At 43.0% G+C, this 144,179-nt stretch overlaps 1 protein-coding gene across 2 annotated transcripts; it reads left to right on the top strand.

Moving 5' to 3' along the window:
- The first annotated feature begins 33,540 nt into the window (after positions 1–33,540).
- LOC101931797 (opsin-5-like) lies at positions 33,541–137,525 on the top strand. 2 transcript variants are annotated; one of them, XM_065585422.1, is made up of 9 exons: positions 33,670–33,918; positions 93,616–93,703; positions 98,000–98,138; positions 98,280–98,397; positions 100,382–100,544; positions 102,796–102,923; positions 104,714–105,048; positions 129,847–130,657; positions 137,070–137,525. In XM_065585422.1, exons 5-8 carry the CDS (start codon positions 100,465–100,467, stop codon positions 130,462–130,464), a joined length of 1,161 nt encoding a protein of 386 aa, XP_065441494.1. In that variant the 5' UTR covers positions 33,670–33,918; positions 93,616–93,703; positions 98,000–98,138; positions 98,280–98,397; positions 100,382–100,464; the 3' UTR covers positions 130,465–130,657; positions 137,070–137,525. The 2 variants fall into 2 exon arrangements, with proteins under 2 accessions (XP_065441493.1, XP_065441494.1); XM_065585421.1 differs by lacking the exons at positions 98,000–98,138; positions 98,280–98,397 and having other exon boundaries at positions 33,541–33,918.
- The last annotated feature ends 6,654 nt before the right edge of the window (positions 137,526–144,179 follow it).

The following is a 144,179-nucleotide window of genomic DNA, read 5'->3' as shown; positions in this document are numbered from 1 at the left end:
TCATGGTTGGGGAAGAGGGTTACTGGTGAAATATAATTTTAACAGTAACATTGAAATATTTTTCTGAAAGAAAAACTGAAGATTTAGCACTTGCATCTAGATGTCTGAAATGGCTGTAGGGTTAAGCATCCCTGCTACAAAACCCCAATCATAATGTCTGATGAATCAGCATGTATTTTCTAAGGAATTCACATGGCTTGAATAATGTCTCACAGGAGAGGAGGTTGAATAATGTTAGCCAACACAATCATGTAACTTAATGTATATCAAGATCTTCCAGACAACTCAAAGTAAGGGGTGGGGATGAGAAGACACTGTAGCCAGCAATCACAATTTTATCACAAGTGCCACTATATTTGGTGGGTGTTTTTTATTTTTTTAATAAGTCTCATGATTTTCTAAGCTCTGCCTTCTATTTGATGAAGTTTTGCCTTTATCTAAAATGGCCACCGAGGCCTGCTCCTAGCAATGGGATTGAAGCCATAGGCCGCCCTGTCCCCCCCTTTTTTTTCCCCCCACTTCTTGTAGGTGACAATGAAGCTGTCTTCAGTAAAGACTGCCACTAACTCCCATGGTTTCATTACAAGTAACATGATTGGCTCCAGCAGGTACCAAATCTCACTATGATGTAAGAAGCCCCAGCACTCAGATAAATTTCAGTTCAGACTGAGGGAAAGCCTGCCCCACTTCCCTTCCTCCTGGGGTAGAGCAACCAATCAGGGTTAGTGCAAGAAGGAGGCAGAACTGTCCCCCAGCCCTCTTAGGAACTGAGGAGTTTTTGGGTACAGGAGAGGGAGCATTTAACACCATTCTTACAGGAGAGGAAGGAGCAGAAAGTCTGTTTTGTATACAGTGGCTGTGTCAATGTGTGTTTTATGGGCTGTTGTGTCTTATGTATTGTTATCCTTTTTTGCTGGCATACATAGTTGAAGAGCAAGAGCCTCCTATTTTATATAAGTCAAGGGTGCACATTTTTTTCTTCTGGGAGTCTGCTTGTCTGCTCTTAAAGTGCCCCCATGCTTACCTGAAAAGAGTTTTTCTTTGTTAGACTCTTGCTTTCCTGTTCATTTGTATAGCAAGATGCTCTTGTACTTGTATGAAACAGTTTGTGGAGGACACAATCAAGTAGTCAGATGTGATTTTTCACTAAGCTTCATAAAACTGTCTCAAGAGCATCAACATTGTTGCTGTCTTTGTTATTGTCAATAGAGGAAGTAAAGTCTTAAGATTTCCCCAAAACAAATTTTTATGGCTACGGCGTCTTTGGGCCATTGAGAGAGAAAGCAATTATGAGAATGACTCTGTAGCCTGGTAGTTAGTGCACTGCCCTGGGAGGTGGAAGACCCAGGAACCAGTCCCCCTGCACCAGTAACTTTTTTGATTATTTCTCCACAGTGGAACAGCTTCAAAAGGAGAGATTGAGGGATTCCTTACATCAGATTATCCCATAGCCCAGTGGTTAGGGCCCTCGCCTCAGAATTGGCTGATCCCAGTTCAAAGATCTAGATAATACTTAGTCCTGCCATGAGTACAGGGGATGGGACTAGATGACCTCTCGAGGTCCCTTCCAGTCCTATGATTCTATGAAAGCCTTTCTTCCCCTCAGGGGAAGGGAGGGACGGGGGAGAATCTGGTGTTGGCCACATCCCAGCTAAGTACCCTAACCACTAGGCTAGAAGTTATGAAGGAAGAAGTCCTCCCCCACCTCAGCATTTAATGTAAGTTTATCTATAGGGGCTGCAGTGTGCATAGACAGAAACAGAAACATAGCTCAGCAACTTTTACTGCTAAAATACAGGTGCCAGGTGAGGTTAGATGCCTTAAGGGCTCAACGGCAGCGGAGTGGGGGCCTTGTGAATCCCAGTTGGGCCTGAATCTGGGATTTAGTTGTTAAAGTGCCAATTAAGTGCCTAGGTCCTTTTGTGAATCCAACCCTTAGTTTTAGAAAATTTGTATTTGTGCACTGATGAACAGACATATGGTTGCTTTCTTGCTTGTTCCAGTTAAGCCAATTCATTATTCTTGAATATTGCTACCATCCTGTGAGGGTTGCCAACTTTCTAATTGCAGAAAACTGAACACCTTTGCCCTGCCCCTTCCATGAGGCCCCACCCACACCTTCTCGAAGGCCCTGCCTCCCACTTGCTCCATCTCGCCTCCCTCCATCTCTTGCTTTCTCCCACCCTTGCTCATTCGATCATTTTCATAGGGCTGGGGCAGGAGGTTGAGGTGTGTGGCGGGGGGGGGGGGGGTGAGGGCTCTGGGTGAGGGTGTGGACTCTGGGGTGGGGCTGGGGATAAAGGGTTTGGGCTGCAGGAGGAGGTTGTGGGTTGGGACCAAGGGGTTTGGAGTGCAGGAGGGGGCCCAGGGTTGGGGCAGGGGTTTGAGGCGTGGGCTCTGGAAGGGAATTTGGGTGCAGGAGGGGGCTTAGGGCTGGGGCAGGGAGTTGGGGCACAGGAGAGGGTGTGGGATCTGGGAGGGAATTGAGGTGTGGGAGGGGGCTTAGTGCTAGGGCAAGAGGTTGGGGTGCAGGAGGGAGTTCGGGGTTCAGCCTCAGCGGTGCTCATGCCGGCTGCTTCCTGGGAGCCGCCTTACATATCCCTCTGGCTCTTAGGGGAAGGGGCGTCCATGGCGGCTTAGCGCGCTTCCCCCACCCACAGGTGCCACCCCTGCAGCTGACACTGGCTGTGGTTCCCGGCCAATGAGAGCTGCAGAGCCAGCGCTCAGTGTGAGGGCAGCACGCGGAGCCCCCTGCCGCCCCTACGCCTAGGAGCCAGAGGGACATGTCTTCACTTCCTGGGAGCTGAGCGGAGCCGGGTAGAAAACCTGCCAGCCCCGCTGCGCCACCAACAATTTCTTACTCTAAATACCTCTGTGGTTCTGGAGGTCTGTGTAGTCCAATGATGAATGTGTGTTACATCTGCTGTCAGAAAGCTGGTCACTCAGCTGTCATCCCCAAGGGCAAAACATGGAAACATCTGTTTGCACCAACCAAACTCTGTCCTGGTAAACAAAAGAGAGTGAAAACAGCCCTTTCTCTCTGGAATGTGCTCTCTGGCAAGGTGTCAATGTGGGTGGACCATTATCTGCTACTATTTATTCATGCCACTGTTGGACTCGTATGCTTTCTTGATTTAGCTTATTTCTGTTTAAAAATATATATGCATTGTAAAATCTCAGTAACAAATAAAAGTATGAGCTTTCACTCTCTGATATTAATTAAACCATGAAATTAAAGGTTTCATTGTCTTTCTGGTGAAAATTTGGACATGATTTTGCTTCACTGAAATTATTTGAAAAGACCGAAAAGAATGAAAATGCAATCTCTGTCTATGAGAATATTCAAGGGAGTACGACTCACCAAACACAAAGACTTCAGTGGGGCCCGGATTCCACCCAAAATGTATTCTTTCCAAAGAAGGTATTGAAATGTAGGCCCAGGGATTGCTACTAAAAAGCTATAGTAACAAAGCTTTTCCTCTAATACAGCCTCCACTATGATAAAGCTCTTCCTGAGACAAAGATTAATCTAGCCCATATAGCGAAGATAAAACTTCTCGGATTTACTATAGCTATCTCAGATACTGACTGCTAGACATTTCTCTTCTCCACTTGCCACTGTGCCAATCAATCTGGAGTTTACCCAGTAGGATTTAGATGAAAGATTATTTTTGAATATTTTAAAAACAGAAGTGTCTGCTATAAATGTCTCTGAGGAAATTCATTGAGAGAAATTCAATTATTTCTCATATGTACATTGCCAAGTTCTTTGGAATGCTAGCTAGAGTTAACCCTATAATGTACATTGCTTCCACTAGAAATCTCAATGTGCTAATATATTTTCCAACTGCTCGCTACTTGTGACATCAAATTATTTTCAGGGACAGCAGTATTTCTGGGAGCTATAAATTAGGGAACGAGAGGAAAAATCACAGCATTGTTTTCTACATCTTTTTCTCTTTTTTTCACCATGAAGTAGGGATCAGACCCATACCAGAATTTATACCAAAATTTCTTTCTTGAAGAAACATTTAAATAAAGATTTAATTATGTGTTTATACAATTTTACAAGAATAAACTCACTAATTTCTAATACATAACTTGGATGTTGAGCTCCCCTTATTAGATTGGTATTAGTTGATACCCCAGTTGAACAACTATAATACGACAAAGAGGCTGATTATAAACAACTGCAATGTTCTATCTAAATTCAATTGATGTTAATGATTGTGTGACGGTATCCAATGGGTTTTACTTTTTCAGACTAGAACAGAGGAGTTATCCTCCCACTGCAATCCATTGCCTAGACCCTTTTAGCATATTTCATGCCTGACAAAGTGGGAAAGTTCATCTTTCATCTTTATTATACTGACTAATAAATCTGAGCTGTAGATTTTCATTTATTGAATGAGCTAATCTAGATACATAATTTAAATGTTGTGTTGAGAGAACCTTTCAAACACGTGAATAGCACGGTAGAGCTGAATACATCTGAGTGATTGTAAATACTCAGAAGCATTGTTATGCTTACAGTACTCTGTTTACTGAAACACATGGCATATGTAATGATTATAATTCATTTGCAGCAAGTCTTTTTAGTTGTTTTTAACATAGTTAAAGCAAGAACTCATTTCTTTAAGAAACAGTATGAAGTTGTAGAAAGGGAGCAATACACCTAAACAACGGCGTTAACATATATAACAGATTGAAAACTAGAATGGGCCAGGTTCTCAGCTGCTGTAAATTTGCACTGCTGAGAGTTGTATCCGAAGTTTCTAACTGATTTCTGCAATTACATTGCTACATAGATAGTTGTATCTTTCAGACACAAATGCCTTCTGAGCTATAGGGGTATTGAAAATAGTAGCATAGGAAACATTTATATTTGCTGTTGCCTTCCCCTCACTCTCTAATAATAGCAACCATTTAAAACCATGAGAAGTTTCCAGTTTCATGTCAAGTTCACAATCATACAAAAACAGTATTTAAAATAAGTGTTTCCAAATCCAGAACAGCATCTGAATCCACTCTCAGCATCTCACAGGATTAGACCTTCTTTTGCATTTGTTTAATTTGTAGTTGATGAACACTGGTAAGCAAAGCTTTAGCTTTTCTGAGCAACTGGCCTGAATTTGTTTTTGCACTGTTCTTTCTGAGGGTGTTAAAATTCAAATGAGAAATGACTATCAAAAAGACTATTATAAGAGTGGCTTAGTACTCAGAATCTTCTATTTAAAACAGGATGTCTGCACTCCTTGCTCTGGATGACTTTACACAGTGATGTATTCTTTCCTTTGCTGCCCAGTGCGCAGGAGAATATATGCAACAGGATAAGGGCAGAAAGGCAGCTACGTGATAGAAAAATCCTTCACCGCAATGCCACTTCCCTCCTTTATGTGGCTGGTTGGCGCTAATGGCAGGAGCAGAGGAGCAGCACATTTTCCTCTCTTAAACCTCTCTCAGAACATTTACAATGCAAAACTAATAATGAATTACTGCTGTCCTGAAACAGCTGTTGCTCCGCCTCTCTGTCTTGAATAGCCACCCAAAGGGTGTGGGCAGCTGGATGGCATTTGCCAAGCTTCTGGAAAGACAGAGCCTGGGCAGTGTGAGACTCCTGGGACAAGGCTTTTGCTCCTGTGGATCTTGGTCCCCCACAACTATAAGCAGCCCCGCTGCCAGCTGTTCTCCAACCAAGCTCAGTCTCCAGAGACAGAGATGGACCAGTGGTCCAGAAAAGAACACACTTCTTTGGAGGGCTGCACTCCCCTTCCACATGATGGTAAATGGAAAGATCAGAATCTGGACCATAATCTTCATTCAGACCTAGCACTTGTATAGTAAATCCCCATAGCCAGCAAATATATGGCTTTCCTCATGGAGAATACTCTGAATTAACGGTTTAAAGAAACCACTGGACAGCACTAGGCAATTCCTTTTGTTAAACAGGTCATTACGCCTGGCCGGTGTGTTTAGCTAGCTACCGATACTTAATAAGGATAGTGTTAATTCATCATGATGTTCCCTACTCAGCAGCTTCACAACATGCCTTAACCAATGTACCATTTCCAAAGATCCTGGAAATTCACTTCACACTTATTGTCCCAAAAGTCCATTCTTGTCTGGCACAATTTCAATATAATCCTTTGAACTCCTGAGCCTCACATCACATTTTCCTCCAAGAGAGATTACATACAATCCTGGCAGGGCCGGCTCTAGGCACCAGCAAAACAAGCTGATGCTTGGGGCGGCACATTTTTGGGGGCGGCATGGCCAGCACCAGAATGCCGCCCCTAAAAATGTGCCCTGGCCGCCCTAGCTCACCTCCGCTGCTGCTGCCACGGCGCGCGAAACAGCTGATTCATGTGCCGCTACTCGCCGTCCCTCCCAGGCTCTCAAGCCTGGAAGGGAGGGGGAGCAGCGGCGCGCGAATCAGCTGTTTCGCGCGCCGCGGCGGCTTGGGGTCTTCCCCTCCCTCCCAGGCTCTCAAACCTGGGAGGGAGGGGGAGATCCCGAGCTGCCGTTTCGCGCACCGCTGCTCCCCCTCCATCCCAGGCTTGAGAGCCTGGGAGGGAGGAGGAGAAGCGGCGCTCGCACCGCGGCCACTCGGAGTCTCCCCCCTCCCTCCCAGGCTCTCAAACCTGGGAGGGGGGGAGACTCCGAGTGGCCACGGCGCGGGCGCCGCTTCTCCCCCCCCCTCCCTCCCTCCCTCCTAGGCTTGAGATTTGGGGAAGGGGCGGAGTTGAGGCGGGGCCGGGGGTGGGGTAATTAAAGAACGGGGGGGGGGAGCCAAAATTGTTTTTGCTTTGCGCGGCAAAAATCCTAGAGCCGGCCCTAAATCCTGGCCCACGATAATACATCAACTTTGCATTTAATATAATAAATTTGCCTAAGTAAAAAGTGAGTAAGGTCTACAGGATTTGGCACAGTAAAACGAGACATGGACTTCCTTCCTCCATCCATCCCTAGCATTTTTCCACTCATCTCTACATTTCTCTTTACATCATTTTTCATTTATGGCAGTTATGAGAGGCAGTGCCTCAAAATAATACAGTAATATTAATGACAGCTAACTCGTCTATGGTTTTGATTTGCCATTAGCCTATAGTTTCAACTTTAATCACAAAAGAAGGGTGCCAAAAGAATATTCATTTTTTTATCCAAAATACAAAATATATGTTGAGGAGGAAGGTAGTTGAGATGAAATTCAGTGTAATAAAATCCTGAAAATGCCTCTGTGTGATGAGACTATGTTTCTTTGCTCCATTATCTGCATGGAGTTGCATAGTTATAAGAGAGAACTTTAAAAAAGAAAGAAAGAAAGATAAAAGAAAATCATAATATTCATACGGTTTTGAGGAAATATGGTCATTAGTTCTGCAGGTCTATGCTAAGATGTCGCGCTATTAAACTGAACATAACATGCTTGGAAGGATTTTATTTTTATTGGTAAACATCGATTTCACCATACACACACACAACCCGAAGAAAAAATGTTTCCATCGATAATTGAAATTTCAGACAGGCAAAGTAAGAAAAAAGATGCTTGAGAATCTATTAGAGTTAGATTTAAGATTATTTACTTTGTATATTTTGACATGTGATATGGATTTGTGTTTTAATTATTATAAAACTAACTTTTTAATCTCAGTGTCTACTGTCATAAATTAATATTGTCTGATACCACCATAATTTCCTGCAACTGTGAAAATTAAAATCAAAGTTGAAAAAATGCTTAAACCTCATAATTTTGAACAACTGCAAAAATGTTAATGGTTAAAAACTGAAAAAATGTTTATGAAGAAACATTGATATCTGTTGAAGTTATACAAAAAAAATCAAATTCTGCCAAGCCTACATAAACAATATAAAATAACTTCAGAGGGGTAGACGTGTTAGTCTGTATCAGCAAAAACAATGAAGAGTCCTGGTGGCACCTTAGAGACTAACACAATTTGTTAGTCTCTAAGGTGCCACAAGGACTTCTCATTGTTTCTATAAAATAACTTGAATCTGTCTGTACATGCAGCTCTATACCAATGATTCTCAAACGTTTTTTGCCGGGACCCCCTTTGAAAATATTTCAGGCTATGACGACCCCCCTCCATACCATGCCACCCTTACTTCTGTGCTGCTGGTGGTGGCAGCACTGCTTTCAGAACTGAGTGTCTGGTCAGCAGTCACCGCACTTGCAACCCCCCACCCCATACAATAGTCTTGCGACCCCACCCTTTTGGGTCAGGACCCCCAGTTTGAGAAACGCTGCTCTGTACGTTAGTTTATGCATTCATCCCTGCTTGTCTTTACTCTGATTTTTAAAAATACAATCGAAAAAAGAAGATCGAGTTTATGATAGTCAAGTAATAACTGTATGATAATACCAGAATACTGTCAGGAACAATCAAGGAGTGAACCAGCTTTTGACAGTACTTGTAATACACTTAATTATAATTTTTTTCATGCTGCTTTTGTGCACATACATCATACATCAATGACTCTGTGGTAGGTTAACCAATGGAAGAACCATGTTAAACCCAACCATTGATCTATACATGGGCTCTGACTTTACAAGGCATGTAACCCAGTGAAGGCTCTTCAGTCTATTGTTTACAGTGTGTATTAGAACAAAACAAGGCCTCCTTGACGACCATGAAAAATTTGTCTACTCCCTCCAAGGTCTGTGGAATTCTTCCATCTGGCTTAATGTTATGAGCAGGACTGCTGCTTTACTATATTTGAACTATAAGCATAGACACCAACTCCATGGGTGTGCCAGGGCTGAAGTACCCACAGGAAAAAAAAAGTGGGTGCTCAGCACCCACCAGCCACAGCTCTTTGGCTGCTCCACCGATCAGCTGTTTGGTGACTGGCGGGAGGCGCTTGTGGGAGGGAGCAGAGTGGGGGCAGGAAGAGATGGAGTGAGGGGAGGGCCTTGGGGGAAGGGGTTGGGTGAGGGCGGGGCCTCAGGGCAGAGCAGGGGTGGAGCACCCACCGGGGAAAAATAAAAGTCAGTGCCTGTGACTATGAGGTCACTTTCCGTGTGACAAACTAACCCAGGAATTAAAATGACTACTCTAAGACATGTCCCTGAGCTCATCTATTTGTTGCATCTTTTTTCCTCCCTAAATCCAAAATAATTTATCATTTTACTTTAAATCTGTAAATTATTTGTTCTGATGGGGTGTCTATCCCACACAAGGCCTTACTAGGTAAAAAGGGCCAATTAACCCTGTGACAGGCTGCACCTGCAGGAGAGTCAGGATTGAGAAGGCCTAATGGCTGATGAAGCCCAGTGAGGGGAGATAGTTTGCTTGGCATAAAGAGAGGAAGTTGGTAGGAGAAGGCTGTAGCAAAGACCGTTGTAATCATGAGGGAGAGGGAAAGAAAAAAAGTTAGCAACAGACCAGTGGGAGCTGTGGTGTAAGCCTGGGATCCTGCCTTGGAATATAGCCTTTGGCAAGAACCCAAGAGGAGCTGAAATAGCCACAGGACCAGAGGAAGCTCCAAAGGTAGCCCAGAGAGAGGCCAGAAGATAGAAAGACAAGGTAGGAAATAGCCCAGGGAAACAGCAACTAGGTCAGAGCTTGAAAAGACCATGGTTGCTAGGCATAGGGCCCCTGGGCTAGAAGCTGAAGTAGTGGTTTGGCCCAGGTTCCCCTGCTAGCTACTGGGGAAGTGACACAGATGGGGCACTGGAGCAGAAGACTGCCTGAGACAGTTTTTGTCCAGTAGGAGTTTGATATTCCAGGAGGGGAGGACTACAGTGATCTGGCCAGAGGCACAAGCTATGAAAAGAGAGTAACCTGACTCGAGAGAGATACACCAAGGGGTAAAAAACTGAAGGTGTCAGAATGTCATGAACTAATTCCCCCCACCCCAACCCCTGTGGGCCCCAAGGAAGTGCCACAGTGGTGAGTAATGAACCCTATGACACTTGTGTAACCTTTAATTACTATGTATTTATATAAAGTGTTCTGCAGTATCCCATTTAGACACTGTCCAATGCCAGACAAATTCAGATTTCTCATGCTAAAGGCTCTATTTGGTATATTTAGCATTGGTTAGACTAGGAAGAAAAAGTGACTCTAAAGATGTGTGAACACATTTTTCTGTGGATGTAACACTATTGACTTCAGTGGACTTATGCCAACAGAGAACGTAACCTGTGATTACTAGAAAAACCTGCTGTTCATCCCGCCCCCGCCACACACGCTTCCAAATCACTCCTGTATCCAGCAAAGGGTGACATCTTTAGTGGAAGTGTTGCCTTACAAACATGATATCCCAGAACCAGGACAATGATCCTCTTACTTCAGAGTGGTGATTCAAAAGTGGTATTTATAAAAGTGACAGTGGTAATTATAAAAAAACTGTAGGTAGAGTGTAAGCAGCAATTTATTCTAGCCATGGGCTAAAACTTGTCTGGAACAGCTGGTACCTCTCATTATAAAATTTTCTGTGCATCACTGATGTCTGGATAATAGGGTGACCAGACAGCAAGTGTGAAAAATCAGGATGGGGGGTAGGGGGTAATAGACACCTATATAAGACAAAACCCCAAATATCGGGACTGTCCCTATAAAATCAGGACATCTGGTCACCCTACTGGATAAGCAAGGGAAAGATTTAAAAATCTAGAAATGAGAGAGAGATATGACAGATGTTCTTGCTCTCTGATAACCCCTTTAGCTTAACCAATGCTTTTAAAACTGTCCACAGCTGTTTATCTTTACTGATTGTTAATTACTAATTGTGTATTCATAATCTTCTATCCTTGTTTATGTTTGAGGGTGGATTTCCCACTGCATCCCTCTCTAGGATTTTCTTTCTGTATCTGAGGGATTTTTTTTCTTCTTTTAAATCCTTAGAATGATAACCTGTTGCCTTTCTGCTCTGTGAGGAGGCCAATCAATCTAAATGTAACTAATTAGAATTCAACTTGGATCTAGTTTCATCAGAGAACTTGATCTGGCACAAAGGAACTTCACTGATGGAAAAATAAGAGAGATTGAGGAGAGAAGATGAATGAAAGGCCAGTCGCAAATAGAATGTACTCATCTCTAGCGAGGGTTTTATTGAAGATAACATTGCTGTTCATCAAAAAGTTGACGTTATGGAAAATGTCTTAATTCATTCATATAAAATAACTAGGTATCCTGGAATCTATGGAAGGGGAATAAATTTTTGTTTACAGAACTCCCTTACTCAGTTTGACTCCCAATTATCTACTCTGCAAATATTCTGAATACCTTTTTTAAATCTTCTCCAATTTAAATATTCTTTATCAATTATGTTTATTAGAACAGTTCTAGTAACTCTAGCATTACCTCAATACCAGGAATTTATTATGACTAGAGTGTGGCAAAGAAAGGGTAAGAAACTTATTTTTCCTGATATCAGCAGAACTACTCAGAAGAAAATTATTGGCACCACACTTTGAATTCTTGGCATTATGCTGCCAAGTTTATGGGTTTTTGGCAAAACTGAAACTTACAGAATTATTTTAAAACCATCATATTTTTACTACAAGGAAGCCAAAATCACTGTTGGGTTTTTGTTGTTGTTGTTTTCTTGCATGGCATACATAACTCATTGGTCTTGACTGTCTAATTTGAGCTGCAATCTCTTCCTATGCTAAGACAAGCTTTTACTGGGGAATAAGGAAAGGGTCTTGAAGTCTAGCTTGCTATTAAGCATTGACTTCATAGCAAGCTAGACTTATTCTCCTGTATATGATTTATTAGAGCCCTGAGACTAGCATTCCGAGAGAAGAGTGGGTCAGGACTCCTATTTTCCTTAGTGGTAGCAGACTGTTTGTTTTTCAGGGGGAGGAAAAGACTAGGAAGCGGGTTCTGGGAATTAACAATGTGTGAATGATGGAGCCACTGTGTTAAGAGTGGGGGAAGCGAAGGCCTGTCCATCCCTCTCCCCATAGCAAACCAAGCTGGGAAAGGAGAGGAGGCTGTGGCCTTTGTAATACAGGTTTCCCCCTCTCAGGTAGCTGTAGGGTGGACAGCATCAATGAAGGAGTTGGTATCTGCTGGACTGATGATGGCCCGGTGAGGCAAAGTCTGGAATATATTGGCAAGGATGTTGAGAGGTTTTTCTACTTGGGTATATTTTAATCAATTTTTATATTGCAGAAATTCTTGAGACTTGTCGTTTTGGGAAATGTTTGTTAATCTTTGTCTTAATGTGTAATATACACCTTGGTTTTAGGAACAACCTCGTCTCTCTTATTCTGTGGCATTGCAGGAACATCCTGCCATTTTGTTGTGGGCTGTTGTTGTTCCATACCTCATATTGTAGTAATGGAGGGTTTTTTTTTGTTTGTTTGTTTTTTTTCTTGTGACTATAATTATGCATTTCCTTGCTACTATTTATAGTCTGAGTAAATATCAAACACTGATTGGTAGACTTCTGGAAGTGTCCTCTAAAATAAGAAGAAGAACAGGAGTACTTGTGGCACCTTAGAGACTAACAAATTTATTAGAGCATAAGCTTTCGTGGGCTACAGCCCACTTCTTCGGATGCATCCGAAGAAGTGGGCTGTAGCCCACGAAAGCTTATGCTCTAATAAATTTGTTAGTCTCTAAGGTGCCACAAGTACTCCTGTTCTTCTTTTTGCGGATACAGACTAACACGGCTGCTACTCTGAAACCTAAAATAAGAAGGTGATTCCTCAAGAAAAATACATGTTGAAAGTTTTCTGGAAGGTTCTAAGTACCCAAAGTGTTTGGTTTTATGGACAGTTACAGAATTTGTGCGTCCGTAGATGTGGCGAATTAGGGAGGTGTCTAACTTTCTGAGTTGTACTGAAAATTCCACTAGGTACCCATTTGCATCTTTAGGCACCTAAATACCTTTGAAAATCTGTCCCTAAACCACTATTCAGACGATGAAAGAATCCCATGGCTTCTCAACTACATGTTTTATCAGCTTCTCCCACTGCCATTCTAACAAAGAAACCAAACAAACACTAAGTGACTTATCTGAATGCAGAATTTGTCCAAAATGTTAACCCAACTTACATTTTTTTTTTCTAAAGATGCTGCTATGATGAAAGGGTTATTTAATACCCAGGTAGATAAATAACTTAATCTATTTGGTCTATCTTTCCATTACAAAACAAAATTGCATTCAGTAACTCAAAGCAATGATGTCTGTGTATGGAAATCCATATCAGAGTGTACCAACAAAATGTGAATTGACCATGATAAAATGTAAATATTTCTACTGAGTTTGTGCAGAAACTTACATGGTGTTTGTCTGTGGATCGTGTAGATCTAAATTCACGTAATTTTGTTTGCAAAGCCGGCAAAATGCTTAGGTGAGGGGAAAAACACAAACTAAAAACCTTTTGTTAAATCAGCTTTTCATTTTAAGATGGATGGAAAATACAATCTAAGTTGATTCAAGAAACAAAACTCAAAGCCTCAGTACTCTAACTGGCAGCATCATATAGCTATAATTACATCTGGTATCCTAGCAACTCTATTCTGAAGATCATGGACAGTCAGGCTGAATTTTGTGACACAAATCTCTGAAAAGCAAGGAGGATCAAGGAGAACACTGATTTCTAAAGGTCGATATAGATGCTCCTTTTGGGTCCAATTGGTTGGCCAGTATTTGGGGCCTTGCAGGATTTCTTTTTGCTAGGAGGAGAAACGAATGATGAGTCAGATGTATTTTTACAAAGAATATACACAGTCCTGCTGTGACAGTGTACCCCATAAGGCTTTATTGGGGGGGAGGGGATGCTTATAAATATATGTATGACATAACTGGAATATGTTTTGTGCTGCCTGTGCCATGTAATGTATCTCCATAAAAGTTATGGTCTAGTATATCTATTCATCCTATTTGTAAACATATCATTTTCTACTTGAGGTTAAGAATATGGGCTGAATACTTGCTTGGTTTCTAACTAAGCTTTGTGAGGTATTTGGTCAGTTTCTTTAGGAAGGAATTCGCAAGGTTAAGTACCTGATCAGGAAGCACTTGGGGAACAATGCATCTTGGAATGCTCCAATCCACATAAGAAGTCTTCCTGGAGACATACAAGATACCATGTGGACAATGGCTTCGGCTGTAAAGACTGAGTCATGCAGGGACATGTGACTTGCCCAGGTGACTCCAGAACTCCATCTTGGAGCTGGACTTTGCATAGGAATAAGGAGGGGGGTCTCCCCCCCACAAGAGCGTCTATTTAAACCCGTGGGAGACCCCTCCATTTGGTCTTCAGCTGGCTAAGGAAGGAGCCTCTCCACACCCCACACACCCCCGGATACTTGAAGGAAACTGGAACAAAGGACAGTAACTACAGGGGGTGTGAGTGATTGCTGGATCCAGGCTAAAAGGAGATTAGCCTGTAAAAGGGAGCATTCTGGAACTGGTGAGGAACTTATCTGTATTTAGTTTGATTAGACATAGATTTGCGCATTTTATTTTGCTTGGTGACTTACTTTGTTCTGCCTGTTACCACTTGGAACCACTTAAATCCTATTTTCTGTATTTAACAATCACTTTTTATTAATACCTGGGGGTGCAAACAACTGTGCATATCTCTCTATTAGTGTTATAGAGGGCGAACAATTGATGAGTTTGCCCTGCATAAGCTTTATGCAGAGTAAAACGGATGTATTTGGGTTTAGACCCCATTGGGAGTTGGGCATCTGAGTGCTAAAGACGAGCACACTTTTGTGAGCTCTTTTCAGGTAAACTTGCAGCTTTGGGACAAGTGATTCAGACCCTGGGTCTGTATTGGAGCAGACGGGAGTGTCTGGCTCAGCAAGACAGGGTGCTGGAGTCCTGAGCTGGCAGGGAAAACGGGAATACAAGTAGTCTTGGTACATTAGGTGGCAGCTCCCAAGGGGGTTTTTGTGATCCAACCCATCACACCTGCTTCCCTGAATACAGTAGAAACAGTTTCCTTGCTCAAATTACCAAACCTGCCTTTTTAGTCAGTTCTGTACCCAAGAAGCTCTGTCTCTTGGCTTCCTCTCAGGGTTGTGTTCAGCACTGCCTCTCACTTTTTTTTTTTTTTTTTTTTTGTTGGCTAGCTTTTTCTTTCTCTCACACAGCTTACCAAATAACCCCCTAGCCCAGGGATTTCCCTACACCCCCCACCCCCACCCTGAATTTCCCCAACACCAGTTTTGTGAACTAGTTACATGCAGTGTTGCCAGTTTAGTGATTGTTTGGAAATTTGAATTGAAATTGAAACATTAATACACACTTTAAAAGCATATACAGTGTATGATAAAATACATGTATCTGAAAAAGTATAATAGATTTGAAAAGTATAAACATAGACTAGCTCCTTTATAGAGCTATTGTTTTTTATGACAATGTCAGTGCAGTCATTTCAGGGACATTGGCCAACTTAATAATTTCACATTATGATTTTAAGCAAAGTCTAAATGAGCTCTCCCTGACGGCTAGGGGAAAAGGCTTCAGGACCAGATTGTATTTACAGTCACTCCTAATCTACCTAGGTATCCAGCAAACAGAGCTGCATTGCCCAAGTGATAGATTTTTGGCTGGGGTTGGGTTACACATCACTTGAATGCGGGGTGGGGGGTAATGTAATGTTGTTCTGATTGTATGAGTAAAGGGCAGTAGAACTGTACTTAGCCTGTGCTGATTGAGGGCATCAAGAGAGAGGGTGGGGACAGGTGTTTTTGCTTGATGGTCTGCCAGAGTCACAAGTACTATTTGACCTGTCCCTCTCCACTGTTTAAAGACAGCTGATTAGGCTCAAAATAAAAGACTATTTATGGTTAAGTGACCACTACACCTGAAATCAGGTCTAAGTGCTTAGACCTGCTGTGGGACAGTGTTTCTGTGGAAGACGTGACCCAGTCTGCACTAGCAGTGAAGTTCCCCCCACTGAGAGCTCAGCTGAAATCACTGCGAGCTGGGTGGAACCTCAAAAGACCAATTTGCAGAGGTCACAGTGGCAGGTGGCAGCAGAAGGTGACGCCGCATTGGCAACAGAACGATGGAGTGAACGGTGGCACAACGAACAGTGGCCAGAGCAAACAGTGAGCAGCTGGAGGAATGAGCAAGGTGCCTTCTTGCCCCCAACCTGGGAGGTGAACTCATGTGAAAGCACCTCTGAACTCTGAGTCTCCACTGACCAAGGACAACACCAGTGAGTGTTAATGAGGATGTAAGAATGCTCGAGACACAACACAATTCATGTGAACAAACATGGCTGTGGCATCATACTTTCTATTTATGCAAGAGATAACACACACTACAAACTGGAGGCCAATGTTAAGTGCATTCTCACTTGTTCATCCTGAAGTTGAACACTGGTTCCGAACAAGACCAGCAAATGCTCACTATCTTTCTGCAAGAAACTCAACTGACTGGCTAGAAGCATGTGGTGCAACAGTGAAAGACTCAACAATTGAAAAAGTGAAGAATTCTCTCTCCACAAAAAAAATTTGCATAAATGGCTGATAAATGCACCGATGCAAATGGGCATCAAGTCTTAAGTCATTGTGTACGTTATCTTGATGTCAGCGGTAGGCCAGTAGATGCATTTCTAGATCTTCAAGTTATAGAAGACACATCGGCTGTATCTGTGACAACCCACATCTTAGAGTTAAATGCTTGTCAGTTGGACCCCAAATAAATGGCTACTTGTGCATTTGATGAAGCTGCAAACTTCTCTAGAAGACATGGAGTACAAGCTTTGCTCAGAGAAAAGTGTAACCCTAATTTCTCCTATACACACTGCAAGAGGCCATCTACTCCAACTAGCGCTAGTACAAGCTGCAGACTCTTCAAAAGACATTTTAAAAGCTATAAATTTAACGTCTTCATTATATTCTTTTTTTCAGCAAGAGTCCAAAAAGACTGAATATCTTGAGAAATATAAAAGATACACTGGGACTGAAGTTCAAATTAGTCAAACTTTGGAAAACCCTCTGGCTTTCTCATGAGCGATCTTTGGCTGTTGTCTTAAAATTACTCCAGTGGTTATTACTGGCTTTGGAAAGTATCTACCAAGATGGGATGGATCTCAGTAGTGAGGTTGGCGGATGACTTTTTCTACTAAGTTCAGAGAAGACTATTGCCTTTCTCTCTCGTAAGTCTACTGTTGAAACCACTTGGGTCATTAAAAAATGCCATCCAGGCATCTGCTACAACAGTAGTAGATCTTTGTTCAGCAATAGAAACTACATTTGGATCAATCAGAGAGCTATCCATTGAAAAAGTACTGAAAGAAGCAAAGACTTCAGTCCAGAAGTTGACTAATGAAGGCATTTATATTGAATCCTTAAGTGTTTTAAGACAACTGAAAGTACACAGACTTGATTCTTAAAAATCTACAACAGCGACTTATAAATTCTACTCAACCTCTACGTAGCTTTTACAGGTCCCTGTCCTATAAAACACCGACAGTTGAGTGGAGTGAGGCACTACCAGCAATGGGGCTGCCATGTGCTCAGGACAGAATAGAGAATTTGATATTCCACTCTGTGTTCATACGACAAATTTGACTTCAACTTCTTTTTTTATCATCACTAGTGGCTTGACCCGATCTTTATGCTGTGTTTCCTGGGATGAAAGAAGTAGGAATTCATCTCTTGCTACTCCCAGTCACAACAGCTACAGGTGAGCATTCATTTGCCTCATTGAATAGAATTTTGTGTTCTGAAAGAACGCGCCTTCTGCCTGATCATCTGAATGATCTAATGAGCATATCAATTGAAGGAATGGAAGTACCGGACACATGAGAAGCCACCAAAGATGAACTCACTGCATTCAAGAAGTTTAACAGAGTTGTGCAAAATTATAACAAGAAACCAAGAAGGATGTAGATGTAGTGCTTCATAGAAGGCTTAAGTAGCCAACTTTAATTTGTGCGATGATTTTAAAACAAGAGTTAAATCTAATAAAATGGTCACAAAACATTTTTCAGTTTTTACTATGGTGCCATAGAGCCCACCTTCACCCTCACGGTCTCACCCCTCATCGGCCCTGACATCTCCCTCATTCCCCTCTCCCCCGTAAATTCAAATACCCACCCTAATTTCAATTCCTGGGGAAAACACTGCCCTAGCCCCTATGTTTGCCACTAGTCCCAGCTAATCCCCTCAGTCCACATAGCTTAGCTTCTGACCAGACCTTGCCATGTATCCCACTGCTTTGGCCTGTGGCTGGAAACAACAGAAGCCATTACTACATAGTGGCATTTAAACTGCTCTCTCCTTTTAGTCTGATCGGAGTTCTTAGCGCACACACCTGATTTAACAAGGCCTTTGCTAGATCCAACACCTACTTGATGGCAGCCTTTAAGTTCAAGACTAACTATGATGTGTATATTCAGGTTCACATTTTAATAATTTTACATATTGGTAAAGAAAGGACTTGAAAAAGGAGCAGTGTAATGGTGGTATTGGCATTAGCCATAAAGTATGGCATAAAACATGTGTATATTAAATGTAAACTCTTTTTATTGGTGGAATTCCAAGCAGTATCTTGTTTTGTTTTTTAATTTTTACTTCCCAGGATTTAATAGAAGAATACGTTTGGGAATTTAGTTTGGTTCTAGTCCTCACTGTGAACATGGAGGTGGATCTTTATCTATGATTAAGTCAGGCTTTTGCTTCTTGCACGTAAGCTGTCTATTGCTGACCAGCTGGGTGGTTCAGACTACTTGCCTAAACTGCCCAAGAGAAATCTGCTGCTGCTTGCCTGGTATTTACACTCCTGCTGGGGCAGGGAAAGGGAGGAATTAAAAAGAAAAAAGTGAGATGCTATTGCATTGCCCTGTGACTTCAGAATTGGCAAAATGCTTCAAAGGGAAGAATATACATTAACGATGTTGCTTGATATTGAGTAATGGAATTGCTTGGCACCTTCCAGCTCACATAGATATAACTGAAATAATGACTGTACAAATATTAGAAGCCTTATCGCTCCAGGCTAGATCCACTACACGAGACAAGGAGGCAGAGCTCTCAGCTGATGTAAATTGTCACAGCTCCATTAGAGTGAATGAAGGATGTGCCCCAGAATATCTTCATGGGACATCAGGAAATGTGAGTGAGAGTAACACCACAAGGGTTAACAATAGAAACAACCATGAGGCACCTGCAACATTTCTCTTTAAAGGCTTTCTAGCATTTCACGTAGGAAACACAATAAATAGGTGCCAAGGCACATGAGCCAAGAATTCATTTGTAGCCTATAATATCACATTACTGAATGCTGAACAGCATCTGAATAGGGTAGTTTGACTATTTTCCCCATATACACTCCAAGTGGAGCTGAGATGTGTAAGAAAATGAAACCCTATGTTACGTCGATAGGAAAAAGTTACATAATGTCCACAGACATCAAGAAAAATGTCTACAAGAAAATAAAATCACGTGTGGCAGACTCTGGCAAAAATTGGTGTTTTCCTACCATAGGCCACATCTGGTGGGGAACGTAGAATTTTTGGTTGTATTTGTAAAACAATTCTTTTTGCTGCCTTCAACCAAATTGTATCCACTCCTGTCCACCATGATCATGCATAAGGATGGCCTGATGATTCTGATGTGGATTAGTGAGCTGATTCTTGTGATCTTCCCCAAACTTACCTAACACTCTCACACACTTTTTTGTGTAGTATATGTAACCTTTAGGGCCCCATATAGGCCTGCTAGCTATGTAGTGCTTCAGGGTTGAAGCTAATCTCCATATCTGAGAAATAAGGATGAGATTTAATGTGGGACGGCAGATTATCCTGCATCTGCCTACCATGAGATTCTTACTCCTTCCTCTGAAGCATCTGCCAGAAACAGGACACTGACCTGGGGGACTCTAGGTCTGATTCAGTATGGTAGCCTGGGCTCCACATAGGAACTGTTTACTCTTGACTCCATGCATAGTTACCCACATTTAGAAAAAAATGGAAAAGGACAGTTATCCAATTAAACTGAGGATTTATGGGCCACCAGCATTTTCTTGGTGGTTAGATCGGGAGTGACTGTACATCCTAGTGAATTTTTAGAATAATGCTGTAAAGTGTGTAAATACTTCTATCCCCCATTTTACAGCTGAGGAAAGGAGGACAGGAAGGTTAAATAACTTGATTAATCCCACAAAAAGTACCTGTATCAAAGCCAGGGTTAGAGTGCAGGATGTAGTGTTCTCAACCTTGTATCTAGTCCACTGGAGCTCTCTGCCCTTCAGCTATTTAGACATGAGACTGTAACCTCTAGTCAAGCTGATCCTCTGGCTGCTCAGCTGAGGAAGCTGGCTCAGCTGCAGGTAGCTGGTGTGGAGAGAGTAGAGAGGAAGGATGGTGTGATGGTCTCAGGGTACCCAGGGCTAAGAGTCACCTTGTTACCAGGGCAGTGTCTTGCTTGTGCTTAGATGGGTGTTTGCTCCCTGACACCAGCAGCCCATTAGCCACTCAAGCACTCGTCTCTGCCAGCCATTATTTTGTCTTGCAGACTGACCCGGGGTCCCAGTGGGGAGCCAGCTGTGGTCACTCGATTAGGGTGAACCGCAAAGAATGGGGCAGCCAACTCCCCAAAAGCTGGTGGATATTCCAATACTTAAATTCACCAACCCAGCATATAACAGCTTCTTTATTATCTTTACTGGTTACTCAGAAGTCCAAACAACACAGTTCCCTTAAAGTGATCCAGCCTCTGGCCTCCATCCGGGTACCCATGTCAAATATGATAATTGCTGTAAATCTTATTTCATCATATAAAAGAGAAGGTTCTACCAATCCCAAAGGATCGGACGCTTTAATGAATGAGGTTAATGAATGTTTCAGATATTACCCAAATACATGCTACAGCCAATTCTTATTAACTAAACTGAAACTTTTTAAAAAACACAAAAGAGTATGGTTAAAAGATCAATATACATACAGACATGCGCTCAATTAATTGAGGTGCAGATTCATAGCAGAGATGGTGAGCTTTGTAGTTGCAAAGAGTTCCTTTAGAATTCAGTTCATAGGTCATAGTCCAATGTTCAAACCTCATATTCAGGGTGTACCAGAATAACTGGGACCTCAGGCCTGGTCTACACTACGAGTTTAGGTCGAATTTAGCAGCATTAAATTGAATTAAGCCTGGACACGTTCACACGGCTAAGTCCCTTTTTTCAACTTAAAGGGCCCTTTAAACCGGTTTCTTTACTCCACCTCCGACGAGGGGATTAGCGGGTCGGAATTGGGGTAGTGTGAACGGAATTCGACGTTATTGGCCTCCGGGAACTATCCCACAGTACTTCATTGTGACTGCTCTGGACAGCACTCTCAACTCAGATGCACTGACCAGGTAGACAGAAAAAGCCCCACGAACGTTTGAATTTCATTTCCTGTTTGCTCAGCGTAGAGAGCACAGGTGACCATGCAGAGCTCATCAGCACAGGTAACCGTGATGGAGTCCCAGGATCGCAAAAGAGCTCCATCATGGACCGAACAGGAGGTATGAGATCTGCTCGCCATATGGGGAGATGAATCAGTGCTAGCTGAACTCTGTAGCAATAAACGAAATGGCAAAATATTAGAAAAGGTCTCCAAGGCCATGAAGGACAGAGGCCATAACAGGGACGCACAGCAGTGCCGCGTGAAAATTAAGGAGCTAAGGCATGCCTACCACAAAGCCAGAGAGGCAAACGAAAGGTCCGGGGCAGAACCGCAAACATGCCGCTTCTACGCGGAGCTGCATGCCATGCTAGGGGGTGCAGCCACCACTACCCCAACCGTGTGCTTTGACTCCTTCAATGGAGAAACACACAGGGAAGCGGGTTCGGGGTATGAGGAAGATGAGGATGAAGATAATGCTCACAGCAGCAAGGAAGCGGAGAAACCGGTTTCCCCAACAGCCAGGATATGTTTATCACCCTGGACCTGGAACCAGTAACCCCCAAACTCACCCAAGGCGTACTCCCAGACCCCGAGGGCACACAGGGGACCTCTGGTGAGTGTACCTTTGTAAATTTTACACATGGTTTAAAAGCAAGCGTGCTTAATGATTAATTTGCCCTGGCAATCGCGGCCAGTACAGCTACTGGAAAAGTCTGTTAACGTGTATGGGGATGGAGCGGAAATCCTCCAGGGACATCTCCACAAAGCTCTCCTTCATGTACTCCCAAAGTCTTTGCAAAAGGTTTCTGGGGAGGGCTGCCTTATCCCGTCTGCCATGGTAGGACACTTTACCACGCCAGGCCAGTAGCACGTAGTCTGGAATCATTGCATAATAAAGCATGGCAGCGTATGGTCCCGGTGTTTGCTGGCATGCAGACAACATCCATTCCTTATCTCTCTTTGTTATCCTCAGGAGAGTGATATCATTCACGGTCACCTGGTTGAAATGGGGCGATTTTATTAAGGGGACATTCAGAGGTGCCCATTCCTGCTCTGCTGAACAGAAATGTTCCCCGCTGTTAGCCACGCGGTGGGGGGGGGGAGGGGTGAAGTGATCATCCCTGAGAATTGGGTGTGGGGGAGGAAGGGGGGTTAGTTGGGTTTGTTCTGCATGTTAACCTGGAAACTGCAGCCCCTCCTTTTACATTGCAAACCCACTTTAAATGGCCAACCCAACGGGTGCTTGGTATAGGAAATGGGAGCGCTACTGTTTGAAACCATTCCCACATGTTAAGAAGGTGAAAAAAGCCAAAAGACTCTGGCTTACCATGGTTGCCTGCAAGCCGAAATCTGTTGCCTGGCACTGCGTGAGTGATCTCTCACACCAAACCGGCAGGACCTCAATATAAGAGGAAAAATGCGACCTTGTAATGAAAGCATATGTGCTGTGTAATGTGAACAGCAAAATTTAACGTGAAAGAGTGTACCCATTGTTCTCTAAAATGTGTCTTTTTTTAACCACCTCTCCCATCTCCTCCACCAGCTGCAAATGTTTCTCCTTCACAGAGGTTAGTGAAGATTAGAAGGAGAAAACGGCAGACTCGGGATGATATGTTCTCGGAGCTCCAGATGTCCTCCCACGCTGAAAGAGCACAGCAGAATGTGTGGAGGCAGTCAATGTCAGACTACAGAAAAGCACAATATGAACGAGAGGAGAGGTGGCAGGCTGAATCGCGGGATGAACAGAGCAAGTGGCGGGCTGAAGATGATAGGTGGCGTCAGCTTGCAGACAGAAGGCAAGAGTCGATGCTCCGGCTGCTGGAGCATCAAACTGTTATGCTCTAGCGTATGGTTGAGCTGCAGGAAAGGCAGCAGGAGCAGAGACCGCTGCTACAGCCCCTGTGTAACCAACAGCCCTCCTCCCCAAGTTCCATAGCCTCCTCACCCAGACACCCAAGAACACGGTCGGGGGGTCTCCGGCCACCCAGTCACTCCACCCCAGATGATTGCCTGAGCATCAGAAGGCTAGCCTTCAATAAGAGTTAAAATTTTAAACTGCAGTGTGTCCTTTTCCTTCCCTCCTCCCCCACCCATCCCGGGCTACCTTGGCAATTATCCCCCTAGTTGTGTGATGAATTAATAAAGAATGCATGAATGTGAAGTAACAATGACTTTATTGCCTCTGCATGTGGTGCTCGAGGGGAGGTGGGGGGTGGTTGGTTTACAGGGAAGTAGAGTGAACTGGGTGGGGTGGGGGGGGCGGAGGGCTCATAAAGGAGAAACAAACAGAAGTTTCACACCATAGCCTGGCCAGTCACAAAACTCATTTTCAAAGCTTCTCTGATGCGCACCGCGCCCTGCTGTGCTCTTCTAACCGCCCTGGTATCTGGCTGCGCGTAATCAGCGGCCAGGCGATTTGCCTCAACCTCCCACCCTGCCATAAATGTCTCCCCCTTACTCTCACAGATATTGTGGAGCGCACAGCAAGCAGCAATAACAATGGGGATATTCTTTTCGCTGAGGTCTGAGTGAGTCAATAAGCTGCACCAGCGCACTTTTAAACGTCCAAATACACATTCCACCACCATTCGGCACTTGCTCAGCCTGTAGTTGAACAGGTCCTGACTACTGTCCAGGCTCCCTGTGTACGGCCTCATGAGCCATGGCATTAAGGGGTAGGCTAGGTCCCCAAGGATCATGATAGGCATTTCAACATCCCCAACGGTTATTTTCTGTCCGGGAAGAAAGTCCCTTCCTCCAGCTTTCGAAACAGACCAGAGTGCCTGAAGACGCGAGCATCATGTACCTTTCCCAGCCATCCCACGCTGATGTTGGTGAAACGTCCCTTGTGATCCACCAGGGCTTGCAGCAGCATTGAAAAGTACCCCTTGCGGTTTATGTACTCAGAGGCTTGGTGCTCCGGTGACAAGTTAGGGATATGGGTTCTGTCTATCGCCCCCCGCCCCCCCCAGTTTGGGAATCCCATTGCAGCAAAGCCATCCACTATGGCCTGCACGTTTCCCAGAGTCACTACCCTTGATATCAGCAGGTCTTTGATTGCCCTGGCAACTTGGATCACAGCAGCCCCCCCCAGTAGATTTGCCCACTCCAATTTGATTCCCGACTGACCAGTAGCTGTCTGGCATTGTAAGCTTCCACAGGGCTATTGCCGCTCGCTTCTCAACTGTGAGGGCTGCTCTCATCCTGGTATTCTGGCGCTTCAGGGTAGGGGAAAGCAAGTCACAAAGTTCCATGAAAGTGCCCTTACGCATGCGAAAGTTTCGCAGCCACTGGGAATCGTTCCACACCTGCAACACGATGTGGTCCCACCAGTCTGTGCTTGTTTCCCGGGCCCAGAATCGGCGTTCCACAGCATGAACCTGCCCCAGTAACACCATGATTTGCACATTGCTGGGGCCTGTGCCTTGTGAGAGGTCTACGTCCATGTCAATTTCCTCATCACTCTCGTCGCCGCGCTGCAATCGCCTCCTTGGCTGGTCCTGGTTTTGCTTTGGCATGTCCTGGCTCTGCATATACTCCAGGACAATGCGCGTGGTGTTCATAGTGCTCATAATTGCCGCGGTGATCTGAGCGGGCTCCATGATCCCAGTGCTATGGCATCTGGTCTGAAAAAGGGCGCGAAACTAGTATCTGATGGAGGGAGGGAGGGGCGAGTGATGACATGGCGTACAGGGAATTAAAATCAACAAAGGTGGCTGTGCATCAGGGAGAAACATAAACAACTGTCACACAGAATGCCCCCCCCCCCAAAGATTGAACTCAAAACCCTGGATTTAGCAGGCCGTTGATTTCACAGAGGGAGGGGGAAGCAAATGAATACAGAACAAATCTATTTTTTACTTCTTAAGCTGGCAGACGACGGTGCAGCATGACTGATAGCCCTCGGCATCTTCTGGGTGCTTGGCAGAAAATACTGGGCACTTGGCAGAAAATAGCATACTACAACTGATAGCCATCATCGTCATTGGGAAGGCAGCGACTGGGGGACATACGGAGTTTCAGTCACTGCAGTACAACGATGACGGATACCAGTCGTAATACACCATCTTCTATCAAAAGGCAAGGGGCTGCTGCTGTGTGCAATGCAGCTCCATGTCTGCCAGCACCCAGATCGCCGATGAAGGCTACCAGTCATGCTGCACCATCTACTGCCAAAAGGCAATTAGCTGCTGCTGCTGCTGTGTAGCAATGCAGTACCATGTCTGCCGGCACCCAGATGACATATGGTGACGGTTAGCTGAGCTGAGCGGGCTCCATGCTTGGCGTGGTATGTTGTCTGCACAGGTAACCCAGGTAAAAAGGCGCGAATCGATTGTCTGCCGTTGCTCTGACGGAGGGGGAGGTTCCTGACGACATGTACCCAGAACCCCCCGCGACACTGTTTTGCATCATTCAGGCATTGGGATCTCAACCCAGAATTCCAATGGGCGGCGGAGACTGCGGGAACTGTGGGATAGCTACCCATAGTGCAACGCTCCAGAAGTCGAAGCTAGCCTCGGTACTGTGGACGCGGTCTACCAACTTAATGCACTTAGAGCATTTTATGTGGGGACACATACAATTGGCTGTATACAACCGATTTCTATAAAACCGTCTTCTATAAATTTGACCTAATTTCGTAGTGTAGACATACCCTCAGTCTTGTGACTCAAACTTCCCCTGATGACGTATAAGCAGATCTAAGATGACAGAATCAGGACCCAAGGATCTTCTATACAATTTCATGTCCTCTTTGTCAAGTTGGGATTTCCTCAGGGAACAAAGGGTAATTAGGATGACTGAAGGAGATTCATCACTGGTATTTAGCTACATGAATTAACATAAGGCCATTTGCTTTTTCCTCCACCATTCACAGTACATTTCGAAGAGAGACGAATACCGAGATCCTGAGAGATCCCATGTTACAATTCAGTTAAATGATATCCAAATACAGCATACAGGGACTGTTGATTACATTGTGGACCCTACTCATACATATGTAAATAAACAAACATTATCTCCCTACTTGTCTTTTTGAGGGTTATTTATTTTGCAGGATGTTTAACCCTTTCTAGCCATGTGTCACACAGGCTAACAAAAGATACACCTGAATCCCTTTGTAGTGTCCAGCCCCTTCTCCACTGAACACCCACAGAAATAACAGCTCTGCTCTCCCCAAAGGAACAGTACACATCAGCTTGTAAGAGTCAGCTCAGGACCAGCACTTTGCATAAAATCACTGTGTTGAGATCTATTTATAGTGAAAACATGGATAAGTCTAGTATACAAGATTCAAATGATAATGAGTAAGGGTACTGGAAACAAAAGGTTGTATATAAAACACATTAAAAACATGCTTTCCAGAGACTGGACTTAACTAACAGGTTATTGTCTTGTTTAAAGTCCTTTGCAGCGTTTTCAACCAAGGTTGGCTGGGATCTTCTCTTCATGAATGTAAATACATTGTCTCTTTACTTCCTATGTGCAGGATGAGGGGGTGTCTTCTTCTCCTCCTACCAGTCCTTAATTTGTGCCAGGACTTGCCGGGGCTTAAACCTGCCACCTCTAGTTTTGGCAGTTCATAGCCCTGGTACCTCTGGGCTTGCTGCATCAGTTATGAATGTAAAAAGATTGCTTGAGCCCTGGCACCTCTTTCAGTACAAATTAAGCACTGACTCCTATATATACCTCCCAAAGTTCATTGTCTGCCTTCAGACAGGATAACCACACATGGCTTGGGGTTTTTTTTTGGAGTGCCGCTTCCTTGTTGACTTTACATTTCTTTGTAAACATCTGCCTGTGTGTAAATGGACATCCATTGTTACTTTACAATGCTTAATTTATATGCTGATAAAAATCTAGACTTCTGATTGCTTGTCTGGAGGAAAATATTTTTTCACCTCTGCTGGTGACTAATGCCTTGATATAGCCTTAAACATATTTTTGGTGTGTGTGTGTGTTGTATAATTACAGCTCCTTACATAATACCTGTACATACATTTCATTAATATTGTTATGAAATGTCCAGTGTGACCCCCAGCTTTCATTTAAGACCTTATATGACATTCATTGCTGAACCAGAATGCATACACCCAGAATCAAGATATTCTTGTAACCTCCTTACCAGTTGGCATTATGGGGTTCTTGGGCACAGATGGTCCAGTAGTTAATGTCCTAGTCTGGGACCCGGCTTCAGTCCCCTGCTCTCCCCCAGGCTTCCTGTGTGACTTTGGGCAATTCACTTGGTCTCTCGGTCAGTTTCCCACATCTGTAAAATGGGAATGATAGCACTTCCCTACATCTCAAGGATGTTGAGAATAAATACATTAAAGATTTGTGAGGTGCTGAGACCCTACTGCAAAGGGAGCCACAAGTACCCTAGATGGACAGTTTGTCTCAACTGTAATGTAGTTGGTGGCAAACTGACCAATACTGGGCCCCACAACGCGTAACAATAGAGGGAACTATGCCTATGGTTCTCAGACTCCAAAAGTCAGGGCTCTGTAAATCTTTGGGATACTGACTATTCAACCAGTAGATTTTTAGGGCACCAAGTACCAATTATCTGGTATTTGGTACTTTCATTTAAATACACTTAGGTGTACTGATAGTCCATTTGTTTGTGACTCAAACTTTTGTTTTCAGATCTCCTTGCTAAGGTAGGCACGGTCCATAGTTTTGGAGTAATTTGCTATCCATGCAATATTCTAGCTTTAATATTTCCTGAATGATTGGCAGTTTCTGAATTCTAAGTGTTGCCTACTTAAAGATGGCTTGGTAGAAGGAATAAAAAAATAAGCTTTTTGTATCTGTTCACATCCTATTCAGCCAGTCATCTGAGGGCAGATAGAATGGGAAGAGGCATTGGTGTTTAAGCCTAGCTGAGCAGAGGAAGGAACATGGTGTGAGAGTCAAGCTCAAGAATTAGGCTAGGGAGGAGAGCTCTTGTAGAGTGAAGAACTCTGGCTGGCATAAGGAAAGGGCCTAACAATTTATATGGAGGTGCAGAAATCATTGGCTGCTCCACATGATGGCTTCCTGACAATATCTGTTAAGCAATGTCTTAATACCTGTGTAATTTTACTTAAAATATGGAAGACTGTTTCCTGGTTCATACAATATAGATATTTCTCTCCCTCCTCCCCCCTTTAGTTTGGCTAGTAGAATGCTTTTGAAGATGGGTGTAGACTACCTAATATTGACCTCCTGCTATTAGGTCATGTATTTGTTTTATTTAGAGACCTGTATGATGGTCTATGTATATGTTTATAAAGAGAACATCTCATATGACTAGTAAGCCACCAGGGCCAGAATAAACTAAGTCTATGAATACATACACCAGTTATGAAAAGGTTGAAATAACATCAATAATCTCCACAGTAGGAAGAGGGACCCACTTTCTTACCACCTAATTTGTTATAGGTTGGTGATAATTACTGAATTAACATTTGATATTAACTTCATTGAAGTAAAAGTTTGATGGTTTTTTGTCATCACTGAATTAAATGAGAACAGGAACAAGCTTGACAACTGATATATTGTTCTCTTTGAAAACAAACATTTGGCTAGATTGTTTAGCTAGTGTATATAATTGTCTAAAGAACACCTAATTAGAAAATGATTTCATCAAATTGTTTTTTTTTAAATGGGGGAATAAACATCAAGCTTAGAACAGAAATAGATTCAGAAGCCAAAATTGTCATCCTCAACATCTCTATCAATATAATTAGACATCTTTAAAAGCAAAAACTAACCAGAATAATCACACAGCCACTTGTCATTCATACTCTTAGTGGCTCTTTAAGAACTGAGCAGCCATGTTGAAGGCATACGGCTACTTGTTTAATAAGGGGTGGTAGTTCATGTTCAGTGTTTGACTTGCCAATTATGTCTCTGATCCTGCAACCCTTTACTCATTGTCACTCCTTGGAGGGAGAGGGGGCTCAGTTTCTACTGACCAACCCTCCTTAGTTTGCTCTCAGTTCTTGCACCGCTTTGAAGTTTCTAGTGTAGACGCACACTTAACTTGATGCACATGAGCAGTCCCATTGTCTCACAAATGTAAAGTTAAGCATGTGCTTAACTGTTTGCAAGATCGTGACCTTTATTTTCTTGTGTGTGAATCTTGTGTTTGAATGAATGGTGGTATCTGTTGGCAATACTGCAATATATACAATGTATTTGAATTTCATTAAGAATATATAGGCTGTCTACCCTTAATTCATTTTTACTGTGTGTGTGTGTGTGTGTGTGTGTGTGTGTGTGTGTGTGTGTGTGTGTGTGTGTGTGTGTGTAAAAGACAGTGTTTAATTAGTTTTAGTGCCTAAACCCACTTAAAATGGTGAGAGGATATAAACATGAATTTTCATTCCATCATATATGAACATTAGAAAGTGTGTTCATAGGACTTGTTTTTCTTTTTTGTGTTGCTTCTATTTCTTCCCATTTGTCCTTTTGAAAATGACCGACTTCATGCTGAAACACAGCTTGTTTACACAATTTTTCTGTTCACTTTTCTCCCTTTCACTATAACAAATGATAAAGAGCAACCAATGATTTGTTGAGCTCCCTTTAATAATGTGTGGTTCTTCTTTTTACATTTGTTTTTCCTAGGGATTTAGAACAAATGAATAAAGGCAACTGTACTGTAACTGACTTCATTTTAGGATGTTGTATGTAGGTGTTTTTCTTTCCCCCACACTACCTTTGGCATCCTTTCAAAATCAGTTATCTTTTGCAAATACTTAGGAGGCCAACACATTTCTCTTGATGCTTTATGATAAGTGAATAATTTAGTGAAAGTGAAATGAAAATACACCTCATGGCTTTGCTATGAAATGTGAACAGTTAAGCAGTTTTCATGTTTACATAATCCCCTGGCTGACTCTGCATTGGAACAACACACTGGCCCCTGAAGCTCTTCTGTAGGTGTGGACACTGCCAGAATTGCTGCTCTGTGTTGGGAAAGGAACACTAAGGGCGGAAGGAAACACGAAGTTACCCATCACTTGCACCAAAGCTCTGAGTGAAAGCCTCACTTGCAGTGCACAGCACCTGTCAGGACTGGAACCAGCAACCAAGTATTAATATCTGGATCTATTGTTGTTGCAACAACGTGTAACCCACTGCCACAGCCTCCCATGCTTCTCCTTCGTTTCTGCTCTATGTCTGGAGGGATGTTAACTGGCCACTTCACCTTGAATGGTCCCTTGAAATATGTTTAGTCACAGTTAAGTAGTCACAATTTGTTCCAACCTTGTATTTAGCAGTGACCCGGAGTTTCCCAGCCCTGCAGAAGAGCTCTATAGCTGGAAAGCTATTCATTCTCTCTCTCCATAAGTTGGTCCAAGAAAAGCTCTCTCTCGTCTCCTACCTTGGCTCTCTATATCTGGAAAGACAACTGAGGTGGGGAGGTGCAGGCTGAGCCTCCAGGCTCTGAGGCATAGCCTCGCCGAGGCCAGGCACCCTGCTCCGGGCAGGCAGCGAGCCGCAGGTGGTTCTGCCCAGAGCCAGCAGGTTGCATCCTTGTGCCGCTCTCAAACCCACCCCTGTTCTCCGAACCTGTCTGTGAGGCTCGCGTAGCGCTAACGCGAGGCGGCTCGTGAGCAGTGAGGTGTCTCTGCCGTCATCCCTCCCGGGGGCGGGCGAGGCACGTGGAGACAACCGGGGTCTGCGGGGTGTTTCCGGTGGGGGGGGGAGCAGTGCGGCTCCTCACGTGGCGGAGTCTGGGCCCGGGCATGTTAACGCCCCCCCCCCCCCCCAGTGTCTGCTTCTCACACAACCCATCCCCCGCTGGAGCGGCCCCTTATTGGCAAAGCTCGGGGGAATGTGGTGGACGTTACATTCCTGAATGCGACCTTCCCTTGTGCCTGGCTCTGCTTTCTATCCCTTCCCTTCCTCCCCTCAGCCGATCGCTGGCTCCCCCTCTCAGGTCTACCTGCCGCGGATCCTGGGCTTGTGGCCAAAAGCCACTTGCAAGGAAAAGGGCCTCCAGGCATCAGCCTGTCTGTAACTCCGATTGCAGCCCGCCCCCGCCTCTCCTCTCGCTCTTGCAATAAAGTCCGGGGGGGATCCCCTGGAAAAACCCGTTTGTTTGTTGTAATGGTCTTAAACATTAGGCGCAGCCAGTGCCTTTGGCAGCCCCACGGAGAAGGGAAACTGCGGGGGATGAGACCGCTCAGTAGCCTGGGCAGCACTGCCTGCAAAAACAGTGGAAAAGGGATAAAGTTGGGGCTACCTGGCCTGGATCCTGTCTGGGTTTGGTCCCCATTTCCCAAACCGTTTAATCAAACAGAGCACAAGCCTAGCAGCTGCTCCTGCACTAAACAATGCCAACCCATGGAGCTCCCCCGAGCATGAGCGCTTGCAAAAACTTGGATCTGGCACCTGGATCTGGCACCTAGATCTAGCCAAATCTTGCCGGCAGAAACTAGTGCATAAACTGAGAACAAGTCTTAAAAGCCGCCCCTGACGTCTGCTGGCCCATCATGCTGCAACACCCCCGCTCTGGTTGGCGCGTGGATCCTACTGAATTCATCCAACAATGTGGTCCTCGTCCTCCAACTTCCATGGCATGAATAGAGAACAGGTGCAGCTGCTCCCATCGCACCTCCAAAATTCCAGCCCGTGGTACATCACACACCTGATACAGCATAAGCGCTACAAAACCCAGTGCCAGCATCTGGATCCAGCTTGATTTTTGGCCGCAAGTCCCAAATTGTGCAACGTAAATATGCTTGTTTTCTAACTGTTCCTCCTGCAGTGGAAAAGCTGGATCTTGGTGCATCCTGTCCCAGTAGTACTTGCAAAACACATCCTTGGTGCACCTTGTAGTCATCCCTTTACATCAAATACATCTGTACCCGATGGACTGAGTTTCTATGAAGCCACAGTAATCCAGGTACGGCATCTTGATCTTTCTAGATATTTTCATATTTCAGACCATAAACTTGAGATTTGGCAGTGAAAGGAAGGTAGCCGATCAAGACGATCATTCTATATGGTTTTAGCTAATGAATTCCTCATTGGAGATTTTTTTCCCCACAGCAGTCTAGAGTAGTTAGGAACACATCTTCCATTGGGATTCTCAAACTGGGGGTCGCGAGGTTATTACATGGGGGTTGTGAGCTGTCAACCTCCACCCCAAACCCCACTTTGCCTCCAGCATTTATAATGGTGTTAAATATATTAAAATGTGTTTTTAATTTATAAGAGGGGGTCGCACTCAGAGGCTTACTATGTGAAAGGGGTCACCAGTAAAAAAATGGAACCACTGCATATCTCTAGTATGGGGATCGGATGTTTATAAGTAAATGCAGCTACATTTGACTTCTGTTACTACCATAAACCTCTACATCATACTGTATTAACTAAATAGCTGGATCCAGCAAGAACTAGGTGCCAGAAATGTGTTCGTTCTTGCACCAATATTGGAGCCTGAATTTTTGTGCTCAAATAAGAGCAGCAGCAAGTGTTATCTATTTTGATACAATATGAAGCCTTCGGACCAAAAAAGACAGGCTCCAGGTGTCTTTGCAGTGCTATTGAGCAGGAATTCATTGAGATCTGGAATGGGAGCAACCGCCCTTCTTCTCTGTTTAGTTGGTAGGGTCTTTGGGTTTACATCAAAACAAAACACAAACAAACCACGCGAGCTGGATCCAGTAGGAGCCAGAGACTGGGTCGATGGATGTGGAATTGTGAAACTCTTGTGCCAGTTTCCAAATAGAGTTTGGTGGTGTGTGTGTTGGTAGTAGGAGCAGCTGTATCCGTCCCCCGTCCCCCACCCTAAATACAATACACTTCGTGGGATTAGGGTTAATATTTGGCAGGATCTGGGTTTTGTATGTGTTTCTAGTACTATTGTGGCAGCAGGAGGCAGAAAGGTCCAGATATTTTTCAGCGCAAGGAGAGCGGCCACCCTCGTTTCATACTTAAATGGTACGATTTGGGTTTGGGAGTCTCCAATTGCCAGGCTGCAGGTATCAGATCTGGGTACTAGCGCTCGCCTTGATCTGGATCTTTTCGGGCTCAGTAGAAGCCGCTCTCGCCCCTGTATTTTGTCGGTCGCACTTCGGAGGCTGGAGCCCGACAAGCCGCAGGATCTGTCGGCATCCAGGTGAACGCAGCGTTCGCCTCCCGCAAAGCGAAGCCTGAAAAGCCAGGCAGGGCACAGGCACGTCCGCTGCCGCCTTGCAAGCCGCGGGGGCTTCTGAGTGTCACCCAGGGCGGCGGCGGCGGGGGGGGGGGGGAGAACGGAAAACTCCCCCCAGATCCCCCCAGCCCGCGCACGTCGCTCTGCTATAAGAGGAGTCCCCTAGACCAAGCGGGACGTACTGGGGTTGCCATTGCCATGGCAATCCCCCCCGCGCCAGCAGGAGCCGGGGAAGCCGAGGAAGGTGAGGAAGAAGCGGAAAGTCCTTCAGTGGCTCTGTGCGCTGCTGCCGGTGTCCCTGCACGGCGGCCGCTGCCTTAGCCCAGTCGCTGGGGCAGGGGCTGGGACAGGCCCCTTCGCATGCCGCGTGCGCGCCCGCGGAGAGGATGTGGCGCCTCTAGCCAACTTCGCCCGGGCTCCGGCCAAGGTAGGTCCTCGGCGGCCGGAGTGCGCCTGGCAGGCGGCTGGGAGCTGGCTGGGGCCGGGCAGCGGGACCCCCGCCCCGATAACAGGCACTGGCCGCCGAGCAAGCGCAGCAACACGGGTGGAAACAGGAGCGGGAGTTCCGCATTGGCCGGGCTAGGAGGTGGGGACCGACGGGCGGGGGCAGCTAATAGCGGCTGTGCTGGGAGATTTACCGCGGGTCCGGGGATCCTGGTGGCAGGGCGAAGGGGGTCTAGTTCCTCCCAGCCGGGCAGGGGAGGGTGCAGACAAAGGGGTGCAAGCACCAGTCCTGCTTATCCAGACACGCTTCTCCTCGGGGAGACCTGAGCGGCGGATTGCGGTGATTGTGACTGTACTTGCGGGACAGGGGGGAGGCTCTGGGGAGTGGATGGGTTAAGGGGATCCACAGATTAAAGGGCACCCCGCAGGCTGCAGGGCCCTCAAATGCTACTGGCTAGATCAAGAGCGTTGTGCCTGGTCTCTCTTGCACTTCTCCAAGAACCACGGAACTGGGTCCCGGAGCGCTCTTTCTTGCTTGAGCACATACTGTATTTCCAACCTCAAGCTTGGCGGTTGCTCTTAGTTTGCAGCATGTGAGGTTTTGAGAGCGCTTCCCTCTAATGACAGGTTTCAGGAGCCGTGTTACTCTGTATCCGCAAAAAGAACAGGAGTACTTGTGGCACCTTAGAGACTAACAAATTTGAGCATAAGCTTTCGTGGGCTACATCCCACTTCTTCGGATGCATAGATTGGAACATATATTGAGGAGATTTTTTTCCCCCTTTTACTTAATTGGCCTCTCAGAGTTAGTAAGACAACTCCCACCTGTTCATGCTCTTTTTGTATATGTGTGTGTGTATGTATATATATCTCCTCAATATATGTTCCATTCTATGCATCCAAAGAAGTGGGATGAAGCCCACGAAAGCTTATGCTCGAATAAATTTGTTAGTCTCTAAGGTGCCACAAGTACTCCTGTTCTTCCCTCTAATGTTTGTTTACACTACAGAAGCAAAGGACAGCACCTCCTCGCCTGAATCACATCTAGTCTGGCTTGTCCTAATGGTTTTAGATTCTTCCCCTCTCCCCCCATTGCCCAGGCCCACTTGAGGACAGAGACCTAGCATGAGAGACCAGGGAGATCTCAAGAGATATAGAATTAATTTCTTTAACACGTTATCTGTATTACTTCCTTCAGCATTTCTGATCTACATTTGTTAGGGGAGATGTGTGTGTTTATTTGGGTCTTTTGTTATTACCACATGAATTCTTCAGTCTTTTTTTGTCATCCTCAGCTTGGGGCTCAATTTTGTAAACTTGCATGGGTTAACTACTTGCAGCAGTAAAGTTAAGTGTTTGTAGGGTCAGGCAGTTAGTCTGTAAACTCCTGGTTTGCAAAATGAATACCTATAGCACTCTATGAATAATACATATGTATTATTGCAAAAGATCTATGTACAGTAACAGATGCCAACACTGAACCTCCTGTGCTGTAATTTCCATGGTTTTCCCATTCAGACATTGCCACCAGTTTTTACTGACCAAACATTGAGTAAAGTGTCATCCCTATACCCTTACTGACATATTTTACAATAGTAATATCGGAGCACTTTTCATCTTCCATGCACTTTAATTCTTAGGACAACCCTGAGACTAAATATTATCTCTATTTTACAAATGGGAAAACTAAAGCAGATGATAGAGCCAGATTAAAAACATTGCAACAGACAGTTTATTAATAACATTGGACTGGTGGTTTTTTTTTCTATTTGTGGATTGCTTGTGAACATGTTCAGCATTCCCTGCTCTCCTGAGTCTCACAATATTTGGTATTTTACTTCATGCTCTAGCTCTTGGATTCAAATTATTACGAGACTCTCAGTTCTCATTTAAAAAAACAAACAATAAATTCTAGCTCTTGTGGTTTTGGTGAAAGGCTTGAAAACATGACCCCAACTGTATCAAAAAAAAAAAAAAAAAAAAAAAAAAGCAAAGAGAGAGCCCAGAATTGATTATTTTAGAATCTCATGACTTTTAAGTCAATCTTACATTTGTTTTGTTTGTTTATTTTAAGGAGGGATGGACATCATGATTTTTGAATGTTTGGGGTTTGTACTGATTTGTTCTCTCTTTGCAATTATTTGTACCTCTTCATAAACACACTTCAGCCTCTGACAAACTAAGAAATTGTTTGCTCGGATTCTTCCTTGGATTTTTTTATAACAAATTTTGAGATTTGATTTGTGGATTGATTGGGAAAGTTTTTTGTTTTGTTTTGTTTGTTCCCTCACTGAATGACCAAACCTTTATAAGCTGCTTCTGTTGTGACTAAATGTAGCTTAGCTAAGAAACAAGTTTAATTTAGTGATTACATAAATCTCAGCTGCAAGCCCAAAACTTGCTCTTTTGTGAACAGTCGTACAAACAAAACTTTGCTCTGATAGTTGTTCTTGAGGAAAAGCGTCGAAAGGGCACAAATACTGTGGAAGTGAAATTGTTAATATTTGTCTATCTCTACAGCCCAATTTGATACCCTGTCACCCTGACAATGTGCCCAAGTATCCTGTAAATAAGGGTATTATGCAGCACTTCCAGTGTTGGAAGATCTGGTCTTCATGGAGTAAGAGCTATTCTATGTGTACTAATAGGCTTGCAGAGACATCACTGTTGCCCCTGCACTGAAGTGATCTCTGCAATGTCATCTACCAAAAGGAGACAGACATGGGCAGAGAATAGGTGCATTCTGTCTCCAACCCCTTTCTTCTCCATCCCATGGCACTGTACATTTCTACACAGTGCTTGCCCCCCATCCTGGAAAAGTTCCTTTAAGTTGTAAATGAGCATATTAGGCCCCCAGCTGCAGATAGTTGGTATAATTCATCCACAACCCACCAAGCAGAATTACCTGTGACATCATGGGCACATGCATGGGTGGCCGGTGACTCGGCTGTTGGAGGAAGGCTAGCTCCCAGCCCCTCCCCTTGTGCCTGAGGTTCTGCCCCTCCATCTCCACTTCTCCACCTTTTCCCACAGAGCTCCCCCAGTCCTGGAGCGCCAGGTGGCTGAGTCTGGGTGGCAGGCTGTGCTGAAACAATTTTAATAGTGGGGGTGCTGAGAGCCATTGAACCAAACTGTAAACCCTGTCTATAATGGAAACCACTTCAAGCTGGGGGTGTGGCAGCACACTCCGCACCTCTAGTTCTAGCACCTATGCTGGGCAGGCAGCACTGCCCCAGTGCAGGCCACCCCCAGTCCCCATGGCAGGCCAGCCAGAGCCAGCCAGCCTGGGTCAGGACAGAATGCTGGGAACTGCAGGAGGGAAGCCTGGGGGGCAGGGGCACAGCAGGCTGTTTGGGGAGGCATAACCTATGCCAGCCTATGATACCCACCACCCATGGGCACACTTACTTTCCTATGGGAGGATGTAATCTCCATGAGAAATGGCTCAGAAAGAGAGTGTCTAAGCAGTGGATGGGTAAAGCTATGCCCATATGTCCACAGTACAGTGTGCTCAGAGACTGCACAACCATGACAATACTGTTGTGCCACTTCCAGCTAGTTTGATTGCAATGCGGCTTGTACTCCAATGCACTCTAAAAGTTATGATACCCAGGGAGATGCTGGTAGTAAATTCAACCTGTTTTTACATATAGTAGAGCAACAGGTGGACCTCCTGAGTCACCTATGTTTTCTGCAATTACTGTTATAAGTTGCTATTTGCAGTGAATCAAGGCATACAATTTCCAGCACTGGAACAAAGGGTTCAGAGTAGTTGCCTGTCAAAGCATATTGACCTATTGGCAATTATATGCTGTAATAAGGCACAAACTGGCTCTTTATTGTATACATTATACAGGGCAAGCGTGGCCTGGTTTGGATTCCGGATAGAACAAGGGAATTCTGTAAGTAGTATTTCCCTGTAGGCTTGGGAATTACAGGCAATGCATGATGGGAGAGGAGCTAGGTTATATGGGGCAGCCTCTTCTCAGTATGGAATGAGATCTGGGAGACCTGCAGCTGCACTGAAGAGAGCAGATCTGGTGTGGGGCTCTCCACAATTAGAGCCAGAGAAGCACTATCCAAAGAAGGATGTGAAAAAGTTTGTGAGGAGGTGGGCTATAGAAGGGCCATATAAGAGGTGAAACAAGGAGAAAAATGCCTGAGGCAATATGGCTCTGTGGTGGACTGGAGGCCCAGTGTTGGTGCAGCTCCTTATTTAGGGGCCCCAGGTTGCAACTTTTGGGGAGGGCAGGAAAAAGTTCATCTCCCCCACCCCAGCCTGCAATGACAAGAGAGGAGGACTAAGTCTGGCCCTAGGGAAGGACTGGATTTGTTGAGTCCTGGGCGGTTAAGATACTGTGTCAGCAGGGTAAGGCTATTTTGCCTAGAAAGGGGGAAGGGTTATTGAGCCCTAGGAGGGCAAAGGACTACAGGTCTGTCGCATCTTACGCACATTTAACATGCGTGAATTCAGCTTTACGCAGTCAGCAAAAACAAAAACAAAAAGAGAAAAATAACAATTTAAATACTGTTCCTGTAGTGCGGACGATTCTGCCCGCCATTACACTCAATGTAATTTTGACTCTACACAGTTTTTGCTTTACGTGCTGACCGCGGAATGTAACCCCAGCATAAGATGAGACAGACCTGTATTTCACTATGGACACTTGTTTGCCTTGGAGTTGGAAGGGGAGGACTTTATAGTTTAAACTGCCAGCCCAGAGACTGAGGGCTATATCTTGCAGAGTAACTATCATTACAAATAGAAAAACTCATGCAAGCTCTCAGATCACTTCCCACGGAGCTGGGAATAGCCCCGCTGTCTAATAGAACAGTGCCAAGTCTCAACCACTTTGTCTCACAGCCATTTGGAAGGAGCAGGCCAAATCACAGGCCGCTTTAACCTGTTTACTAATGCCAGGTAGCTAGAGCATAGAGAGAGATTTATGATTCTGCTACTTCTGTGCTAGGAAATCTGGTTTGTTAGCTCCAGCAGAGAGGTTTATGCTTTTGTATCAAGAGGTCCCACGTACAATCTGTGCCGATGACCCAACGAGGGGCACTGTTACATTTGACTCTGCTGTTTGTAATCACTAGAAAAGCCACAATCTTCTTCCAGCGTCAAGAACAGAAACCAAGAATCCTAATGCTCCTCATTCTACTGCTGTCTCTCTCAACCTCTTTTTTATAATCCACTGACGTGTATGTTATCTATCTCCATGGTCTGTTCCACATAGAGCATAATAGTTTGCTTTTTCTCCCCCACTTAGACCTACCACGAGAGTAGTAGAAATGATCTTTGCTGTTTGTTTGAAGGTTGTGGTTTCAAACCCTGCTGATGAGCCTTGGGAGGGGGCGGGCAGGGAAATAGGTATATGTATAAAATTTCGTTCAAGATCTCAGAAGTAATAGCTGGAATGACTTTACATTGCAACATTGTATTTAGAAATGAATGTGGATGCTGTGCTAATAATTGTTTTGCTGTTGTATTTTCAGTGTTTGTAATCATCAAGAACAGCAGTGGTGCCAACTCTTGTGACACTTCCAAAAAATAAAAAAAGTCACAATATTTGGTCTTTAAGAAAGACTCAGCTGCTGGAGTCAGGTGAATACATGAGACTCAAATTTCACTTTTTAAAAAACAGTAAGTTGCTAGCCCTCGTGACATGGAGAAAAGCCTGAAAACATGACCTGAGTGTACCCCCAAAGGCTCTAAGTCTAGAAGACAAATAACAAGAACCATATATATATATATATATATATATATATATATATATATATATATATATATATATATATATACATTCTTTTTTCCAAGGCCTGGGTTCTCATTTATGAATGTCTGGGATTGGCAATGTTAGACAGGATGTGGCACTTTCTGTGGATTATGTCTGAGACTGAGAGAACAGCAGGAGATTTTGCTGAGCCCAGAGGCTGCAAGACCCTGCCTATGTCAACTCCAGAAAGGTCAGAGCTTGTTTTAATAAACCTGTATTTTAAGAAAGCAATCTCATTCTCTAAGGAGTAACTCTGGCACATAGGGAAACTTGATGCCTCCAAGCCCTGCTAATGAGCAATTGAGGCTGTCACCTGTAGGTGACCAATTTGAATCCTGCCCAGCTCAGCAAGAATTAAAAGTTGTTCCTGTCTAATGGATGTTTGGTGGTTGCCATATAAGAGAAGTTTGGGTCCTGGTTCCACCACACACATCACAAGCTCACACCATACTTTGCACTAGAATGTGCAAGCTCTTTACGACCGGGAACATTTTATACAGTGCTGAACACAATGGAGCCTTAGTCTCAAATGTATCCTCAAGCAAGAGCTCCTGCAGCAGGGACCAAAATCACATGCATTAAAATCAAATTAATTAAGCTTGAGAGAGTTGGCAACACTGTTGTTGGGCTAACCACATGACTTGGGTGGGGGTTGACTCATGATTTTTGAAGTTTGGGACCGGCAATATTGGGAAATTGTAGGTCTTTAGTACTCCTGGAAAATAAGGCCCCATGCAAGCTTGGTCAACCCATGAGCAGCTCAGTTTTCCTGTGGATGACCTTAACTTTTCTGCTACTGAGTTACAAGAGCTGTGTGTGTGATTGGGGCTTCATTTTTTTTTAATTGAATATGAAGTATTGCTTATTTTTCCTCCACAGATTTAGAGCATTACACAGTGGCTTTCCTCCAGACTCCCTACTACAGTATCTAATTGGGTCTTGAGTGGTTTGCCAAAGGATGAACCAGAAGTCAGTACTAGGATTAGAATTTGGGAGGTTTTTGTCTTCCAGTCCTGTGTTAACAATGTTCAACCACACCCTTTACATGTATGTGTAGGCTCTAACCCTTCACTGCTGTGCCCTCAAATTCAGTCCTGTGCAGAGCTAGCACTATGCTCCTCTTAAGTTCTTAACAGGCCTCAAGTGGGGGTATAGTGTGGAGCCTCTTGAGGGGTGAATTTTGGTCTTAAGGCCTTTTAATTGAGCCTAGATTGCATGGGTCATGGCAGCCAAGGTCTCAACCAATTATATTGGCTCATATTTATACTGGAGAGAGGAAGCCCTTTTCAAAGTCAATAAAATACTTTCAATATAGAAATGTATGAATACACTTTTTCAACAGGATGTATCTAAAAGAGATTCTGTTAAAACAGAACTCAAGACAACAGAATCTGGATATGGTTAGTTTCCACTGAAGTCATCTTCCTGCTGACCTCAACAGGAGTTGGATTGGGCCTTATGCCTGAGAGAACATTAGGAAAGGCTTGAGGAAAAGTAAACTGATTTGTTCTGATCTTTTCATTTCTGTTTTTAGTTCTGTAATCAATCAAGACATAAGGAAGAAATGGGTGGGGGGGGGGGAGGAGAGCAGGAAATGTCTAGAGAAACGGAGGCCATGGGGAACTTTGAGGGGAAAAAACCCACAAAGGATGAAATCCTGGCTCCATTGAAGTCAATGTCAAAATGCCCATTGACTTCAACGGGGGCCCAGGATTTCACTGAACCAGTTGTCGATAATATTACTGGATGATTTTTTTTCAAAACCAGTCACCTAAATTGCATCCACAAAGAGCTGGATTATGCTCTTGTGTATATGTAATTGAGGAAGCATAGTATTTAATGGGCTGCTTGGTGTGCATACATAGATGCAATTTCATCCACTTTATGGTTTGATGGTGAAATATTTGGTTTATTACAATGAAGATTTTGGCAACATAAGGTAAATTTTCAGGCCAATGTGCAGAAAACTAGGTTAGTAATTCTTATTCATGTATTGCTGAAAATGTATTTGTATAATATTTGAGTTATTGTAGGTTTGCAAACAAGCTTCCTGCCATGTACTTTAGGGTCAACTGATAGTCCCCTGTTTAGGATCAATAAATGATGTATTTAGAGTACTGACAGTTGCCACTGATGACAAACAGGCTTAAAGCCACTTTGCCAGTGTCTTGTGGAGATTAGGAACCGTCAAAAAGATATCACTTGAGATACAGAAATTGCTCTCTGAAGTCCTTAGAGATAATAACTTATTGATATAGTATTCTAAGATTTGATTTTTAGAGTAGCCATAAGGTGCAACTGCATACAAATAAACCACAAAGAGCTCAGTTTTTATAGTTTGCATTAATTCTTCTACTTGCCTAATTTTTTTTATACCCGTTTCACCTTTATTATAAATTCACTGGCTTTGCTCACTAGACTTTCCTTTTTTGGTGAACTACCCACTGGGCTATATAAGCCATAAGGTGTTCGCAGAGCTGTGTGCTTAAATGACAAAGTCAACAGTTTATGCCCTTTGAGTTTTCATCTGTTTGCAGCCTTGACTGTGCATTCATCATTCAGTTTCCATGAGATTTTGTTCCATCTGCTTCCCTGTATGCTGCATAACTCATGTTGGTGGGGCTTTCTGATCTGCATTCCTACCAAACAGGACTGGTGTTCAAGCAATATTGGCATCTGTTGATTGATTCACATTTTTTCCCCACCCAAAAAGTATGACTTGTGCTGAGCTTCCCATCAAAACAGCTTTTCTACCCAGCAATTTGTTTATCCTATCTCTAGGATGTCCACCACCACATTCCCAGTTGGCAAGACACCTCCATGTTAATACAATTTGCTACAATACCCATTTCAGAGATCTTGTAGCTCAAGTGGTAGAGGCTTGTCTTTTGGAGCTGAAGGATCAAGATTCTAATCCTAGCTCCTAAACTGTGTGTGAGACTTGTATATAGTTGTGGCTGTTACATATAGATTTATTACAACCAAAGATTATCATAGTTGGGCCCTATGCTCCCTTCCATTATGCAACATGGGGGAGAACAGAGTCTCTAAAATCTCAAGCAATGGAGCAAAGAGTGGTACGTACGGAGTACACAGGGTTAGGTGGTATAACATGCTGCCACTACTATGTAGTTACCAACATGGAGGGAATGGTGGCATTATGCAGCTGGAGCTCTGCGTTTAATGGAGAGTATGGCTGGCTGGTCAGAGGAATTGAGGAAAAGCTGTTCTGTATAGCATTTTTTCACTTCTGGTGTGGCAAAAACACACACAATTCTTTACACAGTGATCAGAGTGCACCTGTCTTTGGAGAGCAAACAGCAGCACAGCAATTGAGCCAGACAGTCATGATGCCAGGGCTGGGGCAGAGAGAGTGCTAAACTTTGTTCTTTTGGGATGACAAAGTATTCTCTGGAGATCTCAGGTCACTGTGGATTCCAGACCACACTCCAACCTGTCTCATGATCTCCAGGGCATGATGTGATGGTTATTTGGGAGGAAGAAAGCACCAAAATTCAAGTATGCTTTTCCCTTCTGCAGTTTTTTTTTACCTGGAAGAGGTCTATGCAAGGGCTAGAGAGAATTATCATCCTAGAAGAGATGCTAAAGAAATGTCAGAGCCCATGTGTCCTTGTGTTTGTTTTTGCAAAACTTCTCTGTACATCAGTGTGAGGTGTCCTTGCAGCCAATGAAGAAAGAAGAGAACATTGTGTGAGTTATGACCCCGTCTTGTTGAACTGTGTCTGTCTGTAAGTGCCTAAGGCCATCAGATATTTGTCAAATGTCACATTTCACAGAAAGTGAAGGCGTCTTTTTCTTTTTTTGCCCTAACAAAAATTAAAAAAAGAAAATTAATTTCAATGGATGGGCAAAGGTTTGGGGTGGTTTTTATTTATGTATTTTCCCTGTGTTAAAAGGTTTGGTGCTAAAATATTTAAAGAAACAGACTAATGCTTCAAACAATCGGCTATTAATGAATGTCATGCCATCTAGTGAACATAAGGAAAATGGAATATCTAAAGTTCTAGAGGTAATGACAAGTCTGTCTGTTCACACTTACATGGCCTGAAGTAGCAGGATTTGAACACTAATGTTTTTATGGTGGTGGTTGGGCCTAACTTAACAACATGACTTAATGCTAGAAGATCCACCTGAATACCCCTCTCCATGAATTTCCTTATGTTCTGTTTCTCTTTGCTTTTTGTATAGTGGAATCAGAACCTTTTAATTTTTTTGTTATTGGGACATCATGTGCAACTCCGTTGCCATGGCTGTTGATACTTTGTAATATAGAACTGCCCCATATTCGCCATGAGAGAGCCTCTCTCTTGCTGCTGGCTAAGGTCTGTGAGAATAGTGATCCGTCTTTGTACGCAGACCTCTTCAACCACCTGCCAGCTCACCTGTCTTCTAGATACCCTTTCTGGTCATTTAGGCCACCACTGGATATGATAGTGGAACCTGCTTGGCACAACAAGTGGTTAGTGACGACAGCTGTTAATCACTCTCTTGTTATGGACCCAACCATCTGTTCACCGGGTTTTGATCTGTGGTCACCTCTGAACTGGTTTTGAACAGGACCAGGCAACTGTATGGCCAGTCTCTTTAAACGGGGTTGTTCTAATGACCTGTGAAACAGCTATAGTCAACTTCACTCTGTCGCTTATCCTTGACGAGTGCCCACTGACTTATTTGGATGGCAGGCGCTGATGATCATGTTCATCTATGTGACTGGTTATTCTGTTCTTTACTATAATTTCAGTCAATTTGCCTGCTACTGAAATCAGGCTTACTAGACTGTAATTGCCAGGATCGCCTCTGGACCCTTTTAAAACAAAAATTGATGTTCTCCAGTCATTTGGTAGAGATGCTGATTTTAAGTGATGGGTTACATACCATGGTTAATAGTTCTGCAATGTCATATTTGAGTTCCTTTAGAACTCTTGGGTGAATACCATCTGGTCCTGGAGAGTTATGACTGTTTTTAATTTATCAATTTGTTCCAGAATCTCCTTTATTGACACCTCAATCTGGTACAGTTCCTCAGATTTGTCATATGAAAAGAATGAGTCAGGTGTCGAGATCTCCGTCACATCCTCTGCCGTGAAATCAATGCAAAGAATTCATCTAGCTTCTCTGTAATGACTCTGTCTTCCTTGAGTGCTCCTTTAGCACCTTGATCAGCCAATGGCCACAGCGATTGTTTGGCAGGCTTCCTACTTCTGAAGTACTTAATTTTTTTTTGCTCTTAGTTTGTGTCTTTTGCTAGTTGCTTTTTAAATTCTTTTTTGGCCTGCCTAATTGTACTAAATTATTCACCAAACTCTTTGTGGTGATGGGCTTAAGGGAAATGCACTTTTCTGTCAAGACCATCTCCTTTTGCATTGATAACTCAATATCTCTACTACTGTTGTTTGTTTACAAATAAATAAGCTCCTAGGCAGTATGTTGTTCCCTCCCACCCAGGAGTCTTACTGCTACTTCCTGGTGCACCTGGACTCTCCAGTGCTGCCCTGGAAGTCATAGTCACCTGGCTGCTCATTCTGGTCCCAGCATCTGTCTTCTTTCCCTGACCCTTCATAAACATCCATAATCCTTGCCCTTCACCTCACATTTGGTGTATGTAGCTATGTAATTGTGATGCCTTTTTGTTTTCTGTGTAATTCTAGTTTCTTAGTACTCTTCCTCTGCAAAATTCAGTAGCCATTTTGGTCTCCGAGCTCTGTACAGCGTGTCAGAGACGTGTGTTCTTTCATGGAGACTTCTCTCTTACTATTTTTATTCTTGTTTTGATTTCTTAAACCAAAATAAAAATAATTCTGATAGATGGTATCTTTTTGCTCTTTGTTGTCTAGATTAACAAAAGAAGCCAAAGTGAGGTCAGACATTAACTGACCCACCACACACATAGGCTAATTCTGACTTGGGGGAGTGTAGCATTTATTTCTACACCTCACCCATGCTGAGATACAACTTGCCCTGTTTAGACTAGAGTTTTTTAATGTGTTAGCTAATATATTTTATAAATAAACCTTTTATCCTAGTTTAGACAATCATGCTGTGAGGAGTGGGGAATACCGAACATTCCCAGCCCCCACATTAGAGTTGCATGAAATTAGACAGCTGTTTCCTTGTCTACATGCAATAGACCTGATATTCTGTTGGATTGGGCTGCATGAATAGGAGCACTTATGTCTAGTTACTTGCATATTGTGACGTTTTGCAGTCTATATGGTTTTATAAAAACATGATAATAAGCGAATATAATGTAACTGGAATATGCTTCATGCAAAAGGTCTCTTGTAAGGTATCATTACAAAGCTTATAATCTACTGAGTGTGATCATCCTATTTGTATAAATGTACCACTCTTGTATCTAAAACTAGAAATATAAAATATAACTCTGAGGGCCTATTGTAATTATGCAAAGTGTGGGCCATTAATGGTGGAATCTTGATGACTCCCATTAACCAGGACCATTGTCTGCACATGGCTGTGTTTTTACCTGTGAGTCTTCCTGTATATATGTGTGCTGGCAAGTGGGTAATGAAGTCTTGCAGTGACATGTAATCATGTCACCTGAACTGGAATCCATCTTTAACCTGGTGCTTTTCCTGTGTGTGTGTGTGTGTGTGTGTGTGTGTGTGTGTAAACCCAGAGGACAAAGGATTCCCGCCTTATGCAAAAGATTTTATATATATATAAAGGGGTGGAAGAGAACAAGGGGGGAGAGGAGCCATCATGAAGAATCCCCTAGCTATCACCTGAGCTGGAACAAGTGCTGTACCAGGGGAAAGAATTGTGCCTGGGCCTGGAAGGTGTCCAGTCTGAGGAAAAAATTTATTGAAGCATCTCTAAGGGTGAGATTATCTGTATTTAGTTTGATTAGACATAGATTTGCGCATTTTATTTTATTTTGCTTGGTGACTTACTTTGTTCTGTCTGTTACTACTTGGAACCACTTAAATCCTACGTTCTGTATTTAATAAAATAACTTTTTACTTATTAATTAACTCAGAGAATGTATTAATACCTGGGGGAGCAAACAACTGTGCATATCTCTCTATCAGTGTTATAGAGGGTGAACAATTTATGAGTAAAACGGATTTATTTGGGTTTAGACCCCATTGGGAGTTGGGCATCTGAGTGCTAAAGACAAGCACACTGCTGTGAACTGTTTTCAGGTAAACGTGCAGCTGTGGGGCAAGTAATTCAGATCCTGGGTCTGTGTTGGAGCAGACGGGAGTGTCTGGCTCAGTAAGACAGGGTGCTGGAGTCCTGAGCTGGCAGGGAAAACAGGAATAGAAGTAGTCTTGGTACATTAGGTGGCAGCTCCCAAGGAGGTTTCTGTGATCCAACCCGTCACACGTATATTTTTATATTCTGCATATGGTATTTCTCTAAGTAGCATATCTAAATGTTTGAAAATACATCAGTTCACTTATAGTTATGTGCTGTATGACACTTAATTCATCTTTGTCTGTTTCATATGTATAAAACTGACAGATTCCCCAATGCACTTTACTTTTATTCACCTTTGAGGAAAACAAAGAATACCTTAAATAAAACTGATTCATTCTGAGTTAGCTCAATTCCCACATTTCACTGTCTTATATAGATTATACCTTCTCTGCTATGGGGAAAAAAAATCTGAAAACCAGCGTGAGGAATTGTGGGAGGTTTTCAAGCCATGATGTCACAGATCTCAACTTTAGTTTTAGACCAAAATTGATGATGGTGGGACTGGAAGAGCCCCTCCTGGTGCTCATGCCGTTACACTTCTATTTTTAGCACTCTAGTTTGATCCGAGTTAGCACCAGCATGTCTCCTCCAGCTGGGCATGATGCCTCCAGCTCCAATGTAGACTACATACCTACAGATGGAGAACAGAGGCACAGTCAGACTAAGTGACTTGTTCAAAGTCACCCAGGGAGTCACTGGCAGAGCTCGGAATTGAATGCATGTCTCCTGCTTCCATACAGTTGGATTGCAGCTTCATCTGGAGGTCTCAGGACAGTAATAGGCTGATTAGGCCTCAGCTGGAGTATTGTGTCCAGTTCTGGGCACCACATTTCAGGAAAGATGTGGACAAATTGGAGAAAGTCCAGAGAAGAGCAACAAAAATGATTCAAGATCTAGAAAACATGACCTATGAGGGAAGATTGAAAAAATTGGGTTTGTTTAGTCTGGAAAAGAGAAGACTGAGGGGAGTCATAAAGGGTTGTAACAAAGAGGAGAGAGAAAAATTGTTGTTCTTAACCTCTGAGGGAGGATAGGACAAGAAGCAATGGGCTTACATTGCAGCAAGTGAGGTTTAGGTTGGATATTAGGAAAAACTTCCTAATTGTCAGGGTGGTTAAGCACTGGAGTAAATCGCCTAGGGAGGTTGTGGAATCACCGTCACTGGAGATTTTTAATAAAGGTTAAACAAACACCTGTCAGGAATGGTCTAGCTCAGGGGTAGGCAACCTTTCAGAAGTGGTGTGCCAAGTCTTCATTTATTCACTTTTAATTTAAGGTTTCACGTGCCGGTAATACATTTTAATGTTTTTTTTTAGAAGGGGTCTCTCTCTAAGTCTATATTATATAACTAAACTATTGTTGTATGTAAAGTAAACAAGGTTTTCAAAATGTTTAAGAAGCTTCATTTAAAATTAAATTAAAATGCTGATCTTACGCCGCCAGCCTGCTCAGCCCACTTCCAGCCTGGGGTTCTGTTCACCTAGGCCTGCAGCGGGCTGAGCAGGGCCTGTGGCCGGGACGCCAGCTGGCAAGGGGCCGGCAGCTGGGACTCCAGACCTGGGGGGGGGGTTTCAGGGGTCAGGGTAGAGGGCAGTGGGGATGTGGGGGGGTTCAGGGCAGAAGGCTGGGAGTGTCGGGGGATTCAGAGGTCAGGGCAGAAGGCTGGCAGGTGTGGGGGTGCAGGGCAGAAGGCTGGGTGTAGAGGGGGGGTTCAGGGCAGAAGGCTGGGTATGGGGGGCGACTCGAGGTCAGGGCAGAGGGCTGCGGGTGTGGGGGTGCAGGGCAGAAGGCTGGGTGTGGGGGGCGACTCGAGGTCAGGGCAGAGGGCTGGGGGTGTAGGGGTGCAGGGCAGAAGGCTGGGTGTTTGGGGCAACTCGAGGTCAGGGCAGAGGGCTGGGGTGTGTGTGTGTGTGTGGAGGTGCAGGGCAGAAGGCTGGGTGTTGGGGGGAGGTCAGGGCAGAGGGCTGGGTGTGTGTGGGGGGTGCAGGGCAGAAGGCTGGGGTGCTCGGCTCGTGGGGGTGCTCCCAGCCCCCTGCCCTGAGTGGCTCATGGCAGGGGGCTGGGAGGGATATGACCTGTTCCACTCCCTTCCCCAAGGCCCGTCCCTATCTCTCTCTGCCTGCTCTATGGAGCAGCGAACACGCTGCCGCTCGGCTCTGCACCGGTCCCCCTCGCAAGGGCCATCGCCAGCAGGGAGAGGGAAGGAGAGGAGGAGGGGCCAGAATGCACCAAGCTGTGGGAAGAAGCGGGGGAGGGGGGAAGCTTGGCTGCCGCAGGACCAAGCTTCTGCCCCCGCAGGGGAGAGCGGTGGGCGGGGGGGCTGAGTGGGGTGGGGGGTTGGGACCCCCCCACTGCTCTCCCCTGCCGGGGCAGGAGGCAGAAGCTTGGTCCAGCGACAGCCAAGCTTCCCTCCTCCCCTGCTTCTTCCCCCAGCGTGGCACTTTCCGTCTCCTCCTCCTCCTCCTCCTCCTCCTCTCACCGGGCAGGCAGGAGGCCACTCAAAATCGGCTCGCATGCCGTGTTTGGCACGCGTGCCGTAGGTTGCCGACCCCTGGTCTAGATAATACTTAGTCCTGCCACAAGTGCAGGGGACTGGACGAGAAGACCTCCTGAGGTCCCTTCCAGTCCTATGATTCTACTGTTGTAAATGTCCTGTGTCCCATGAGCATGAGCCATTAAAGAGCTGCATGTTAATGTAGTGCATTGTGATGGTGTCACATAATGACTGTGCCCCAGGACACACAATAATATCCTGCAGCGAGGCATCATCACAACTAAAGATGCAAACAATGCAACACAGTATCATGGTGCCCTGGCTATCATGCCAGCAGGATACCAGTACTTGCCTTGATGCACTTCATGCGTTGTGCTTTATAGAATACATCCGTACAGACAGAGAGACCATTCATCCCAGCCTTAAATGCAGCTGCTTCTGGGGTGGAACTTGGCAGCCAATTTGCACCACAACGGCGTGACAGAGGCGACAAAGTGAAAAACTGTCTCCTCCTGTCACAACTGCAGGGACAAGATGGGTCAGCAGGATGCAATTGCCCACGCTGGCCAGGGCAGGAGGGTTAAGCAGTGAGGAAGTGGACTCTTTAGTGATCACACATGGTCAGGATGTTGGTTTTAAGCTTCCTCTGAGAGATGGCAGCACAGTGTCCCCTGAGCATCATGCTTCGGTGCTGGTTCAATACTGACTCTGAGGGAAGGTCTCGGCCTCCTGCATCACCAGCCCAGGAGCGAGAGCTCACCCAGGACGGTTCAGGAGGTGTTTGCCTTCCCCGCCGCACGGCCGCCTTGCTCTTCATGGGGTTGCCGGGGGCCAACAGGGCTGCTGCTCCTCAGCCCCCCCCCACTCTCCACCATGCTGGGGGGCTGTGCTGCTGCCCCTTCCCCTCCCGGCAGAGTCCACCCCTTCCTGGGCGGCGTGCGCCAAGCGGGGCTCGGCTTAGCGAGCCGGGCAGCTGCACGCAGGCAGGAGCCGCCTCCTCCTCCTGCCAGGGAGCCAGGCAACCAGCCGCTGCTGCCTGCAGCCCTGGAGCTAGCAAGCGAGCCAGGCTGGGGATGCGGGAGGGCAGTGCGGAGCCGAGAGCCAGCCGGCGGCCACATGCAAAACCCGGCTCCGGACTCCGAGTCCGGAGCCCAGTGCTGGCTATGCGGAAAGGCGCCGCTTTTGGAAAATGTGCTCAGGGGGAGCGGCTGCTCCCCCCTAGCTATGCTACTGATTATAATCCGTTTCAAGAAAGGATTCTCTTTGGAATGTTTGCTTTCTGTGTTGTCATTGCCTAGGAAAATAGGTTGTGCAGATTTCACAGGTAGTGCAATTCTCTTAAATGTAGAATTACAGTGTTTTATATGCCTTTATTGTGCATTGAATTCTTTGGGTACTATTGCAATTTAAACTGCTAATTCATAATTGTGATCCGATCCCTGCCCTGTGGCACTTAGTCCAAGTTGGATGGATAATAAGAAATGACAAAAGAAAACAAGGGGATAGTGAATGCTTTTCTTGGCAGAGCATTCTTTACAAAGGATACAGATCACCTATTTGGTTCCGTTTTGTTCTTTGCTTGGTTTTTATTTTAGTTCTAAAATTCTCAAGCACAGGAGAAGGAGCAGATGGTGCCAGAGCAGAGATTCTTGACAGAGAGCCAAGAGAAACAAGTTCTGAGGATGGGTTTGGGGGAGGAGGAGTGTCTCAGTTTGCAAGCAGGAGGAGGATGGTCCAGGTGGAGGTGTGCATGGGAAGGCAGAGTACAGAGTGGCAGAAGGTGGGAAAGGCAGTGTTACGGAGAGAGGAGTGGGCAGAGTTTAGAATACAAGAGAAGGTGTAGGAGGAAATGAACTGAGACATAGGCTAGGGCAGAGCCGTGTAGGGCCTTATAGGTGAGAATTTTGAACTGAAGGCAAAAGGAAACTGAGTGAATGGAGGGATTTGTATGGTGTGTGTGGGAGGGCTCTTGGAGACTGGCATTTGCAAAAGGGTTAGACGGAAAGATGATTTCAGCTGTGGGCTCTGCATAAAGGAGGCCAGAAAGAGGAGAAAACCCAGGCTAGCAAAGGATCTAGCAGTGCGGGCAGAAAGGAAAGAGTACACTTCATAATGTTGTAGAGTAAGAAGAGTCAGGACTGGCATGTGCCTCTTTATGTGGAATGAAGGGCAGCAAATAGTCTGGTATAAAATCTAGGCCTGGGTAACAAGAAAATACTTCATTGGAGGAGAGAAGAGGGCTTAGCAGGACTTCAGCTTTCAACATGTTGCACCTGGAAAAACACAGTTAAGAACACAGTTCTTGTGGTATTTTCTTTTCCTAACTGCCCCTTACCTTCAAATTTAGTGCAAGCTTTCATGTTGAACTGGACTCTAAACCTCCGGGGGCCAATTTGGTTTCAGCGTCTCAGGGTTTCAGCGTTTCCACCCTCTAAACCATTCAGGTATGGAGAGGTTAGGGGTTGGGGCGGAAATTGGTGGTGATATATTTAGGGATTGGTTTTGTCACATCCTGTATCCTAGATTATTAGGAATCCTCACAAAATCTAGGCCACAGCAAACTGAAACCCACAAAGTAGGGAACTCTAGCAAGCTATCCCCAACCTAAATACCTCGAAACAAATGGGGTATGTCACGAGTAGTGCTGATCAGAACACTTCTGATGCCTTTTTATTGTTGAAATATGCTGTTTCATCTAAGACAAAATATTTCATGGAGACACATAGATTTCAGTGAGGTTTCTGAGGTCCAGGGTGGACTCTCTACATTTTGGAAGGGACAGACTCAAATACCTGACTTTTTAATTCTGAAAGTGGACATTTTGAGACAATTCCATTTAGCAAAAGCATTTGAAAGGTTTTTGGTTTTGTTCCAAGGTGGAATGAAAACAAATGTCCAGACTTCAAAAGCTATGAAATAGAATTGTCATTCTCTAGCCATGAGCCTACAAGAGACTAGTTTCCTGATTGGGGGGGAGGGGAATCATGGTATGGGGTCTCTAGTCTCTTCATTAAGACTCATTCCCCATGCTCTGTGACCTCAGTCACTTCACTCTATTCCCTACCTGCTTATTCTTCCACTGCTGCTAGATGACAACCCTAACCCAATGCCCAGGTCCAAATACTCTTAAACTTTGGTGTCTGGAGCCCAAACCATTATCAGGACAGGAATTTTGCAGCTGCACTGTACCTCTGTAATGAGCCAAACTAAAATTCCAGACCCAAAAGCTCTCACATTTTTGTAGTATTTGATATCTGGATCCACTTCCAAACTTTGTAGCTTAGACTCACACCTACCTGCGGCTGATATAGTTGATATGTTACTTACTTCTTTACCATCTGTACTGTTTTAGAGTTACTCTATCCCACTCTGCTTCTGATTTCCCACAGGGAATGTCAGGTAGGCTAATTCACAGAGGAATTATCTAAAGGCAGAGATAATTTGAATAATAAATAATCTATTTCCAATAAGAGAGACAATAGAAATTACACAAAACCTCTCTCGATGTGAAGAAAAGTCAAAAGAAATAATGGCTGAATCCTGCTCATGTTGTTCACACAAATATATTTATTGAAGTCCATGGAGCTGCTCAGATGAGTTAGAAGGGAAGTATTTGGCCCTAAATATGAATACTTTGGCCAAATGGCAATAAAAGGTTAAGGTGATAACCATCAACAAATATTTGTAAAGGACTGAGAAAACGTATATGGTGCTCTACGCTGCATAATTAGGAAGTACAAGAAACAATTGTACAATAACTTTTTTTTTAAGCTGTATAATATAGTCTCCCCAAGAACGCAGTGAAAACCTCATTTTCACTTCATTGATTTAAAACTAGACTGAACAAAGCATTCAAATGTACTTGAATCCTGTTAGGAATGGAATGGACTGTATAGCCCAATAGGTCTCTTCCAATGTAATTTCAATGGCTCACTAGAGTCCCTTGTCAACATTCCTTTGGAGGTGTATGTATCTCATCCATCTTTCTGTTTTAGCTCCTTTGGGAATGTATTGTGCAAGAAGGCATAATGAGGCAGCCCAGCAGTATCCAGTGGAATTGCTGTGGGCTACTGAATAGGTTTATTATTTTCTCTTAATTCTGCATTTTTAGATAACCTTTTAACTATGGAGACTTTTTTGTGATTATCATTGTTATGGTCCTTATAATGTCCATGTATCTGTTGTTGTTGTGTGGTTTTGTTTGTTTGTTTGTTTGTTTTATTCCTGAGTTATTTTCTAACACTTCTGTTGAAATTCCAAGACAGCTGTCTGTGTAAGAGGCTTTTTCTGTGATTGCTTAGTCACATTTTTTTTGTTTTTGTAATAGGAAGGTTTTGTTCAAAAGACCTCATGAACGTAGTTATTTGGGCCAAAATATTTCAAGTGTTCACACAAAAAATCTTGGGCTCAGGCTTATCTTAGAAAAATCTTTTTATGTAGGTTCATAATTGTGGAAGTACTAAGGAATAAAATGGAACTTTGAGACATTCAGAAGACCCATGTTTTATGTCAAGCTTCTGAAATATCCTAATACTAGGCAACTAACATCATCTCTCTGCTAATGCTTCATTAGTAAATCTGTCAGCATCTCCATGGAGTAGGCTGTGTGGGCGGGAAATGAAGACAGCTGTAAATTTTATATATATGGGGAAGGTAATAATAATGAATATATATACAAAGTTAGGAATTGAGAAAATTGATAAGGGAAGCCAAGGGACACAAGGTGACGTCTACGGCCAGCATTGCTCAGGAAAATAAGAAAGATGTTTTAAAAATATATTAGGAACAAAACAAATTCTGACAATGGTATAGAAGGACATGGTAGAATTATCAATAATACAGAAAAGCCAGAAGTGTTCAATAAATATTTCTGTTCTGTATATGGGGAAAAACAGGTGGTGCAGTCCCATCATATGGTGATAACACTCTTTCCATTCCACTTGTATCTCTAAAGGATGTTAAACAGCAGTTACACATTATTAAATCAGCAGGTCCAGATAACTGCTGATTTAAAAAAGCTGTCTGGGAAGCTCACTAAGGTTGATTGTCAATAAATCTTGGAGCACTGGGGAAGTTTCAGAAAACTGGAAGAAAGCAAATGTTGTGCCAAGTTTTTAAAAAGATAAATGGGATGACCCGGGTAATTATGGGCCCGTCAGCCTCACATTGATACCAGGCAAGATAATGGACAGGACTTGATTGATGAAGAACTAAAGAACACTAATGTAATTAATGCCAATCAACCTGGGTTTATGGGAAATAGATCCTGTTGAACTAACTTGATATGCATAATATAATTTTAAAGAGATAGCAATTCTCTGATGCAGAGAAAAAAGAATTCAGGGACTGGAGAGAAATGGAAAGGCAGGACAGAAAAGAAAATAGGGAGATCGTTCAAAAGGCCACTGAGCAGATGATAAAATTAAGGGAGGAACAAACAGACGTGGAAGTCCCTAATCATTCTGCAGTCAGAACAGACGGGTTCTCGCCCCCAGCCCCTATAGCCCATGTACAGCTGTTTTCCATGCCCCCCTCAAATTCCTCCCACACTTTCCTTTTAGGTTTCTAGCACTTCTCAGTTTCCCATTCACTCCATCCCTTCGGACAGCTTCCAAAATGATAGCTAGATTTACACACTGCTATGAAAGTGTGCCTTTCACTGAAACCTCCCTTCCCACCAAGCCTTTGTGTGTGTGTAATAAAAACAAAGTATCTGAAAGATAAATAAAGATTAATTATGTCTTGCAAATTGTGATAGCAGCAGGCAATATAACATATACAGGCAGTTAAATCATTTGCTTACTGAAAACCTAGTCCACAAATCATCACAAAACTCAATTTATTGAAGCATGACAGATTGCTGCATAGAAGTATACATTACTGGTTTTCCTTCTCAAAATGTTGCCTCAAAACCTCCTTGATTCAAACTGCCCCTTGTTGTGACGCTCTAATTTTGTCAGGCTGCTCAAAATCAGCCACCAAGTTATCTGCCTCAGTGCTCTAACCCTGAGCAAACCTGAGATTCACAAATGTTATGCAATGTACAACAGGTGGCAATGACCATGGGACTATTTCCCTCACTGAGGTCTATCCAACCATAAAGGCATCTTCAGCGTACCTTTTAATCTGCCAAACACACATTTCATGGTCATCCTGCACCTACTGAGCCTATGATTGAAGTGCTCCTTGCTGCTGTCCAGGTCTCCTGTGTATGGCTTCATGAGCCATGGGAATAAGGGGTATTCTGTGTCTTCCAGATTCACTGTGGCATTTCAATATCCTCCACTGTAATCTTCTGGTCTGGAAAGAAAGTGCCTGATTGTATCTTTCTGAACAGACTAGTGTTTCTGAAGATGTGTGTGTCATGCACCTTCCTAGACCACCCTGCCTTGATGTCTGTGAAACGCTAACAGTGATCCACAAGTGCCTGCAGTACCATAGAGAAGTACCCCTTTCTATTGATGTACTCCCTTACAAAGTGGTCCAGTGCCAAAATAGGAATATGCGTGCCATCTATTGCCCCTCTACAGTTAGGGAAACTCGTTTCTGCAAAGCCATCCATTATTTCATGCACATTGCCAAGAGTCGCAGTCCTTTGCAGCAGGATGCGATTAACCGCCCTGCACACTTGCATTTGTGCAGCCTCAACCATCGACTTTCCAATTCCATACTGATTCGTGCCCGATTGGTAGAAGTGAAGAGTCACTAGCTTCCACAATGCGATCGCTATACAGCTCTCCATCGAGAGGACTGCTCTCATTTTGGTGCTCATGCTTGGCAAAACTGGGGTGAGCTCCACACAAACTTTCTGGAAAGTGGCTTTCTGCATCTGAAAGTTCTGCAGCCACTGCTCATCATCTGATACCTGCATAATGGTGCAATCCCACCACTCAGTGCTTGTTTCATGAGCCCAAAAGCGACGGTCCACTTTGTGCAGCTGCTCTTTGAATGCCAAAAGTAATCTGGTGTTGCTTCTATCCATGGCACACAGTAGGTCAGGCAACTAACTCCTCTTCAGATAGGAACCTCATGATTAATTGCACTGAAATCCGTGATGTGTTAATGTCAGTTAACAGAGCAATGCAGGACCCATCGTTTTGCTCAGAAATGGTGGGTGCACAGTAAACGGGCTGTTGAAAAATGCCATGAACAGCAGTCAGAAGAGCATAGAATGCTGGGACAGAAAACAATGCATCATGGGACATTGAGCCCTCACCTATGATCTGCTGTTAGGGCTTGTGGGTTGTAAGAATGGACCACAGCAGAAGGTGGCAAGCAGCACTATGGGATAGATTTCCACAGTGCACTGCTCTGACTGTAGACGCTAGAGCACAAAATGTGGATGTGCTCTGCTGCCAGAGGGAGCATAGAGTGAACATGCAATAGCAAGGTTATTATAGAGCTTTTTGGTCATCGCCATAACTTTTTCTCGACAAAATGCTAATGTAGACAAGGCCTTACTTAAACTTCACTTTCTCTCAAGTGGCTTTTTCTATATAAGATATTACAGAGATGCACAATAAATAAAGCTGTAGAATCAGCACAAACATGTTCAACTGCAATCGATACTTAATTTTGAAGGCTGTATTAAAAAAAAAAAGAAGGAAAAGGTATCCTTATAAACTGTCTGCTGTAGTGGTATGTCAGATGTGAGTCCAGATTGTTTTATTTCTCAAGTTAGAGTTTACTGAATGTTGTATTCTCCATGTGACAGGAGTGACAGGAATATAGTTAGCAATGTGAAATAGCTGAATTGATGATTTTCTGTCATCTCCTTCTGCTCTCATAGTTTTTCATAAGGAGATATGCCATGATACACAATATGGTTTCTCAAGGCAAAGTTTTCAATAGTAGATGTCTGAAGTTAGGCAGCAAAATAAGTGTTGTGATTTAAGGCCCGAACGCCTATAATTTCCCTGTAAGTCAGTGGAGTGGTACATTCAGCAACCAGGATTAGGTGTGATGGGGTCTACAGGAGTGGGTACTGCATTGTGAAGGCAGATCAAGCAGCAGATACTTGGATTCCATCCCCTTCTTTGGGAGTTGAAAGCCCTTAGAGAGAGTGACTGACTGAACTGGACAGTAAGGCTTGGTCCACACTGGGGCGGGGGATCGATCTAGGAAACGCAACTTCAGCTATGAGAATAGCGTAGCTGAAGTCGATGTTTCCTAGATCGAACTAGTTTACTTACTGCGGGTCCACGCGGTGCAGGCAAGCTCCCCCGTCGACAGCGCGTCCTCCTCTCGGCGAGCAGGAGTTCCGCAGTCGACGGGGGAGCGCTTCTGGGATCGATTATTGCGTCCAGATGAGATGCGATAAATCGATCCCAGAAGATCGATCTCTACCCGCCGAATCAGGCAGGTAGTGTGGACCTAGCCTAAGAGATTGAGGAGAGTCAGCTGGGGGCCTGGTTGCTGGCTTGGCCAAGGAGCTCCAGATTGGTAGGAAGTGACCTGGGGGAAACATAATTTGGGGTGGCTCAGTAACTGGGCTGGGCACTTTGATAAACCGCTAGGGCCCTGGGTTGGGACCTGGTGGAGTGTGTGGGTCTGGGTCCCCCCTACCTTGCTGGCCCCACTCCTTTGTAGTGACTGAGCTCTACAGTCACTGGGGGAGCAATCGGAGCATGAGGGGGTGATTGAGGTCACCATTGGGGGCCCTCTTGGATGACTAGACAGGCAGAAACCATAAGGCCATGAGCTGACCATTAGGCCAGCTGGTCATCAGACCTTCCCGCTACAGCCTGTAATACAATCGGCGTAGATAACATAGCTCTAACAATGCCCCATTAAAATGTCTAATGAAGAATAAAACCTAATCATTCCCATATGGGACTTAAGCCTGACCATATCCAAGCTGTAGGATGACAGGCAAACTGAAGTAAAGTGCTTCTGTTCAAGGTATACAGCATGTGAGTGGATGGGAATGCCCCACTAGCAAGAGAAAGCTGTTTCAAATGAGCTGGTTCATGCGTAACATAATAAAAGGTTCCTTGAGGTTGCAGAAAACAACATATTGTGACCAATTGCAATCAGCTCATAGAGTAGGCCATTGAAAAGATATTGACCAAATAACAATTTGAGGAAAGTGATCTACTCATGCGGTTACTCTGTGAGCAGAAAAGGAGAGTAAACTAGGCAATGAGCAAATCATTCACATCACTAATGCCAACAATGTGGTGAAGAGAAGATTTACTAGAGTGATGTTTTGAGTAAATTCTGTACAGTAGAGATCCAAAGTAGATGGCCCCCCTTAAGGGCTTAAGTCACTTAGGTGCCTTTTGAAAATATTTTCTGTCATCTAGAGAAGGTTAAATGTCTGCAGGATCAGGGCCTAAGCTACTGATTATCCTGTCTCTTTCCTTGCCTTCCCCGATGTCTTTGGGCACCACTCTTGGCTATATGCATCTGTTGCCTCTTTTTGACCTGAATGGCTAGTCAAAGTTTTGGGCTGTGTGGGTGTTCCAGCTAAGTCCCAGAGCCAGCCTCCAGCCCAAGCCCAGGTGTCTACACTGCAATTTTATAGCTCTGCAGCCCGAGCCCTGTGAGCCTGAGTCAACTGACACGGGCCAGCCAGAGGGTTTTATTGCAATGTAGACATACCCTTAGTGTTTTCATGTATTTGTGACTTGAACCCAAGGCAAGTTCAGAAAGTGCTGTCAAATCTGTAGCTGCAGGGGACACACACAAGTCACTGGGGCTTCTTTCTATCAGTCTGAGGTTGAAATGACAGTGGGATATTTGCCACCCATGCCCCAATGGTACTTAGTGTAAGGTACAAGCTGTTTTCTGTGGTAAATGAGTTCTGTGGAGATAACATGCTCACGTGGAGGAAATATCCTGGATACATTCCCACCCTATGGATCTAAATCTTCTAGCTGTGATAATTCATTTGTTTGAGGTAGGTTGGTGGGAGAGGGACATATGCTGAATTGTGAACTGTGCAAAAAGAGACCAAACTGAATGGCTTTCAAAGCCCCCAAATTTGTTTGAATTGGCCTTGCTCCACTCTTATTTCTCTGTACCCTGTTTCTATATGAACTGGGTCACCTTTCTCATTTAATCTGATAGTTTTGGGATCCATTTTTCAAAGAAAACTCAGTCTTCCAAAGAAAAAGCAGGAAATTAAGAATGACTCGGTTATGGTACTGTAGAATTCAGTCCAGGCTGTGGATCAAGACCAGAAATTTTGCCAATAATTTCTTGTAGCAGACCTAGTATAGTGCTGCGTTGTGAGTAGGTCCTGCAGAGAGTCTGGGATTGCTCTGTGTGTGCTGACTAGGCCTCCGGTCCAGTGCGGAATTTGTAATGAAAGGGGTGCTGCGGCTTAAGTAGTTTGTTACTTTCATAACTGATGCGCCAAGCCCTGAGGTGCCAGGGCTATAAACTGCTGAAACTACAGGTGCTGGGGCTGAGCCCTGGCAAGCCCTGTCACAAATTAAGCACTGGTCCCATCCCATCCTGTTGGGCAGCCTGTGGACTGGCAGGCTCAGTGATGAAGAATGGGAAGGGAGTGGAGGAGGGACTCATTAAACCTCCTCCCTCAACACAAAGACCAAAGATGTGCAGTCAGTAAACCTCTCTCAAGAACAAAAGTATCACAGCTATTAACCCCCCCCAACACTTTCCCCACGCTCAACAAAGCAAACAACCCACATTAAATGCCCATGTATAAATTCTCACTCTTCCTCTCTCAAGGAAAATCTTTCATGTTCCTCCATACACCTGTATCCCCAGCCAAAAGAAGATCTATCCTACCCCCAACGGATAATGAAAAGCAAGGTGCTTGAAGAGTTGGCCTGCTGCCTACCTAGCATAAATACATTTAAAAATTGACTTTTCTTTTATAATTGTTATGTTTTTGTTTCTGTTTAATTAGCTTTTTCTTTTCTTTTGCAATGGTTTCATCTTCAATAACGTTCACATTTAAATGCTTACCTAATATGCTAAAATAGATAATTTAGTTTTTTAGAACAATATGTCACTTGTTTTGCATTTTTCTGAGTTAAAAATATCTCAGTAAAGTAGCTTGTTTTATGCAATTAGGCATAGGTGTTTATCTAAGGCTAAGCCTATTAGAGACCATAAAGTCTTACTCTTTTTATGTTACAGTTCTAATAAATTAGTGCTTTAAAACAGTTGAACATTTTTGACATCATTAGATAATATTTGACCAATGTTTGATCAGTCAACTGATCAATTTATTTTTGGACTGGTCAAATGCCCAATCTCAATCTTCCACTCTGCAGCACTGCTATGTGGGCGGGGGGAGTCCATTGTGCAATGTGTTGGCTAAAAATCTGTTTATACAGGGGGGAGAAAAAGTGTTTGAGCCTCTTACCCTAAAATATTCAGAAATTAAAGGCTCTTGGAAGATGCCAGTGATTTTAAAGGGCCAGATGGTAGTGAACCTCCTCCTTAAATTGGTGAGCAGTTTCTCATATGAAAAATCCCATTAACTTCAGTGGGACTACTTATGTGCTCAATAGTGTGACTATGCAGATCACAGTCTTCCCTAAAACATTGCCCATTACCGGAATACTCTTTAGGTACAACCAAATAACAAGAGGAATAGGAATACAAGGGCTAGAGCTACAGGAAGTGCTTCTGTATACCATTGTTCTGTGATGATTTTATTTTGCATATTTGATACTTATGAAAATCTGTAAATAACCTTCAAAAGCACCTTCCTGAATGGAAAATCTCCCAATAGCAGACACTGTAACACCCGACATATCAAGGAAAGGGAATTTATACCATTTTGTTTGTAAGCAACTAGGGACATGTGGTCTAGATGAAATTACAATAAGGTGGGTGCACAACTGGTAGAAAAATCATGCTCAAAGATTTAATAATGGTTCACTGTCAGATTCGAGGGATGTATCTAATGAGGTCCTGAAGAGGTCAGTCTTGGGTCCAGTACTAGTCAGAATTTTTATTAATGACTTGGATAATGGAGTGGAGAGTACGCTTATAAAATTTGTGGATGGCACCCAGCTGGGAGGGGTTGCTAGCAGTTTGGAGGTCAGGATTAGAATTCAAATGTCCTTGATAAATTGGAGAATTGGTCTAAAATCAATCAAGATGAAATTCAATAGAGACAAATGCAAAGTACTACATGCAGGAAGAAAATAAATCCGTGTACAAATATGAAATGGGGGGAAATGGCTAGGATGTAGCACTGATGAAAAGGATGAGGGGGTTATAGTGGATCACAAATTGAATCTGAACCAACAATGTGAAGCAGTTGCAAAAAAGGCTAGTATCATTCTGGAATGTATTAACATGAATGTCATGGGTAAAACACAAGACATAATTGCTCTGGTCTGCACTGGTGAGGCCTCAGGTGGAGTACTGTGTTTTGAGCACTACACTTTTAAAAAAAAGATGTGGCCAAACTGGAGAAAGTTCAGAGAAGAGCAACAAAATGATAAAAGGTTTAGAAAACATGCCCTGTGTGGAAAGGTTACAAAAACTAGGCATGTTTAGTCTTGAGAGAAGCAGAAATGACCCCACTTCTGATTTTAATGGCCCCTGAACTGCTAGAAAAACTTGTACAATATGGGGGAAAACGCACAGAGTCTTTCAAGAGAAAACAGAAGTTTTGGTGGTAATTCCGGTGGGTACACAAGCAGGGTGTTGAGGTATATCAATTTTTACAGTCAATATAAGATCTGATCCTATGCTGCTGGAATTGAGGGAGTTCTGTCATTAACATCATTGGGAGTAGAATTGAAGTTACAGTCAGTAACTCTCTCTCTTTAGAGACTGTTTGGCTCCCAACTTCATAAAACCCAGGGGAAAAACAACTTCATTTTGGAATGAGGCTCAGTCAAGGTACAGAGGCTTTGGAATCAGATCCCTCTATAAGTCAATGAAATTGTGCAATTTTGAGTGTGGGGAAAGTACTACTGGGTCTTACTGTATGGGGCAGGGGAAGCAACTGTTTAAATTATTATAACAATGTCTTCGCTCAGATCCACTAGGCACAAATAAATACTCTTTGAATGTTAAATTTCAGTGGAAAGTTCAGGGTTTATTTTTCAAACTCTTTGGGGGAGGTAGTAGGGAAAAGGATGCAGAGCTTTTCTTCCTGGCTTTCACTCTGTGACACTCTGTACCTCGGGGGTACACCTTGCACCGCCATGTTCATCCTTATAATATGATTGTGTTGTATCCAATGCAAAGTTTGTCATGTCAGGTGTCTTTGGAAGGCTCATGATGCACTGAGCATTGTTGTTATAGTGATGTTATGTTATAGGTTGTAATTACATGTATATAGTTATGAGACTGAAAATGTGTCCTCATGGCTTAAAACAAGCCCAGGCAAAACTATCCAGGAGCAGAGGGGTAGTTAACATCTCATCAGGGCACGTATGGGACAAACCAAACCCAGCCCAGCCTCACAGGAACACAGGACATTGGCCTAGGCAGCAACAAAGGATCTGTTGGACTCTCGAGTCCAACCCTTCCCTTGGTCAGTTTGGGACTACGATGAGGTAATGCTCACCTGACTTTGAAGGGGGGGGGGGAGCAAAGCCAATAGGGAGGAAAGGACATGATAAAAGGGAGAGACATTAGCCATGCTCTCTCTTTTCCACCTCCATCTACAGACACCACCACCAAGTGACTGAAGTGCTGATCAAAGCAGAAAGCCTGGCGGAAGGGCAATCAGCCACCCTGTGGTGAGAAGCATCTAAGTTTGTAAGGGCACTGAAAGTGTTAAGATCAGCTTAGAATGTGTTTTTGTTTTTATTTCATTTGACCAAATCTGACTTCTTGTGCTTTGACTTATAATCGCTTTAAAATCTTTAAAATCTTTTATAGTTAATAAATTTGTTTTTGTTCTACCTGAAGCAGTGTGTTTAGTTTGAAGTGTGTCAGAGACTCCCCTTGGGATAAGCCTGGTACATATCAATTTATTTGTTAAATTGACGAACTCATATAAGCTTGCAGCGTCCAGCGGGCATAACTGGACACTGCAAGATGGTGGTTCCTAGGGTTGTGTCTGGGACCGGAGATATTGGCTAGTGTCATTCGGTTGCACAATCCAAGCAGTGGCTGGCCAAAAGTGCTCACTCACATAGCTGGGAGCAGCTTACATGCTAGAGGCTGTGCGTCAACAGCCCAGGAGTGGGGGTTCTTACAGCAGAGCAGGGTAAGGCTGGCTCCCAGAGTTGAGGATTGAGTGACTTAGCAGATCACCGGTCCAGGTAACACCAGGGGAACATCACACACCCCCTTTAGATCTTTTCCCTGCACCACACAACAGGATTTTCACTCTATGTATTTCACATACTAGCTTTTTCAGGCACCACATGCACTTTCAGATATCTGTTCCTCAAGGCTTCCTCTTCCATCTCCTCCTCCTGCAATGAAGCCCACTTTATTTCCTTTGTTTTTCATGTGTGACTTATGCCACACTTCCCTCCCACTCTCTTCTTGCTGCCGGCATTTATCCTTCAGTGTTTGGAGGACAAGTGGCTGCCTGAAGCTAAACCCATGCAAGGAGGAGTGACATAAGTGGGAAGGCACAATCCTGATGGAGAGTGCAGGTGCTGATCCCTGCTCTTGCCCAGGTGGGCCCTAGCTACTGTAAAGGGAAGGGACAAAGGTGTGCAGGACCATTTTTCCACATCTGCCATTGTGATGGGTTCCCACCGTGGGTGCCACCTGGAACTGGGGTACTACTGAGTCCCTCTGACCCACCAGCCTGGGCTCCCTTTACATTGTACTGCTGTGACAAGCTGCCAAGCCCTCCAGGCTTCAGCCTGCACTCTCATCAGCATACATACAGGTAGGGACACATCCAGCTGCAGTTACATGCAGGCAGGCTCTTTGACCAGCCCCTGCATGGGAAGGCTTCAGCTAGGGCACCTCCCAGATCCTTAGGCACACACCCCCTCTGGAGTGTAAACCCAAAATTATACCACCTTGCGTTGCACAGGGAACTGTACAGTACAAGCTCATAACATTCGCCCCCTCCCTCAATGTGGAGAAGAATATGCAACAGCTTTCTCCCCTGAGTTATGATTCCCACACACTGGTTTTGTATTAATTACAAAAGATAGATATTAAGTGATTTTAAGGGATAGCAAACCGATCAAAGCAGATTACCCAGCAAATAAACAAAAAATGCAGACTAAGCTTAATATATTAAATAGCTAGGGTGAGGATCTGCTATTCATATCCAAAGTGATGATACAAACAGGCTGCAGATTCTTAAGGGGCAAGTTGCACTTTCTTACAGGTTGGAATCCCCAGGTTTTCCATTCACAGGCTAAAAATCCTTTTAGCCTGGATCCAGCACTTCCCCCAGTTCAGTCTTTGTTCCTTAGGTGTTTCCACGAGTTTTCCTGGGTGGGGAGTGAAGAACCAAGTTGATGTCATACCCCTGCCTTATATAGCTTTTGTTTCAAAGCTTGGTTCCCACGCCAGTCAGTGTCAAAATACTGACATCCCAAGATGGAGTCCAGCCCCAGGTGACCCGGTTACAGTCCTGTAGTGTCACAGCAGCCATTACTTGGAGGCTGACTGTAGCATCCTCAGTAAGGCTCCCCAGGTGGGAGCTAAGCTGCTTCTAAGACCTATTGTTTCTTCTAATGGCTCATTAAGCTGAATGGGCCCTTCCCAGCCAGCTATCGAGACTGAGAGCATTTTGCCTAGGGGGTGTTGCCCAGCTGTAACTACATTTTGAAATAGGTACATAGTCAATATTCATAACTTCAGATACAAAAACGATACATGCCTACAAATAGGATAATCATTCAGCTAACCATAACCTTTCCAATGACATCTCACATGACTTATCTTGCATCAAATACATTATAATTATACCATACTCACATTCTAATAATATCACTGTGAAGATTATGGGGTGCAGTGTCACAGCCATAGCTAGTGGCCAGGCACAGAGGGGAGATGAGTGTACACTGTGTCCTCTGAAAGAGTATTCTGGCTAAGTCAGCCAAAATTCCTTCAGCAGCACCTAATGCAGTGCAGAACCTCCATGCCACCCTCAAGGAAGGCTGCAGCTCAAAAGTCACAACCTGACTGCGATGTTGATGAGTACAAATCCTGTGACCCTCATAAAGAGCTGCCAGTTGCATGGCCTTATGGGTATCAGGTTGGAATAGAATTCAGTAGAACATGTATTAGCAAAGCTATGCTGCTGATGTTATCTTGTTCTAGGTACAGTTAAGTCCTCACAGAGTAGCTTCATGTGGCTGAAAAAACTCCATACTGTGATCATTTATTTATTAATTATATTACAGTAGCATTTAGGGGCCCTAGCTGAGATCATAACCCCCTTGTTCTAGGCTCTGTACAAACACCTTGTTAGAAACAGCCTCTGGCACAAAGGGTGTGCAACCTAAATAGACCAAACAGACAAAGGGCGGGGGAAAGTTACTACTGTTATCCCCTTTTTATTGATGGGGAAAACTGAAGCACAAAGTTTAGTGACATGCCCAAGATCACACAGGAAGTCTGTGGCAGAGTTGGGAATTGAGCTCAGTTCTCCTGAATCACAATCCAATGTCTTAACCACAGCACCATGCCCTCTATGGGATAAGACACCCTTAAGCCTGTCCAGGTTTTAACTCTATCAGAGTTCAGCTTGTAAGGACAGAGGGAGGGAGGAAGGGGTTGGGATCTGTTGTGACAGGTCAGGCTCCTCTCTAGGCTCAGAGCTGCAGCTAAAGAGCTCCTGTTGCAGCTTGTGTGTGTGTGTGTGGGTGGGGGGTGGGGGGTGGGTGGGGGTGGTATATGTGTGCAAGGGTGGCTGTAGGTTGCTTCAGTGGTTTCCCAGTCCTGGGCCAATCTGCACCAAAATGATCTCCCACACAGCTAAGAGTGGTCTTCAGGCTCCTCTGAACGGTGCAGGTTTTTTTTTTTTTTTTTTTTGCCTGTAGGGGCCACCATGGTTGCCAATGATCACAGGAGTATAGTGCAGTCCTGGCCGGCCACCTCTCCCCCCCCCCCCCCATTCCCCTGCTGCAGCCACATAGGGAGCCGAGTGTTGTAAATGCTGCTATTGCTGCTCTTTGTCCACCTGAAGGTCTCTCTCCACTGCCGTGATCTTTCTGTGGTCGGTTAAACCGGACTTGCACTTAGGGAATGGCCCACAGCTGCCCTAACGCATTGCTGGACCCTAGTGTGTGTAATCTTATTCAAAAAAAGGGTGGTTGCAAAACTTACTTCACCACCAGACAACAACAGACACGTGTATGGCATGAAGAAAAAGGACCCATTTTGGAACAAGGGCATGTTTAGGTTTGTCTCTCTAGGGTGCTACCATAAATGCAAACTCCAGCTGTGTAATGAAACCCGGCAAGGCTCTTTTCTCCTCTGCAGTATCCACAGTGAAATGTAAATGAAATAAAAGTGGAGCAAGAAACTACCCAGAATGATTGTAATGAGAAGGAAAACATGTTTTTGCCTATTGCAGTACCCTATAGAGAGCAGAGAAATTAGCTATGGTGCTAGTGGGGGAAAAAACAAGCTGATTAACCTTAAATGCAGGGCAGACAAAAACCATTTTGGAGAAAATAGATTTGTGCACATCGAAAAAATCAGCTGTAACTGGAGAGATGCTCTCAATGGTAGCAGTCCTGGAGAGGCATTGCTTTACAAGGGCAGCTGTGGCTACATTTGCAACAGAAGCTATATGGCAAACACTCGCCAAACCATTCAATTTTTTGCCAGGCAAGGTTATTTGAATATGTTGTTGCTTGAGCCTAAACTGCTTTGTTAGCTTTTGAATGTCCTTGTTATCTCCACACATTGCTGTTGAATGAGCAGGCATGCAGTGGTGAGTAACCTCTGCTGATAAATAACGATTTGATGTCAAGTAAAAGTCGAGGGAGTGGGTTGGGGGACATTGCATGGTTTTTTGTTTCCTTATGCAAATAAGACTGATGTTATGAACTTGAAATAGTATGAGTTGTTCATGGGCAGTCCATATACTGCCAAAGCCAACACCACTCACGTCTGGATGTTTTTTGTGTGTGTGATACTTGCAAACCAAAAGTGTACCATGGCATTTCATAGTTCTATCCTTTTAGTCAGGACCTGTTGTTCATCACAAAGTTAATAAATAAAATACCAAGTTAACTGCAAACCAGACCTGCCCCCCCCACCAAAAAAATATGGTACTCCCCCAGACATGAAAGTCTGCCACAAATTTTTCATAGAGTCTTCCCTGGTTTTCTGTCAGTCAGAGGCAGTGGGAAATGGAAGTATGGCATAACCATTGAATTTGAGCACTCCCGTATCTACACTAATTACTTAGCACATCCCTTTATTTACTATTTAACATACATCGGGGCCAGTGAAGGTCAGGGTTATGCCTTTTTAGAGCTCTCGTTAGCAAGTTCACTCAGTTACCAGGTTTTGGTGAACTCCTCACTCCAGCTCTGGCCCCTTTACACTGCATAAAAAGGTTGGAGTGGTGTAAAGGGGCCCTAAAAGTTCTATATCCATCCGACAGATAAAACAGTGCAGGCACTGTAGCAGATATCCATCACATTGCCTTCTGCAGACATCCTCACAAAGCTTGGTGTAAGGGGCTTGCAATGGGTAGGGTTGACAGACATCTGGTTTTCGATCGGAATGCCTTGTCAAAAACAGACCCTGGCGGCTCCAGTCAGCACTACCAACCAGGCCATTAAAAGTCCAGTCGGTGGCGCAGCAGGGGCCTGGGGCTAAGGCAGGCTCCCTGCCTGCCCTAGCTCCATGCAGCTCCCAGAAGCAGCCACCAGGTCCCTGCGGCGCATGAGCAGCCAGGGAGGCTTTGCGCACTACCCATGCCCCCGAGTGCTGGCTCCACAGCTCACATTGGCCGGGAACAGCAACCAATGGGAGCTGCGGGGGTGGTGCCTGCAGACATGAGGGCAGCCCATGGAGCCTCCCTGGCCGCTCATGCGCCTAAAGGCCACAGGGAACTGGTGGCCGCTTCCTGGGAGCTGCAGTAAGCGCCGCCGGGACCTCACAACCCCTCTCGCACCCCAACCCCCTGCCTCAGCCTGGAGTCTCCTCCTGCACCCAAACTCCCTCCCGGAGCCTGCACACTGCAACCCTTCCAGCCCAGAGCCCACTCGTGCACCCAAGCCTTTCATCCCTGGCCCCACCCCAGAGCCCTCACCCCAGCCAGAGCCTTCACTTCTGCACCCCAACTCCCTGTCCCAGGCCGGAGCCCTCTCCCATACCCAAGCCCCTCATTCCCAGCCTCACCCCAGAGCCTGCAACCCTAGCCAGAGCCCTCACCCCCCTCCTGCAGAGGTAGGAAACATCATCACCACAGTGATGAATCCAAAACAAAAAGACAGGTTAGATAGACATTATCCAAAATGTTCTGGGAACATCAGAAAACATCCTGATTAGATTAGGGTCTAAACTCACGCAGGGAAGAGCTGGGCCAACACTTTCAAAAATAGAAGCCTAAGTTATGCTCCTAAGTCTATATTTAAGCACTTAAGTCACCTGATCTTTTTTTTTTTTTTAAGGAGGATGGGCAGGGAATAAAAAACTGACCACCCACAGCTTGCATTGAATTGAAAACAGTACATTTTATAATTTAGTTATAGGTGTTGCAGGTAGTGAGACCTACAGTTAAGGCTGCCAGACTCTTTCCACTCTAAGACCTTTATTTTCAGGTGCTTACAGCCATTTGGGCTAAAATTTTCCAGTCCAGGGTGTCTGCTTCATGCTGTCTCTATCTTTTGTTGTCAATCCCACCAGTGTAAAGTAGATATAAAATGCTACCATGCTTATTTGGTAGCATTTTACACCCACTTCTCTCTTAGTCTACACAAATGCTAATGACATTCCCGGGTGCAAAGTAGTGGAGAATCAACCTTGATATGTATGAGATCTATGAAGACAATAAACATGGAACCTCCCAACGCTATTTTTAGAGTCACTCTTCAGAAAAGGAATGGCACCTTGAGCATGAGAGGCCCTATCCTATTAACATATGCAAACGATGTGAGGCAATCTTTTAGATTTCTAAATGCTGGAATACTTTTTCTCATTTGATATCAATGTGCTTTTTCTGGAAGCAGACTCCTGTAAGACCCTCTCTTGTCAGCACTGTACGTTTATTTAGGCTCTAAACCTTCACATTTCATCACGAGGGTCAGTGGATTCCGTAGAAGCTGACAGAATCTTTCTGGTAGCGTTGCTGATTTCCTTGGTGAAGGATGAATCAATCCAGAGAGCCTCTAATTTGCAGAATAGGAGCATCTCCATGTAACTTAGGGGGTAAGTAAAACATCTTTCTTTTTCAAAGCATAACCAAGATGGGTATGCATACCTTAGCATTGATTTTGTGCAAACCAAGTTCTATTACCTCATTCAAAGCTTCATCATGCCATCTAGCTTTTCAAAGCTAGCATCACCTTCCACATCAAATTTCTTCTTTTTAGCTTTTTAATATCCTCTTCTGTTGTGGTATTTTTTTTCCATTAGGGCACACATCTGTGTTTTGGATTAAAGTGAAATTTGTTTAGAGTTAAATGATACTTTTGCCTGGGGTGCCTGAGTGAGAACTTCTGACAATCTTAAGAGTTGCAGACCTGTATCTGACATGCTTGGAGTATGAATGTTAAGCTTTCCTTTGCTCTCTTAACATTTTACTTTTATTATGGAGCATGACATTTACTGGTGCTGCATGGTTGTGAAGAATTAATCAATCATCATGAAATAAATTGCCCATCTGAAAGGAGAAGATCATTGAAAATATTTCATTATGGCAGCATACTATACAGGATGATGTACTTTGAGGCTGTCTGCTAGTTTTTAGTTATGAAGTATTACCTTAAATACCTGCTATTGCTTCAAAATGACTTTCACTTTTTAAAGCCATTTTGGCTATAACCTGTATATGCTTTTCATATCACTGGTTCTATGGAAATGTATTTGCATGAAAAAAGGACTTTGTTCCTAAAAAGGTTCACCTGCCTCTGTGCAAAGAGCATGTAGCTCAATACCTAAGACAGGTGCCCTTTATGGATGTGGTATGTCTAGGCCACCATCAGCGTTCTGTCAGGGAGGAGGGAGTGTTCTGGGAAGAGAGGTGAGAAGGTAGTGGAATTGCATCACAACAATCTCTGCTGTGTGTTGTCTTTTAGACCCTTAAATTCAGAGTTGGTATAAGTGCATGCAGTAGAGCTGGGTGAAACTTTTTGGCTGAATTTTTTTGGCAAAAAATTCAAATTTGGGTCAGCTGAAACATACCATGAACTACTATCGATTTTGCCAAATAGTTTTGGCTGAAAAACTCCATAAATTCTGAAAAAATCAAATCTTTCATTTAGTCTTTTCATTTAAACATTTCCTTCCATTTTATTAAAAATTGTTTTTAAAAGCTCAATCAAAACAAAACACTTTGATCTGAAATTAATATTTTGCCACTTTTCAGTTTACCAAAAACATTTTGTGTTGACCCAAAATAATTTTTTTCGGAATGGCCAGCAAGCCAAAAAATCAGTTTTGCTCTAGTGTGCAGCTCTGCTCAAGTCAGCTGGTGTCTTTAGTGGACTTGCCCCCTGTGACGTTATTGATATAATCTGGGACCATATAGATCATTGTTGCAATCAAGGTCCTGTAGTGGCACGCAAATCTTGTATAAAGGGGGTCAAATGGGGTGTCTAAGACAAGGTTATGGTTTACTGGTTATGATTATGCTGTCTATATGTGTGTACCAATTTTGTAGTTGAAATTATGAATATTGGCTCTATACTGTCTGTATTTCAAACTTATGCTATGCTGCTGGGTGACATCCCAGACAAACTGGTGTTAGCTCTGCCTAGCCTGCTTGATGGCCCATTAAGGACCATCAGCTATACAATGGACCCATTGACAGAAGGCAAAATATGCCTTGAGACTCAGCAAAGTATGCAGAAACTTGCCCATGTGACTCCAGACTCCATTTTGCTGTAATTTTCCACAGTAAGAACAAAGAGGTGTTCTTACACCTGGAAAAAGACTATATAAGGCTGATGCCTCATCTCCATCTTGTCTTCAATCCTGCTTCATACCTCTGGAGGAACTTTGCTACAAGCTGAAGCTTTGAACAAAGGACTGAGGACCCATCCCAGCGGGGGGTGTATTCCAGAGACTTGATTTGAACCTGCAGTTTATTCCATCGCTGCTGCAAGCCTGAACCAAGAACTTTGCCATTACTGTATGTAATCGATTCCATTTAACCAATGCTAACTCTCATCTCTATCTTTTTCCTTTTATGAATAAACCTTTAGATTTTAGATTCTAAAGGATTGGCAACAGCGTGATTTGTGGGTAAGATCTGATTTGTATATTGACCTGGGTCTGGGGCTTGGTCCTTTGGGATCAGGAGAACCTTTTTCTTTTACTGGGGTATTGGTTTTCATAACCATTTGTCCCCATAACGAGTGGCACTGGTGGGAATACTGGGAAACTGGAGTGTCTAAGGAGATTGCTTGTGAGACTTGCGGTTAGCCAGTGGGGTGAGACCAAAGTCCTCCTAGTCTGGCTGGTTTGGTTTGCCTTAGAGGTGGAAAAAACCCCAGCCTTGGGCTGTAACTGCCCTATTTGAGCAATTTGTCCTGAGTTGGCACTCTCAGTTGGGTTCTGGTGTCTTTAGTGGACTTGCCCCCATTTACACCTATAGATTTTCCCCCAAGTGACCATTGCTTATGTGTTGAGTACTTGGATGCAGGCTTCTAATCCATGGCCACTTGCCTCATGCAGTAGGTAGCTATGGTTCCTCTGGCTGCACTTTATACAGCAAGGCTTCAAGTGTAAACAGTGGCATTTGCAATTTGGTCTATTGTGTATCAACTCCAACAGCTAGGCCCACCCATAAGCACCCCTGACCACACTCGCAGAGCTCTGTGCACTTGCTGATTATGTAGTAGGAGATGTGGAGCATGGGATGTACTTACTTTCCTGTGTAGCATGACAAAGCCAAAACAGAGAGTCATTTATATTTCCATACAGTCAGGCATTTGGGCTTATAGGCACCATTGTGTTAGGGTTTTCTTTGAAAAATATACTTTGGTTTATATTTAATGTATGTACCTGGATAAATGGACTCTTGCTATCCTCCAAAGGTGGAAAAAATGCAAGTACATATTGTTTTCCTGAGTCTGTTAATAATTTGAAGGTTATGGACAAAGGGAAGGACTCTCTGCAGGTGTCCACAACAACCTAATGGTTCTTATTCTATAATCATTGTTAGTCATTTTGTTGATAGTGGATTTATATACAGAGTTTCAAACTGTTCACTCAGAAAGTACAATTAGTTTAGCGATTAATGTATAGTAGATCAGTTTTCATTAGTGCTGGAGTGAGAATTTGGGTGCCCACGGACTGCACTGGAATTCTTATTTAGTGGTGTTTTATGTGGTTGAAATCCATTAACCAGCTCAAACTGAGTGAAAAAGGTGTTCCATTGCTTCCTGTTTTGTTAACCTGTTTTGATAAGTCAGGGCTCCCTGGCCTGATTTTGTCTCCCATCCGGTTGAACTGCTGCAGTTCATCATGGGAGATGTAGTCTGCCCAAGTTCGTTTTCTCCATAGAGGATAACTGAGGCATGAGACACCTGGACAACAAACCTCACGAGTCATTGAGGCAGCTCAGGGGAACACAGATTAAAGTCAAACTAAGCTGAAATGAAATGTATTGCTCTAGTTCAACAAACCTAAATAAAACATTTAGATGTGGGAATATCTAAACTGTTGAAACAAATCATCGTGACACTTTTAAACTGAAATTTTAATGAATTTCCTGTTTCTCAATTTTTTGATATTTCAACTTTTCTTCCCAATTTTGGATCAAAATAATTTTTGAAATATTGGATTTCCAATGGAACGAAAACTTGGAATTTTCAACTAGCTCTGCTTTTTAACTTTTCTTCACTCTAGTCCCAGCTTTCTATAGGTAAAAGAAGTCATTTCTGGAGGAAGGGAATCAGTCTAACGTGGCTCTCCTGTATACCTAGTTTGGCAATCTGGAGAGATCATGGAAACAATTCTTAGTCCTGAGCAATTCCTATAGATGAAAAGGAGGCTAGTTTGCTGGCAGCATGAAGTATTTAATATATTTTTGTAATTAAACTGCCAGTTCTTGTGTTATAGTTGGGGCTTTGGTCTATTGGCTACATTCTAAGATATCTATAGGAAGTGGTAAGGTTTTTTTGTATGGTATATTACCTGTCTAGAAATTATTAATATCCTGTGACATTGAGTTCAAATCAAAGACTTTATTGCAAATCTGGGGAAAATTCCCTTTTGAATAGAAAGATGCATTTCAGATGCTTAAAAAGAGCTGTTCTCAGTAGACTGTTTAATACATTCAGAATGTCCAAATTATATATGGTCAACATTATGAAACCAATTTACACTGTTATTTTAGTGGCTTAGGCCCCAATCCAGCAAAAAAACTGAAATTGATGGGACTACTTGCATGCATAAAGTTAAGTGCTTTGCTGGATCAGGACCTAAGCTACTGAGATCACTCCTGTGCATTTATGATCTATCTGTTTGTTTCCCAGGGAGCTCTTATGTTATGTTTCATTCTTGTGGTCTAATTCTTAACCCCTTGGCTTGAGTAATTAGCCGATATTTGGAACATTGCTAGATTGTTTGCATTTGGAGGAGAAATTGATTATATGAGTCAGGTATTTCTTACGTTCCACCCTGTTTATTTACAAAGAATGTACACAAAGTCCTGTTTCCCTGAACACAGTAGGAACAAATGAGACAAAATTTCCTTTTTCAGAAATCCATGCCTGCCTTTTCAATGAGTACTCTGCCCAGGAACGGCAGAAGGTCCATAAAAATGGGGGGGCCACTGGCACCCAAACTGTGGTCCCGTCCCCTTGCACTGCCCCTTCCCTCTGAGGCCCCACCTCCTGTCCTCCATTGCTTGCCCTTATGGCCAGTAAAAAGTGGGTGGGCCATGGCCCCATAGTCCCCCTTGTTCTGGCACCCCTCACTTTGCCCCCAAAGAAGCTCTGTCTCTTGGTTTCCTTCCCGGGGCCAGGCACCACTGCTACTCCCACTAACTGCTGGCTTTTTCCTTGCATTCTGGTTCTCTCTCTGTCTCTCTTTGACTGTCATGCTCCTGCAACCAATCAAGGTAGCAGCTGCTGCATTTGCAATCAGTCTCTAGGAAAATCCTTTAGGTCTCATGACTTAGGTTATGCTCAGGTCTTTGCCAAGCTGGCCCCTGCCTTGGGTGGTGGCTTCTTTTGTTTCAGCTGTCACCAAACAAAGGGGGCATTTAATTGTTCTCTCATTTACCTGAATGAAGGGTGCTTAGTACACCTATTGACTTTTACCAGGTCTGTGATTGATGGCTGACATTAATACCTTGCAGCATAACACTACGATACTGCCATAATGAAAAAAATGTAAATGAAATTTGATATTTTTCTAACAGGTTTAAAATTCCATCAATATTATAACTGCACATTTGCAGTTTAAAAATCTTTGCTTGGTAAATTTATCTCAGTGAGCATATGGGAGAGAGTGAGTCAGTCACAGATGTCTCTGCCATAGCTATCTGCTAGCTCCCACTAGTGCCTAGATTTTTATTTACTTGTCTCTTGCCTCCATCTCATCCATTTCTGAAACTGATGATGGATCAGACAGTTTCAGCTTTAGCTGTACATATAGTCTTTTCATAGTTGAAACACATTCTGTCTCCTAGGACTACAGATCTTTGAAAGACAGAGATCCATGGCTTGAACTCTAGTATCAGAGGGGTAGCCGTGTTAGTCTGAATCTGTAAAAAGCAACAGAGGGTCCTGTGGCACCTTTAAGACTAACAGAAGTATTGGGAGCATAAGCTTTCGTGGGTAAGAACCTCACTTCTTCAGATGCAAGACTTCTTGCATCTGAAGAAGTGAGGTTCTTACCCACGAAAGCTTATGCTCCCAATACTTCTGTTAGTCTTAAAGGTGCCACAGGACCCTCTGTTGCTTGAACTCTAGTGTTACTTTCTGGAGATGGTGAGGATGATAAAGAAAATACATTTTCAAGATAGGCATTGCCTCCATACATTAGGGCTTCAAATCTTGTGTCTGATATAGCCTAGAGAATACTGCATATAAAACTCCTGGGAGTTGCTTTTCTTCAGGCAGAGATGCTTCAGTGATCAAGCAAAGCAACTGTGTATTTTTTGACTTGCAAATACTGCTAATTATTCAGTCATTAGTGGAAAACCTCTTGCTAGTTGGAATCAAAACTACTTCTAGAATATCCTTATTCAACAAAGATTATCATAATTTATTTGACAATATAACTCTGTTTATATTATTACCCTTTCCCTTAGTGACAAACAGAATCTAATTTCCCCAAACTAAATCAGATTTTTCGGCCCTGAGTCAAATTAATTGTTTTTTGACATTAATTACAATGTTCAGTTGAACAACTGCAAACATAATCTGCTGCCACTCCTAAGCAACATACATAATGTCTCATGACATTAGAGTTTCTACTAATCTGAACATTCAGAGGAAAATTGTTGGCAATGGAAAGGAGCAAATTATCTGAGAAATTCTTTTTTCCCCTGTTAGTGAATAGACTGCGAAATAATGAAATGATTCATTATTTGAAATTGTTTGTAAATGTCGTCAGTGAATAATTCTTGGTTTGCATATTGTTTACATATTTGCAATCTGCACTATGTCTGTCTCTGATTGGATGTAACTAACCAACGTAGCATAAATTGCAAACTTTGCTTTGACCAATCAAATATGCAATTCAAAACTTACTTTTCACAAGTATTTTAATGGCCTGACCCTCAGCTGGTGCCTATGAGCAAGTGAATGTGTTGAAGTTAATCAGTGAAGCTGTACTGATCATCTGAGGATGTGGCTCTCTAAATCACTTTTTGGGCATATTTATGCTACAGAAACTCCAGTGCTTTAGTATTCATGGGGAAGCAAACACAAAAGGAGAGTAAAGAAGGTTAAACAAAATTTCCCTTTGAATTTAAATGAACATTTGTCAAAATGTTGCCAGCTCAAGCAGTAACCTTGAATCCTCTATTATTCTAGCTGGAAAGCTGCCCCAGCTACCATTTATGGTGCCACAGAAAGTTATTCATGTTTTTAACTGCTGTTGGAGGCAGGCAGTCATAGCATTGATGGCCAGGGAAAAAAGTAGGGAGGAGATTAGTCCCATGGCTGATTTTGAATTCAGCCTCCATCTTTTGTAAAGCTCTCAACTACTTTGCTGGTGGACATGGTATAAAAATCTCTGTGGACTGAGAGGTGTGTCTTCTTTTTTTTTTCCCTCCACGTGAAACAATGAAAATAGCATATCTAATCTGGTACTATTTACGCCAGTGCAGGCCATTTGGGTAGAGTGTGGCTCACTGCCTACAGCTATGTAACAAAGAATGTTGGGAAGTTAAAGTTAAGACACTCTTGTTCTAAAAATGTGTTCTGAGAATTGGACACTGATAGCTATTTAGAAAAACAAGATCCTGACTTTGATTTGATATAATTTAATTTAGGGCTGTCAGTTAATTGCAGTTAACTCATGCAATTAACTCAAAATAATTGATCGCGATTAATTGCACTTATCACAATAGAATACCAATTGAAATGTATTAAATATTTTTGGATGTTTTTCTACATTTTCAATATTGATTTCTATTACAAGACTGAATACAAAGTGCACAGTGCTCACTTTATATTATTATTTTTTATTACAAATATATGCACTGTAAAAATGATAAAAGAAATAGTATTTTTCAATTCACCTAATACAAGTACTGTAGTGCAATCTCTTTATTGTGAAAGTGTAACTTACAAATGCAGATTTTTTTGGTTACATAACTGCGCTCAAAACCAACAAACAGTGTAAAACTTTAGAGCCTTCAAGTCCACTCAGTCCTACTTCTTATTCTGCCAATCGCTAAGACAAACAAGTTTGTTTACATTGAGGGGAGATAATGCTGCCTGCTTATTATTTTCAATGTCTCCTGAAAGTGAGAACAGGTGTTCACATGGCACTTTTGCAGCCTGTGTTGCAAGGTATTTACATGCCAGATATGCTAAACATTCGTATGCCCCTTCATGCTTTGGCCACCATTCCAGAGGACATGCTTCCATGCTGATGATGCTCGTTTAAAAAAGAAAAGCGTCAATTAAATTTGTGACTGAACTCCTTGGGGGGAGAATTGTATGTCTCCTGCTCTGTTTTACCCACATTCTGCATATATTTCATGTTATAGCAGTCTCAGATGATGACCCAGCACATGTTCGCTTTAAGAACAGTTTCACAAATTTGACAGAATTTGGCAAAATGCTAAGAAGGTACCGGTGTGAGATTTCTAAAAATAGCTACAACACTCCACCCAAGGTTTAAGAATCTGAAGTGCCTTCCAAAATCTGAGAGGGATGAGGAGTGCAGCATGTTTTTAAAAGTTTTAAAAGAGCAATACTCTCATACGGAAACTACAGAACCCAAACCACCAAAAAAAAAAAAAAAAAAAAAAAAAAAAATCAGCCGTCTGCTGGTGGTATCCGACTCAGATGATGAAAATGAACATGCATCAGTCCACACCGCTTTGGATCGTTACCGAGCAGAACCTGTCATCAGCATGGATGCATGTATTCTGGAATGGTGGTTGAAGTATGAAGGGACATATGAATCTTTAGCGCATCTGGCACATAAATATCTTGCAATGCCAGCTACAACAGTGCCATGTGAACGTCTGTTCTCACTTTCAGGTGACATTGTAAACAAGAAGCAGGCAGCATTATCTCCTGCAAATTATAACCAACCTTGTTTGTCTGAGTGATTGGCTGACCAAGAAGTAGGACTGAGTGGACTTGTAGGCTCTAAAGTTTTACATTGTTTTATTTTTGAATGCAGTTTTTTTGGTACATAATTCTTAACTTAACATAATGCTTAACTTCTGTACCCAGAAAGATAATGGAGCAAATAATTAAGCAATCAATTTGCAAACATCTACAACATAATGAGGTAATAAGTAACAGTCAGCATGGATTTGTCAAGAACAAATCGTATCAAACCAACCTGATCGCTTTCTTTGACAGGGTAACAAGCCTTGTGGATAGGAGGGAAGCGGTAGGTGTGGTATATCTTGAATTTAGTAAAGCTTTTGATTCTGTCTCACATGACCTTCTCATAAACAAACTTGGGAAATGCAACCTAGATGGAGCTACTATAAGGTGGGTGCATAACTGGTTGGAAAACCATTCCCAGAGAGTAGTTATCATGGTTCACGGTCATGCTGTAAAGACATAATGAGTGGGGTCCTGCAGGGATCAGTTCTGGGTCTGGTTCTGTTCAATATCTTCATCAATGATTTAGATAATGGCATAGGATATGTCTACACTACGAAATTAGGTCGATTTTATAGAAGTCAATCTTTAGAAAGCGATTTTATACAGGCAATTGTGTATGTCTCCACTAAGCGCATTAAGACGGCGGAGTGCATCCTCAATACCATGGCCAGCTTGACTCACAGAGTGGTGCACTGTGGGTAGCTATCCCACAGTCCCCGCAGTCTCCGCTGCCCATTGGAATTCTGGGTTAAGCTCCCAATTCCTGATGGGGCAAAAACATTGTCGTCAGTTTCCCCTCCCTCCCTCCCTTCCTCCGTGAAAGCAACGGCAGACAATCATTTCATGCCTTTTTTCCTGGGTTACCCATGCAGACGCCAAAGTACGGCAAGCATGGAACCCGCTCAGCTCAGCGCTGCTGTTGTGAGCATTGTAAACACCTTGCGCATTATCCTGCAGTATGTGCAGAGCCTAGCTAGGAGCAGCCAGCACGAAGACGATTGTGATGAGGACATGGACACAGACATTCCTGAAAGCACAGGATGTGGCAATTGGGACATCATGGCGGCAGTGGGGCAGGCTGACACATGGGAACACCGATTCTGGGCCCAGCAAACAAGCACAGACTGGTGGGACCACATAGTGTTGCAGGTATGGGATGATTCCCAGTGGCTACGAAACTTTCGCATGCATAAGGCCACTTTCCTAGAACTTTGTGAGTTGCTTTCCCCCATCCTGAAGCACAGGAATACCAAGACGAGAGCTGCCCTGACAGTTGAGAAGTGAGTGGCGATAGCCCTGTGGAAGTTTGCAATGCCTGACTGCTACCAGTCAGTCGGGAATCCATTTGAAGTGGGCAAATCTACTGTGGGGGCTGCTGTGATCCAAGTAGCTAATGCAATCACTCACCTTCTGCTAACAAGGGTAGTGATTCTGGGAAATGTGCAGGTCATAGTGGATGGCTTTGCTGCAATGGGGTTCCCTAACTGTGGTGGGGTGATAGACGGAATGCATATCCCTATCTTGGAATCGGATCACCTTGCAAAACAGTACGTAAACCGCAAGGGGTACTTCTCAATGGTGCTGCAAGCAGTGGGTTGTAGCCCACGAAAGCTTATGCTCTAATAAATTTGTTAGTCTCTAAGGTGCCACAAGTACTCCTGTTCTTTTTGCAAGCACTGGTGGATCACAAAGGACGTTTCATGGACATCAACGTGGAATGGCCGGGAAAGGTGCCTGATGCTCGCATCTTTAGGAACTCCTGTCTGTTCGAGTACCTGCAAGAAGGGACTTACTTCCCAAACCAGAAAATTACCATTGGGAATGTTGAAATGCCAATAGTTATCCTTGGGGACCCAGCCTACCCCTTGCTCCCATGACTCATGAAGCAGTACACAGGCAGCCTGGACAGTAGTAAGGAGCAGTTCAACTATAGGCTGAGCAAGTTCAGAATGGTGGTAGAATGTGCCTTTGGACGTTTAAAAGCTCGCTGGCGCTGTTTGCTGACAAGGTTAGACCTCAGCGCAACCAATATTCCCATTGTCATTGCACTTGCTGTGTGCTCCATAATATCTATGAGAGTAAGGGGGAGACGTTTATGGTGGGCTGGGAGGTTGAGGCAAATCGCTTGGCAGCCGATTTTGAGCAGCCAGACACCAGGGCGATTAGACGAACCCAGCTAGGCACACTGCACATCAGAGAGGCTTTGAAAACCAGTTTCATGACTGGCCAGGCTACAGTGTGACAGTTGTGTGTGTTTCTCCTTGATGCAAACCTGCCCTTTTTGCTGATTTAATTCCCTGTAAGCCAACCCTTCTGCCCCCTTTGATCACAGCTGGCAAAGGAAATAAAGTCACTATTGTTTTGAAACCATGCATTCTTTATTTATTAATTTAAAAAAGTGAGATAACTGACAAGGTAGCCCAGGTGGGGTGGGGGAGGAGAGAAGGGCAAGCCCACATTGTTTATTGTAGCCACACTACAAATCAAAACTGTTTGAATGACAGCCTTCTGTTGCTTGGGCCATCCTCTGGAGTGGAGTGGCTGGGTGCCTGGAGCACCCTGCATTCTTGGGCGTCTGGGTGAGGAGGATATGGAACTTGGGAAGGAGGGCAGGCGGTTATACAGTGGATGCAGTGGTGGTCTGGGCTCTTGTTGCCTTTCCTGCAGCTCCACCAGATGCCTGATCATGTCCGTTTGATCCCCCATTAGCCTCAGCATCGCCTCCTGTGTCTTCTGATCGCTCTTACTTAATGCTTTCCTGGCCTCTGTCACTGAATGCCTCCATGCATTCAGCTGTGCCCTATCAGTGCGGGAAGAAAACATGTCATCGTGAGTGTGTTGTTGTTTTTTTTGCCTTCTAATCTGCAATAACCTCAGGGAGGGAGATGATAGGGGGAGCATAGAAACATTTGCACCTGCAGGGAGATAAAAAGGGAGAATAAAATTTAAGATTTCTGCGAACAAAAGGGAGACTCTTTCACAGTGAATCAAGCAATTCACAGCAGACAGCACATGTGCTTTAGGTACAAGGTCGCATTTTGCCTTTTATATTGAGCGCTTCCTAGTATGGTGACACATCACACACAGCTGGGCAACAGAATTCAGTTTCAGAATACAGACAGTAGGATTTAAGTAGTTCCAAGTAATAACAGACAGAACAAAGTAAGTCACCAAGTAAAATAAAATAAAATGCGCAAATCTATGCCTAATCAAACTGAATACAGATAATCTCACCCTCAGAGATACTTCAGTAAGCTTTTTCTCAGATTGGACACCTTCCAGGCCTGGGCACAATTCTTTCCCCTGGTACAGCTCTTGTTACAGCTCAGGTGATAGCTAGGGGATTCTTCATGATGGCTCCTCTCCCCCCTTGTTCTCTTCCACCCCTTTATATATCTTTTGCATAAGGCAGGAACCCTTTGTCCCTCTGGGTTTCCACCCCCCCCTCACTGGAAAAGCACCAGGTTAAAGATGGATTCCAGTTCAGGTGACATGATCACATGTCACTGCAAGACTTCATTACTCACTTGCCAGCACACAGGTATACAGGAAGACTCACAGGTAAATACAGCCATCTGCAGACAATGGGAGTCATCAAGATTCCAAACCATCCTTAATGGCCCACACTTTACATAATTACAATAGGCCCTCAGAGTTATGTTTTATATTTCTAGTTTTAGATACAAGAGTGGTACATTTCTACAAATAGGATGATCACACTCAGTAGATTATAAGCTTTGTAATGATACCTTACAAGAGACCTTTTGCATGAAGCATATCCCAGTTACATTACATTCACTTATATTTTTATAAAACCATATAGACTGCACAATGTCACAGAGATGTCTCTGGAGGATTCCTGCTCCATTCCCAAACATGTTAACAGATTTTTCCAGTAGCTTTACTGGCCGTGAATGCATCCCAATTGTTCAGGGCAAATTAAACATTAAACACAATTGCTTTTAAACCCTGAAGTGTAGTTACAAATGTGCACTCACCAGAGGTGCCTTCTCCGGCTTCAGGGTCCAGGAACCTGCCTTGGGAGGCTCTTGGCTCCAGGGTGTTTAAAAGGTCCTGGCTGCCGGGGAGAACAGATTCTCTGCTTGCCTGCTGCACATTCTCCTCCTCCTCCTCCTCATCCACAAAATCCTCCTCCCTGTTGCATGAGACTCCCTTCTTGCAGGTGTCCATGGACAGTGGTGCGATAGTGGTAGGGTCCCCACCTAGAATGCCATGCAACTGATCATAGAAGTGACCAACCCAGAGCGACCATTTGCCTCCTTTGTCTTTTGGTAGGCTTGCCTGAGTGCCTTAACTTTCACGTGGCACTGCTGTGTGTCCCTTTTGTAGCTTCTCTCCACCATGCCTTGTGTGATTTTGGCATATATATCAGCATTTCTTCTTTTTGATCAAGTTTGGCCTGCACAGATTCTTCTCCCCATACAGCAATCAGATCCAGTGTCTCCCGTTCGGTCCATGTTGGAGCGCGTTTACGATTCTGGGACTGCATGGTCACCTGTGCTCCTGAGCTTGCCACGCTGACCAAACAGGAAATGAAATTCAAAATTTCCCGGGGCTTTTCCTGTGTACCTGGCTAGTGCATTGGAGTTCAAAGTGCTGTCCAGAGCGGTCACATTGGAGCACTCTGGGATAGCTCCCGGAGGCCAATTCTGTCGAATTGTGTCTGCGCTACCCCAAATTCGACCCAGCAAGGTCGATTTTAGTGCTACTCCCCTCGTCTGGGAGGAGTACAGCAGTCGATTTTAAGAACCCTTTAGGATGACAGAATGGTGTTGGTTGTGTAGACGCATTGCTTATAAAATCGACCTAATGCGGCTAAATTCGACCTAACCTCGCAATGTAGACCAGGGCATAGAGAGTACGCTTATAAAGTTTGCTGACAATACCAAGCTGGGAGGGGTTGTAATTGCTTTGGAGGATAGGATTATAATTCAAAATGATCTGGACAAACTGGAGAAATGGTCAGAAATAAATAGGATGAAATTCAATAAGGACAAATGCAAAGTACTCCGCTTAGGAAGGAACAGTCAGTTGCACACATACAAAATGGGAAATGACTGCCTGGGAAGGAGTACTGCGGAAAGGGATCTGGGGATCATAGTGGACCACAAGCTAAATATGAGTCAACAATGTCATACTGTTGCAAAAAAAGTGATAATTCTGGGATGTATTAGCAGGAGTGTTGTAAGCAAGACATGAGAAGTAATTCTTCCTCTCTACTCCGTGCTGATTAGGCCTCAACTGGAGTATTGTGTCCAGGTCTGGGTGCCACATTTCAGGAAAGATGTGGACAAATTGGAGAAAGTCCCGAGAAGAGCAACAAAAATGATTAAAGGTCTAGAACACGTGACCTATGAGGTAAGACTGAAAAAATTGGGTTTGTTTAGTTTGGAGAAGAGAAGGCTGAGAGGACCCATAACAGTTTTCAAGTACCTAAAAGCTTATTACAAGGAGGAGGGAGAAAAATTGTTGTTGTTAACCTCTGAGGAAAGGCAAGAAGCAATGGGCTTAAATTGCAGCATGGGAGTTTAGTTTGGACATTAAGAAAAATTTCCTAACTGTCAGGATGGTTAAGTACTGGAATAATTTGCCTCGGGAGGTTGTGGAATCTCTATCATTGGAGATTTTTAAGAGTAGGTTAGACAAACATCTGTCAGGGATGATCTAGATAATACTTAGTCCTGCCATGAGTGCAGGGGACTGGACTAGATGACCTCTCGGGGTCCCTTCCAATCCTATGATTCTATAAGTCTGTGTAAACCTGGTAAAGTGGTCCGTAATGACCAGGATATACTCATACCCGCTGCTTTTCTCAAAATGAAGAAAGTCAGTTGAGACTAGTTCAAATGGTTCTGTGTTACTAATAGGATGTAAAAGAGCTTTGGTATATTGGCTCAGTCTCCTCTGTTTCAGGCACTGACAGACCTGAGTTACATAGTGCTCAATATCCTCCTTCATATGGGGCCAATAAAAATGGTCTCTAGCAATGTTAATAACTCAGCATGTAGGTGACCCATGTTTTTCTGTACCTCTGCATAGGAACTTGTCTTTGGTACCTTTCAGGTACTACCAACTTGACTGTGAGTAGTGATTTTTGAGATAAAGAACACCAATTGACCAAAATGGATTACGAATTTGATAGGGCCCTAATCACAGTACTATTTCCTTCCAAGTAGCTCCAAAGACTTGTTCCAGGACAAATTGCTTACCCACTGCCTCTATTATTTCATGTTCTGAATAGCTCCTTTGTAGTCCTGTTTCTATCTTATGGACCAGACTAGAAAAATGCAGTCCATCCTTCCAATTCAAACCTCCAATATGTTCTGTCACTATGAAATCCTTCCTTATCAGGTGTCCCACTGCAGAGCTTATACCACTGTTGTTTCTCTTATTGGGATTGCATTCTCTTTTGTGTCCTTCATTAGAGGTGGATTGGCTATTTGCCATATCCTGTCCTTTTGGTCTAGCAACACAGACATGCCCTGATCTTCTGAACTGGCAACTTATACTCACTGTATAAGTACTGACTAATGTGCCTGAAGTATTGACCAGATCTTTCCTATAACTCTGCTTTGCTTATTTCCTGAAATATTTGAGAACAAATAATGAGATCTTTTCTCTGTATCTGGTAAAACTGCTTCTCTAGCTGTATGCATAGATTCTTCCATCACAGCATATCAGGGTTGGAAGGGACCTCAGGAGATCATCTAGTCCAACCCCCTGCTCAAAGAAGGACTAATCCCCAGACAGATTTTTGCCCCAAATCCCTAAATGGCCCCCTCAAGGATTGAACTCTCAACTTTGGGTTTAGCAGGTCAATGCTCAAACCACTGAGCTATCCCTCCCTCCCCCCCTATTTTTGTGCCCTGTGCTTAGTATATCCATCTGCACTGTTCAGCACTGCAGCGGTTAGCTGTATTGCTTTCTAGGCTCTGCTGTCTTGAAGGGTTGTTTTCCAGCTTCAGGGACCAGCAGCTCACAAACCCTCCTGGGTGGCTCACCAAATGAGACACAGTTCAAACTCAGATTTGGTTCTTTGAAGGCATGGGATTCTTTACTTCAGATGGTAATATGTGAACACTTGTAATACAGAGCACAGAGAGTCTGATGTCTGTTTGAAAGAGGGATCAAACTAAAATGTCTGCTCCTGTACCACAACAACTTCAAACAGTAGGGATACAGAGGGCTTAGAAATTACACCCTTTTGAACAGTGTGTGTGGGCAGGGGGTGGCCAAAAAGTTCAACCACTGTGAAAACTTCAGTTAGCAGTGTAAGATTGTAGCACTCCCTTTTGTGTATGTCTTGCATATGCATGAAAAAGGATAACAAAACTATCCTTGGTGTCATGGATCCACAGGTTTGGTGCTACAGCCCCAGTTTTGGAACAGTCTGTAGCAGGAACCCCTTCAAGTGTGCCAGACTCCCAAGTGGTCTCAACTTCCTCCAGGGTAAGCTACGTGCTTCACCACCTCCTTAGCCTGGACCTCTGGACGTGGAGCACTCCTTCTTCATAATGTGAGCTCTGTTCAGTGAGTCTGAGACAGACCCTCGATGGACTTTCATGCTCTAATGCACCTTGCCAAGCATTTGCAGTGATACTCGCACAGTGTTGTGAAAGCAGTAGTGATTAGTAGTCATCTGGACCACTGCATAGGGAATTCTCAGGGTAGCATAGAGGAATGAAGGTTAAAGCATAGTCCAGTCTGGGTAGCCCAGTGCCCAAACAAGCTGTAGTGAACCTATTGTTCAAGGTCTGTCTCTCTATCTGTCTGACCACATTGGTCTGAATCCCAGGTCAGAGCTTCCAATTGCCTCCAGCAGTCAACACTTATCCCCCACCTCACACTTCTCCAGTCCTTTTGCCCCTGAGTTGAGGAAATGCTGCTTAGGCCCTCTTTGAGAGGTGGGGAAGTGTCTGGGTCACTAGTTGTTAGGCATCAATATCTGGGCAATTGGATCTGCCGTTATATTCTCATTGATATGGGACGTAAGACCCAGACACTGAGGTGATACCCATATCTATGTCTCTTTGCCTGCCCTGAGAGCAAACTGCCCTTTTACACCTCCTAGGTAACAATGCAGCACACAGAGGAAACTGAGGCACACACAGGCTTAATAAAACTATTACAAAAAATTCCTACTTCGTCACATTTGGTTTGAAATGCTGATTGTGTTCCGTGAGGAACCAGCACTCTTAAACTGTTTCCCCTCATTTCCCCCTTACATTATACATCATCTAGAAGCCTGATCATCTTCCAGATGCAGAGCTACAGAAAAATGGGGCCCAGTCTACTGTCTTGGAGTAACATTATCCATGCAAATACAGATCAATTCATTAGTTGAATCATCACAAACAACATCAGCAGATGCTCTGAATAGGCAATACAAGTTTATTTCATATCTTGGTGGTTTCATTTATATATGAAGTGCTTGGCCATTGTTTTGGGCATATTTACAATAATAAATATACAATATTGCATCACAGTATAATAGAAGTGTCTGTGATTTTTCTGAATTCCTGAGTCGCAGACTACTCATGTAAAATGGCCTGCCAGCTGCCCTATCTCATCTAAACCAAGGAAGGGATGAACTCTAGCTTCGACATTTCCATTGGTTGTTGCTGCACAGTTATTGCATGGAGAAGGAGGTGGCTTCACAAATAACCAAATCCTAGAACACCTAGGGATTTATAGTTTAAAACCAATGTCTTGAATTCCACCTGGAAGATAATGGACAGTGGATCATAGAGCACTGACATTAAGGATTCCAGTGAGATATTGTGTCTAATGGAGTGGTGACACATTCTGTTCTAACTTCATCTTCTGGCTAATCTTCAGATGTACCCCAGTGCACTATAGCAAAATTTGATATGGAACCTCGCCACAGTTTTTTGTTTTGTCATATCTGAAATAAATGGTCACAGACATCTCACCAAGTGTGGATGAAAACAAAATCTGTTGGCCACAGCTGCTATCTGGATATCTAGGTACTACTCAGGCTGTAGAGCAGGGGTTCTCAGGACAAATTATTTGATCACCTCAGAGTGCGGCCACCAACCCTTGCTAGTGGCTGCTCTCATACTTTTTCCTAAAATATGTAATTAGTTTTAGGAAAAACAAATAAATATGCACATATACATGTCCAAATCATTGTAATTTATTTATTGCTAGCTTGTAAGTCTGTTGTGAAAGTGATATTAACAAACATAAAAGTATTACTATTCACAGCAGGCTTACTCAGCCCCGGCAAGCCTGGGGACAAATTAAACTCTGGATGGGGGAGTCATGGGAGGCAGCGGGGGGACAGAGCCTGAAGTCATGTGGCTGGAGCCTGGGGCCTGCCACCAGGCATCCAGAGTCCAGGATTGGAGCACAAAGCCCCACAGCCAGAGCCTGCCCCCTGCCATCCCAGGGCTGAAGGGGGGTGGGTGGGAACTCACCAGGTGCCTGTTCCTCCAGTGTTGTGCCCCAGGTGCCTCCAGAGTGGGACAGGGCCCAACCCTTGCTGGCAGCCCCAGCAATCAACAACAAGGTGGTGCATCCAGGAGCAAGAGGGAGGGGGAAGGGCTGCTGCTTTGCTCTCTCCCCCAGTCATAGCCCAGGAGGCTGTGGCTGCAAGAAAAGCCCCTGCTGCATTTGAGAAACGCTGCTCTAGAGGCTCCGACATTACGAATCTGTGTCATCACATTGATTGTTAGACTCCCTCAGTCTTGCCAATTCCCTTTGTAGCCAACAGCATTCTCTCTGTATTTGTCCAGGTTGGTGGTAGCCACTTTTAAAACCCCAGAAAGGATGTTCCAATGGATCGAATACGTGATGACTCTGCACATTCTGTTCTCCTGTATTAACGGTTGTGTGATGGAATGATTAAGATATTACTGTAATTTATCATTGGATTGTCATTATTCTGGTCCGTTGCTGTGCCATCACAATTGATCTTGTCAGCTCTCACAAACTATAGGATCTGTCCTTGGACAGTAGCACAGAGCAAAATTTGAATTGTATATTAACACATTTCTAATTTTCTGTGTTGGTCGATTAATTACATAAGTCATCCATTCGGGGTGAGAAACAAAATTACCTGAAATATGCAACTAACCAATGCAACATTTCCAACCAAATGTCCATTTTGATATACAATTTCAGTGAATATTTGAGCATTCAAGCTAAAAATGTTCTTTTTGCTAGTGTTCACACTAATGAAGCTCAAGTTCCAGAATGCTCCCTGATATCAAACACACATGGGTTATGAATAGAGCTGTGTGGATAACTGATATTTTTGGTTTACTCACAGTTCCCCCACCCGCACCCCCCAAAAATCAGGTCAACCCAAAACTGAAATTATCGAAGCTTTGTATAAATAAACATTCATTGGGTCAGAGAGAGAGGGAGAGAGAGTATGACTCTCTAGGCTGGTGTTTTAATACAAAATGGAGCAACTTCAACAGGAGATACTGAGGGAGACTCACCCCAGAATACCTAATAACTCGGTGGCTAGTGCATTACATCAGAGGGGGAAGATTTGGGTTCAAGTCCCTGCTCCAGATGCCTGCTCTGGAGTGGAGGCTTGAACCCAGGGCTTACAAAGCTGAAATGAATGCACTGGCCTGGGGCTATGGCAAATAAGTAGGTCACATCCTTGGTTTTGTGAATGATGCCTAAGTCTCCTTGTGAAATTAGCCTCAAAATATCAAAACATTTCATTTTGGCATTTTTGAAATTTTTTGGTTTTGCAAATGAAATAATTTGCCGAAATTGACATAAATTTGTGAAATGTTTCAGTTGTCCCAAATCTGCATTTTTTTGGTTGAAAAATGTTTAGACCAATATATGTGCTGTAGTTATTAATACAGTCAAAGCAAAATTTACTTTCTTAAACATTTGCGGAAGAATATTTCCCCATTTGCTTGGTTTTCCAATTGCCCATTGCTAGTAATTGTATTTTATTCCCATAAAATTTGCCTACATTTTCAACTGGATACTACATTCTTCATTTATTTTTGACCCAAACTGGGGTGCACTGTTGCTATGTACCATTTAACAGCTACCACTTTCCACTTGATAGGTAGCTGGATTTTAATAGCAAGTGAAATTATTTCTATGTTTGCAGTAGGTTTATGGTGTACAAATAATGAGGTGTACTATGAAGTTTTATCAGTACAGAGGACCCAATTCTGCCCTCATTTTCACCTGTGCTACTCCCTTTGAATTTAACGGGAATTGCACGTGCATATTTGAGGGCAGACTTAAGACATTAGGTAGCATCTAAATTACACTGATTTATACTCACACAACTAGAGTAATGTAGAACACCATTGAAGGGTGGGTCTGCACTACAACATTTTGTTGGCATAGCTGTGTCAGTCAGGGATGTGAAAAAATCCACGTCTCTGACCAATGTAGCACAGAAGATCACCTTGTGTCAGTATAAGTTACGTCTGCACTAGGGGAGGTCTTCAGATATAGCTATACCAGTATAGCTGTAGTGGTAAAGCCTTCCTACTGTAAACTAGCCCTAAGTTGTCTCTCAGTTTCTTTCTTTTGTTATTGCCATAGGTTAAGGTCATAGGTCAAGTTTTCTAAACAGTTTATCATTTTTGTTGCTTTCCTCTGGACTTTCTCTATTTTGTCCACATCTTTCCTATAGTCTGGTGCTCAGAACTGGACACAGGACTCCAGTGGAGGTCTCCCCAGTGCCAAATAGAGCTGGACAATAACCTCCCATATCTTACATATGACACTCCTGTTAATAAATCCCAGACTATTAACCTTTTTTGCAACTGCTTCACATTGTTGACTCATATTCAGTTTGTGATCAGTTATAACCCCCAGATCCTTTTCAGCACTACTACCACTTATTCCCTATTGTGTAGTTGTGCATTTAATTTTTCTTTCCCAAGTGGAGTACTTGGTACTTCTGTTTATTGAATTTCATCTTGTTGAGTTCAGAGCAATTCTCTAATTTAAGATTGTTTTGAATTCTAATCCTGTCCTCCAAAGTGATTGCGACCCTTCTCAGCTTGGTGTCATCTGAAAATTTTATAAGCATACTCTCCACTCAATTAAAATATTGACTAGTATTGGGCCCAGGACTGACCACTGTGGGATCCTCTAGATGAGCCCTCCCAGTTTGACAGTAAATCACTGATAGCTACATTTTGGGCATGGTCATTCAACTAATTGTGCACCCATCTTATAGTAACTCCATCTAGACCTTATTTCCGTAGTTTGCTTATGAGAATGTCATGTGAGACTGTGTCAAGAGCCTTACTAAAATCAAGATATGTCATGTCTACTCCTTCCCCCATCCACTTGGCCTGGAACCCTGTCAAAGAAGGAAATTAGGTTGGTTTGGCATGATTAGTTCTTGACAAATCCATACGGGTTATTACTTATAACCCTGTTATCCTCTAGGTGATTGCAAATCGATTTTTTAATTTGTTCAGTATTTTTCCAGGTACCAAAGTTAGGCCGACTGGTCTATAATTACCCTAGTCCTCTTTGTTCCTCTTCTTTTGAGGACGCTGACATGCTACAGTAATGGACACTAGTAAATCTTATAATCAGACTTCTGCTGTGAATAGTCACTGCTGCAGTTGATGGTTAATGAGTGATTTATTAAAAATAAACTGAATAAAATTCAAATTTCACTTTCTGTTGACTTAATTCTGTTTCAGAGAACATTCCTACCAGTAAATGCATTTGCTAATAAAGCTAATGAAAATAGACAATTAAGAGGCATGATTGCCATTGGAAGTAAAGATCCAGACCCTTAGGTGGTCTGAATTAGTGTAACTCCATTGATTTTTAGTGAAACTACACTTGTTTGTACCAGCTGAGGATCTAACAGTTTGTTTAAAAAGAATCCATGGAATAGTGACAGTGAAACTTAAGAACTGAGTTAATTCAAATTCAGTTAAGAAAAGCTGAAGTGAAGACAGACCAGCTGAATGCAGATTACCTCTACCTACCACGTTGCAGGAGTGAAGCAGGCTGTAACCTTCTTACTAAATGTGTGTATACAGTGGTTGGCTCAGATCCAGAGTGTTAAGTACAGACCCTACTTAGACCATTTGTTAAGATGACTTTTGTACCTTGTTTTTTCTGACATTTCATATGCTGCACTAAAATCAAATGTGCAAAATTGCATGACTACATCATTTCCTGCTATTATGCTAAGGGATGTGGGGTGAAATTGCCCTTAGGGCACTTAATCATATGACAGTTACAGAACAGAGAGAGCAATGAACCTTTATTTTTTTTATCAAGAAGCACAATCAGAGAAACTTGAGAAGGGGAAAAGGCTGCCAGTAGCAATTATATCTACCATTCCCTATGGCAATGACTCATGGCCAGGCTTAGGGAATGTTGCTTTACTTTTGTCAGTCTATTTGTATAGCAACTGTAATTTGTCTCATCTGCTGAGGAAAAGTTCCAGCTAAACCTTACCAGCCCCATCATCCACATTGCACAGGCCATGAAAATAGGAAGGGACATGACTTTCTTGAGTCCTCAATAATGTATTTCTTACAGGTCTATATAGTATCACTTAGAGATGTGGAGATCCTGCAGTTTAATTCACAACAGATTGAACATAAAGAGATGCTTCACTGCTAAATGCAATGAACTGCAGCTCATTTGCCCCAAGGGCCCTGTAGCCTTCAGCCACTCCTCTCTCCACTGAAGGCCAAGGAAGGCTCAGCAATTTCTCCAGCTGCACTGAGACCAATGGAAGTTAAGAGCCTAAATACCTTTGAAGATGTGGCCCTTGATGACCTCCTCCCCAGGTTTCCTGTCAGCATTCAGTGATTGCTGGCTCTAGCATGCCCTTCTAGTGCTTCTTCATTGTGGGCGTCTGTCCTCACATACTATAAATAGACTTGGAAGGATTAGATTTTTATCGGTAATATTTCTATTGATGATGATAGAAATAGACAAAGTAAGAAAACTACTTTTGGAGCACTTACTAGAGTTTGATTTAAGGATATTTACGTAGTATATATTTGACATGTGATGTTGACAATTTGTAGTTTAATGGTTATAATGCTTTCTCTTTTTGCATCTCAATGTTTCTCTTTAAACAATGGTCTGACTCCCCCCTCCCTCAATAACTTCCCAGTCATAAAATTTTACATCAATAAAATTGGAAAAAATGGTTAAAATAAACTGATATTATCCATTGAAATTATATATAAAAAATCAAATTCTGTCAAGCCTAGCTATAAAGTTGTTCTTGGGAGCAAGATGCGTTCTCAGTAGGAGCTGGGAAAACACTGGTGGATGCACTGCTAGCTAGCCAGACTCGGGCCAGGGGCAGAAGTGCTCTGTAGTCCCTAACATAGTAGCTAGAGAACCCCTGGCAAGGTACAAGTGGCTCAAGTTCACCCATTGGAACAGGATTCCAAATTCTTCTTGCGCTTTGCAAGCAGTTCACTATTTTCTCTATTTTATTTGTTGTTGAATATCAGTTGCTGAAGAATTTCTTGAGGGCAAATTCAGAGGTGTTCTATAGAATCTCTTGCAGTCAGAGTCCCTTAGATTTACTTAAGTGCCCTCTCTGAAATGTAAGGGAATCCAAGTTGGTGTAATTTAAGAACCAACCAGCCAGAAGAAAGTGTAAATTAATGTAGGAATGTCCTGCTTTAATTTGCACCTTTATATGCTATCCTGTTAGGGGCGAAAAGAGGAGTAGAACAATCAGACTTCTTTACACACAGACTCAGTGGGACAAATTCAGAAATGAGTGTGTATGTGCAGGATGGGTAAAATCACTTACATGTTGGTAAGTGGGTGTGAACCTAAGTGAGTCAAAGCATGTAATAAATAACTTGCGAGAGTATATTGATGTACCATACATGTTGAAGAGGTGGAGAAAAAGTGTAAATTATACCTATATTAGATCGCTATATTTTCTTAGGCTCACTTAGGGCCTGATCCAGTTCCCGTTGAATTTTAGATTTTCTTCCATGGTTTTTGGGCTTTCGTGACTCCTATCTTTGGAAAGTGCTGAACAGTCTCACACTTTGAAATTCAGCTCCCTTTTAATGTTTCTCAAGTTGAGCATCAAAAAATCGAGGCATACAGAGTCACAAGACATTTTTTGGAAAATCTTGATGTATTCATGTTCTAATGAGTCAAAGGGACACCGCTCAAGGGTGACAGAAACTAACCTTCCTCAGCAACAACCCCACGCCACATCTCTCATCTTCAAACTTGTCATTGCAAACACTGGAAAAATCAAACCAACTCCTCCCAACAAATAGCTTATTGCTAGTCTCGCAGAAAGCCAACAGAGAGATTCTCAGATGCTGAATTCCCATTTTCTTGTTTTTCAGATGGGTTCCTATCTTGTTAATGCAACATTCCAGTCCAAAATAACAGAAGGGGAAGATATTATTGTTGGAATGATTTATACAGTGTTCGGTAAGTATGTTTTCATGGTAAGTATGTTTTGGAGCTTCTCCTGCTTTGTTTCATGTTTATTATTTCACATTCCAAAGGTTTGATGAGAAAGTAGAGGGTCTGGAAATGGAGTTAATTACTGACACGGATTACTTCAAAGTTTTCATAACAATAAAATAAAAGAATAGATTGACCTAACTACAACTTCTATAACATTAATTAGTGACATATTTTTCATCAAAAAGAAAGTACCTATTCAATTTTAATCTACTATAATAGTTTGACAATAATAACAGTGTTAACTTTGGAAGCCATTAAATATTTTTAAGAATGATTTACTGCAAAATATTGTGTGGTTGGTTCAACTTATACCAGATGAGGTTCTGGTTAGCACTATTTTGTATTTCTGGTTATGGTGTTAACATTGAATCCTTAAATCCCAATCCAGCATCAACATCTAGTAGTGCAAACCCTTGTACTCATGAGGAGTCCCAGGAAAGTCAGTGAGACTCCTCATGGGCACAGTGGCCCATGAAAGTAGATCCAGATGCAGGTTTAGAGCCTTAAACATGAGCAAGTTACTCCTGGAACTGTAACACTGAATTTCTCTGCATCTAAAATCCTCAGTCATTGACTTTACTAGATTTGACCCCAGTTATACCATTGGTGAATATGGTCTTATGAATTCTTTATGGGTAAGAAACAAAATGCATATTCTAGCTGAGAAAAGGCCAGATCCTTGGCTGTAGCTGAACTGCATACAGCACAAATTGCATGGAGATAGGGGAGAAAGTGCCTTAAAATCACTCTTTCAATCCCTGATACTGCTCATATTGTATGCTGGGCCAGTCTACCTGGTAACTGCTTTAATTTATGACTACTGACAGCCGGGGTTTAGTATGATGTAGAAAGAACGAGGAGTACTTGTGGCACCTTAGATACTAACAAATTTATTTATTATTTAAACTAAATGGAAGGAGTAACAGAATTAAGTCAAAGACTAGGGTTTATAATTTTAAAAAGGCCAATTTTAACAAATTAAGGGGACTGGTAAGGGAAGTGGATTGGGCAAACGTACTAATGGATCTAAAGGCAGAAGAAGCCTGGGATTACTTTAAGTTAAAGATGCATGAGCTGTCAGCGGTCTGTATCCCCAAAAAGGGAAAAAGATTATTAAGCAAGAGATTTAGACCGAGCTGGATGAGCGACCGACTCAAAGGGGCGATTAGGAAAAAACAGAAAGCGTACAAAGAGTGGAAGAGGGGAGGGATCAGTAAGGAAACTTACCTTAGTGAAGTCAGAGAATGTAGAGATAGAGTGAGAAAGGCCAAAGGCCGTGTAGAGTTGGACCTAGCGAGGGGAATTAAAAGCAATAGTAAAAGGTTTTACAGCCATATAAATAGAAAGAAAGCAAAGAAAGAAGAAGTGGGACCGCTGAAGACTATAGCCGGAGAGGAGATTAAAGATAATCTAGGCATGGCGCAATATCTCAATGAATATTTTGCATCGGTGTTTAATGAGGTCAATGAAGGAACTAGGGATACTAGCACCATTACAGAGGGGCATACAGGATGGGGGATTACCATATCCGAGGTAGAAACAAAACTTGAACACCTTAATGGGACTAAGTCGGGAGGACCGGACGATCTTCATCCGAGAATATTGAAGGAATTGGCACGGGAAATAGCAGGCCCATTAGCGATAATATTTAATGAATCTGTAAACTCGGGAGTGGTCCCGTTAGACTGGAGAATAGCTAACGTGGTTCCTATTTTCAAGAAAGGGAAAAAAAGTGATCCGGGTAACTACAGGCCTGTTAGTTTAACATCTGTAGTGTGCAAGGTGCTGGAGAAAATTCTGAAAGAGAAACTAGTTGAGGACCTTGAGGTTAATGGCTATTGCGATAAATTACAGCATGGTTTTACAAAGGGCAGATCGTGCCAAACGAATCTGATCTCCTTCTTTGAGAAAGTAACAGACTTATTAGATAAGGGAAATGCGGTGGACCTAATATACCTGGATTTCAGTAAAGCGTTTGATACTGTACCCCATGAGGAATTATTGGTTAAACTGGAAAACATGGGGATCGATATGAAAATCCAGAGGTGGATAAGGAATTGGTTACTGGGGAGAATGCAGCGGGTCGTATTAAAGGGTGAACTGTCAGGTTGGAGGGAGGTTACTAGTGGAGTGCCTCAAGGTTCGGTTTTGGGACCCATTTTATTTAATCTATTTATAACTGACCTCGGAACCGATTGCAGGAATGGGCTGATAAAGTTTGCGGATGATACGAAGGTGGGAGGCGTTGCAATTTCGGAGGAGGATAGGGATATTCTGCAGGGAGACTTGAATGAGCTTGTGAATTGGAGTATCAGAAATAGGATGAAATTTAATAGTGAAAAGTGTAAGGTGATGCACTTGGGGATGACTAATAACAATTTTAGTTACAAGATGGGGACGCATTGGTTAGAAGTAACAGAAGAGGAGAAGGACCTAGGGGTCCTTGTAGACCGCAGGATGACTATGAGTCGACAATGTGATGTGGCGGTGAAAAAAGCCAATGCGGTCTTGGGATGCATTAGGCGAGAACGAATGGATATAAACTGGCCGTGGGGAAGTTCAGGCTTGAAATTAGACGAAGGTTTCTGACCGTCAGAGGGGTGAAATATTGGAACGGCCTTCCGAGGGAAACGGTGGGGGCGACGGACCTGTCTGGTTTTAAGATTAAGTTAGATAAGTTTATGGAGGGAATGGTTTAATGGTAAAACATAGTAGCCAAGGAAAACCAAGCAATGGTACGTAAATAGTATAATGGCCAACAGGGGTCAGGCTAGAGACTCTTTCCTACATGCTCGGGGTCTTACTGATCGCCATATTTGGGGTCGGGAAGGAATTTTCCTCCAGGGTAGATTGGCTGAGCCTCTGGAGATTTTTCGCCTTCCTCCGCAGCATGGGGCAGGGATCACTAGCAGGAGAGTCTCTGCCGATTGAAGTCACTAAAACACAGGATTGGGGACTTCAACAGCAGAGTCCAGGGAAGGGTTTTGTGGCCTGCAGCATGCAGGGGGTCAGACCAGATGATCATAATGGTCCCTTCTGACCTTAAAGTCTATGAGTCTATGAGTATGCTGGGCCAGTCTACCTGGTAACTGCTTTAATTGATGACTACTGACAGCCGGGGATTAGTATGATGTAGAAAGAACAAGGAGTACTTGTGGCACCTTAGATACTAACAAATTTATTTGAGCATAAGCTTTCGTGGGCTAAAACCCACTTCATCGGATGCATGCAGTGGAAGGATGATGTAGAAGGATCCCTTTCTCCTTTTCCCCGCTACATTGTCAGCAGGGAATTGTGTAGACATCTCTACATTCAGGCCTTGTCTTCACTTACCGGCGGGTCCGGCGGCACGCCATCGATGTTCTGGGATCGATTTATCGCGTCTGGTTAAGACGCGATAAATCGATCCCGGAAGTGCTCACAGTCGGCGCCGGTACTCCAGCTCGCCGAGAGGAGTACGCGGCATCGACGGGGGGAGACTTCCTGCCGCGTCTGGACCGCGGTAAGTTCGGACTAAGGTACTTCGAATTCAGCTACGTTATTAACGTAGCTGAATTTGCGTACCTTAGTCCGATTTGGGGACTTAGTGGGGACCAGGCCTCATTGTATACAAAAGGAGGACCTCCTTTACACTAGTATGGTCTTCTCTGTGATGGGTGTTGGCTTTTGAGCTGTATGATGCAAATCCAGGTGGTGGGAGAATTTGATCCTTAGTCTCTGCTTTCTGTGAACCAAGTCAAGTGTTTCAAATGCAGAAACTGAGGGTTGTCTGTAAAGAACATCTCCTTCTAAACAACATCACCCCCCAAGACAAGGAGCACCAATATAGTACATCAGTCCTACTTCATGGCTGAAAGAGCAAATAAAGAATCTGAGAGGAGAATTGTGGCATGACTGGCCATTGAAATGTAATTGGAAATCTAACTCTCTTTGTAGCTTTGCAGGAACTGGTATACATATTATAAAGTACTTTCTGATTAGAAACAAATACGTGAGTCTTGCTGTTTGCTCATTGCAGGTGAAAACTAGAATTTTCTGGTGATGCTTTCATTCTGTTTCTGATGTTCTGCATGCAGATCATCATCAACAAAGCAAGGTGCAAACTTGCTCTCGCTGGAAAGTGAACTGCACATGAAATTGTGAAAATTCCATCTACTTCAGCAGTATATATTATGCCCCACTCTCCCACCTTTTGCTGAAAAGGCATTCAGCAAGGTGTGTTGCCTAGTAACTTACTATTTTTATTTTCCCTTTCAGATCCCATGATAGCCAACCCTGCTCAGATCACTGGCTCGCTTCAGTGTGATTTTACAGCATGCACTATGTTAGTGGCGTCACAGCTGCTACAGGACCTTGTAAGAGAAAGGAGCCAGGCTTTTGGGCAAGGGGGTGTCAGGTAAGTTGCTTTTGCAAGAAGTACTTTGCAACTTTTATGTTAGATATAATTTTGTAATTTATTAAATTCCCCTCTCCCTCCACAATTTAATAACTAAAAAACTGACAACAAAGCTGACCTTCCCCAATCTCCATGCTCCAGCAGAGTCCTAAAGCAGCTGTGACATCCACATGGTGCATGCTGGGATATCATATCAGAGCTTGAGCTGGTAATCCAAACAGGGCTGGGTGCTGTGGGACCTTGAAAACAAACAGAAAAGGTGAGTTGTTTTTATGGAGCCAAGTGATGATCGTAGACCGGATATTGAGAACATTCAAGTATTACTAAAGTGGATGGAATTTTCATGTGCTAGTTGCAATCCATTTTGATAAGTGAAAGTAATTCTAATGTTTAAGTTCCCATGCCTTCAATGGCCACATTTGATCTCATAGTCTCAGATCATGTCTCCTGTAGAGATATGATGTCATGAAATATTTGGTAGAGCTGGTGGAAAAATGGAAAAACTATTTCACAAAATAGTGGAACCATTTCAAAGGTGTTCCCATTCTGTAAGGTTCAAATCAAAATTTGTGGCAAAATATATTTTAAAATGTTGATATTTTGAATTTTAGGTCCCCTCTTTTGTCACTAAATGAATGATACCCAGTTTTTTCTTCACTTTTTCATTTGTCTCTTTGTGTTTCCTTCTTCCACTCTAAGTTTTCAAAAGTTAAAGAATTTTTCAAAAATTGCAGTGGCAAAAGGATTTTTTTTAAATGGAAAAGGTCAATATGTATTAAGTAAATCAGGATATTGTTCATTCTGTGCTTTCCGTGTGTGTGTGTGGGGGAGGGGGGGGGGGCGGAAGCAGGTGGGTGCATGGGGAAAATCTAACATTTCAAAATCTGTAAAATTTTTGGGTTTGGTGAAAAATAAGGAAAATGTTTAAAGCAGTTTTTGAAAAGTTTTCAGTTTAGAAAAAAGGCCATTTGTATGAAAAAAGTTTTGAACAAAATGTTTTGACAAGCTGTAATATTATTATAATAGGACTAGATCTGGGGAAGTTTAATCCCTCTTCTCCTCTTCCTTTTCAAGAAAGTCTCCACCCTCAGCACCTGAGATAAGTTTAATACAGTAGAAAACAATTTGTTACTGCCTATTACAATTCCTTGTTAATCAAAATAACAGTGAATCCAGCTAGCATAGTCCTTCAAGTGAAAGCAAGATAATTTGTGGAGAACATTTGAAAAAATACTGAGAGGTTGGGGGAGGTGGAAATAAAATTCTACTGGCTTGGTAACAGGGCCGGCTCCAGGCACCAGCTTCTCAAGCAGGTGCTTGGGGCGGCCGCTCTGGAGAGGGGCGGCAGGTCCAGATATTCCGCGGCAATTCGGCAGATGGTCCCTCACTCCGCCTCGGAGTGAAGGACCTCCCGCCGAATTGCCACCGCAGATCGCGATCGCAGCTTTTTTTTTTTTTTTGGTTTTGGCTGCTTGGGGCGGCCAAAACCCTGGAGCCAGCCCTGCTTGGGGCGGCCAAGGGAGAGGGGCGGCACCTGCAGCAATTCGGGGGTGGCAGGTCCCTCACTCCCTCTAGGAGCGAAGGATCTGCCGCTGAACTGCGGCTTTTTTTTTTTTTTTTTTTTTTGCTTGGGGCGGCAGAAATGCTGGAGCCGGCCCTGCTTGGTAAATATAAGGATATATTAAGTGAAGTAAAGCCTCTTACTGCTGTGCTGAAAGGTCAATACTGAGTTCTGGTATTAGGATTTGAATACATGACTTTCTAACCTAGAAATCAGCATGGCTACTAGTTAAGCCGTACTTTTCTCCACAACTACAAGAACTAGGTTTTATCCTACTCATTCCGAGCTAGAGAGCAAATTAATATTCTTTCCCTGTTATTCGTGTTGGAATGTTAGAAATAGTATATCGTCTACTAGAATTATATCAAATCCTAAGAAAATGAACTTTTTAATCTGGCGATAATAGAGATATAATTTAAGTTTATTTCTCCATGATTCACTTTGTATCCTTAATCATTATTGCAAATGAGTTTTAAATAAGGCATTCCTGGGAAGATGTACCAAATAAGGGTATTAAGTGTTCCAAAAATTTTGAGTTGAATTAATTTCATCATAGAAAAAAGATCATCCCATAAACACTGACTAGGTTGGCAATGCCTTACTCCTTGCAAAGAGTATTAAAAATGAAAAGCCAATAAATGAGAGTAATGAATTCCTCTTTTTATTTTATATTCCCCTATAGGAATATGCTCCTTGTGTGGAAACAGTATTCTTCTGTATGTTTCCTACAAGAAAAAGAATTTGCTAAAACCAGCGGAATACTTCATGATCAACCTTGCCATCAGTGACCTTGGTATGACTCTGACCTTGTACCCTCTAGCTGTTACATCCAGCCTTTCTCACAGGTGTGTTCAATATGCAAATAGTATTTATAACATCCTCTGCACAGACTGGAGGCCTCTGCCAGCAGACAGGATTGAATTATTTTGCCACTTTTGTAGAAAGGACAGGGAAGATTAATTACAGAGATTGAGAGAAGTATGTTACGTTGGAGCTGCTGGCTGCATTTAGTTTTCTAGTCTAAGGCCGTTGCAATTTGTATTCCTCCTGGGAAAGGGACTTGGGGGTATTTCTTCCATACAATCACTCTACCTGCTGTCTGAAATCTTCTGTGGGAGGAAATGTAAAAGCTATTGGAACGTAGCCGTTTAAAAAACCCACAAATCTAATATGCAAACAAATCTGCGGCTGTATATGACTACTGGGGATTAAATTTAATCCTAGGCCTTAAAGTTATGGTTAATGTCCAACTCACAATTGGACTTCTTTCCAATTTAGCTCTTCTTTCTCTTGCCTCTACCTCCCTCATCCTTGCAAGTTTAACCTAATAGTATTCCATAATACCTGGCTTTTGTGATCTTTACATGGGGCTCAGAATTGCTAATAAATGCCCTTGCTGGATCCTAGGCAGTATTTGGTATGCTGTTGAGTTTTCCCTTGGAAGCTTTTTGGGATTGTGGAGAGGAAAAAGGAGGTGCTCACAGGATGGAGGAGAATGTGAATCTAGCTCCCCAGAGTCTAATTTATTCAGATCAAAGGGATTTGGACACCTAGCTGCCACTTTGGGCACTGAAGTCCAACGTTTAAGAGCAAATGGCATTTGCAAAACATCAGCTCAGCTGCTGCTGCCGAGCCCTGTAGGTGTCTTGGAGACTTTAGGTGCCTACATTTTAGTGGCTGAACATGCCCATAGCCACGTCCTGACCTGCCCATCAGCTCTGTGCCTAACTCCCATCTACGCCCCAGCAGGATTCACGAGCTAGACATTCCCCTTTTGGGCCCCATCCAGGAGGTGTGTTCACAGCATGTTGAAATCCACACAAAGTGGCTGGAGGGTTGGGGGGGGGGGAACGGATCTTCTTGGGGAAACTGTAGATTTTTTTGATGAATTTTTTGTTGGGAAAAGGTTTGAAAAGATCAAACAGAACATGACCTTGGGGCTTGAACACTGCAAATGTTTTGTTTTGAAATGACTTTGTTATGAAAGGGTATTGTACTTTAAAATATAAATTATAATATAATTTTTAAAAACCCAAAATTGGAATGAATTTTATCAGAACGAAATATTTTGAAAACTTCATCTCGCAGGAAATTTCCCATTTTTTTTCATTCTGATTCAGAACGGAAAAAAAACCCCACTGAATGTTGGCATTTCCTGTAGAGCCACACTAGGAAGCAACAAGGTGAGATGTAATCTAGCTAAATGGCAAGGTTCAAGAGGAAGTCTTTCAAGCCAAACTCTGATCCTTGTGGGAGAGCTTGCACAAAAGCTGCCCACACACTGTCTAGCTCAAGTCAGTTCTATTGACTGTTTACTTTCATGACTGTATCACCTCCTGAGCAATCTGCTTCCAAGAGCTATGGTATAAGATCACCTCTTTTAACTCTTCTATATGACTTGGGGAAGCGGGAGAAGGGAGAGAGGGATTTTTGAGATTCCATCTCCTTACTGCAGGACTATTCTCCTAATTAGTGCTGCTTTCGGAATGTGTCTCTTATCCTCCCCCAGGGCCTTGTCTACACACTCTGATTTTGGTTTGGGTAGCTTAATTTGGTTTATTTTAAACCAGTTTCTAATCTATTTAAATTAAACTGGAATAAGCTACTCTTATACTGAAAATACGTGTCCACACAGGGGACTGCATTAGTTTAACTAAATCAGTTTAAATTCATATCTTTAGTTAAACTGCTGCAACTCTCCAAGTAGACAGTGCCTAAAAGTGTTGCAGAGGAAGAGGAATGAGGAGACCAGAATTCTTAGCAGCTGGTGCCAGAGAAAAAGGGGCGAAAGAGCTTGACAGAAGTGGGTGAATTGAACAGCCTCTCTTTTTTTTTTTTTTTCCCTCACCTTTCCTCAAAAATGAAGGCAGGCAATGATTTTCTTAATGGCACTAGAATATTCCAGTAAGAACGCCCTCCTTCAGTTACCTGCTGACCAAGCATTATCATCACAGTGATGCTCGCTACTTTCAAATGGTAAATGTCAACATTGTAATAATGACCACTACGAGGGACTTTCTACTATGTGCCTTTGAATTACAGGAAGAATGCTGGCATCTAAATCTTGACTCTTGTTTTTGTTTTGTTTGTTTTCAGATGGCTGTATGGTAAACAAGTTTGCTTGTTCTATGCATTTTGCGGTGTACTTTTTGGGATCTGCAGTCTGTCAACACTAACATTACTGAGTACTGTGTGCTGCCTCAAAATTTGTTTTCCAGCTTATGGTAAATTAATTTCCTTCTCTCTCGGATTGTTCAGTATTAGTCTCTTGAACAAAGACAGCCATTGGCTAGTCTGTGTATCTTGGAGAACGTTTATATAGAAAGGTGTGTTACATGGGGGGGGGGAGGGGGTTAAATGATTATATATCTGTTCTCCCCAGTAATTGAGTTTGGTGCTATATAAACCTCGTTTATTATATCCAAACCCACTTATGCTGAGATAAATGACTCAGAAGAAGACCATGAGGTAACTGTTAAAATAACAGCAAGGTTGGGTTAAGTTGATACCATTTTTAAGATTCATTTTGTACAATTATCTTTGACTTGATACAGGTATGAGCAGCATTTCAGTACCTTACTTTTTTTGTAAATGGTAGAGATGCATACTATATTCTTTTGACCTTTTCAGATGTTTTCTTTTGGTTTCTTTTGTTCATCTACTCAAGTTCTTTCTTTATTACCTCACTCACTTCTTAGGATAAGAGGAATGCCAGTCAATGTAACATAGAAAAGACAAATGTAGCATCAGATTTTACTGCTATTCAAAGAACAGCTTTAAAATTCTAGTATCTCATTGTTGCAGAGTGGAACTTTAGGTGGAAAAGATCATGTGTTAATCAGATTTTACCCTGAGGTCAAACTGTCCTTGTGGTTTTAAAATTTGTTAAAATAAACTTGCTTTTATGCTAAAATCTCACCTGGTAACTTTTAGCTTAGAAGATGATTTTACATTTGATTTTTAAATCCCTGAAAATGTTGTGTTGCAAGAAAAATGCGCATGATTGTAGTAAGTGTAGCCATGCAAATGGTGCCCCTCTCTTTTATATTCAGTACCAACAGAACTACTTATTCTTAGTGAGATAAATTTTCCAGAGCAAAGATGACCTTCTCTTGAATCAAGACACGCACTAACTAACAGTATCTTGGTTCTTTTCTTGTCTATGCATGGTGTTGGATTGTTTAAAGAAATTATAATTGTGAGGTTAAATAGTTAATTAATGTGAAAGTGTGTTGAAGCTGCAACATCCCTGTTAAGTACATATAATGTCTTATTATCATATAAACCTGAAATATGGCAGATATAAACATTTTAGGCATGGATCATGAACTCTAACCTACAAGTACTTGCAAAAAGAATAGGAGTGCTTGTGGCACCTTCCAGCTACAAGTACTTGGCACTACTTGTGTGGGGCAAAACATTTAGTAGAATTTCTCTAGATGACAGCCCTTCTTTAGTTTGAAATCAGGGTGATCATTCTTTAGATTCATTAGTGTTTGTTAACATTGTGTTTGAAAGTCATACTGTGAACCATTCTAAAATGGAACACATTTTGAAGCTGCAGGGAGCCAGGTCCTTGACTATGACCAAGGAACACACAGCACAAGTTGCAGGAACAGGGGTGTAAGGTGACCATGAAACTCCCCTTTGCAATCACCCCTCGCTCCCCCAGTTCTGTGCTAATTTGTGCTGGTCTGGTTTCCCAGCATAACTCCAAGCAGCCTGAGGGTGCCAGTTTTCATTTTAAGATAATCTGTTTGAGTTCTTTTAAGTTCCCTTTCTGCTTATCTGTTAAGGCATCACAGAAAAGGGAGAGTTTAATAGGGGATTTGAAGGAAGACAATGAGATAGCTTTGTGGATGTTTATGGGGGCTCCTCCCAAGCATGGGAGGGAAAACAATTGTAATACCCAGTGTCCAATAAAAAGGGCCTATGTATTGTTTTCTGGCTTGTATAATTAGAATCCATCACGCTACTGCGAGCAGTTCTTCACTGATTGTTTCATGTCTTCCAGGGAACAGATTTAGGCAAGAACATGGACGAATCTTGATAGCCTGCGCATGGGCCTATGCAGCAATTTTTGCCTGTTCACCCCTAGCTCACTGGGGAGAGTATGGAGCAGAGCCCTATGGTACAGCTTGTTGCATTGACTGGCATTCATCAAATGTAAACACGGTGGCAATGTCTTACACCGTAGCTCTCTTTGTCTTCTGCTTTATCATCCCCTGTGGGGTAATTGTTACGTCCTATACCCTCATTCTGATAACTGTCAAAGAATCCAGAAAAGCAGTGGAACAGCATGTCTCAGGTCCCACCAGGATGAGCAACGTGCAGGCTATTACAGTCAAGGTATTTGAAAATTTGTGTTCTCAAGCCACATTCTGCATGCACGGGCAGCACCATTTAGAGTGCTAGAGGGATCCCAAGAGAGGAATGAGAAAGGAAAGAAGATCAGTTCCATTTGTTTCTGAAACAAGCATGCAATGTTACCTTGTGCAGATTCACCACATGCAAATGAATTGTTCCTGCAAAACCCCTCAAGTGATAGCTGTGAGGTTTCTGTAGCCTTTTCTTTAGGCTCTGGTAACAAAGGTATGGCAGAAGTTTTATTAGAGTTTTGTGAAAATTTCAGATTTTTTTTTTTTAATTTAAAGTTCTAGATAATTTACAAACTATTTTGGAAGACTGGAGGATTTCTTTGGAAAACCTGGCTTTAAAAGGGAAAATGTTGCTGAATGCAATAAAACTTTGAAACTTGCAATAGAAAAATGTACTACTTGTAGCATGCAAGCAAATTCTGTACCTAAACATACGGTTGCCAGTTATTTGGAAGGAACTCTTAGAGAGTTACATTTTGGCCTTCTGTGTTCAGGTCATCTTACTTTTGGCTCCCAGGTCCATCTGTCTTTCCCCTTGTTTTCAGGTCACATACCTCACTTTCACCCCCACATCTGTTTGCCTTTAGAATGCTGAGGAACACACATCTTTCTATTTTCAGAAAGTTTGAAACCCAAAATATATTCCTGTCATTCCTACTATGATATTTTATAGATATTGTCCCAGATAGGCAAAGAGATGTGCAATAACATTGCATTGCAGTGTTTTTTGTAGCATATAGTTTCATTTTAAGCTTGCAGTATTACTCATAACAGCTTGGTAGCATTATCTAGATCAAAAAGAAAATCAGATCACATTAAAGAAGTGAGAAATAGCTAAATATTGAGACCTATGCTATGTGCTCAGGAATCGGTACTAAAGGAAGAGGATTGTATTTTGACAAGAGAGAATTACTGAGCATAAACAGGGCTAAACAAATGAGCTGATAAATGTTTACGCTCCTACAATATCCTGAGAGAATACAAGTTAAGTTACAAGAATACAAGTTAAGTAATTCGTGTATACTGTTAAAACATATTTTGAAAGATTCTTGCATATTGGATGTTGTTGTGTCTATTAGAAGAAATGTAGACCAAATCTGATAAACTTTTATATATTTGGAAAAAGGTTCTGAAGTGAGATATTTTAAGCCACACATCTCACTGTCCCATATGTTAAAAACGGGGCTCCTAAATTTGAAACGTAAAGATAAATCACAGGAGTTCTCCAGAGGAACTTTGACTTTTGGATAAATCTGAAAAAAACAATTACATAAAACAAAGATCCGTCTCTCTCAAGTGATGTGGTGGAACCTCAGTCTGAGTCATTTAAACTAAACTGGAGAATACAGTGTGGGGAACAAGCTTGCATTGGGAAGGTGATGGACTCTGTTAGCTTTGTGCATTGTTTGGAATAGAGCTGGTTGGAGCAACTTCAGTGGAGCCATATTCTTATGGAATATGCAGTTCTGCCAAAATTGAAACACTTCGTGAAATCTGGTCAGTTTCACTTGTTTGCCTTCTGAGAGAAACACCAGACAAATCCAACAGTCAGAACATCTCATTTTGCCAATTTGAACAAAAACATTGAAATGTTTCATTCTGAATGTTTTTGGTTTAAAATGACCTTTTGTTCTGCAATTTTAAATTTTGTATTATATAGCCTAACCTAAAACAAATTTTTTTAAAGTGGAAACTGAAACAAAACAATTTTGTTTAAATGAAACATTTTGAATGATGGGGGGAAGAAAACAAACCTCAGAATTTTCTTCCTATTCAGAACAAAGCCAAGTTTCAAAATCTCAATATCCTTTGCAAAATGGAACTTCCATCCTCTGGTCAGCTCTAGTTTGGAGCTTTGCTTGGGCATATATTTTACCTCTTGTTTCTGCCTACTCCATCTTCAGTGCCCTGTGCTTTACTCCCTGTTTCTTTAATGTACCCTTTTCTCCTTCTCCCACAATAAGGAGTTTTTAAGAACAAAAAGAATCTTAACAATGGTATCAATCCATTACTAGATGGAAATGCTATAATTATTAATAACAATGCAGAAAAGGCAGAATTGTTCAATAAATAGTTCAATAAATATTAGTTCTGTATTTGGAGAAAAAACAGATTATGTAGTCACATCAGATGATAACTCTTTCCATTCCTCTAGGGTCTCAGAGGATGTTAAACAGCAGGTACTAAAGTTAGACATTTTAAAATCAGTGGGTCCAGATAACTTGCATCCAAGAGTTTTAAAATAGCTAGACCATTAGTGTTGATTTTCAATAACTCTTGGGACTCCAGGGAAGTTTCAGAAGACTGGAAGAAATCTAATGTACCAAAATTTAAAAAGGATAGATGGGACGACCCCGGTAATCATAGACCTGTCTGTCTGACATTGATCCCAGGCAAGATAATGGAGCAGCTGAAACAGGACTCAATAAAGAACTAAAGGAGGGATATGTAACTAATTTGATGGGATCTACTTCCCAGAAACCCATGTTGATTTGCATTAATGTTATATCTTTTTTTTTTTTTTTTAGTGATCACAGGTTTGGTTGATAAAGATAATAGTGTTGATGTAATATACTTGGACTTCTGTAAGGTGTTTTTCTTAGTACCACATAATATTTTGATTAAAAGAACTAGAATGATATAAAATTAACATGGCACACATTAAATGGATTCAAAACTGGCTAACTGATAGGTGTCACAAGATATTTGTAAATGGGGAATCATCATCAATCAAGTATGTTTCTAGTAGGGTCCTGCAGGGATTGGTCTTGGTCCTACACTATTGAAACATTTTTATCAATGACCTAGAAGGAAATATGAAATAATTATTGACAAAGATTGCAGTGGACACACAAATTGGGAGAGTGGTAAATAATGAAGAGGACAGGGTAAATAATTGGAGAGGGTTCAGACAAGAGCCACAAGAATGATTAAAGGATTAGACAACAGGCCTTATAGTGATAAACTCAAGGAGCTCAATCTATTTAACTTAAGAAAAATGAAGGTTAAGTGGTGACTTGATCACAGTCCATATCGGGGGAAAATATATAATAAAGGGCTCTTCTGTCTAGTGGAGAAAGATATGACATGATCCAGTGGCTGCAAATTGAAACTAGACAAGTTAAGATGGGAAATAAAGTTTATATTTTTAACAATGACAGTAATTAACCACTGGAACAGTTTACCAAGGGTAGTGGTGGATTCTTCATTACTGATAATTTGTACATCAAGACTGGATGCTTTTTTAAAAGATCTACTCTAGGAATTATTTTGGGGAAGTTCCATGTCCTGTGCCATACAGGAAGTCAGACTAGATGATCACAATGGTCTCTGCTGGCCTTGGAATCTATGAAACACATGGGACTTGCAGTGCCTGAATTCAATTCCAGAACTTTCATCTGCTTCAAAGGAAACAAGTCTGTTCTCAGGAGAAATATGCAGTGTCCAGATGCTTGCACAGCATGAAGTGTTGGGCCAGCACATTGCCTACTATAATTAGGACACTGATGTGCTCTTTGGCTTACTATAATCAGGCTGGCCTGGGTAAGTGGGAACACTTAAGAGAAATCCCTAGAATTAGGAGGAAATAAGCCATGGTGAGAAGTCTAGTGAGAGAACAGGGGACAATCTTCTTGCCAAAAGATTATTGCTGAAAAATGTTGCCCAATTTTGTCCATTTCCTGCATATTTTGAATGAGCATCCATTACTGGTTGCATTCATTTATGGCTTTGGGGTCACAGTAAAATGTAAACGAGCCAGGTTCCCACCTGCTACAGTTCAGCATAGTTCTATTAAAATTATCGTGCACCAGCTGATGATCATTTCACCTAAGTGAAAATATTTGAATATATTTTGTTGGAGCATTTATAAATGAAAAGGAACCAGTCTATTTCTTGAATGTTACAAATCCCACCCAATCTCTGCCTTGTCACACTTACATAATGGCTGTGGTGCGAGGAAACTGGGGAACAGTTAGCCCTTCATTCCAGTTGAATGGAGGTACAAAACATAAGAATTAAGGGTTGTAGCACAATTTGGTCTCAGATAAGTTTTCAGCCACAGTCTGGTCCAAATTATGGTATTTGGATTCAGGCAAATAATTTTCCTACCCGTGTTAGTGCAAAGCTAAATATTTAGGTGAAAGAGCTGCCTCCTCCCTACATAGCTGCTGCTTCTCTCTTCCCAACAGCCAGTTGTGATAGCTGGGAGTGGAGAGAAGGTCAGGAGGAGGCTTCCCTTCCTTCCTTTTGCATCCCCATAACAACAATGACTACTACTTGCGTCTTCCTCCATTTAGCCAGTTCATGTTAGAGCTTCCCAATGCAATGTACCTCCTGCTCCCTTCCAGGTATAGATTCTCTCTTCTGCTGCCTCTTTACTGCCATTTCCTCCCCTCCTTAACATCAGCCATTTTCACTCCGGTACCCTGGCAGACTTCAAATTTGAGATGTGCCTCTGGAACCTGATCCGGCCCCATTGAAGTTGCTGAGAGTTGGATCAGGCTTATAGACCCAGATCCTGAAAAGGATTTAGGCACCTAACTCCCATTGATTAACTCCCATAGTCCCTAAAACAGCGACATAGCTCATTCCTCACTTTTATACTGTTTGGGCCCAGTCCAGCTCCTGTTGAACTCAATTGGAGTTTTATCTTTGATGTTCCTGGGAGCAGGAACAGGCCCTGCATTTTTTAAACAACTGTTTTGCCAATGTACTTGAAATGATGCTATTAGTATCAGCCTCTCTTTGATTTATTATCTGAGCTTCCAGGTCAATAGTGTAACTAAAAGCATTCAGATTAAGGTCTGTAATTTTTCCAGAACACATTAATGTTTGTTTAGAAATGGAACAAGTGCAGAACAAATTCAGAAAAAAGTTTAGAACAAGTGCAGAAATTTTTTTTTTTAATAAAAGAAATTTTTTTACTAACATCCATTCATTATAATTAACCTCATTTAAATGTTTTAATTGAAAGTAAATTATTTCTACCTGTGGTGCTCTTCTCACGTGCTTTGATGACAATAGCAAGTTATTAAGAAGATTTAGTGTGGAACAAATGCCTCACTAATATGTTAAAGTTTTGTGAGACTGAGGTTGGTAAACTACTTGTTTTTTTTTTATTACTAGCTAGTTACTGCAGTATACCACCAAATAAAATATATGTCGACTGCATTGTTTATTGCTCTGTTCTGATTTCTGCATGGAGGAATGTATTTGTGTTCCACTTCTAAAACCATTGTGGGAGCTCACAAACAGGTAAACCCCATGGGCTTCAGTAGAGAACTAGAGAATGCCCTCCTAGCTGGAAGTCACTCTGTTAATTATGTTGGTCCTACAACACATTCTGGGCCTTCGAGGAAGTGAAAGAACAAAAACTCCATGAGTGTAAGTGAGCTTCATGTTGTTCAACTTTGGCCAAATATGAATTCTAATAGGTCAGTATTTCACCAGCTATTGAAAGACACGATGGTCTGGTGGTTAGGGTGCTAGTCTGTGATTAAGGAGACCAGGTTGAACCTGCTTTGCCACGAGCTTCACATATGATCTTTGGCAAGTTACTTAGGCTTGGTCTACACTAAACCCCCAAATCGAACTAAGGTACGCAACTTCAGCTACGTGAATAACGTAGCTGAAGTCGACGTACCTTAGTTCGAACTTACCGCGGTCCAGACCCGGCAGGCAGGCTCCCCCGTCGACGCCGCGTACTCCTCGCGGCGAGCAGGATTACCGGAGTCGACGGGGAGCACTTCTGAGTTCGATTTATCGCGTCCAGACAAGACGCGATAAATCGAACCCAGAAGTTCGATTGCCTGCCGCCGAACCAGCGCGTAAGTATAGACAAGCCCTTAGTCTTTCTGTGCCTCAGGTCCCCATTTGTAAAATGGATATAAAAGTGCTTCCCTACCTCACAGGGATGTAGAATAGAAGTACATTATCAGGCTGTGAAGTGCTCAGATACTATAGTAATGCAGGCCATGTAAGTACATTAGATATCAAAACTAGATATTTAGCCTAATCACCTGCTTAAAATTAGGCGCATACTTCAGTGCTTTGCTGGATCAGAGCCTGCATGGTATTTATAGTATGGAAAAGTGCCCACTCAAATGCACACCACTGCCACCGTGTGCATGCATCTGCAAATAGCTAGTAATTTGTGCGCACGTTTATGTGATTTGCTTTCATTCTAGCAGTGATTGGTCACTTGTGTACACATCTTCTTTGCACTTGACTCTGCATGTCTGATTCCTTTGCCTGCAATATGTGTTCTCAACACATGCAGCGAATGCACTCATGTCTACCGAGGCCGAACAAAAATTGGTGCAAAAGACTAAAATTAATGTAGTTCTAAAAGTGATTTGAGTCCATTTTAATTAAGATAAAATCAAATTCAATTTACAATGTAAAAACTGCCATTTTCCTTTTAGCAGCAGAACAATACTTACGTGTCACTTACACCAGTATAGAAATAACTAAGAATCTTTATCAGATTTTTACTTAATAAATAGTAATGTTCTATTTTAGTCTGGTCATCATTTGTGATAGCTTGAAAATGCATGATTGTAAGCATAGAAGTGCCACCTGGCTGCTGGTCTGAATAGCACGTACGAATATTTTTAATTGTATTCATTGAGGATTTGATCCTCTCAGCATGAAATTCACTCATGTACAGAGAGCCAGCACAAGCCCCAATTAAGCACATAAAATATGGTCTAAGTTGGACTTAAATGGTGCACAGACTTAGTGCCAATCTCTTTCATCTTCACTGAATTAAGTGAAATTTTGCCACGACTATAACGGGAGTAAGATCAGTTCTTGAAACTAGAGGTATACATGTGCCAATGGAAGCGTGTTTGAAAGCTGTGGTTGATTATGATTTTAAGTGTTGGGGAGAGGCAAGAATATCATGCGAAATGTGATAGAAATAAAATTGCATGACTGACGTTCTACAAAGAAGATGAACAAGATGTGGATACAAGCTCACAGCACCAACTCCTGAGAGGTGCCGAGCACCTGCAGCTCTCATTAAAGTGAAAGGGGAAATTGTTCAGTGCCTCTCTGGATTCGGGCAACTTTGAGCAAATATTTTACTTGTAATGCATTGAGTCACTGTGATTTGCTGCAGGGAGTTCAAAACCATTTGGGGATCTTGGTGACTACCAGTTAGACGTCATTCAATTTCCAAATGTCAGTCGTATTGGCATGGTGCATGAAGGGAAGCACCATGAAGGGAAGCCAAATTAAATCTAAATTCCCTCCACTACTGACTCCAGGTAATTTTTATTGATTCCAGAGGAAGAGGCAACAATGCTTACCTTGCTGGTAAGCGTATGAGGCTGGCTGATGTATGGAAAAAATGGGATTGACAACCTGCTGTCACAGAATGTTATGGGAGTCAGTGTGGAGAAGTATGATTTGGAAGAGGTACAGTCAGGACTTGGTCATTTTGAAATAAATGATCAAACTTTTGATTTTGTTTTTATTTTACAAATAGTTGTAAAAATGAAGGAGGGTTTTGGTTTGGGGCCTTTTTTGGGCTGACTGGTTTTAGATTCTTATGTGAACACAGCACAGTTCCTAAAAACTTTCATTATATTCTAACTCTGCTAATTTTTTTTTCAGTTTTCTTAAACGTAGCATGAGAATCAGATCATTCTGTGGGAACATGCAGGGTAGGATTCACAAGGGAGACTTAGGTGTTTAACTGCCACTTTAGGTGCCTCTGTCCAACACTTCGGTGCCATTCACAGAACCCTATACAGGTTCCTAAATCTCTGTCATTAAAATCTCCCAAATGCCTAAATTTTGTCAGCAGGGCATGTACACAGCTGCCTAAATAGGGATGGAGTTAGAATGACTCTATCGCCCACTAGTTAGGTGCTTATGTCAGAGCTGGGTTCTAGTTGCCCTGTTCCAAGGACTATTTAATTATTTATACCTGGACAATGGCTTCAGCAGGAGAGACTGAGAGAGAGAGACCTGCCCCAAAATACTCCAAAGATCAGTGGCTAGGCCACTGTCTTGGGAGGTAGGAGAGCCACATTCAAATCCTTGCGGCATATCGGGCAGAGGAGGGGTTTGAACCAAGGTCTCAGACAGCCTGGGTGAGTGCGCTGACCACTGGGTTATAAGGAGACCACCATCTCCACCTCAGTTTTTCTTGAAAAAGGACTGACCTGGCCTAGGCCTACCTCCAGGAGAGGGTTTATGGCTGAAAATCCCATGTAGAAACTGGTGCCTCCCTCAGGCCCAGACTTAGGTGCTTAACTGCCATTGAAGGTTGGGGGTTTGGCCCCACCAGACTCCTCAGCATTTTTATTGGCTAATTTAGGTGGCACCGGCTCAGTGTGCTGGCTTCTTTGAATCCCGTTCTCAGGCGCCTAGCTCTCCCCACGCATTACATAGACAGCTTGGGCCCCTAATTCAGTGAATTCCAGTAGGCAGCTGGGTTCCTAAAAGTTACAGGCTGCAATGCTGAGCACAGCAGTATCTAAGCCTTGTGAATTCCACCTTCAGTCAGAAAATGAACATGTCTTTTTATCATAGGTCCAGTTCTAAAAAACTTCCTTTGACTTCAGCTCCGTGTGAATCTGGCATGTGCAGTAATTGCGGGATTAAGCCATTAACCAGGAATCAGCCTGGCTAAAAACACTCTAACTAATAGAATACTTTTAGACCCAAAGGGGATATTTTCTAAACTCCATTTAGGTGAGAAGGAAACTCCATTCGTTCACATTACATAATTGTTCAGGGACTTTGGTGCACATACTGTACTATACAATACTTTCCATGTGCTTCTTTGGAAATTTCCCTGAGGAGTTTTGGACAGAAGCTGAAGTACATTTCTCCCTGTGATTTGCAAAGAATAACTAACTAACTAACTAACTAAAGCAGAGCTGGCCTTACCTTTTATGGATAGGCCCATGAAGCAAATTTTTCTGCTTTCTACCCACCCTGTTACTGACCTCTCACTCTAGTGGTCACACCATGCTACATAGGCTGGCCTGACAACTTGGGTTTGTTGGTGATAATTCTTTGGGACACCTCCACTTTTAATTGATTCTTTTAATAGGGAAAGTATGTAGGGGGAATGTCTGGATTCTCCCCTCATCATGCCCACTGCTTCTGCTGCAGTAGTAAAGGAGTCCAGCTGATTGTGCTGATACACAGGCATAGTTGCCCTCATTTAAAAATGTTTTGGAAGGGACAATTGTCCAAATAAACTGCACGCCTGAGGGAGTCCTCAATTCATAGAGTCTAAAGCCAAAAAGGACCAGTGTGATCATCAAGTCTGGTGCTTGGGGCGGCACATTTTTAGGGGCGGCATGGCCGGCGCAAGAATGCTGCCCCTAAAAATGTGCTCCGGCCGCCCTAGCTCACCTCAGAAAATTGAGAGCCTGGGAGGGAGGGGGAGAAGCAGCGCCCGCGCCGCGGCCACTCGGAGTCTCCCCCTCCCTCCCAGGCTCTCAAACCTGGGAGGGGGGGAGACTCCGAGTGGCCGCGGCACGGGCGCCGCTTCTCCCCCTCCCTCCCTCCCTCCTAGGCTTGAGAGCCTGGGGGGAGGAGGCAGGGCTGGGGATTTGGGGAAGGGGCGGAGTTGAGGTGGGGCCGGGGGTGGGGTAATTAAAGAACAGGGGGGGCGGCCAAAATTGTTTTTGCTTTGGGCGGCAAAAATCCTAGAGCCGGCCCTGTCCTCAATGGAACCTAGAAATCCACCGAAACACTTAGGTTCATGAGAGTGGATACTCTCTAGTCTGAGAATAGGATGGCTTGTACAGATCAGTTTCAGACTGTTGGAGCTTTGGCTAATGTGTGAGTGCTAGATTATCAAATTGTCTTTTAAATGTAGAATAGGAGCTACATCTGGCTGCGCTTATAATCACACAACCAAATTGGCATAGAAGAAATGGTTGCATGAGTACAACGGAGGTCAGAATTTGGCCCTAAACCTGTTTTCTTGATAAGTGTATTTGAAATGTAGGGGTCCTTATGATTAGAAGCCAGGATGGCATAATCACTGGGGAAGAATTGGTCTTTCAATGCAGCAGCTCTTTCAGAAGTTTTATTCTTTGGCTGGTGTTGAGTACCTGACCTTGGCTGTGGGTCTGGAGAGGTCTGCAAGTCTTTAATTCATTCTCTGTCTTCAAAACCTGGATGCTGAACTGGAAGTGACAGCCTCACACAGGCTTAGGGATAGCAGAGAGAAGAAGACAGGCTAGTATTGGTCAGATCATTTTGATTGGCAAGGCATGCACAGAGTAGGAGTAAACCTCTTTGGTTTTAAAATCCAAGTTGAGATTTTAGTCAGCCCCTGAGTGGGTGCACAAGGTGAGGAAAGGCACAAAGGGCTCCCCATTATCTTGTGCTGTGGTGCACATGACCGTAATGTCCCGGCGGGTGTTAGGTGCCTAAAAGAGGGTGGGATGAGTATGTGACCATGGCTGTGCCCCCACCCCACTGAGTGAGCTAGAATTCCTCTTCCTAAGAACTCCAGGTACTGTACAGACCAGGAGCACCAGAAGGGCTGAGGAGGAAGGTACACAAGGCAGGCATTAGCCCTAAGTGGAGACCCATATCCTCAAGTGGGTGTTGAAATGTACTTTAGCCCTGAGGCTGCATAAAGTGATCTTATTAGCATGATTAAACACTGAGAATATCACACCAAGAGTCTGGGGGAGAGGCTGCTGGCACAAAGAAATATAGCTAATTTATACAGATCAAAGATAATGTTTACACTACACAATGTCACCCTTTCTATTTAGAGTTACAGGCAATATGCTTAAGTGCCCCTGTAAATGAGAGGCTAGGATGGAAGACAGATTATTATTTTGGTAAAGTGTGTGCTGTGTTATGGGTCCACTTTAAAAAAAAAAAAAAAAAAAAGTCCCTCAGCCAGCGATCAGTGATTAACAAAGCAGACATGACTTCTAGCTGTTGGCTTTGATTAATAAAAACACTTTGGCGATATTTTTAGTACATGGCAATTGCAGAAAAAATACCGTGTTTTCTGCATAATTCAGCCGCAGTAAGCTTTTTGCCAATCTTTGAATCCTGTTCAGTGTGTCTCTCCAAGCACTCTCAGAGGAGCTGGTGAACAAAATACTACCAAGGCACCTGAAAATATCACGTTGCTCCAAAGGCCCGATCCAAGAGCTGGTAAATCCATTGGAAATACTCCCATTGACTTCAATCGGCTTTGACTGACTCAGACCCCAAATGAGACTCAGTAGTAGGGCTACCATATGTCCAGATTTCCCCGGACATGTCCGGCTTTTCGCTCTTTAAATAGCCATCTGGGGGGAATTTCTAAAAATCTAAAAATGTCCGGGATTTCCCCCCGGTCGGCTATTTATCGACCGAAAAGCGTCCGAGCACAGCTCACATTGGGACCTCGGCAGCCAAAGCCCCTTCCCGGCTCCCCCCATCCCCTGCAGCCTTAGCACGCAGCCCGGCAGCGCTGGGGGGGCGGGGCTGTGCGCCTGCGAGGGAACATGGCAGCGGGGCAGGCAGAGGCGGTCAGAGCCCCTCCCCCCCTTCCCCCCTCCTCCACAGCCTCAGCTTGCCGCTCAGCAGTGCTCGGGCAGGGCGCAGCGCTCCTTGGGGCATGGAGCCAGACACCTGCTCTAAGCCGAGCGGCACGGTAAGGGGGCCGGGGAGTTGGAGAAGGGGGGCAGTCAGGGGACAGAGAGCGGGGGTGGATTGGTCGGGAGTTCGGGGGGAGCTGTCGGGGGGCAGGGGTGTGGAGAGGGGTTGGGACAGTCAGGGACAGGGAGCAGGGGGGATTAGATGGGTCGGGGATTCTGGGGGTGCTGTCAGCAGGGCCGGCTCCAGGCACCAGCTGAGAAAGCTGGTGCTTGGGGCGGCAGATTGTTGGAGGTGGCATTCGGCACAATCCTAGGGCGGCACGGCCGCTTTTTTGTTGTTGTTGTTGTTCTTGTTCTGCTCCAGCCGCCCTGTAGGGGGCGGCGGTGCGGAGAACCAGAGCGCCCTGCAGGGCAGTCCTCTTCCTTCCCTCCACACCGACCGGAGCGGAGCCCTCGCGGCAGGCGGCAGGAGGTGGCGCAAAAGGAGGGGCCGCGTGGCAGCGCCCCTGCTGTAGCCCTGGCCGCCCCCTTCTCTCTCTCCTGCCCGCTCCCTCCCCCTTCCCCCTCCCAGCCGGTCCCCCTGCATCCGCGCTCCGGCCGCGCCGCAGGTTTCTTTTTTTTGCTTGAGGCTGCCCCGTTGTTGTTGTTTTTTTTTTTTTGGCTTGAGGCAGCCAAAAAGCCAGAGCCGGCCCTGGCTGTCAGGGGGCGGGAGGGAGTGGCTAGGGGGCGGGGCTACCCCACCCCCACCCCCAAGTGTCCTCTTTTTTGAAAGTTCAGATATGGTAACCCTACTCAGTAGTGCTGTTGAAATCACAAGGCAATTTTCTGAACTATATAACTCTAGCAGGATCTCATTGGAACTTTGTGCTGTGGGAAGGGGAGAGGCAGAGGGGAATATGTGGCTTTTATTTTCCAAACAGGTTGCTAATTTCTTTTGCTCGCCATCTTTTTTCCTCCTTCCTATAGTTGAACAATATATTGGTTCTTTGTCCTGTGCTATGCAAGAGATCAGACTAGATGATCTTTCTGGTCTCTTCTGGCCTTAAAATCAATTAAACTGTTTTGGCCTCTGATCTCGTGCATTTGGACCAAGTATTCTAGATACTGAAGGTAGTTGCACTTAATCAATTTGGAGCAGTCCTAGAACTGCACAAATTGTGGGAAGGAACTGTTTTTGTACTTTCTGTTCTCAGCAAAATACCCTGAAACACTTCTGGCAACAGCAATTATGTGAAAGAGAAGAGGAACATACAATTTATTACCTCCAATATAGCCTTATCCACTTATCTTTTCAAAGACTCTACCTGTGTTAGCATCAGAAAAGATTTTTTTCCCCACCCATCAGGAATCTGGAGGCCTTGAACAAATGAGTTATTGAAATACAGTGAGAAAACTAAAATACATATTGTAAATATTCATTTTTTCTGCAAACAGGAATTAATTCAGCTGCCAACAAGAGTGAAATGCACTGTACCACAGAGAAATGATAGGAAGCCATGTGATTTATGTAAAGCACAGCACGAAGTGCATGTTAATGAGACTAAAACTTCAGACACAGCCTGATTCTTCCAACTGTTTATGGCTGGTGCTTAAAGTCTTTGCTCAGAAGCTCTTGCGAAATATTGAGTAGAACTCAAAGTACCTTTTAGCCTCGCAATGTACTATTATTAAGAGGTGGCTTCACTTCAGTGGTAGATGAAGTGATTCCTGGTTTACGTAGGGGTGCATACAGCATGGGCATGGAGGAGGCTGGATGCAGGAGAAGCCTTATGCCTTGCCTATGGCTAGCATGGAACTCTGCCATGCTCAATGAGCTGACAATGAAAGCAGCAATGAAACTGCTAGCTTGCCCAGTCTGTGGTTCAAGTCCCCTACCACTCCCTCTGTGGAGACATGCACTCCCAACCCAATATTCAGACCCTTCATGTAAGGTCTGTGGAGGGACAGGATTTCCAGCCAGCTTTCTACCATGATTTAGGAGTGTCCTTCCTGAACCTAAGGAGAGAGAAGGGGAAGGGAGCTGGGAGACTCCACTCCCAAGCCCAGAGATAGTGGCAAGAACTGCCACCTCCCCACCAAGTCTCCAAGAGCAACTTGAGGAACAGGAAGTGTGGGAGGGCGTCCAGGCATGAGCCGAGGGTCTAGGTAGCAGAGATGGCCATGGCAGTTCCTGCAGCTAGCAAAACTAACTGGGGATTTGCTAACTTCCATCTTTCATAATATTCAAAAATTTTTAAGATGGTGCGAACAGCCCTTTAAAATGGAAAACGACGAGAAGGTAGAATGTTTCATCTACTGACTCAAAATAGCCATTTCACCATTGGATATGTCTACGTAGTTCCTGATGTAATTCTAAATGGAGTTCCTCTTCCTCAAACTACTATGTGCAGGAACACGCAATGTACAAATAGCCCTCTACCTTATCTGTCTGGTCCCTTGAATGTTATGGTGTGCAGCATAGTGACAACCATGATGTTCCTAGGGGATCTGTTCTTAGAGTTATTGAGTTTAATAGAATTCAATTTGTATTTTTTATAATTTCAACCGATATCAGTTTGTTCTTTTTTATCAATTTAGATTTTCACAACTTTTGAAAAATTATGAGTTAAAGCATTTCTTTTTTGATTTTTATTGATTTAAATTTTCACAGTTGCAGGAAATCTGGGGATCAGACAATGGGAGGAGTCAGTCAATAATTTAATGACCGTAGACATTGAGATTCAAAAAGTTAAAGCTTTATAACAGATTTTGAAGAGTCTAAAGATTATAACTAAAATCATTTTAGTCAGGATGAATGGCTAGAACATTTTGTGGAATAAAACTTTGAAATGACACACTACACCAGTAGAATGTATACTTATATATATGGGTTGGCTTTTCCTAATGCTCATGCTTGCTTGCTCTTCTTTTGTATTTCATCTAGTTCCTCATTAATTATCATTAATAGCAGTAGTGAATTTCAATGTGTAGAGTTTGTTACAAATTATCCTGTTGTATATGTGTGCAAAAGTGGTAGTGATGGGGTTGAGGGTGGAGGAAGGACTGTTACTCAGGAGGGAAGATTGGGTTGGAAAGTTATATTTGTACAGCACCATTGCTTCTCAACTGCAACAAAGGGTCTAGGGCTTTGTTTCTAGGTCTTGCTAGATCTCCATGAGGGAAGAATGGGTTGTTTGAAAGACCTATTCTATTTTAAAGGAGAAAGACAAACATTTTATTTTATATTTTGATTCATAAAACATACCAATGAGCTTATGTTTGATCCTTTAATTTCCCTTTTTACAAATACGATGGCTAAATTGACACAGGTGGGATCCTAAGAGCCACATGCAAAAGTACATGCTCACTTGCATGCATGATTACAACTAAACGTACACATGGGTTTCTACCTGTCTAGATATCAATTTGCATTTTGGATATCCAATTACAGTGGTTGCATACACAATCTCAGTATGTGCATGCACAAATGCATACACACTTTTACATGTGAAACTGAGGCATTTTCCATTGAAAATTTGGCTCAAAATGTCCTTCCAAAAATTAGCAAGAAATATTCAATAAAAAGAATTTGAATATTAGATTTTGAAAAATTCAAGATTTTACCTTTTGAAACTCAGTGTAAAACATTAATATATAATAGATACTAAATTATTTCATAGCATCAATCTTTCATATATGTGTGGAACCAATTATACATTTTATGCATAAAATATGCTTTGCAAAGACTGTGTTTTCATACTACAGACATCCACAATAATCCTAAAAGTTGAAGTTGTGAATTAGTTGTATGTTTTGTGTAGTTTGCATTTATTGCTCAAAGGCAGCTAATGATGCTTATTTTCTAACAGGACTGAGGTCAGTTTATTTCTCCCTCTTTGTAATAGATTAATTTGCTGAATGTAATGCCATAGAGACTTTATCAATGATACAGACCTCTTACTGGGTTTTTCTCTTATTTAATGTTTCATTATGATCTGTATGAGAAACTGTCTCCTATTTCAGAGAATATGCATCTCTTTTATCTTGAGTACATCCTGGAGCATGAGGTTTTGATTAACTTTATCTTAGCAGATGTAGCTACAGTTCTGGAGCCTTAAAATTGCTTCTATCATGCAGGGGCTTTCCTGGTCCAAACGGTGAAATCTATTGAATCATTTTGATATCTCGTAAAAACAGATGCACAATCGTGCAGGACAGGTGAAATTTTACTGTTAAGACTGTGGCAATGTTGTTAGTCCTAAAATTATCCAGTCGCCCCAGCTGATTTGACAGTTTCATGTGGCAATGATTACTACAGGTTGACTTTGCTTTGTGTGCAGTAACATTTCCTTTCCTTTGGTGTAAATTCCCTAGCCAGGAATATCTTAACTGAGTGGGCAAATTAAAATGCCGAAGTGTTCACATTTAAAAAGATTTAATGCACCATTTATTTAAAGTGTCTCTAATCCAAACATATTAAATTCACTATATACTCGGAATACACTCATCATTTGAACCATTCTGGACCAGATCCTCAGATGATGTAAATAACTATAGCTCTATTGAGGTCCGTGGAACTGCACCGATTTATAATATCTGAGGATCTGGGCTTCCATGTGCAGGTAACTTTAATTGTGCAGCTGGAAAAACAGTCTCTCCTTTTCTTTTCTCTGCACCTCTGAGATATAACAGCTTAATCCTGCAGTCCATACTCCTTCCTTCAAAGCTTTCATTGCAGTCTGTTAAAGTTTTCCTTCAGTTACCTCTTCAAAACTTAATTCGTATTCACAGACACATAGACTCTAAGGCCAGAAGGGATCAATGCAAGCTGTCTATGCAAGCTGTAGAATTTTTCCCAGAAGCCGGATTAAAGCATATTCTTTAGAAAGGTATCTAAAGACTCCGAGTGATGGTGAATCATCACCTCCTCTGGTAAGATGCTCCTGTGTTTAATTACACTCACTGCTAGGAAATTGTCTTATTTCAAGGTTGAATTTATCTAACCTCAACTTCCAGCCATTGCATCTTGTTATGCCGGTGCCTGCAAGATTGAAAAGCCTCAGACATCTTTTCCATGTGTAAGTATCTACACACAGTGATCAGGTCACCTCTCGACTTGCTCTTAGATAAGCTGAATAGACTGAGCTCTTTAAGCCTCACATTTTAAGGCTTTATTTCCAGCCCCTCCTTTGAATTCGCTCCAACATTTCCACATACTTCTTGAAGTGGGGACACCAGAACTGGACATGAGTATTCTAGGAGTGGCCTTACCAATGCTGTGTACAGAGGCAAGACCACTTCCCTACTTGATATTCCATTTTTATTACAACTAAGGATCACACTGGCCTCTCTTTGCTGCAGCATTGCACTGAGAGCTCATGTTCAGGCAGTTCTTTATAATGACACTGGTGGGGAGGAGGTTAATGAGGGTCTGTGGACCCAACTGGCCCTGTCCAGCTACACTGGTAACAGATGTCAGATGTGGAGAGGGGAGTTATGGAGAAGGCCCAGCTCAGTTTGGGGCTGACCAGGATGGAGAACAGAGCTTTGCTTCTCCCTTGGTGAGAGAAACCTGGTTTCAGCCAAGAGTCTGAGACCACTTGCTGCCTGGACCAACCTCCTGGTGGATGGAACAACTAGGCCCATGGAGACTGATCAAAGGACTGGCTGCATGAAGACAAGCCCTGCACAAAAGAGTGGGGTTCTGCTGAAGTGTCCTTGGATTGACCCTATTTTGAGTTTTAGGATTCCTTTATTTTTGCACTTTAACACCTGGAAGGAGTGGGACTCAAGTGTGCCTGAGTTGAAGGACTAAAATGCCACTGCACCAAACACATTAGAGGCAGCAACTGACCAATGGAAACCCTGCAGCAGTCTAAGTAGTGCCCATTGGGCCAGAAGGGGGCACCATGGAGGCAGGTCCTGGCAGAGATTCCCTAAATCATTTTCTGAGCCATTGCTTGCCAAGAAAATCTCCCATTCTGTAGGTATAGCCTTCATTCTTTCTTCCCAGATGTATTCCCTTGTATTTGGCTGTATTAACATGGATTTTGTTGGATTGCACAGTAACTATTATAACCAGGCAATTCACCCTGGAACAATAACCTAACCTCCTCATTACTACCCAGCAATCTTTGTGTCCTCTGCAAACTGTACCAGCAAAGATTTTATATGATCATATATTGTTGATTAAAAATTGGCATTGGACCAAGAACCAGTCCCGGAGAGATCTCACTAGAAACAACCCTGCTTATTGATGTCTCCCCATTAACAATTACATTTTGAGATCTGTCAGTGAACCAGTTTTTAATTCATCTTATGTATACCTAACAAGTGTTTTCAAGATGTCATTGGTACTAAGTCAAATGCCTTGAAGAAATCCCTAGATACTATATTAACATAGTTGGCTTCATTGACCAGACCTGAGATCTTGCAAAGAAAAGAAAAAAAAAAAACAGGTTTGTTTGACAAGACCTACCTTCCATGAAGCCATGTTGACAGACATTCATTATATTTTTAACCTCTAGTTCTTTGTTGATTGAGAATTAACTGTTCTATTACTTTGCTTAGGATTGATGTCAGGCTAACTAGTTCCCGGCATCCTCTTTTATTCTTCCCGCTAGATTTCTGCCAATAAACTCCTGTGCAGTACTAACTACACCCACTCTGGTGCCTAATATTAAAAAAACAAACAAACAAACAAAAACAACAATAAAATAAGATAGTAACTAACAAGAAATAAAATGCAAAAAATCTTTTATAATCTGATTCTTCCCCTTATCACTCTTTAATTGTTCTCTCCTCCATACTTACTTAACCAGTATGGTATGTGGATATTATTTATCTAAAACACCTATACAGGAACCTCAACATGGCCTCCATTTGCATTCATACAACTTTGCTAGAGCAATAGCTTCTGTGAAGAATTTTATGCCCATGAAAATTTTTGTGCAAAAAGTGCTTGTTTTTACACACACACAAAGGAGTTTTGCATGTTGATCATTTGTAGGATGAGATAGAAAAGGGATAATGTGTAGAAAAATGCCTATGTATGTGATTTATTTATGCACAGAGATTTTTTTTTTTAAATCTGCCTCCAAGCCAAGCTATATTGTTCAGACCCTACTGTACAGTAGTGGCCAAACTCACAGGCAGGGCAAGGATGAATATATTCCAGCACTGAGAGATGACCTGTATCTGCCAAAAATTGGGGGAGGAGGGCACAAGTAAGGGCAGAGTGAGGGCAGCAGCTTCAGCAGATGTTACTGAGCATGCTCAGTCTGTGTGAGCATGATCAATACAAGCCAAGCAGTTAAATCTGGGGTAGCACATGAACCTGCATGCCCCCACCAATGCATTGCCTCTGCCAGCACTACTTAGGAAATCATTATCATTACTTTACATTTGTATTCTTTTCAGTCCTAACAGCATGCCATGTGAGATATATTTTACAAACTGCATCATTCACTGAGGAATAACTAGCTAAATCTGGGCAAGCACTAGGACCCCATTTGGAAAGATCCAGGTTACGCAGGAGCGGCGCCAGGGTTTTTGGCGCCGTAGGCAGGGGTCCTTCCGTGCTCCCGGTCGTCGTCGGCAATTCTGTGGTGGTGGTGGGGGGTCCTTCCGTGCTCCCGGACTTTGGGGCACTTCGGTGGCGGGTCCCGGAGCAAGTGAAGGACTAGCCGCCGAAGACCCGGAGCGCGGAAGGCCCCCCCCGCTGCCGAATTGCCGCCAAGGGCAGCAAAATGCAGCCCCCCCAAATCCTGGCGCCCTAGGCAACTGCCTAGGTCGCCTAAATGGAAGTGCCAGCCCTGACTATACCACTTTTTACAAACCTCAGGGAGTTATTTATTGCCTTATGGAATGATTTCATTACTTAGATAGGACATCTTATCAATCTAAAAATGTATTTATACCTTTTTTGTTAAGTTTATGAATGTTCTTCAAAGTCACCTCTTCAAACTGTCCCTCATCCAGAGTCGTATTTCTCTGTGACCCAGTCTGGATTAGTGTCCTCATAGTTGCTGCTACGGCAGTTTCAGCAATGCTGAATTACAGCCTGAGTCTAAAGTTAGAGAAATCATTATCTTTCTTGTTTTAGTGTTTGGAACAGTTGGCCCAAAGCCCACAGTTAGATTATCAGAAGGTCACAAAGTCTGTTCCTGCTTGATTTTAATGTCCTGCCTGGGCTTTCATTGGATAGATGAGTGCACAGTTTGCCAAGGGAGATGGTATCACCTTCACCGGAAGATATTCAAGGCCAGAAATGACATCCATCTATCAAGAATGGTTTAACAATAATTAAATCAATCACATCCTGAGGGGGAGGGGGAGAGGGAGAATGGGTTAGATGACCCATCAGATCTCCCCATATTGGTGTGAAAGTTACACCCACTTACAGTCACTTCTCTGTGGTGTATATAGCTGATACATGAGTAAAAGGAATATACAAAAATATTAATAAATCACTTAGGCTGAATGATGATTTCTGGATAAAGAGAAACATAGATTTCTAAATAACTAGCATATTCTGGTCAAATGCTATTTTTCTAGTCAAGTACAAATGCTCTGTCCTATCACTACCTAAAATGTTTCTTTGGAACCCAAATGTGAAAGTCCAGAATCTTGTATCCTATTCAAAATGTATTTGGTTGAGAAAAGGTTATACACTAAATATAATATTGGGATCCGATAAAATTGTGAATGCTAACAAACATACCAGTCAAGTACAGCTGGCTTTAAAAGATAAGACCATACAGCTGAGAGTATTCATCCCTACTGTATAGATTGATTTGAAGAGTAGTCATAATTGTTCCTACAATTCTACATTTGATCAATGTGTCTTTAGGACACAAACACCGGGAATCCAAAGGTCTAATAAATAAAAATTAAATGCATAAAGACTTGATTAACTATGGCTTAATCAAATTTAACATCTCTCATTCTTTTAGGGGCACTTCATTGTTTATATATAAGCATTATATATATATTTATATATAAACAATGAAGTGTTTTGTGTAGTAAATGATCAAGGTGCTTCCTCTACACTCTAGATTTGGTGAAATCAGCCCTTGCCACTCAAACATTTGCACAATTTGATCTTGTAAATGGTTTCCACTATGCTTTTGTAACCTTCTGAATCAGCTTTTTGGTCCTGTCTATACTGGAATGTGGTGGGGGTCAGGGTTTTTTTGGGGAGGGAGGTGTGTATCGGTGTATTTTCACCAATGGAGGTACACCAGTGCACCAGCCCCACCCTGCTGCACCTGCATGTCCTGTCAGGAATGGAGAAGGCATTTAAAAGGAGGAAACTCCATTCAGTAGTGGGCAGCCCTGGAAAGAGAGCAGGTTGTTGAAGGGAGCCCTAGGAAAGCAGCTGGAAGAGCCTGGGAGCTAGCAGAGACTCTGCCCTCACAGAAAGTGAAGACAGATCCCCTGTGGTAAAAAGGGGGAAGAGATTGTATCCTAATACTTGTGCTGGAGACCCAAAGAACTTTGGAGTGGACTATAACCCATCCAGCGCCCCTCTAAAGAAAGAGAGGTCAAATATCTTGGCTAGAACTGACTACAGGCTTTTTTTCTTCTTCTTCTTCACCCTTTTGTTTAATCTCTCTTGCTAACTTTGGATTATTTGTCTGTTTCAGTTGGGATTCTGAAATGGGGAGAAATAATCAGAAGGCCTTGGCTGGCGGGCTGAGAGCCAGTCATTGCTAAGCTGACATCAAATGCTTCTGATGGAAGGATTGGACTTGTATGTCTGCACTTTTTGTGTAGCATACAATGAGGGGACAGATTTCTGACATCTGGCTTTCATAATTTTTTTGACTTGATCAAAGAATTTTAATAATTAGTGATATATGATTTTTCCATTACAAAACCTTTGTTCTTGACTTATTGTCAATCACTTTCAAGAGCTGGTGATGGGACACTAGATGGGAAGGATTCTGAATCACTACAGAGAATTCTTTCCCAGGTGTCTGGCTGGTGGGTCTTGCGCATGTGCTCAGGATCTAACTGAATACCATATTTGGGGTCAAGAAGGAATTTTCCCTCAGATCAGATTGGCAGAAACCTTGAGAGTTTTTCACCTTCCTCTGCAGCATGGGCCATGGGTCACTTGTGGGTTTAAACTAGTGTAATTTGGTAGATTCTTTTTTGGTAACTTGAAATATTTAAATTTGAGGACTTCAGTAACTCAGCCAGAGGCTATGAGTCTATTACAGGAGTGGGTGGGTGAGGTTATGTGGCCTGTGGTGTGCAGAAGATCAGACCAGATGATCATGATAGTCTCTTCTGGCCTTGAAGTTTGAGTCTATGAATCACGTTCATCTACATGTTTTATAATTCTCTGGTTAGCTATCTTTTCAACCAGTTTAAAGACTCATTAATCTGTAATTCTAAGGATCATGCATACTACCATTTAAAAAGATAGATATGGGTATGACATTTGATACCACACAATCCTCCAGTAGTGGCTGATTTTAATGAAAGATTGCATATTTTCATTCATTCTTAAAATCCTTCAGAATGCTTGGATGAGTTCCATCTAGTCCTCACGACTCATTGCTCTTCAATTTTTTGGAACAATTTAGCAAGAGTTGTGGTGGATTCTTCAACACTGATAATTTTAAAATCAAGATTGGATGTTTTGCTAAAAGAATTATTTTGGAGAAGCTCTATGGCCTGTCTTATACATGAAGTCAGACTAGATGATTACAATTGTTCCTTCTGCCTATGGAATCTATAAATCTCTAAACGTATGAATTTGCTTCAGGACCAACTCTTTTAACACCTCAGTTTTTGAATGCACCTCCTCTGTTGCCGAAAAGAGCAGGTCTAAGGCAAGTATGTCTCCAGCATTCTCTGCTGTGAGGACTGATGCAATCAAATAATTCAGCTTCTCTGCAATATCCTTATTCTCCTTCATTGTGCCCTATAAACCCTGGTCCTGATATACTTAAATAATTTCTTGCTATTTGCTTTTGTCTTTGGCTATTTGCTCTTCAAATTTTCTCTTAGTCCTAATTAAATTTTAACATTGTAGCCTTTCCTTAAATTAAATGGTAGTGCTGTGTTAAACCATGGCACCCTCCTTAGGCCTGAGGCCTACTATGGCTAAGCTGAAATCTTACAGGCCTTAGCCTGTAGGCCTTGCATTATAGCCTTATGTTGCTTATATACCTAATATTCAGCAGGGACACTGTGATTTAACACAGAACTATCAATTCAATTTAAGGAAAGAATCATAGAATATCAGGGTTGGAAGGGACCTCAGGAGGTCATCTAATCCAACCCCCTGCTCAGAGCAGGACCAATCCCCAGACAGATTTTTGCCCCCGATCCATAAATGGCCCCCTCAAGGATTGAACTCACAACCCTGGGTTTAAATGCTCAAACCACTGAGCTACAACCTCCATAATTTATGCTCCTTTTTCAGTTTCACTGGGTTGGATTTCCATTTTTTGAAAAGGGTTGGCTGGAATAACCTATTCAGAATCTTGTATTACCCTTATCACTGTAGGAGCTGACAGCCTTCCAGTAGTGTGTTAATTGCTGTTAAACTGTGCAATTTAACTGTAGTATTTTCCTCTGCTTTTCTAAGTTCTTTATTGTTTTAAGGATGCATGCCTCTTGCGGTTCTGTTATCCTGTGCTAAGCCTCCACGCTGAGTTTTTCAGGATTTTAATTTCATCTTTGACTTAAAGGATATTGTTTTGACTAGGTCCCTCAGTTTTTGTTTTACATCCCCATTTCTAATGCTTAGTGTCTTTTGGACTAATTTTTCTCCCGAGGATGTTGTACTTAATTATCCTGCAGTTCCTGACATTTGCAAATTTAGGGCAAGACTAATTAAAATCTTGGAGAGATGCATGTTTTAAAATAGATTGTACTGCACAGCTTGTACACGTGTTGGTTTTATTCTGGGCTCAGAAGGCCTTTCTTAGTGTCGCCCTTACATAAACCAATGGAACTTGTGTATATAAACATGCTTTTGGCAGATGAGAGTTTGTAGCCTGAGCCTGCCTAGGGGAATGGTTGAATTTTAAAGCCAGATGAGCTAGTTACCAGCTCTTTGTAGTTCTGAAATACAGGCACAGAGCATAATAGGCTTTTGGAAACATGAGTGCATTCATTGCCAAAACACACCTTGACCTGACACTGCTTTAGGTGAAATGGATTTTCTTCTTCATTTCTCATTTTGAAATTGCAATTCTTGACCAATTCAGAGCTCATGCAACTCGTTCAGAAATCTGACACTTATCTGAGAGAACTCTTGTCTGTATATATCTTTTAAGTATTCAATACAGTTTATTTCTGAATGATGCTCAGAATGGTTCATAGTAGATTATGGTCTCTCTGTGTGAATGAAAGTTTACAATATATCTGGGATGTCTGGCTTTTGGTGTTTGTATTCCAATTCTGGTATTTACTCTCATATTTTTGCTTTATACATATACACTTCTTTAAATGGTGGGTTTTAACCAATGTTTTTTAAAAGCAGCTATCAAAACTTCATCAATTAGCTGTGCAACAGCAGTTCATGTGAATTCATTCATTTGAGTCAGCTGCTGGTTTAAATATTTTAACTGCTTTAAAAATCTTTAAATGTATTTTTTAAAAACTGTTTTTAAAAATCAGTGGCCTGACTAATCCATCAGTTGCCTGTGTGCAACTCCCATAGAATTCTTTATTCTGGATACTGGTGATGAGATGAGTCACCACAGATTAAGTTTTATAGATTTATTAGAGTTTAGTTTAACTTCTTTCCTTTAACTCTATCTCTAAAGGAATGCTGCACACAGTAAAATCATTATAAACCAATTATTTGGGCTAGGAAATAGAAAAGTCTATTGTTGATGGTCAGAAGAGAATTTCCTCTGATTTTGCATTTTTCCTCAGGTTTTTACAAGGGCAATGTTTGCCCTTCTCTGACATGAGAAACAGATAGGATTAAGATGTTAGAGTGGTCCTCAAAAAGCTCCAGATACAATGGAGCCTGGTATGCTTCTTATCTGAAACAATTATCCAAGTACAGAATAGCTATGTACAGAGTAGACAAGATGAAAAGTGAGGAAGGCATAGAGTCACTTCAGCAGATGCATTAGTCATGATAATGTTTTATGCCCACACTAGTTTGGAAGTATGTTTTTCACATATGCTGTTTTAGCTAACACCACTTCTTTCCTCTTTCCTTCCATTGCAAGATGAGCATTGCTGTATGCATTGGATTTTTTACTGCCTGGAGCCCCTATGCCATCATAGCCATGTGGGCAGCTTTTGGCTCCATAGAAGGGATTCCTCCACTAGCCTTTGCTGTGCCCGCTGTCTTTGCAAAGTCCTCAACACTCTACAACCCAGTTACCTATCTTCTTCTGAAGCCCAATTTCCGAAGCACCCTTGCCAAAGATTTTGGAGTTCTCCAGCAATTATGCATCAGGACTTGTTTTTGCCTCAAGGCCCTACAGAGTTGCAGTTACAGGTCAGTTCTGGAAATCGGCCTGAAATCATTTAAAGGGAGAAATGAGTCCAGCTGTAACTCAGTGCAGACTGTGGAAGGATGTTCTTACTTCCCTTGTGAAAAGTGCAGTGATACTTTTGAATGCTTTAAGAACTATCCAAAATGCTGCCAGGAGAGGTTAAGCACTATGGAATATACTCCTCAAGAAAGTGTGTCTTTGGAGAGTAGTCTCCAAGCAAAACGGAAGCAGGATGCCAAGAAATCTGTAAAGGTGGTTGTCCAAGGAGAAAAAAACACTCAAAATGATAACTTTGAAATCACCTTGGAAACAATACCTGCACACAGCAGATTTACAAATCTTTAGAGTCTGGAGGGTTTCATTTAAGAAACAGTAAAGTAATGGTACCAGACTTCTGAATGTAACCTTTTCTAAACAGCCCACCCACTGCCCATTTTCTATACAGTTTTCCTGGTTCCCTCACGTGTCCTTTGATAGAATGCCTAATGGAGCATGAACTTGTTAAAAAGGATGTTTGACTCTCACAATGCAGACTTCAGTAAGTATCTTGTGCTAACTGTATTCAAACAGTATTATTGCAATTAATCTTCTTCCCACTTTGAGTTTCAGAGTTCTTGTTTACTTTGTTTTCAAGGAAACAGACCCCTGGGTACTCTGAGGACATTTCTGTAAGGCGTTGTTATTCTTTCTAAAAGTTGTATGTTTTATATTCTGTTCACTCAAGGCAAATAGCATAGGGTTACCATCCGTCCGTATTTCCCTGAACATGTCCGGCTTTTGCGTCTCTAAATAGCCGTCCGGGAGGAATTGGTAACAAGGTTAAAAGGTCCGGGATTTTTCCCCTCCCATCCCTCCCTCCCTTCCATGCAGAGTGCGGCTGCTGATTGGGTGGCTGGGCCTGATTGAGCTGCTCCCATTGGCCTCCAGCAGCCAGAGCCCTCCCCTGCTCCCCCCTGCTGCCTGCAGCGTGTTTTGCCTACACGTGGACGTGGGCATGATAAGGGGAGTCCCAGGGGGCAGTCAGGGAGCAGGGGGAGGGTTGGATGGGTCCCCGGCCTCCACCTGCCACCCCCCCTCTGTGCGTCCCTCCCCTATGGGTCCCCCCCGCCTGCATCTCCCTTGCCTGCTTGTACTGCCAGAGCCAGCAGCAACTGCTGTCTGCTGCCCCCGGGTCCTAGTGCCCCCCATCCACTAATGGCAAGATAGGCTGCCTTTACCCTGCCCTTCCACCCTAGCCCCGAGCCTCTCCAACACCCCAAACCCCTCATCCCCAGCCCCAGCCCTCATCCCCCCGCACCCTAATTCTCTGCCCCAGCCCTGATCCTCCTCCTGCATCATGAACCCCTCATCCCCAGCCCTGAGCCCTCATCCCCCCCCCACCCTAATCCTCTGCCCCAGCCCTGAGCCCCCTCCTGCATCATGAACCCCTCATCCTCAGACCCAACCCTCATTCCCCCACACCCTAATCCTCTGACCCAGCCCTGAGCCCCCTCCTGCATCATGAACCCCTCATCCTCAGCCCCACAGCCCTCACCCTTGCACCCCCTCCTATCCCCAAACTCCCTCCCAAACCCCCTCCCCCTTCCCACACACCCCCTCCTGCCCTCAAACTCCCCCCAAAGCCTGCACCCCCTCCCTTTGCACTGTCTCCCACCCCCAAACTCCATCTCAGAGTCTGCACCCCTCACCCCCTCCCGCATACCCACCCCCTGCCCCAGCCCGGAGCCTGCACCCAGCACCCAAACTCTATCCCAGAGCCTGCACCCTGCACCCCTCCTGCACCCTAATCCCCAGCCCAGGACCTGCACCCCAGACCGCCTCCCCCCATCCAACCCCCTTCCCAGAGCCTTAGGCAGGTGGGGGGGTGGGTTCTGGGCACCACCAAAATTTCTACAATCCTGCCACCCATGCGAGTGGATAAGGGTCGGGGTAGTCAAGGGACAGGTAGGGTGGGGGACAGTTAGGGTGGGGGGTTCTCAGCAGGGGGCAGTCAGGGGACAAGAAGCGGGGGGGTTGGGAGTTCTGAGGGGGGCAGTCAGGGGGTGGGAAGTGGGATGGAGTGGATGGGGGCGGGGCTAGGGCGGGGCTCCCTCCCCCCCCAGTGTCCTCTTTTTTGATTGTGGAAATCTGGTAACCCTAAAATAGCATAATGCATATAAGAATTTTAAAAAGACAACCTCATGCTGTTCTAACTGTAACAGAAATTCAAAGGTAGATGCTGTATGAAATGCCTGTTTTCCAAAAAGCCCTGGAGAATAATCATGTATGCTGCTTTCAATGTCGGTACCAAAGATAATTTTGTTCCTTACCATGAAGAGACAAAGAGGCAACTTTTGCTCCAATTTACACTGGAGTAAAATCAGAGTAACTGTTGATTTTTAAACAGATATACTCCATATTTACACTGGTGTAACTGACAGGAATTTGACCCAGAAATATCAAAATAATAGTCCCAGTTTCCTAGTAAGGACCTTGGAATAACTGGGGTGAAGAGAAGGAGTAGAGAGAACTCAAACGGTGAGACTCTGGATAATTTGGTAAGCTGGGCTCAAGCAAACAATATGAGTTTTAATACAGTCAAATGTAAATGTACTCATCTAGGAACAAAGATTGCAGGCCATACTTACAGATGGAGAACTCTAGTCTGGGGAGCAGTGACTCTGAAAATATTTTGGGGGGTTATGGTGGATTATCAGCTGAAAATGAACTTCCAGTACAAAGCTGTGATCAAAAGCATCCTTGGATGCATAAACAGACAAATGTCGAGCTGGAGTAGAGAGGTTATTTTACTTCTGTCTTTGGCATCAGTGTGACCACTGCTGAAATACTGTGTCCAGTCTGGTACCCACAATTCAAGAAGGATGTTGATAAATTGGAGAGAGTTCAGAGAAGAGCCATGAGAATTATTAAAGGATTGGAAAACATGCCTTATAATGATAGACTCAAGGAGCTCAATCTATTTAGCTTAACAAAGAGATGGTTAAGGAGTAACCTGATCATAGTCTATAAGTACCCAGGTGGGGAACAGAAATTTGATAATGGGCTCTTCAATCTAGCAGAAAAAGGTATAACACGATCCAATGGCTAGAAGTTGAATCTAGATAAATTTAGATAGGGGAGTAAGTTTTTAAAAATGAGGATAATTAACCCTCTTACCAAGGATTGTGGTGGAGTCTTCATAACTGTAAATCTTCAAATCAAGCTTGGATTTTTTTTTTAAAGACATTCTTTAGTTCAAACTTTGGGGAAGTTCTATGGCGTGTGTTATACAAGAAGTAAGACTGGATGGTCATAATGGTCTCTTCTGGCCTTAGAATCTATGAATATCAGATGGTGTAAATCAGTGCAGCTTTGCACTGATATTGATGGAGCTGCACAGTTTTCCACTAGCTGAAGCTCTGGTGCCTGTGGTGCCGGGGTTTTCTGTTTGGTTTACAATTTAAGTCTTGCTGGATAGAAATACTCACGTTTTTTTCTTTGTGTTTGTTCCCAGTCTCTTTTACCTCCTCCTTTCTTGTTATCCTTCCTCCTCAGTGGTGCTCCCTTTTGCAGCACATTATAGATCTCTGTCAGGGTTGTGCAGCTGCAGAGGTTATGATGTTCACTTGCTTAACCCTGGTGTTTTGTTTTTTGTTTTTCTGGAGATAGGAGAGAGAGAGACAAAAAAAAAGGCTTCTAAAACCTAGGGTTGCCAACATTGTATTTCAAAAGTAAGGGACTGTTTTCTTAGCATCTCATGCCCCACCTCTCATCCCAATATTATTATTATTATTATTTATTATTAATAAGCATGACTCACTTATATTCGCCTGGGGTATTTCTTGCTGCTTTTTGCAGCATTCAGCAACTCCTGATCTTGTTGTACAGAGATGAAAAAATAAGGGACATCCCTTGTAATAAGGGACTGTTGGCAACCCTACTGACACCCCTACTAGTGAGTGTAGTGGGCTGGGGAGGAGGTTGGTTCATCTAGCACCACCACCACCCTTTTTTCTATACTGCCACGGCTCAGTCAACAAGAAGTGCTATATCATTTCCTATCATGGAAGCAGAGGGCACCCTGACAGTGCCAGGCTACCATCTTGGTCAGGCCACAGCCCTGTAGTTCAAGTATGCAGTCATCATTACTTAATATTTATATTGCAGTGGTGCTCAGAGGCCTCTCTCAGGATTGGGGCTGAATCGTGCTAGGTTCTGTATAAACATACACAAAGCTGCAGTCTCTGTCCCAAAGAACTTGCAATCCAAGTAGTTAGTCTTATGTTCCTCAAGAGACACCACCCAAACCACCAGTGAAATAAACTGCATGTGTTTAGTTCTATAAATAATCATGTGGCACCAGCACATTTCATTGAAGTTTCTATGGTGGCTCATAGGGAAAGTACTTGAATGCCAGTGACCTAACCATTTAAACTCTACCAGTGATTCTGAGTAATCATTGTCATCATGTTCCCATTATTCCTTTAGCGTTTAGGGCAATGACGAAGTTCCTCCACTCCTGTCTGTTTCCGGCAAGTCTTTCAATGGCTCCCAGCTGTTGCCCAGGTTTTTCAGCTTGGCTTCCGCAGCTCTTCGCCATGTTGTTTTCAGGTGGCCTCGTTTTCACTTGCCTTCAGGTGTCCATCTTATTGCTACTCTGATGATGAAATCAATTTCCATCCGGAGCACATGACTGATCCATCTCCAGCGCCTCCTGGTAATGATGGTGCTCAGATCCTTTTGGCTGTACTGTGTCAATAGATCTTAGTTTGAGATTGTTCTGGGCCAAAAGATACAGAGGATTTTTCTGAGGCAGGTTGTATGGACTGAAGACAGTTTAGACATGTCATACTTTCTCATTCCCCAGCATTCTGCACTATAAAGTAATGTTGAAAGTACGCAGCTCTGATAAATCTTGAGTTTGGTTTTGGTGGTGTATTTTGATGGTTTCCAGACCGTATTCCCCCCTGAAATTCTGAGTAAGCCGCTATTTAAATGGATGTTATTGCAACAGATAGTATACAGCTTGTTTACTTGGGACCTATTGTGTGGCTTCTTGCCCTCTACTTAAACTATCTCCCCCTTCACCCTTCATCTATTCCCATGTATATGATGCTTTTGATGTTTTAGCTAGTTTCCCATAGTTGCAGAATGTTTAAAATTACATGAGTAGCTGTTTGTTGCAGACTATAAAACATTTAGACTGTATTAGAGAAAAAGCTCGTGTGTGGCTAAAACACCACATCTCTTTAAGAGCCAAATACCCTATAAATGAGCTGTTTTGTTTATTGAAGGATGTGCAAATTAAAACTGAAGTTTCGATTAGCATCACTGAGGTTAAAGGAAGTTCTGCCATTGACTTCAGGTGGAATAGGATGAGGCCCTAAACTAATTATGGAACCTGGCCACATGTCACCTTGCGCATACGCTAAGAAGACGACTCTATAGCATCTGGGAGGGTACTTCTCAGCCTGGGTAGACCCAGGCTAGCCCTGCTCGAGCTGGCACACTAAAAATAGCAGTGTGGCCGTGGCAGTCTGGGTGGCAGCTTGGGCTAGGAGCCCTAATACTATCCCAATGGACTTCCCCAGGGGGTACTCAAACAGTAGCCTGAGCTGCTCTCTGTGCTGTTGCAGCCATACTGCTGTTTTTAGTGTGCTAGCTCAAACAGTGCTAGCGCATCTCTCTGCATGTGCTGGGAAACACCCTCCCACTACTGTGTAGATATTCCCTGCGAGGAGTCCTACTGGTTTCAGTGAGATTTCTTACCACATGCACACAAGTCTCTAGAGCAGGGGTGGCCAACATGTGGCTCTTCAGAAGTTATGTGGCTCCTTGTATAGACACTGACTCCGGGGCTGGAGCTACAGGCACCAACTTTCTAGTGTGCTGGGGGTGCTGGCTGCTCAATCCCTGGCTCTGTCACAGGCCCGGCCCCCACTCCATCCCTTCCCACCCTCTCCCCTGAGCCTGCCGTGCCCTCACTCCTCCCTAGGGTGACCAGACAGCACGTGTGAAAAATCGGGACAGCAGGTGGGGGGTAATAGGAGCCTATATAAGAAAAGGACCCAAAAATCAGGACTGTCCCTATAAAATCGGGACACCTGGTCACCCTACTCCTCCCCCCCAGAGTCTCCTGCACACCACGAAACAGCTGATCAGGAGATGTGGGGAGGGAGGAGGAGGCACTGATCGGCGGGGCTGCTGGTGGGCAGGAGGTGTTGGGAGTGGAGGAGAGGAGGAGCTGATGGGGGCGGGGGGGGGGAGGCGGGGATTGCTGACATATTACTGTGGCTCTTTGGCAATGTACATTGGTAAATTCTGGCTCCTTCTGAGGCTCAGGTTGGCCACCCCTGCTCTAGAGGACTGGGGCCTTAGATGGTTGGCTCACTACTATGAGATGAATGACCTGTACATTGTGATTAACTGGAATACGATAAGAATGCAGGACTATATAAAACAGGAAAAAACAACTAGTAGGCTGGGATTTTCAAAGCACCCATCTTCCTTAGGCCTGTCAATATTGGTTGTAATATTTTCCCCTATTTAAAACACTCAGGAAATTCTGAAGCCTCTCACTGTATCTCCTATTTGTGCCAAGCTGTACATCACCTATCTGATGAGACAATGTTCGGAATAACCAAATTGAACAGTGAAGATGGTTTTTGTTTGTTTGTTTGCTCAATATAAGCAAATCAGAAAAAAAACCCTCAGGCTTTCAATTGAAAACACATGTTGGGGGCGGGAGGAATAAGAATAGTTTGCACTATACAGTGTCTATGTTCTCTGGGAAATTCACGAGTATTTATACACTGATTATTATATAATGTATAGAAATAAAGTTAATGTATCACTGTTTCTTCCCTCCAAATCTCCATTGGAGTGCCTGAACTAGTCATAGGTTCTGAGTGTGGAGTAAAACATTTGCTTAAAAATCAACATGTCACTTTCAACTTTTCTTTTCCCCACAGTTCAGATTTCAGATGATGGGTAGAACATTTTTTGTTTTACAATGAACATGGAACCCTCAGCTTATTCCTTTTTGGAGTTAATGGGAGCAGGATTGTGCCTTTGAAGAGAATTATGAAGCAATGCCCAGTGTCCCCAAGCAATCAGACTGACAGTCAAATTCTGAATTATGTTTGTTGTTTGAAAAAAGTTCTTCTTATGTTAAATGCTTTTTCTGGTGTAATCAGTCACAGAAAATTCTTCCCAACCTGTCTGCCTTTGGATTGGTCCATCTATCATTTTTCAGAGTTAGACTATTGTTATGAGTTACTTGCAAATAAATGTATTTGCAAATCATGATGCTGCTGATTACAGGCTCTTCTTGACACTATGTATTAAGGTCTTATGAAAAACGCTGGAGTCAATTATTGGAAGAAAAAATTGTTTTTCAAGGTGAAACAATAAAAGGAGTGATATCATGTAGGTGGAGTGAATTCATGCTTACTGTTGCTGATGATGTGGTGCGATTTTTAAATATATTGAGTAAAATCAACTTTTAAGGACAGGTTTCAGAATAAATGTCAATAATAACAGCAGTGGTAGTAAAAGCAAGGGGATTTCTGTTGCAGGTAGTAGTCTTTCATGCCCAACACAAAGAATATAGTAAAAAATGTCATGCCTATCTACAGAAGTTGGTAGAGTAAATGATATTACCTTACCCACCTTGACTCTCTAATGTCCTGGACTCAATATGGCTACAACAACACTGTGAAATACCACACTTCTCAAAGTTTAAACATTTTGTAAGAGAATGTGATTGCTCAGGATATTTGTACTGGAATATGAAGCCTTCGGCTTTACCATCTGGTGGCTGTCTGAAAGGTTTGGCGATACATGTGGGTGATTTCAGATCCTAGCAGATGCTAACCTCCTCACACACACAAATGCTATCACAACTGCCATGAAATGGCACTTTTGTTGTCAGGCAGGTGGTCAGTAGGAATGATTGATGTTAATATTACCGGTTAGTTTAGAACTTTAAAAATAAACACCTTTGATTTAAAACCAGCTGATGATTACGTACATGATTATAATTGTTATAAAGAGGACAGTGATCAGTTTTTCTCCATGTCCACTGAAAGTAGGACAAAAAGTAAGCAACTTAGTTTGCAGCATGGGAAATGTAGGCTAGATATTAGGAAAAACTTTCTTACTATAAGGATAGTTAAGCACTGGAGCAGGTTATCTAGAGAGGTTGTGGAACCCCATCACTGGAGGTTTTTAACAGGTTAGACAAACATCTGTCAGGGATGGTCTAGATATACCTAGTCCTGCCTCAGTGAGAGGGAGGGAGTGGACTAGATGACTTCTTGACATCCCTTCCAGCCCTACATTTCTATGATTCTATGACAGCTAGTCTGTGTAACCACATGAAACTATTATCCTCATCCTCTCTCTCCCAGACTTTCCATTTATTTGGTACACCTCCTTGTCATGTCTTTGTGTTAAGATAGGTTGTAAATTCTTTGGGCAGGGACTGTCTCTCGGTATGTGTTTGTACAATGGATCGCCAGTCCTGCCTCAGAGCCTCTGGACCCTACTGTAATAATAATAAATGATAGTGTCAAGTATATTCAGTGCCATAGGTTCAAGCTATGCATGTCTGTAATTTAATAAAATAACTACTTGTACAATACTTTTGACACAATGGCGATACGCATTTCTAAAGGATGACTAATCAGTCAGTGCTTACTTGTCATACAGTAATTCTCATTGTAAGGAGTTAGATTTATTAGCATAGCTACTATGAGTTATAGAAACAATGACTTAAAATTATATTTGAGGCTTTAAAACCATGCAAGCAAAAACCTCTTCAGGATAGTTGTTAACATCACAATAGATATATTTAAATAATCATAAGCAGGTGACTGTGTGAGACATACGGGGGTACAATCCAGACTAGTGAGGGGCTGTGTCATTCCATCCAACTGTGGATGCCTTAGAATGCCTTGCTGCAGTAGCTCTCACCTGGACCACTCACAAACAGCCTTCCAGCATGCAAGCCACACCCTGAGTGTCTGTGTGTAACTGCAGCCTACCAGCCACACTTGGATTACACGCTGGCTTTTACCAGCCTGGGTTACTTATGCAGGGTGACCCCAACAGCCTCCCAGTCCTGGATTTCCCCCCTGCCCCCCCAATATATGTCTTGTACTGCCTAATCCTTTCCTGGACAGTACATATATATGGCCATTATTCCTTCATCTTATTATCTTAAATAGAGCTACCCAGACACTTTAACTTAAACACACTGGATTAAATAAAACAATAAAACAAGTTTAATAACTACAAAGAGTGAGATTTTAAGTGAGTGCAAGCAAAGAGGCAAAGTCAGAAATAGTGACAAGAAAATAAAATAATACACTTTCTAGTGCCTAACATAACAATGTTCATTAGATTCAAGCGAAATTTCTCACCATATGTTTCCAACAGTATTACTGACTAAATTCTTCAGGTCAGGACCCCTCCCCTGGAGTTCAATGATGGCTTTTGTCTTCTCAGGTGCAAAGAGGGAGAGAGAGTGGAACACTGTCTTGGGGTATTTGCTTTCCTTTTTATAATATCAGTTCTCCTCTTGAAAAACATTTCCAGCTGAGAACCAGGGGACCAAGAGTCTGTGTAGAAGGATGTCCACCTGTGTGAGCTTCCTTTGTTTCTCACTCCCCCACCCTTACATAGGTGCTGGAACTAGGAGCATAGGCTCTGACTTCATGGCTGTGCCCCCATATCAGCCCCTCCCCCTCCCCCCAGTCACCAATCAGTATCTCTCCCTCCCTCCAAGTGCCTCCTGCCTGCCACGGAACAGCTGTTCAGCAACTTGCAGGAGGCGCTGGGGGCAGAGGAGAGCAGCGAGGATGAGGAGCGCTTGGGGGGATGGAATGGGGTGGGAAGAGACGGGGTGGGGGTGGGGCAGGAAGAGACAGGGCAGGGTGGGGCCTGGGGGGAAGGGGTGGAGCCTGGGGTGGAGCCCCCCCTGGAAATTAGAAAGTCTGTGTCTATGACTAGGAGTGTTGCGGTGTGCGGTAGCACCCCTTGGTTTGAAGTGGTTTCCATTATATACAGGGTTTGCAGCTTGGTTAAATGGCTCTCAGCACCCCCACTGTACAAATTGTTCCAGTGTCCCTTCCCCCTTCTGCTTGACGACTCTGTTTACTGCTTAAATGCAAATTAAGATAAGCATACACTGCTTTGTTCAAGACAGGTATGTTAACCAGTTTGATGCTACATGAGTCTGAACATGTATTTTTAACATCATACAGGGGAAATGTATAACTTTACATATAAAGCACATCCTACCATGCCAATGCTTACCAGCAAGTTATGAGTTTTCAAATGATCCCTCACACGGCATACTTTGCATAAAAGATTATTACAATAGGGTGTAGAATGTGAGTACAGAGGGACGTTCACTACTGATCCCTGCTACTGCAGAAATCTTACTCTTGCTACCACAAGCTTCTCTTCATTTCCATTTGTGACAATTTTTCCTGTGGTCTTATGCCCCGTGTCTCTCTTCCTGCCCCACCAGTTAAAGGATTAGCGCTACTGGGATTAATGTGCATTATCAACAAAGGGCTCTTCACTCTCTGGGTCCTGGCTGCTGCTGCTGCTAACTAGAAATCCATTTCCCTAGAAGTACAACCTTTTTGGTTGTGACTTATTTCTGATTTATGTAGCTTTCCCCTTTAAGTTTGAGCTGTAAATACTATATCTTTCTATCTTACATATTTTGTACGGTGTTCTATATCCATTTGCCCCTCCTTCTTTGGAATAGGGGTCTGTCTCTTTACAAGTCCGTAAAGCACCATGCATATTTATGGTCCTATCTTAATATAGAAAATAATCATTATAGACCCATAGACTTTCAGGTCAGAAGGTGATCATCTAGTCTGACCACCTTCACGTTGCAGGCCACAGAACCTCACCCACTCACACCTGAAATAGACCCTTAGCCTATGGTTGAGTTACTGAAGTCCTCAAATCATGGTTTAAAGACTTCAATTAACAGAGAATTCACCATTACACTAGTTTAAATCTGCAAGTGACCTGTGCCCAATGCTGTAGAGGAAGGCAAAATCCCCCAGTGTCTCTGCTAATCTGACCAGGCAAAAATTCCTTCCTGGCCCCAAATATGGTGATTAGTTAGATCCTGAGCATGTGGGAAAGACCCACCAGGCAGATACCTGGGAAAGAATTCTCTGTAGTAACTCAGAGCCCTCCCCATCTAATCTCCTGTCTGGCCATTGGGGATTTTTCCTATGGCAATCACTGATGGGCCACATGCCATCATAGGCAGCTCCATCATACCATCCCCTCCATAAACTTATGAAGCTCAGGCTTGAAGCCAGTTAGGACTTTTGCCCTCACTGCTCCCCTTGGAAGGCTATTCCAGAACTTCACTCCTCTAATGGTTAGAAACCTTCGCCTAACTTAAAGTCTAAATTTGTTGATGGCCGGTTTATATCCTTTTGTTCTTGTGTCCACATTGGCACTTAACTTAAATAACTCCTCTCCCTCTCTGATATTTATTCCTCTGATGTGTTTATAGAGAGCAATCATATCTCCCCTCAGCCTTCTTTTGGTTAGGCTAAACAAGTCAAGCTCTTTGAGTCTCTTCTGATAAAATAGGTTCCTCGGATCATCCTAGTAGCCCTTCTCTGTACCTGTGCCAGTTTGAATTAATCTTTCTTAAACATTGGAGACCAGAATTGCACAGATGAGGTCTTGCCAGTGCCTTGTATAATGATACTGACACTTCCGTATCTCTACTGGAAATAGCTCGCCTGATGCATCCTAGGACTGCATTAGCTTTTTTCACAGCTGCATCACATTGATGACTCATAGTTATCCTGCAATCAATCAATACATGCAGGTCTTTCTCCTCCTCTGTCGCTTCCAACTGATAAATCGCCAGCTTATAGCAAAAATTCTTGTTAGTCCCTAAATAGATGACCTTGCACTTTGCACTATTAAATTTCATTCCATTTCTATTATTAGAGTTTACAAGGTCATCCAGATCTTCTTGTATGATATTCCAGTCTTCCTCTGTATTGGCAATACCTCCCAACTTTGTGTCATCCACAAGTTTTATTAGCGCACACTCACTTTTTGTGCCAAGGTCCGTAATAAAAATGTTAAATAATATTGGTCCCAAGACCGATCCCTGAGGAACTCCACTAATAACCTCCTTCCAGACTGACAGTTCACCTTTCAGTATGACCTGTTGTAGTCTCCCCTTTAACCAATTCCTTATGCAACTTTCAATTCTCATATTAATCCCCATCTTCTCCAATTTAACTAATAATTTCCCATGTGAAACTATATCAAATGCCTTACTGAAATCAGGTAGATTAGATCTACTGCATTTCCTTTGTTTAAAAAACAGTTATCTTCTCAAAGAAGGAGATCAGGTTGGTCTGGCATGGTCTACCTTTTGTAAAACATGTTGTATTTTATCTCAGTTACTGTTCACCTCTATGTTCTTAATGACTTTCTCTTTCAAAATTTGTTCCAAGACCTTTCATATAATTGAGGTCAAACTAATAGGCCAGTAGTATCCTGGATCACGTTTTTTCCCTTTCTTAAAAATAGGAACTATATTAGCAATTCTCTAGTCATAGGGTATGACACCCGAATTTACAGATTCACTATAAATCGTTGTATTGGGCTTGCAATTTCATGTGCCAGTTCCTTTAATATTCTTGGATGGAGATTATTTTGGCCCCCCCAATTTAGTCCCAATAAGATGTTTGAGTTTGACTTCCACCGCAGATGTGGTCATTTCTGCCTCCATATCCTCGTTGCCATTAGCAACCCTAAACTCTTCATTCGCCTCATTAAAAACTGAAGCAAATTATTTGTTTAGGAGTTGGGCCATGCCTAGATTATCTTTAATCTCCACTCCATCCTCAGTGTTTAGTGGTCCCACTTCTTCTTTCCTTGTTTTCTTTTTATTTATATGGCTATAGAACCCTTTGCTATTGGTTTTAATTCCCTTTGCAAGTTCCAATTCTGCTTGACTTTTGTCAGTTCTCACTTTGTCCCCACACCTTTTGACCTCCAAGAGGTAGCTTTCTTTGCTGATCTTCCCCATCTTTTATTCCTTGCACGCTTTCTGCTTTCTCTTAATGACCTGTTTGAGATGCTTGCTCATCCATCTTGGTCTGAAACCCTTCCCTATGAATTTTTCCCCTTGCTTGGGATGCAGGCTTCAGATAGCTTCTACAACTTTGACTTAAAGTACCTTAATTCCAAGCCTCCTCCACATTCAGAGCCTTGAGTTCTTCAGTCCAGTCCACTTTCCTAACGAATTCCCTTAATTTTTTTAAAGTTAGCTCTTTTGAAATCAAAGACTCTTGTTGCAGATCTATTTTTGTTTATCCTTCCATTTAGTTTAAACTGAATTAGCTCATGATCACTCGAACCAAGGTTGTCCTCTACAACCAGTTCTTCCATGGAGGTCCTTACTACTCACCAATACCGAATCTAAAATAGCATCACCTCTTGTTGGTTCAGCAACTCTTCGGTGACGAAATCTGTCAGCTATCACATCCAGGATAATCTGGACCATACTATTATTATTGGCACTTGTCCTCCTTATCTGGGAAGTTAAAGTCTCCCATAACTGCATAATTCCCAGAAGTTTTTAATTAAAAACATTAAAGAGGTCTCTATCCATATCCAAATCAGATACTGGTGTTCTGTAGCACCCCACAAGCACTGTATCAGGGGAACCCTTAATAGCTTTCTTCCCCAAACTGATTTTGGCGCAAACAGACTCTTATCCATTCCATCTCTTCTAATTTCTTTACAGTCTACCTTATTATTAATATACTGTACAATGCTAGTCTGCCACCTTTGCCTTTATTTCTGTCTTTCCTGAACAGCACATACCCTTCAATACCTATATTTCTGTCTTGACTACTATTCCACCATGTTTCTGTTATCTCTATAATATCTGGTTTCACTTCCTGCACCAGTAGTTCTAGTTCCTCCATTTTGTTACCCAGGCTCCTTGCTTTGGGGTACAAGCATCTTAATTGTTGCTGCTTGGCTTTGCCCACATTCCTTGC

Source organism: Chrysemys picta, chromosome 2 (assembly GCF_011386835.1).
Source record: "Chrysemys picta bellii isolate R12L10 chromosome 2, ASM1138683v2, whole genome shotgun sequence".
Classification (NCBI taxonomy): Eukaryota; Metazoa; Chordata; order Testudines; family Emydidae; genus Chrysemys; species Chrysemys picta.
This window is presented reverse-complemented; position numbering and strand designations above follow the sequence as displayed.

Bases quoted from the DNA above. Each gene is read 5' to 3' on its own strand.
- LOC101931797 (XM_065585421.1), top strand. From the start codon at position 93,616: ATGGGTTCCTATCTTGTTAATGCAACATTCCAGTCCAAAATAACAGAA. The intron at 93,704-100,381 runs GTAAGTATGTTT...ATTCCCCTATAG, and splicing joins AATGATTTATACAGTGTTCG to GAATATGCTCCTTGTGTGGA. The intron at 105,049-129,846 runs GTATTTGAAAAT...TTCCATTGCAAG, and splicing joins TGCAGGCTATTACAGTCAAG to ATGAGCATTGCTGTATGCAT.